Here is a 131,683-nt window from a genome sequence, read left to right on the forward strand (position 1 = left end):
TTAATTTTCATACCTATACTTTGAAAAATGTCATAATGGTACCTGAAGTTTTGGCCCCGACCCAATTTCCGTACCTAGCAACAGTAAAGTCGTCAACGGCGTTAAATTTTGAGGGGTAAATCTGGAACTTCAGGTATTCTCAAGAGAAAATCTTCCAAACAGTGTCTGAACTTTTCCAGACTATTAATTTTCATACCTATACTTTGAAAAATATCAAAATGGTACCTGACGATTTAAGTCCGACCCAATATTCATACCCAGGAACAGTAAAACCGTTGACTCCGTTGAACAGTACCAGAAAAGTATGCCAATAACTACCGTTGGGTTCAAACATTGCCCCCCAGACCTCGAAGTCAAAGGTCTTCGTCTTACATCTATAGATGTATGATCCGATCGCAACTTCGAATATGGGAGTTGATTCCAAAGCAGTTGAGAGCCGCAGAACTCAGCTACCTACCTCAGTTTTCTATCAGGAGAAAAAATTGAACTCGGGTTCTTTACTCCTAACAGAAGCTCTGGTACTAGAAGATATGTTGGAATTCGCTAGTACAGATCGAATCCACAATGTGAGGCGTCAACCACCCAATTATTCCCTCTCAGTGATGGCTTCGCCGGCAACGCGATCTTCTCCAGCATCTTCTCTGCTTCGATTTCAATCAAAAATCCCAAAACCCACAATCCAAAAAATCAAATTCAATTATTTGCAGCTGAAATCAATTTCAATTTTTCTTTTTTTGATGGGTTTGGGAGAAGACAACAGAGAAGAAGGAAAGAAAAGTCGTGATTAGGTAGATGCATGTGGAAATTTTGGTAGCTATAACAGCAAAAATGGTTTGGTTTGCAAGTGTTTGCTCGGTTTTAAGCCTAGTTCACCAGATAATTGGAATCATGGAGATTATTTGGGTGGATGCACAAGGAAATTTCAATGCTTTAGGTTGGAATCCGACGAGTCTAATAACAAAGGAATCTGAAATTTTGGTAATTCCACTTTGGGTCAAGTCTGGGTCCGATCTCTGTCGGAAATGGAATGGCGAAGCGATTCCGATCTCTGTCAAAACGGGATGTCGTAGTTTGGGCAATCTGCTAGAAAGCCTTGACGCGGGACCCTAAGTCAGGTTCTGGGGTGTCGGAGGACGATTCCGAATTCAGGTCGTCGATGTAGATGAAGGTCGGGTTCCGATCAAGTATGGGTCTGAGCACGGCTGTTGGCGGTGGTCTGGCATCGTACGCGTATCTTCCTGAGTTCTTCTGGATACGGGTATATGAATATTTAGATCTAGGTATACCATGTTGATATTGGTATTTGAATCTCGTATTGGGCATGGTAGTTATTGGCATACTTTTCTGGTACTGTTCAACGGAGTCAACCGTTTTACTGTTCCTAGGTATGAATATTGGGTCAGGCTTAAATCGTCAGGTACCATTTTGATATTTTTCAAAGTATAGGTATGAAAATTAATAGTCTGGAAAAGTTCAGACACTGTTTAGAAGATTTTCCCTTGAGAATACCTGAAGTTCCAGATTTACCCCTCAAAATTTAACACCCTTGACGACTTTACTGTTGCTAGGTACAGAAATTAGGTCGGGGCCAAAACTTCAGGTACCATTATGACATTTTTCAAAGTATAGGTATGAAAATTAATAGTCTGGAAAAGTTCAGACACTGTTTGGACGAATTTCCCTATTAATTTATTGAACATTCATTTATTGAGGTTTTACTGTAGTAATGTTGATCGCCTGGTCTTGGGTCGAGATGGACTAGGCATGGGCCTGTAGTCCCCACTTGAATAGGTCCAAAAACATTTTATATACAAAAATGACACACATTTGCCTACGGATGGGTCTTCCCTAAAGCCTCCTTTAAAAAAATGATATTATAGGACAAATCTATGTTGACGAATCATTATTTTGTTAAAAGCCTCCCATAAAAATGATAAATTAAAGAGAGACGAATTTATTCTGATGATTTCGATCCTCGTTGGCAAAACTCTCCCATAAAAAATAAAAACAAAAACGGAAACATATTCTCCAATGGATGTCTTGTTGGCTAAATCTACTGTAAAAAATACAAGGAAAAAATATAGTTTTAGTCACTCAACTTTCTCTTGATTGACACTTTGGTCACTCATATTTATAAAATCTCACTTTAGTCACTCAAATTTAACTCCGACTATCACTTTAGTCCACCGGTGAATTTTTCCAATAAAAAAAGTCACATGACGCCTCTCATGCCATTTTTCAAAGGTTATTTTAAGATGTTGAAGAGATGTGAGACCTTTGGTTTGAATATAGGTTGAAATTTTCTGAAATTATAAGACAAAAATAACCCTTAAAAAATGGCATGTTAGGTGTCATGTGACTTTTTTTATCGAAAAAAATCACTGACGAACTAAAGTGATAGTCGGAGTTAAAGTTGGGTGATTAAAGTGAGATTTTATAAATATGAGTGACCAAAGTGTCAATCAAGCGAAAGTTAAGTGACTAAAACGATATTTCTTCCAAAATACAAATATAAACACACATTTTCAGACGTATAATTTGTTGGTAGCAGCCTCTTAAAAATGTAATCTATAATACACACACGGATACATGTTTACCAAAGAATGCGTAGTCCTCAAAATTCACCCATAAAAAACTAAAAAAGTATGTGTGTGTGTGTAATTAGACGCACTTTTTTCAGCGACAATGTCCATTTTATTCATCACCTACAGTAAATCTCCACTTTCTACCAAGTGGACTATCATAACAGAAAACTCCCAGAACGGTTGATACTACATAGAGTGGAACTTTACGTTATCGGCCAAGTAGTTTGCTTTATGATATATACGTAATTACGTATCCTAGGAGTTTTTCCTTGGATAATGTACTCACTTTTGTTCAAAATTTGATTAGTTAAATGAAAGATATCGTAATGAAGCTAGCTTTCAGCCTTCAAAGGCTTATCGTTGAAAGTTTGAAACCCATGTACAGGTCCACCGAAACTAACTAGTACGTTTTCGGTGGACAACGAAAATGCATATGGTTCCTCCAACTTGGTACATGCTTAGTTGGTGCGTGCTTCCACAAGTTTCCAGTTTCCATAACCATAAGTGGCCTATATATATATATAGTTGGACCGATTATATATGGACCATGATTGCTATGTGTCTGCTTCAAAAACTGGAAGTTTGCTTTCATTATATGGGCTTAGTAGATCATACACAAGTACAGTTCCACCGAAACTAATTAACTAGCTAGTTGAAGAATGAAAATACATAAATGTGGTTCCTCCAAATGGTACGTACGTACGTAGTTGGTGCTTTCCATAACCATAAGTGACATGATGTTCGCACACATGTATACTTGAATTGAACAATGGTGACCCCATCAGCAAGCAAGAGCTTTTATGGGCAATGTAGGGTTAAGAATGGCTTGCATCACTCCGAAGAGCCACTTAACGTCACAGCTGTGTGTATAGCAGCAACAATGGGCTAGCTAGTTCTTATCCTCTTTGCTTTTCTCGATCGATCTGTTTATTGATTCTAATGGGGTCCCTTGCCTCCATTACATATATTCTAATGGCTCCTCTCCTTCTTGGCCCATCGATTACCTGCACAGCCATTATCTTTGGTTTCAATCTAGTTGAATCTCCAGCTTCCATTTCTATAGTATTTAGATATTGTGGGTTTTGGTCAAGATAATTCCAGTTACTTTCAGCATGTATTGTATGTTTTATTTATAGTATGCTGTTTGGGATTAGGATTTCAGGTATAAGTGGCATATTTTACATCTATTGGATTACTTTCCCTATTGAAGACCTAGTCATTGTAACCAATAAGATAATCTCAAAACTAATGAAGATATCTTGGAGTTCGATCACCAAAGGTTTTAGGGTTTCTTATTATACTCTTCTAGAACTAGTTCATTGTAGAAAGAAAATGACCTTGTTATTATTTAGGCAATCATAGACGTACGTACAATAGCCATAGAAAATGAGGGGATGGGGGGCGGGGCTACCCAATATATCAGTTGCTTAGCGTTTTCTTAACCTGCACTAAATAACAACTAATTTTGTTCAATATTTATTTATTTATTTATTAACATATTGACATAGAAAACTCGTTTCTATTGCCGCAAACATTTTGACAAATGAGAAAAACTGGTGAGGTTGGTAACCTGATACAAAGATAAACGAATCAAAACTCAGCATTGAGAAGCGAAGGTCAGATAATTAATTGAAGATATTCGCTAGCATGGTACGCTCATAAGCTAGAGTTGGTAAACTAATGACATCATGGCTTAGGCAACTTGATTATCAATGTAGGACCTAGCTTTACATATAGAACACCAATTTTAGAGACCCCCGAACATCAAAGACTTAAAGCCATAGGCATGGCATGTATGCAATATAATAGACTACAGAGTAGAGACTTGAGAATCACATTGAGATCATATATATGGTTTCATAGGTAATACAATGCGTAAAGTTTGAAACATTAATTACATTTTGGGGAAAAAGTGATGGGAGTGATGGGCTCTGCATGAAAAGAAAGAAGGTAATCAACTAATTATAAAGAGAAAGTAGAGATGGTGGAGTGAGTTCCGTATCCACCCCACTCTTTTCTATCAGTCTTTTCTTATGTGCTCCTACATGGCTACCACCACCAAGAAATTAAAGAAGATAAATGGCAAATTTTTAAGCTCATTTCATCTTACCTTTTAGCCTACTTTCTGTTTTGATGAGATCGATCGAAAGCCATTTACCAATCGTCCACTCCTAGCATTTTAATTTATTACTATCTGGTGTTCAATGTGTTAAGGATGCTAGAAACATCTCTAAAACAAAATGCTATAGAATCACCAATCTCAGCTTTGTCTTCCTTGATTTATTTAATGTGTATCATACCCATTATAGTATTGGTACAAGTTCTGTCCTAAGCTCCTTGAAATAAAGGTTTAGGGATCTAATGTGACCAAATTATGAATTGTTGGAAAATGACCGGATCAATCCCAATTCTCTTTTTTTTTTTTTCCTTTTATTATTCAAATTTTAACAAGAGGAAAAATGTTCTAATTATATTCAAGGTAATCACCATATTTAATCGGAGACAACTCAATTTATTTTTGAATAAGAAGAAAACATTTGATAATATTGTCTTACTGAACTGAATAATGCTAAGTGAACCACATTTTTGAATACCACCTACATCCCACTTTATGTGGCAGCTGATGTGACACAGCGAATATTCTAAAAGAATCGAAAAGGTGGCCGGCTATTACACGTGATTGGCTCTATACGCGCTCATCCCATCACCAATGATTTGAAAAATTGGGGAACTTACTATCACCTAAGGTGGGATGCAGGTGGTAACCAAAAAAATAGTTCATCTAACATTATTTGAACAGAAAAGACTATAGCAAATCGAAGAATTACATGTTTTCAAGGCCACATTATAATTAAGAGGCAATTTTCAAATAGTTGCACAAAATCGCATTAAAGTGAGGTTTATTCATGCTTACTTTTTGAAATTTTTTGACAAATATTTTACGTATCCATATTAGAAGCGAGATAATTAAGAACTATGAGGTTGTTTTATGGTGTACAAGAAATTAGACAGCAGGAGTTGCCTATCCATGTATGTTGACGAACTTCATTAGGAACTAGTGGTACAAGTAATAACAAGCTAGCCGACTGGAATCCTATTTCAAGTTATTGAGTTCTGATGGTATCTTTTTCTTTTGACCAAATTGCTCATAAGATATTTATGACAAAAACATGATGGTTATGTGGGACAATATTTGAAATAGAAATTTTTGAATTAGGCCTCGTGTTTTATGTGAAGAAAAGCTAGCTAGCAACACCCATGTGGTTTTAGTGAGTGTCTTGTGTACGGGTGGTCTGGACTCGATTGGGAGCATGTTTGTGGTCTCTCATATACTGAAGCTTTGAGTTTCGTTATGTATATCCTAAATCCATATTTAAAAAGCCAAGATGTGAAAAAAAGCTTCAGCAATGAGAATCTTTATAAGAACAGTATGGAAAATACTAAAATGTTCTTACCAAGTTTCCACTGTCTTACAGAAAATTAAAAAGGAGATATTTTACACCAGTATTTGCCCTAACAATCTTGAGATGAAGTTCTGTTGTTCAAGTGATGTAAAAAAGACGAGTCAAAAACTAGTAGGTCAACTATCGAACTTTGCGTCATACACACTTCACAATTTCATCCCTACGTGCTACATAAATATACGATTGGTCAGCTTAATTTGTTATGATAATGTTCATTTTGCTTGCAGATTGATTTGGTCAAATTAGCAAATATAGTACTAATATGTCACAGTAGCAATGGTCTATTATTGAGATAGCTAGTAGCCATACTTGGATTGTTAGTTGTTGGGTTTGTTCGAACTATCTAGATTTAGATTATAGAACCCCAACAGTTGTTATCCAAATTGGTTTTTATCACGGGAATTTTATTTTTTTGTTATCCAAAGTGTGGTAACAAACTACTTTGGTCACATTAGCGATTTAGTAATACACCTACTTTGTCAATATTCGGACCAAGGTCTACAACAGTATCCCAGTGAAGCCAGACTAATTTTCCGTTCAGGCGCACGAATCTGAATGCCCCTTAAATCTCCTCGTCACAAATTTGTGAGAGGTGGGACTCAAACTCTAGACCTGAGAGTTCCATAATAGGCAGCTCGACTAACATTACCACATCAAGTGGTTTTGTCACTAAAACTTATGTCAACACAATAGCACATAAATTTACAGACAAGATTGCTACACAAAAGCCAAAAAGAATTGAATTAGGGGGCACAAATTATTACTTAAATACTTGTATATGATCCCCTTTCATAACAAATAGAAATGTCACTTTAACGGTATATTTCTGATTTTTATTGTGTTATTTTACAATATGATACTCATAGTATTCTACCTATTGACATTGAGATTTATGATATTCCGAAACTTATATGATGTATTCGTAATAAGATATAAAATATAGTTTTTACGGTTTATCAATCATGAAAAATTTACTATATAGATGTTTATTGATTTCATTGTGTCGTAGCTAAACCATATTCCGAAACATTTACGCCATAATAGTATTTTATCACGTTTTTGCTTGCCACAGAATCCTAAAGCAGTAAAGCCATCAAACCCAATAACCCTGTGAAACTTACCACTTGCTTTTCTTATGTCATCAGCACGATTAGGGTTTCTAGGCCGGGGACCCATTATCCTTTACCAATTAGGCTTTTGTAGTGTACAGGAATGTTCTACAACCGTGTGCCAACTTTCGCCGACACGTGGTGGCGTTTCTTTCACCGAAAATGAGAAACGAGGCACATTGCCCATCCGAAACTGCACCAGCAAGGCGACGGGTCACTTCTCTCTGCTCAGTGCCCCCTTGCCTCTTCTCCAAAACATGAAATGTCGTACCGGAAAGGCCGGTCACCACCACCTGTCACTTCGTCGACGCCACCACCACTTGGCCAGTTTACGTTCTTGGCCTCGTCTAGGGTTTCTGGGGAACATCAGAGAAGCAAGAGTTAGACCGAGGAAAAGAAGGGGTCAAGGGTTTGGGTTGAAGATGTGATCGGGATTTCATTAGCAAACAAAATTTATTGTTACATATTAAATCGTTACTTGGCTGAGATACTACCTAGATTAGGGCAAGAACTAGCTACGGACAATAACGTGGCTGTTCATGGCAACCTATGCACATTGTTTTATAGTCTTAAGGTCATAATGTATTAAATTTTCTTCATGTAGATTAGATGGTTTTGAAAACAATATGTTTTATCTGCAAACGTTTAACATTTCTTATTTGCATTCCTGATTGTGATTCAAATTTTAGATATTTCCCATTTAGTACCCGAAGTTTTAGTCACCACTCATCTTAAGTTGTTACTGTGATTGAGAGAGAGGGAATCGTGTCCATTTGTGCACAAGCAGAACATAAAACAAAACAGTCTGTCTAAAAAGCAAAGCGAAAACCAGATGAGTCTTATCTTAAAAGCAGAGCGAACTATTCTTATTTACCTCTAAATCTCAAATTAAAAGTTCCACGTATATTGGAATAATCGACACAGTAATTTATTCTATATTTTTTTTATTAGAAGTTCGATAGTAACGGTCTTGGATCCAACAGTAGTTCAAAAATGCATCCTACAAAAAGAGGCAATTCTCAACCGTACACCCTGATATAGATCTAGAAGGAATTAAGAAAACAGAATTATTCACCAAATTTGACTGGAAATTTCTTTTTTAATACCCAAAGAAATTGACTCAAAAAACTGAACTTATTCACCAAGGCAACCAGTCGCTGTCCATGTGTCCCCACCATCATCGTCCACTAGGGACACATCAAAACCACCATCGCCGTGTCCGCTCATTCGACGGCCAGATTTGAGTGCAGAGATGGTCCCACCAAAAGAGACGTAAACCAATTTGCTAAAGGAACCGCCTTTCCGAATTTCCCACCCATTTAATTATCAAATAAAAACGGAGGGCGGCTGAAGACCTCAGACTTCCTTTATGATACCGAGAATCAAGACCGCCTTACTTTGCCACCACCAATGCCGAACCGACACGTGGTAGACTGTGACTGACAGTCCGGTCACCCCACACCAGCCAAAGCGACCCACATATTCGAAAAAAGTCACTACTCACTATAAAAAAAAATTAAACACAGCGTAAAAATACAAATTATAAAGTCTATTATTTCATTTTCCATATATATACATTACCCCCTTGGCCAAGGAGTACATTGACTTTGCCCTAGTTCTGTAAACCTCTCTAGCAAAAGAGAAGAGAAGAAAACCCAATATTTACATTTTTGAACTCAAAACTTACGTATAATCACTCTAGAAACCACCCTAATATTTTTCAGAACACTACCATCATTATTTTTTTGTGTGTTCCTGCAGAGCTCCTCCTACTGCACTTTGTGTCTTTATTCTCTATACTTTACCCAACACTTGCACTTCCCATATTGGCTTCTATGTACACAATACCTGAAAGCTAAGTGGGCACTACTAGTTTAACTCAGGCTCCAAACACGGCCTTTTGGCGAAAAGCACAAGTGTTCGGAGGGGCATTGCTGCAACTAACTTTGTATATGCGGGGGCATTAAGGTGATAAACTAGAAATACAAGCTTATGGGGGGGGGGGGGGGGGGGGGGGGGGCGCTTTAGTATTCTATGATTAGTCCTCCCATTGGTGCCCTGTGGGGAATTCCCTTCCTCCTCTTGGCCGTCCGGTAGTTGTTGGAAGTTGGGGGTGGTGTTGATGGCGAGAAGCTCTGAACTTTGTTGTTGGAGAACCTTCCATGGCTGCTGCTGCTGCTGCTGTATGAGTCCTCGGAGTCGGAACCCATTAGCCTGGCTCTCATTTTCTTTAGTGGATTCTGGGAAGTACCCACAATCTGAAATTGATGGCATTCAAAGATTAGACAAACATTCAATGACCCAGAAGAGCCAATATTCACATTGCGAATATGTTTGGTTCTTCTAAAAAAAAAAAAAAAAAAATGTTTGGTTGTTGGGAAATTGAAGGAAAAATTCAATGCAATGCTATTGGAAAAGTCAAACTCAAAATAAACTAATCAACCAAATGTAATCAACCAAACGAACGATGACAATTACTATGACTTCATTGGTTTGATTACTTGGTGACAAAAACAATGGGCGCTAAATTATTCTTTTTTCTTCCCACATTGATTTCTCAATGGACATAGGCAACCAAACTGTGGAAAAATTAAGAAAAATGTGAAGAGATAGAGACATTGTTGTAATACCTTGCAACCAAGAGAACAGAATCTGAACGAATCAAGAAGGCTTCGCTCACAGACTTCACAGGTATTGGTGACTCCTTTCCCAGGCCTAGGCTGAGGCCTCTCATTCAGGAAAACGACTCGAGCACTGTTGATAATGTAGGTCTGGACTCCGGCGATGTCGAGATGCTTCTGAATCTCATTCACTCTAATCACATCATGGTATGAAGACCTCCTTATCTGTCATTCAAAAAAAACACACTCATCAGAAATTGAGGATAAAGTAATCCAGAACAAAATGAATGCGATTAGATTTCAAAAATTGATTACAAAAGCCAAATGTGTTTTCTTCATCAGAAGAGAAATTCCCTTTTTGTTCAACTTTCCCAAAGATAGTTTGGTAAAGTGGGATTTTCACAGTTAGAGAAAAGGAAAAAAGAAAGAATCAGAAGCCAAAAGAGAACAATCATTTAGCAATGGCTTGGAGTTCAAAATCAACACCTGAATAGCACGATGGTCCTTGTGGTAGGCAAGGCAGAGAGAGCAGAGAGGGCCATTCATACAATCCAAGCAGTACATATTGCATTCACTCTTGTGAGAATCGGCATGTAACTTGCAATGAACAAAGAAGCTCTCTTTGAGCAGAGGCTTCAGCCATGGCGGCCACCTGTTGTCTTCCTCATCAGGACCTCCAGCACCCTATTCAAAGTCAAAAACCAACTGAGACTGTCAGAACAGACCGAACCCACAAAGAACATAAATGAAAATCGACATAAAACACCATTGTAAAGACTCATGCTAAAAACAGAGCATTGGAGCCCAAACTTGAATGCAAGAATGCAAAACCAGAAAGCCAACACCAGAAGACAGTGTTCCAAATCATAACAAACAAAACCCACAAAGAAAATGATACAATTTTTTTCAAAGAACACAGTCAAATCCCACAACCCATTGCAAAGAATCAAACCAGAAAACAGAGCATTCCAACCCAAAATCCCAAATGCAAGAAAAACCAAATCAAGAACTAGTGCAGCTTCATACCATGATTCTCCTACTCTTGGGCTTGATTTCTCTGACACCACTGTCCTGGTTCTCGATCGCCAGCTTGAACAAACCGAAAGAAACACTCTTTTGCTCAATGTCGAGACACAACGAAAGCAGTGTAAGAAACAGAGACTCACTGCAAGAAAAGGCAGAGGCTTTGAGCTCTATTGAGAGAAAAAGAGAGAGGAGTTTTTTAGGTTAATAGAGAAGAAGAGAAAAAAAAGAGTGGAGGCGGTGTGGGAGGGAATGGGTTCTTGTATAGGAGTGCGCTAGAGAGAGAAGAGAATAGAGATATAGAGAGAGAGAGAGAAGAGATGGGTCGTTCTTATCTTCACACGAAGTCCACAACCGAAGCTGAGTTTCGAGCCTGGGCCGTGAACCGAAGCTGAGTCCGAGCCCGAAGCTGAGGGAGATGCGTTGGGTGCAAGGAACCCACCTGCTTCTTTCCTTTTTATTTCCTTTCGTTTTCTTGCTCCCTTTGGTCTTATCATTTCTCATATTAATTATTCTTTTCTGGCTTAATTATTTCCTTTTTACCATAATATTTAAATCGTTAATTGTCCCTCATTATTAGTGTTGTTGTTTTGGGCAAATATGTCAATTTCATATTCTCTTTTCTTTTTTTTTTCTTTGGGTTTTTGGTATTTTATTGAAGTCTGTGACCATGAACATGACATATATTATTTCTTTTTAATAAATGACGTATTTTGAGGTCTCTATACTCTCGTGTCCTAATCAGACTTTGTCCCAACTGCTAATCTCACTTATTCTGTTTTCATGAAGTACAAATTGTTAAAAAGTCACAATATCAAGTGCGGATGTGCACATGCTGCATATTTTGCACTCCTCCCATTGGTCGATTGATCAATCAACTATAGATGATTTTCTTAACTAAGAAGGAAAAATTATTAATAAACTAAGAGTTTGTCTTACGGTACATTCTAAATTTAGTTTAATGCAGTGGTAAACTAGTTCAATACAGAAATATAGTAGTTTTAAACTAATCTACCTCTTAATCAAAAAACAAGCATCATTGTTTTTGTTGGCGCAATTTGAGGTAACTCGGAACTAGCCACCGTAGATCCACCCACAAAGAAACAGCTAAACTCTAGAAAGCAAAAAGCCCGTCCAACTTCACCTGCCTCAATCCAACGAGACCAAAAATTAGCACCGATGCGGGGGCACTATCGTACGAGATGCGTTGAACGAATGAAGGAAACCAAGGTTGAGCTATTTCCTTTTTTTTTTTTTTTTTTGTTCTCCGATCGACTTGTTGATTAGCATCATTAGAGCAAGTTCACCCGTAGTCAAGAAAAAGCAAAGTCGAGAAGTCAAGAATTCGACCAGTCAAGTTACTATTCACTGCCACTGGACATAGGTTTGCACCCGTTTTTTTTCCTTGCCCGGTCAACACTGTTCACTTTTCACTGTGCATCTCTACTGTTCACATATGGGTTTACTGTTTAAAGTCACTGTTCATCCGTGAAGGTTTGAAACCGCATCCTCCTGCTGTGATTCGTCCGTGCTCTTCACGCCCTCTCTCTGGCGCGTCTCTCTCTACGCTGGCCCCTGTGACGTCAGCCACGATCGACTGCGGGCCGAGCTGGCAGCAGGCCAAGCCTGGGCAAGACAAAAGGCATGGGCTTGGAATTTTTCTTGCCCTTGGTCAAACAAAGCCAAAGTTTTCCCGGGCAAAACAGGCCAGGTGGAGGGGAAAAAAGGAGCACGCCCAGGCAACACATTGGATTGCTGAGGTGGTGCCCGGTCAAGCATCGACCGCTGCACTTGCTCTTAGCTAATACAAGAAATTGAGAGTATATTTACACATATGTCTATAGTACTCCATTTCACTTTTTGTTTTTGTTTTTATTTCGTAAGAGATTTAAAACTCAATTAAAGAAGAAGAAGAAAAAAACACAATAAGAGAGACATTAAACGAAAACTTCATATAATGACATTATTGTCCAACTGCCCTAAAACTTCATACAATGAAGCTCTTTGCCTGGTCTTATATTTGTTCTTTACAAATTTAATTTATTTATCATAAACACATATAAATGTAGTAAATTCTTTGAGTTGGTCGTCGAGTATTGAGATCATTTCCGGTCACGTGCTTTCGTGAGGGTTTTAGCACTCTCCTTATAGTTATTTTTCTCCATGGTCTTTTTACTATATGAGCTTCTTCAGATTTAATCTGGCCCTATTGGGGTGATGTCTAGAATTTGGCCTTATGGAATTAAATGGTGGAGTGTCTGTCTCTAGGAGCAGTGGTGGTGGTGGTTTCAATCATGGGATCTCGAATGGGGTTTTGTCAGGTGGTTTTTAGGGCAAGGTTGTAGGCGTGGTTGGTTTTAGTGGCTCTGGTTTTGAAGATATATAATATCTTTTCATAAATTTTATTCATGATCTATACTCTCGAATATAATGCTTATGAAGGTGCTGGTGGTGGCGTTCTTTTTCGTTCTCACTCTTGTTCGATGAGATCGATGGTATGACTGTCTTGGCTGGCTCGACGATTTTAGTAGGACAAGGTTTGGAAGGTGTGGGTATGGAGACTTTGTTTAACAAGCAACCTAGACACGATGTTTCGATGATGAATTTGGACTACTAATCTTTTTTTGTTAGTTAGAGCTACGCAAAATTTTCAAATCTTGAGTATTGTCAATTTAAGGGCATTTACATTTTGAACTAGTTGCATTGAATAACGAATAACCTTACTCAGGTGAGATGTATGTGTTTATTCTCAATATATTATCGTCTTCCCATTATAAATAAATAAATGTAGCAAATACATATCGTTGAAGTCTTTTTATTATTATGTAATTGTTTTTTGGAGAAGTGCCACACTAGCTCCACAATAAATGATTTGAATAATTAAGAACATCTGACCTAGTAGTCTCTCTCTGCTAGGGTTTATCGTAGACGGCCGTCTACGACAATTCTTTTTTCTTCCATGGCGGATCCTTCTTCTTCCTTGGTTGCGGCCTTCGCTCTCTCTGACGAGGCTCACATCGATCTGGGGGCGGCTGGTGCGGTAGCACTGCAGGATAACCACCATTATATGGTGGGGAAATTACTTACTCGAAATCCAAATTGTGCTGGTTTGGTTGGATCTATTATCTCCATTTGGAGAATGCGGCAAGGGTTATCTGTGCAGGCTGTGGGGGAGAGGTTCATATTCCAATTTGATCGCGAATCAGATCGGAATAAGTATCTCCATGGTGGTCCTTGGTTCTTTCATAATGTTATGTTGGTGGTTGCGCCATATGATGGGGTGTCCCCTATTGACTCTGTTCCTCTCCATGACATGGAGATCTGGATGGTCGTCCGTGGTTTACCTCCAAAGCTGCGCAACAAGTATGCTTTGTCTATGATTGGATCGGCTACCGGTGAGGTGGTGAAATTTGACCAGGTGGCTTTGCGTCGGAATGACGAGGAGCAACGAATCCGACTAGTGATCGACACAAGACGTCGTTTTCGGTTCTATCGTAAGTTCTCTTTTTCACCTATTGTGGAAGTGGATCTATCCTTTGTGTATGAAAGGGTGAAGGGCTTATGCAAGCATTGTGGGTTGTTCATCCATGATGTGGAGGGGTGCGATCTGAGGTTTGTCAAAGAGCAGAAGGCTGTGCCAGGTGGGATTCCGGTTGGGGAAATGGCTGGGTTGTCGCTTGTGCCGGCGGTGGAAGACTCTAACCCTACTTCTGGGGTTAGGGTTTCTGATGTGCTTAAGACCCCTAACCAACCCAGGCTTTCGGGCGATCTAGGGTTTCTGACTCAGGATGCAGCAGCACTAGCGCTTAAACACAGGGACCAGGCGGCTTTCTTTTCTCATCTCACTGCTGGTTTCCAGGCGTCAGGGCTTATGAAGAAAGGTTCTCATGCTAACCCGGGGCCGGAAAGTATGGCAGATGAGCAACTCGCTGGGCATAAACGACAGCATGAGCTGGCCTTGCTGAAACCAGGGAAGCGTCTTCCTTCTCAGCCGGCTTCTGGTTTACTAGTTCATGAAGACATTGCTTTGTCGCTTCCCCAAGAGCAGGGTTGGCTTCTGGTGTCTCCAAAGAAGACTAAACTCGGCCGTCCCAAAGGGTCGAAGAACAAAAGCAAAGCTGCAGAGAAGGGGGAGGTGGTAACACAACCTCGTTCCAAAGTGAAGGGTCGGAAGAGACTGTTGAAATTGCTTGTGGAGGGTAACCAGGGGGATATCTGTGGTTCGGATACTTCTTTGGGAGCTATGGATAATTTGGTCCCACATGAGTCCTTAGCTGGGGAGGATGATTGTTTGGGGATGGAGGAGGTATGCGTTCCTATTGATCCACATGGGGCGACTGCTGATACTGAATTGGAGGAGGAAGTGACTACCTCAGCCAATGCTTTCATTCCTGTTTGAGTAGGAAAGATCGGCGAGAGGGAGACTGCTTCTTGGGTACTTTATTTTTCTTGGGGTAGTTTTTTCTTCTTGTTTTCGCGCTTAATCCAAAAAGGTGGGTGTGCTTGGGGTGTGTGTAGTGGTATGCTCGTTTGGGGGTGTACTTGATGTGTACTCTGTGTGATGGCTTTTTCTGACTGCCTTTACCGGCAAGTCATCATTGTACTGCTTGCTGAAATGCATAATGGATGACATTTTCAACTCGAAAAAAAAAAAAAAAACTCCACAATAAAATTAGACAACTAATGGAGTGGCGCACTCTTTCGCTTAGACGGCGTTAGACACGAATTTCAACCATTCATTGTTTACATATGCTCAAAATTCTATCATGACCCTTAAAATAAAAAGAAAATATATATATATATATACGTGTACACATACATATATAAAGTATGTTACCCAACTTTGGGGACGAAGTTCCAATTTTGCAAGGAAAATTGTCATGTCTACTCTCCACTCTTAATGGAGGCCACAGATTAGGGGTGTGACAAGTTTTATCAAGGTTGACCTAATCATGTAGGTTTGGTTTCGGTTGGCCACCCTAATTGAAAGCTATATCTCCTTTTATAATAGGAGAAAATGTCATCAATCAACTTATTAATCCGTTTGACAAAAAAAAAAAACTTATTAATCTTTAATCTTTTTCTGTTCACAAGAAACGAAAGGAGACGAAATTCTTTTCCCTCTTTTATTTTTTCTTTTTGTCAATTTGTTTTTGATCGGATTGTCAAATTAAGTTAATAGAAAATAATCTTGAAGAGATATTTTAGCTCTGACAAAGAACATGTATTTGATTGAGGATAAAGGATTAAAGATGTATGGTCCAAGGGCTTGAGTTGGCATCATCCCAGCTCAATATCATTTTTCATCACTAACGTCAATAATTTGAGCTTCTCCAATTTTTTTTTTATGACAGAAATAACAAACAACATTGATTTTTTCACTCTACAAACAAAGCTTCTCTAATTTTTTTTTTCTTTCTTATAAGATGATCAAATGATTTCACTCCTACCCCCATAGTGACTCAAACTCATAACATCGATCTTAGGTAGTGGGTGCTCTAACCATTGAGCTAACACTACTTCGTCAACTTCTCCAATTAGTTTAGAGGTTGGGTGCAAGTGAAAGAAAATTTTCAGGAAAATGAGAAACTATTGTTGATTTCGAATTTGTTTTTTCAAGTTAAGCATAAGTACCTTACTATGCAATCAAGGATGAAGAAAAAATGGTTACTCATTAAAGCTTGACCATGTTTTGTATGTACTCTTCTTAGTTGGACCAAAACTTTCTCTAGAATGATTAGAGGATTTTTTTAACTTCGAGGCTCGTTCACTTTATTTTGGATTAACCAACAATTAAAATTGTTTAAATTAAATCACTCTTAAAAGATCATCACTGCAAAAACTCATTCAAATAAAAAATTATTTAGTTTTTCAACAGCATCAAACATGATTATGAATCACAAGATGAATTGTCAATTATTTGATGGATGACCAGAACTTTTCAATTTGATTGATTTTCATCAAATGGTGAACTGGTAGGATACTTCCCTCTTCATTTATTTCTTTTGTATTAGCTCCAAATTATACTCATTGTATTTAACTTCTATAAAATTGTCATTCATTCTCATAAAAAATAATAATAATATTTTTCTTAAATGTGACACACCATTAAGTGAAAAGGAAATACTTGCACATGCCCGATCCAAGAGCTTAGGAAACTCATCTCAAGTAACATAAATAGTTAAATCAACCTCTATAAATTTTTTTAAGTGTATCTTTTACAGGGTGACGGGTGTGCTCTTCTAATAACTATTCCCTTCATTTTTCAAGAAGTTGATATATTTTTGGAGATTTTTTTTTTTTTAAACTTTGTCAAGGGGAACCCAAAGGCTTCCTAGGCCCAAGATAAACCTCTTCGGCGTATGTGAAATGCTCCAACTGTGCATTGCAGCACAGTGCCTGGCCACTTTTATATATTTTTGGAGATCGACTTGTGTGATTTGCACTCACTTAATTCTTTATTTTTAAATAATAGAAAAATAAAAATAAAAGAAAATAATAATACTTTTTTAAAAAATGCCTAACCCTTTGTCTCTCAAAAGAGAGTTCCCCCGTTGGCGGCGGCGACGTACCTGCGATCAGGAAGAAAGGATCAGCCCTTCTCTATGGTCCAAACCTTGGTGGTTCCGGCGGGCTTCTCCGTCGGAGCTCTCTGCTTTTAGGCTTTAGCCTACCTTTTCCCCTTGTTGAGACGATCGAAGTTGGTGGCAAGTGGGTGATCTGATTGGTGATGGTGGCAGCGTGGATACGCTGGGTATTGATGGTGCGGGTGATATGGGCTTCGACCGGATCTTATCTGGTGTAGCTGTGCGCTGGAGATTGTGGAAGCCAGGAGCAATTGACGACGCCCTCTGGCTTACAGAGGCAAAGTATGATGCCCGAGTACTGGATCGGGCTTCCGGTGTTGGAGGCGGCACTGGGAGTGCGGCTGAAGGCCTGTTGCTGGTGGCAGCAACAGCCTCAGTTGGATTTGGGCCTTTACCAACTGGGGGCCTACTAGGGTTTCCCAATTCTGGGCTTTGGAGATGTGGGCTTGGTTTGTTTGGGCCCATAGCATTATTAGGTTTTCAATTTTTAATTTATTTCTGGGCTTTCATTATTCTTCACAAAAGGATGATGGGCCTACTTTTTTCTTGCATTGAGCGGGAGAGATCGCAAAAAAAAAAAAGAGACCTCATCATCAATTTAATCTCTTCGGGGCTCTACTTTTCTTTGTTTTGGGCTTAATCCTAAAAGGTGGGTGTGCTAGGAAATTACTAGTTTGTTTGCTCTTTTATTAGGGTGGTTTTGTAGTAGTTTCTACGGAACGGTTCTTTATGTTGACCCCATAAAGATGGATCGTTTTTGTACTGCTTACTGAATTACATAATGGGATAACCTCTTTTACTCAAAAAATAATAATAATACTTAAAAAAAAATATTAGCTTATGTAAATCATGTTTTGTTGAGAAAACCATTGTTGGAAACGTCCACTAACACATGGAGCAATAGCTTCCATCAAATTATTTTTGGGCTAATAGTCCAACATATATAATAACTTGGACGGTAATATGGATAGCCACCGAGACACATAATTAGTGTAGAAATATAATGCATCTTCACAAAATTGATCATTGCTTGCTATTTTTGGGTGCAAGATGCAAATTGAAATCTTAGTGTGTCTTTTAACGCTTGTGACTTCGATAAGAAATAACAATCAAAATATGGAAACACGTTTTGCACATCTTTCACACCCTTCTTTTTCATTTCCTCAAAAGCTTGACCAAATTAAGCAAAAAAAAAAAAAAAAAAAAAAGCTCAAGCGTGTTAATTAACTTCTGCTAAATGTGGGAGTTGATGAAGACTTGTGTACGTAATTTATTTAGTACAAAAATAAGAGAACATTGCTAATTGAAAGTACCTATAGATAGCTAGCGGCTTTTGCCTTTTATTTAAAATTGATTTTCAAAAGGATCCGTATGTACATTGAATTTGTGCTTGTAAACCTTTGCCCAACATCTTTAACAAAAATGTTTTTTCTAGAGTCAGATAAAACAGTTCCTTTTATGTATTAGTCACATCATTTATTATATTTTTCAATAATGATAGACTGATTTGATATAATGATATACCAACTTTTTATAATAGTAGACCACTCCATATAGACAATGAACTAATCACAACGGAGGTGACTCCAAATGTGATCTATCATTGTATATAGCTAGTTCATTACGACCTAAAAAGAAAGTCCTATGATATTGATGCATCAAGTACATCTAAACTTAGTTCAATATAGAGGTAAATTAGTCTGATACAGAAGTAGAGTAGTCTATAGTATATCAATGCATGAAACTAGTTTACCTCTGAATTGAATTAATCTACTTGTTGTAATACTGTACTAATACACTAATACATTACAGATTTTCCATAAAGAAGCATCACCTTATTAGAAAAGACTAAAAATATGTAGACAAAATAATTAGGGTTTACAATAATTGTTTTTTTTTTTTCGCTTTTTTATAATAGAAACTTATCTCACAAAAGCACTTCAAAGTTCAAACACACCCAAATAAGTGGACCTGGTGGGGACTGGTGGCTCAATTCAACTAGCTTGGAATATGGACTCATTATGAACTAAAACATTGTAATTGTGTTAGATATGTGTTCATCCATAATTGAGGACTAAATTAATAAATCTTGTGCTATTGAATTTTGGATAATTCAATCACACAACTTATGACAGAGATTCAACTCAAGAGCAGCACTACATTTCATGTGGGAAGGTGGTCCAGAGTAACACCCTGGCTAGATGATACATGTTTCTAGATAAACTATTAGAAAATTGAGATAAGAAAATTGAGGTATATACACACACAGAAGTTCAACCAAAGGTTTTAAATGCTTCATATAAACAAAGAGATTAGATTACATTTGACTTCAAACATCATTACCATAAACTACGGACGGAATATTATTTACACTACTATAAATATCAAACGCCCTCATTGAATCACATATTTTATGAGAATCATATCTTATAGTTGGATTCATATGAAACTTAAGATTCCTTTCTTGAGTTGCATTTCTTGCATAGAATCAGATCTTAAATATCTTCCCTCCCTTTTTTTTTTCCGCAGATAAGACGAGCCTTCATTTACTGAACTCCTTACTAGAATCTTGGCACATACAGATATATAAACGGTGTGTTCTCATATATGGGGAAATTATTATTGGAATGTTATTCCAAATCACCACTGTTTGGGCTATCATTATTGGTCTACCTAACAAATACTTGCTTCTGGTTGGCCTACTTAAGAAATAATTTTTTTCTCCATGTGTTGAACTTCGTTAAGTAACATCGCAATCTATTGATTTGAACCACCACATAACAACGTCAGGTAGTATTCCAGGGCCATGGAATAGTTAATCCTCATATATGCCTCTAAATGTGGAAATGTGATGATATACCTTAATGGTGGCTCAGAATTTAGAGCAGGCAACAAAATTAGTTGGTTTATTTAGGGTTTTGGAGAATAGATATACTTTGTGTTTTAAGATGTGACACCAAAAATATGAAGACAAGAACATGACACAACACAATATCATGTTAGTTATTTTTGACATTTGTCAAGGACATAATTGTTCAAGTTTAGATTCTAAATTTAAATATGATCAATCCAGTCTCCAATTGAGTATCATTGTGATTATGTTGGAGAGCAAATATCTCACATAGAAAATTGACAAAAAAATAGTATAACTTATAAGTGGGTGACTCACACCCAATTGTACTGAGGTTTTTTTAGTTAAAACTCAACACCTAATGGGTCGTTAATTTGGGACAATATCGGTACATTGGTGGGCCAGAAGGCAGGCTTGTCGCTGTTTAACATAGTATCAAAGTGAGTCTTTCTCCAATCACGTCTCCAATTGGCATGGACCCAATTTGGGTTCCTTAAATTGGTCATCGGTAATATTCTGATTGGGTTGTAATTTGACCAAGTCTCCGATATGGGAGTTGTGTTCCAATTTCTGATGTGGGGGTTGGATTTGTTAATTGATTTGTCAAGTCTCCAATGTGAGACTTGTGCCTCAATTTTCAATGTGAGAAATGGATTTGTTAATTGATTGCACGTGCAAATTGACCTAGAGTTAGGTTGCACATGAGGAGGCATGTTGAAGATGAAAGATCTCACATTTGAAAAATGACAAAAGATAAGATATATAACTTATAAGTGGGTGACTCACACTCAATTTATCGATACATTTTGAGTTAAAACTCAACACGTAATGAATGGTTTAGTTGGGACAATAACAATACAATGGTGAGCCACAAATCACGTTTGTCGTTGTTTAACAGATTATAATAAGGCCAATTTCTCCAATTTTCTTTTCGCACTTGGCTTGAAGTATCTTCTTCGAAATTCCAAAAAAAAAAAAAAAAAATCTAGGCTCTGAATGGGAGATAAATATTACACTCTAATAAGCGTTTGATGACCAGCTCAGTCCATGATTTTAAATGCTTCTATCGCTACTATAAGAGCGTACTAGGCCCCTAGTTCCTGTGAATAGTCTTCTTCTTTAGTCGATGAAAGAGGCACAACCACTTGTTTGGAGCAGTTTGTTCCAAGTCGATCGATTTTGGCAATGGAGATGGGAGAAGAGTGGAAAATTGAGTTAAAATTATGTAGATCAAGGTGAAGATAAAAGAAAAAAACAAGAAATAATAGTAAGATGAACATAAGCACATTTTTTTTTTTTTTAGAGGTGAATGTGAGCGAACATAAGCACATATACGAGATGATTAGCATTGCTTCAGATCTTTTATACGTGTTAATACTCACCTCATAGAAGGCTAGAAATGTACGTATATGCATCTATTGTTTATTCGATCTGAAATTTGGAAGTGGTGTAGACAAGTACCTAAAAAGTGTCTCACAAAAACAATTATAGCTAAGCACTAGCTAAGGTGGTGTTGTATATGGGTTTTAATGTCTTTAATTATATGCTTTATGTTGTGATGTGGTTCATCATCTCCACTAGCTCTAGTCAACATCATTCCTTGCTGGTCCTCTATCGTGGTGTTTGTTAAATTTTATAAACATATTCTCTACGCATAGAATATTTATATTCTTTTATTCAAATTCTTGGAATATTAAGTAGAACTGTAGAAGATTACTAATTCAAGTTCATGAAGCTAGATCATAGCCTTCATTTCTCTTCATTTTGGTGTAGGTGTGAAATTATGCTCAAATGAGGTGTGGTTTTTTATTTTTATTTTATATTTTTTTATTATCAAATAAACAACTTATATACAACAACTAGTGTATTGTGAGTCAAACTCACGACTTTTCACTTATAAATATGAGACTTATGCCACTAGACCAAATGGTACTGGGCAAATGAGGTGTGGTTTTGCTTTTCTGCTTTTGTTAATATATAGCCCATTTTTCATCTAACATTATTTATATAATTTTTCGTTTCTCGACATTACTTAATATATACATTTACAACGTACAAACTTTTTGTTAGTTCAATTGAAATTTTTTTATTCAATGACTACTCCCACCCTTGAGCTGACTTGGCAAAATGCATACACATTTCTAAATATATAAATAAATTATGTTCTTGTTTTAGGAAATCAAAAATTTGGAGAGAATGAGTTGTACTTTCATTGATAATAAGAGTCTCTTTATATAAAGGATTACAAGCAAAGAATCTGCGTCTTACAAGGTAACTGAATCATATAATGATTGAAATATCTCCGTAGATATCAGTAAGACTAACCATATTACAACTTAAATAAGTAATTAGAGTTTGGGGTAGACACACAAATTAGGTGTCCTTAAAAAGTTCTCAAATTTTAATCAACAAATAGTGTTGATCGTTTAATATTATACTTATTGTAATGGGAAATACTATAATATGTTAACAAAGGCCTGCTCACGTAAGAGACAGTTTTTAAGGGACTGTGAGGGACAAGTGAATCTGACGGCTGAAAATAAATGCACAGTTTTAAGTTGTTATAATTTCTGCTTTTATATTTAATACATGTGGTTAAGATGCATTTGTCTCTCACAGTCCCTTAGGTGAGCAAATCTGTATGTAAACATATGACATACATACAATTACTACTTTTAAGACTTAATTACTCATACTTTACTCAAACGAGGACCTTATTTACCTTAATGATGATTTTTTCCTAGTTATCACATGAGTCGTCGAAGTGGTAATATGAGTACTCAAAATGGTAAATATTACATGAATTTTGGACATGTATGAGAAATGTTAATACACCATAGCCTTACCCTATTGTAATTGCCTTTCACGGATCAGAACCGGTTTTAACTCTTTCACATTTTTTTTTTTGAATAAATTCATAAATGATTGTCATTAATTACTCAAGCTAGAATAATGACTATTACATACCCCTTTACTACCATTGAAAGAAAGGCAAGAGGTTGTGGGAAAAAACCACAATGGTACATATATAAGACTACATATCAATGATATCATCTATTATACAACAAGTGCTCACTTATTAAAGCAAGCATCTCGGATGTAGTAATGGGCATGGTTTAAAACTAAAAAATTACATTTTCTCCTTGCCCTTCAAACTAGGGCTAGGAGGTTTCTCCGAGTGCAACACACTCGAGACTTCTTCTGCAGATAAATTTTCACATCTATTATATTAGTTGGTGAGAAACAATTTCTATAAACTGAAAACTATAACTGCTAATTGTTTATCACAATATTCTAAATTGGGCCTAAGTAGGTGGTTTTTTCAATATGGATTTGCACTTTTATCTAATAAACGGTGCTTCCTTCTTTAAAACTTGAAACTAAGAGAAGGAAAGAGTAAATGTATATAGCGTTACTCTTTTAGATGTATAAAATGTTCCAAAAATCCAAACCTATTCGTGATGATGTGTAAATTACTCCAAAATAAACTAAAAGTAATGAATGTTGCATGATTTTTAGTGTTTATTTTGGGGCATATATGTCGCATGTTTACAGTACTGCTTAAGGGCGTGAGTTGACCAAGTACTCCCTAGCTGGATTAATTATGCTTACACAATCATGAAAGGAACCAAAACAATATTTTCTCAATCAGATGGAATAATCAAATGGCTGCCTCTTGTTAACTAATCAAATTAAATAGATTGAAGTAATTAATTAATTTGTTTGTTCGTATTATGACAACAACAAGCGCTATTGTGCTAAGGATAAGAAGCAAAATACCTTTTGGCTTTTGCACCTCATTGAGGACTAATTCATGCAGGTCGATCAGTCCTATTTTTTCTTTAGTCTTACGTAATTGGGACAAATTATATCTACAATTATGTCACATTCCCCAAGTTTCACAAGTAATTAAAACCCATGAAATTGTATGAAAGAAGAAAGGATGAATGCAACATGAGGTCTATTTTTTTGAATCCATAATTTTATAGGTCTATTTTTTTAATGATTTTTTTTTTATTTCATGTGGACAAATAATATTTGATCCACTTTGATATTGTGAAGTTTTCATATGAACAAATAGGAACGCATTACATTTTACTAAGAATTTGGCTTATTACAGTGAAAGTGCGAAAATCCTACTTTAAGGTGTGAAAGTCTCCTTTAACAGAAATGCGGTTGAAGTGTCTCATTATTTAACGTGAGTTGGCTCGAGTGATAAGGGAGGGTGACATAATATTTTTACTTCTTATATATATATTTCTTTTTTCAACATGAAACGGACTTATGCACATTCTTTTGGAAGAGTTTGACACCTATAATTCATATATGCATTGAGTTTGATGAGGTTATTCGCCTCATGTTATTGAAAATTGAGTCCACATTCCTTCAATCCCTTCCTATTGTGTTTTTTTTTTTTTTTTTTTGGGTGAGAATTGAGGCCCTTGAAAGGTGTACAGCCTACTTGGTCAATGGTCATCTTCCATGTTACACCATTCATCTTATTGATTGCACTAGTTAAGAGTTGTAAGCACGACTTCCTGTGATTCAGTCAATTAACACTCGATACAAATATAAATAATTATGTTCGATATAAAATCACTAATTTCGTCTCTTTTCAACCCAATTAAATCTTTTGAACCTCTGTATCCCAAGAACAATAATTCACCCAAAATTTGTGGTGTATCTGTTTCATCCATTAGTCTCACATGATGATGAAATAGATGATCTCCAAATAATTGCATTTGATTTTATAATTGCATTAGTCAATCTCAATAAGGTGAACTCCTCATTTATATATGAATTTGATTTTATAATTGCATTAGTCAATCTCAATAAGGTGAACTTCTCATTTATATATGAATTTGATTTTATAATTGCCTTAGTCAATCTCAGTAAGGTGAATTCCTCATCTATCATCATTTTCCTCGTTTGTCTCTAGTCTTAACACACTCATGACAACAACTATAATTTTGGTGTGAATAGTGAAATTTAAAACCTGCCGTCTTGAAAAAATCAAAACCTATTTCTGTAGAACAATACTGATGAAGAAATTATTGAAATAAATATAAAAAGCTAGGAATAGTAAGTTGGGGTATAGAAGAAGAAAGGAAGGAGAAATTGAGAGATATAAACAAATGGTGGGTACGAACTTGACTTGGAAAAGAAGGGCTAGGTTACAAGGCATGAGACAATGATGCAAAGAGCTTCAACCCCACGGTCACGGCACACCAAGCACGACGAGTCTGCGTCGTCTGTACACTAGTTTTGCTTTTGTTGACCCCAAAACCCACGGCGTTTCCGGGTTGTTGCGATCCGAATGTGGGTCCTTCATTCCCTAATAACGGCTTCTCGATGATGACTACCCCCATCTTAACAGCAGCTTCGTGGCGTTGTGTGGGGTCCTCTCCTAACTGCTTTTCACCGGCCGGCCAGGCCTGAGGCCTGGACAGAGAGAGAGAGAGAGCTCTTTCTGAGTCGACCTCTTGCGTCGTACTATTTAAACTTCGGAGCAGCTTCGACGAAAACAAGCAGCTTTTGCTTATGTCAAAAGCTATGGATGAATCATCAATGAACTGAAACTCCAACAAGGTATATAACTGGAAGACTGGAATAGTAATGGCAAAGAGGCCAGGGGATCAGGTCTGGACCGATCCGAGTGAGTCTGTTCTCTAATATAGTAACTATCCATGCGGTACAATACGATAAAGTTTCTCATCCAATAACTCAAATATATGGAAAAGATTTGTTCAAAACCACTATTTATTAGAGTTCAAAAAATTGAATAGTCGAACAAACTTAATGATCTGATTACTCTTAAATATATGAGCATACGAGATATTACATAAGCACTATCAAAGTACTATTCTATACAATGGCTTTTTTGAAGACTGTTTTCCGAAGAAGCTTCTTTATAATAAGACATCTTTTGAATTATATTATGCATGTCCCTGTCGATCGTCATTGTAGTTTACCAACAATTCATTTTAACACTTGGGACTTTGCTATACAGAAGTCTAGATACTAGAACTTATAGCCAAAAATAATTTCCCCCTAACTCAAAATTGGATATATAACTACTAACGACTAGCACGTACATCCTAAAAGTTGCATATCAGTGAAAAAGCTACAGAAGAAAAAGGAAAGAAAAGGGGCTTGATGAATTGCTGATTGTACTTCGAATTGTAAACTTGTAATAAACTATGAATCAAATGGATTTCTGGGATTACAAAGGCTTTAGCAAGTTGCCACATGACTTTGTAGCCACAGAGAGGAGGCCAGACATGTTGATCCAACTTTCTTTTGTCCTCATTAAACACTTTGATGAACATTACTTTCATAGTGGCTAAATATCTGACTTCTTGCACACTTGGGATGTCCAAAGGGTCGACAAACAATTAGGAAAATATCAACTGCCTTTCTTTTCCGACTAATTTATTCTTGATTGCTTGGTTTGCAGAAAACAAAAATCATGTTCGGCTGATCCATATCTTCCCAATTTGATGAAACTTAACTTGAAAGCTTCTAATTTTGGAGTCTAGCGGCAAAAAATGCCAAAGCTAATTAGATGGAATTTTTTTGATGACACTAATTAGATGGAATTGCATTTAGAAGTGAATTACAATTCTGATCAGGTTCTTTATGGAGGACACTTTTTAATTGTTATTCGTGCCCCTTTATTATTTGGACTTACATATCTTCGTTATAGTTTAAAACATGGTCACCCAAATTTAAGGGTAATGAAGCCTCATGAACCCCGAATCAAGCTCAAAAGCAATTAACAAACTCCTCATTTTGTTTGTACTAGTACTTTTACATAGGATTTCTTGCACAAATAGGGGACATGGGCCTATTCACCCTAACTTTATTTGTACTGTCTTCCATTAATCTAGAGTGAATTTGTAATTTGATTCCTGTGTCCTCAAAACTCTTTTTAAAGAGAAAAATTGGTTCGATAGATATATAAATCATTTCATGATTTAAGAGAGAACTTGAGTACGCCAATTTTACTTTATACGTTCAATTCATAAACTTCTATATCACACTCTTAATTAGAGTAGTTCATTTTACTTTATGTGCGTTTTTCTTTTTTAATTCACCATTAGTGTAAGCTGGATAGAGTACTGATCAACTACTCTACCGGTGAAATCACAAGGCTGGTATTCTCTTTCTTTGTTTGTTAAGGAAAAGATGATACCTTCGAGAAATCCAATTCAAAAATCCCACTCAAACACAAACATACAGTCATTTAAGAGAAAGTGAGTAGAAATTCTAGCCAAAGAGGGAATACAAGAAACGAACAATAAGGTCGTCTTCCAACGTGCGAAAGACAAATTGAAACAATTAGTAATGGAGATGCAAACTGCCAATCATTGCCAGAAGCACTATCAATAATGAACAATATATGAGTCTCATGCTTTGCTTCTTTCTCTACCGTGCGGTGCGGGCTTTGTTTTAGCTAGCCTTTCCCTGTCGCAATAGGCAGCTCGCATACATAAATGCTTTTTAATTTCAAATTAATAAGGTTTCCAGAACTTTCACAGAATATGATAATGACAGTAAAGTGAATCTCAATGGTACGCGTAATCTTGTTTCTTTCTCATGAATGTTTATCCCAAAATCTGATGATTACTAAAGGCCAGTTTGGTAAAATCTTCTTCTCTTCTTCTTGGAAAATATAAAGAGAAATATATGAAAGAAAAGAGGAAGATGAAAATTAAGAAGATGCGGAAGGAGAGAAAGGGGAACGAAATTAAGAAATATGAAAACAAAAACTTTAATATGAAAACTGATCTCATGAAGAGTTCAGAACGATCTAGAGTTAGTATTGGATTTTAAGTTTTATTTTACATACATGATAATATATAGGGTGTAGTTCATCCTACAAATATTTGAATTATTGAAAAACTATATTACCCAAGTGCAAAATGACTAATAGGTACACTAATTTTCTAAAATCTAAATTTGTAAAAAAAACTAAATACATAACCAAATACTATTTAATTTCTTATTGGATAACATTAATCTTCTTCTTCTAGCTCCACCCAAATTTGAATTTATTACTTTTTTTTTGTCCTTTTGTTCTTTCAAGGTTAATTTGTTATTCAATTCACAAAACCATTAGTGTTAACTTCATCAAAATCTTTGCAATATTCTTTATGAACAATGAAAGTAAAAAATTAAAACACGAAAAAAAACAAATCTTTTCTTCATTGCTCATAGTTGTTAACTTACTAATTTTTTGATATAGATTGAAATAGACGAACATTGAAACTGAAAGAAAAAAAAAATGGAAATAAATCAGATTATGATAATAAAAACTTTTAATATATTTTAGTTTTGTTATTGGTATAAATTAAATGAGAGATTTTCGTTAAAAAAAATTATTTTTTAATTAGATATGTCATATAAGGATATTTTTGGAAAGAGAAATGGGTTAGATAAGTAAATTTAATAATTGAAATTAAAATGTAGGGTGTAATGAGCAAGTAGGGTGAACAAAGTAAATGATAGGGTGACAATAGCCGCACCCTAATATATATTAGCAAGTTGTGTTTGTATCGCATCATAGCCAATTCTAACTCAAAATCTCAAATCAATAATTAATTGTGTCAAATAACTTAATGAGACCAATTTATAATCCTGTCGTGTTCAAGTTAATTTAGTTAGTCATAATTACACCAGTTTATTAAACATGATAATGGGATTGTATCATATTATATTACCAAAAATTATAGACCAATTAAGTAACTAACCTTAAATAATTAAAACAAAAAAACTGAAGACTCAAAACCTGAACCTCCTGCAAGGCATAACAAAATCTTACCACTGCCCAATGGCAGCTTGTCATTTTGGATGACTAAAAGTTATTTATATGTAAAAAATCTAGTGGGTTCCGTGTCCCAATGTGGCTCCGCCACTGACCTCACTCGTTCATTCCTCCTATACTACCCTTAGAAAAATGAAAACTAAAAACCAAAGAAGATGAAGACTCTAAAGCGTAAGAGCAACTCCAACAGATTCCCCATATTTTGATTTTTCTCTACTTTAGGGAAAAATAAGTCTTTTTTGCTCTAACAGATTCCCTATAACTATCCCTATTTTAGGGAAAGTGAGGAAAAAGAAAACCAAATTCCCTATATTTACAGCAAACTCTAAAATTTTAAGGAAGAATATGAAGATTTTAGAGATTGTTGTAAAATAGGGAATCTGTTGGAGTTGGAGAAGAAAAAGAGGCTAAAGCTTTAAATTTTGCTTCCCTATAATACATAAATTATAGGGAAGCTGTTGGAGTTGCTCTAAGCAATTTTTGCTCGGAATTGATGAATTGGAAGATTGACCATTAAGAGTGAGATGCCTAAAATTTGATATAATCAAAACGTTAAAAGCGTCGAGACTAATCATACACCTGGCCTTCTTAGTGAGTTGATGTGCTGGATCATGATCAATTATTCAAACAATCTCACCTTTTGTTTTGTCATGAGTTCGAAATGCATTAGCCATAAAGATAATGAGAACACTCGACAAGATAGAGAAACCAAGTATAGATGATTTGAACAGACCTTTCCATGAGAGTGACTTCATTGCCGACTCCACCTACCTCTTCTCCCCCAACCCACAAAAGTTCAAAATCTACTCAATACACCCATCAATACTTCAAAAAATTCCGAAACCTAGAACCCTTTTTCCTTCTTGTTATCTACCATTGTAATCATCAATTGTAGCCGTCATGCTTTAGATTCTACGAAGAATAAAGTTGTGATTGGAAACTGTATATTTGAAGGGAGGAGGCCCTAGTTCTAGACATGGGGCGAATAGTGCTACATTATTCTTGAACGAGTAATGTTAGCAATTTTTTACTACCAAAAAAAAGAAATTGTTAGCAATCTTTTCTTCTCGTTTTATTCTTTTACGCATCTTACAATATGGTCTTCTAGTCAGAACAGTAGCATCCCTCTTCTAGTGATTGATTGGCACTGGGGCGATACTAAGTACTAAATGAATATTGAAGCTAATGCAAGGGAAAACTCACTAAAAAGCACATAATCTGATGAAAACAAGTTAATCCGATTACATAATGAACATCTCCTCAGAAAGGAAAAAAAAAAAAAAAAAAACATAATGAACATACAATTCTTTGATTCAGTATGAGGGCAGTCAGCTAGGCCCTATTCTTTCCATTCTAAAAGGCCGAGAAGTTGGAACCCTTTTTTTCTTCTAAGGTCCAATAAGGAACCCATTGAAATACGTAATGAACTTCTTCACAAAGATACATCAAACACGAATAATAACTTAAACTTAAACTGTCCCAAGTGGCAGATTTTTTTTTTTTTTTCCTTTGGACTTTGAACTTTGAAGGATGTTCTTTGTTGCTGGAGTTAGTTAGTTACTGCTTGTTTAATTTAGTTAGTTAACCTAAGGGTCTTGTTTTTCTTTCAGCAACTCCTTCCCAGCGAGGACATTAAAGCTTGAGTATCGATTACGGAAGAGTACGCAGAGTTCAGAATGCCAAGACCATTTAGGCTGTGATTTTGAATAACACAGCAGTCGGTCCTAATGGTAGCAGCCACAACATCAAAGTCGAAGAGATCTTGGACCTGGCTTGGTTCCCGAGTCTATGATTTTTAAGTGTTAGCTACGAAGTAGATTACGTTTCTTGAACAAAGTACTTGCCAGGGTCATTCCTACAATCCTACCACATTACGTCATTGTAAACCTGAAAGAATTTCAACGACAAGCACCCAAGTCTTTACCAGAAGATTAAAGTAAACTAACAATGTTCTCTCAGACGCACAGCAACAATCAATCAGAGAGGGAATAATCTCAGCTTAGCCACAAGACTCTGCGTACGTAGTGATAGCCGCCTTGATGGCTTGCTGCTTGGTCTTGAGATTGTCGGTCTAAATCTGCATGTTGCAATGGTCTTGTTGAATTAATTCAATCTCTAATTCTCTATTGAAACTTCAACAAGATCTACTAGAAAGCTAGGAGTTGGATGTGAAGGATATGTCCATACTGGGGCGGATCCAGGATTGAAACCTTGGACGGGCTTGGATTTCTTAAATAAAAAAAAAAAATTATATATAGTAGGGCGGATCCAGAAAAAAGCACATTGGAAAGCAGTAGACTCAAGCTTTTGCCATTCACTTAATCCCTTTGTGTTCCACAGTTCCAGTTCGTAGTTCCAATTCATAGAATCATAGTGCTATTTACAATTAAACAAACAAACAGAAAGAAGCCTCCTGTTTGAAGTACAAAGACACAAAGTTGATTAGCACAGCTGCACAACAATTGCTGCCTTATACAGTTATACTTTAATTAAACCCAGTACCCACTTGAATGACTTGATAAGTATTGAAATCAAATAATCAATTAAACATTTAAACAATTAAACCCACAACAAATCAACAATTGCACAGCAGAAATAACTCAAAGAAGACCCACCGGCCACAGATGGACCTTGATAAGTTTTGAAAACAATCAATTAATCAAACCCACTTACCCACATCACATTTAACCCACATCAATTAAACAATAAATTGCAGATTTGCAAAACAAGGAGAAGAAGACAATGCCCAGACCAAGAGAAATATATAATTTGACCGCAACCTTCATTGAGTTCATTCTTCAATCCACCAAATCTTCAATCCAATACAACCTACAAACATGAATTTCACATCAATCCTTAACCCTATAAATTGCCCCAAATTGGATGATTCAATTAAACAAAATCTTACATTGAATTCATTGCCCCAAATTGAAGAGGGAGAGTAAGAGATCTACATGTTGATGTCTTGATCTTTGAGAGAAGTGGAGAAGCCGAGAATAGCAGAGCTGCAGGAGTTTAGAGTAGGGCTGGGATTTGGAACCGTAAAACCGAAGGAACCGCACCGAAAGTCTTGGTTCGGTTCGGTTCGGTTCGGTTCTACGACATATGTATACACATTTTTTTCGGTTCGGTCCCTGGAGACATATTCTCAGTTCGGTTCCGGTCCTTGTTTTTAAAACCTCCTTGGAACCGAAATACAGACGTCAGTGTATAAGTGGACATTAGTGGTGAGCTTATTTCTGTAAAATAGACCCTTTCTCATGTGATCAGGCACACACTTAGCCTTCCAAATACGATAAGAGCCTTCCATCTTATCTCATAATCTCCTATCCATTCGATCAAAACCCTAAAATGTTATCTCTTCGACTCTTCCCTCAAACTCTCACTCTTTCAGTCTCCATCCTAGAAAGTAGAAACAGAAACTCCGAATTACAGAAACACACAGAGCGTTAATACCTCAGGCTTGGATTGTTGAGCACTTGAGCAGGGTCTGGTATCCGATAGGTTTCGCTGATCCAATAAAACTCTGGATAAGGATCGGCCGCACCAAACAATCACGGCGTGTCTCCAGCCTCCCATGTGCCGCGTAGTCCTGTTGCTCGTCCTCGTCTCGATTGGGAGAAGAGAAGAGCGTGCAAATCCTACAAATCAAGTAATAGAAGATCAAAACCCAGACGAGCGAGACGACCTCCCTCAAAGTCTCACTCTCTCAGTCTCCTTCGATTTGTGTAAGCTTTCATTTTTCTCATTCTACTCTCATCGCTATGCAATTTCCTCTTTGTTTATAATAGATCCGTGAAATCTGACTACTTTTTCCTCTTCGTTTGAATCCTGTCCTGCAGTGAGTGACTGAGTGTAGTTCAGCGACTTCAACCTGCGATTTTGTCACACCCCGAATTCTGAATTTAAGTAATTCATATTCGAAGCATGAACCTCAAATACCCTGTTTATAATCTCAGAATTTTTTTCTCAAAATCAACTGCACATTACACCTCTCGATAATTACATAAACCAAATCCTCAAGCTACTTATTACAGTACACTCTCACCAAAACAAATTATAAAGCTCAAGAGAGCACAATTCTCCTCACAAAACAAATGCTATAAATCTAATACTAATACTCTAAACCGCACGATCACTGCCCTGATTCTCCTGACCTGTAGGATTACCCGCTACACATTTTGAATAGTGTACCGGGAGTTGCAACAACACAAAACCCGGTAAGCTTTTGACAGCCCGTATGAGTAAACAAGAAAGAACTGTTGATTTATTCAATTATATTTACTATAACTCAAGTAAACAATCAACACACTCACAATGTAACTCCAAAAATCACAGAAACATATAAGTATATTCTCGATGCTTTCTTTTAAAACTCCACATTTGACTGATCACAACCAACAAATATTGCAACATTAATATGTGAAATAACATTAAAGCAAAGCATGCTTGATTCTCTTTTCACTAACACCTTCACATATTAACAATATATCACAGATAGATATTTGATCAGGATAATATAAGCACACTTCTCTTTTTAGTGAATTTTCGGATTAACTGGTAACAAATCACAAATCCACGTACTAGGGTATGTCTACTATACCCAAAATACGAGTAAGCCAGGTTGACTGGTAACAAATCACAAATCCATGTACTAGGGTATGTCTACTATACCCAAAGCACGGGTAAGCCGTAGCATACAGAGGACAAATCCAAAGTATGTATACTCAAGGAGAACACCTCTTTCCTAAGAGTATAATAGTGCACTATCTATAGGGACTAGGGCCCAGGCTTAACGTCTCATAACACCAAAACACATTTACCAGTAATTCATTTAAGCACGGGGTTGTAGAAATCACTCGGCTTCACAATTGTACTTCTCAGACATAATCAAATTCACAAAATACAATCTTTATGATTTATAGATCGTATATATGTATATGTACACCCACATAAAGAGACATATTATTTCAAGATAAATCTTTATTTCTTAAAATAATTTCCACATAATCACAAGTGGGCATATAAAATAGCTTTCACACCACATGATCAACATTTCATTATTCAACAATTAAAATGCGAGATTAATAGCTTGAATAATATCCAATCCATTCTCAATCATTTCATCACACCAATCACACATCAACCAATATATATATTCCACGTAAATATATATATATATGTAATCATCCGCTCAGGGATGACCATTAATACCAACTATAGTTCAAGCATAAAAACCGTGAAATTCATTTGTACAATAAAATCATTTTACTTACCTATGGACCGTAGTTGATCAAATCCATATGACTTAAAACAAATATTTATTCCACAAATATTTTCACACAATTGCGATAAAAATAAAGTAATTAAATTTATTCGGTTCGTAATATGAACCACGTGAGGTTTACTCACCTCTAATCCAGCTGCGTCTTCTAAAAAGCCAAATATATCAATCCGAATCGTCCACCAAATCAATCCATCGATCACCTAATCCAATAATGATCTTAACTTAGCCAACAACTCATAAACGTACTTAAACGATGATCCAACGGTCGGATTGAAATTAAACGATGATCCAACGGTCGGATCGAAATTATATGATGATCCAACGGTCGGATCCTCACGGATCGCCCTTAGGATCATCCTCCAATATTATCACGAAGATCCAACGGTCCAATCTTCCTGAATTGCCCTTACTAATATCTCCATAATTTTATATGAAAATCCGACGGTCAGATTCTCACGAATCGCCTTCCGAATTACTGTTTTACAATTATACGAAGATCCAACGGTCGGATCTTTGCCCGTGACCTCACAAAGTCATCGGTACAGTCATACGATCAACATATCTAAATTTGAAGCAAAACCAATGGTCTGATCTTCGCAGATCGTAAACCGAAGATAAAACGTAAAAACCATAAATAGTAACGTAAAAACGTAAATCCACTATTTATCAACTTTTTCTAACATGACCATGTTATATATCAAAACGCTCGTATGGATGCATAGATCATCGCCTAGATAATGAAAACTCGAAATATGGTCTGACGCGCCGCCACAAGCGGTGGTCAGTGGGCGGTCAACGCGGCGGTCAACTCCGGGTCAACCACCTCCGATGGCAAAGCGACCAACTACAAACTTGTTCAAAATGAAAGGGTGATCGACTTCCATACCTGGAGCTAAGTCTGGTTTGGCCTAGATCGTCCTAGATCAAGCTTGGAAGTTGGATTAATCCTGTGCGTCCGATCAGATTTCAGATTAAATCAGGGACGTCGAAAAAGTCAAACCTTGATCTAGTGTTCTACACTCAAAATCGTGATGAAAGACTTACATGGGGATGATCAGGGGGAGGAGGAGATCACGAAAATGGGGAGGATCGGCCCGTGCAACGCCGGCACGGCCAAGATCCGATCGGGTCAAAAGCTAGGCTCGGGGGGGCTTCGATCCAGGTCTGGGGGCAGCGGCGGAGCAAGGCGGTGGCACCAGGCCACTGTGCGGCTCACGGCGAAGCCATGGATGGCCGGGTCGTGGCCGGAGGACGCCGGAGGAGAGAGATGGATCCGGGTCGGGTCAAGCGGTTCGGCCGCGTGGGAGAGGAGAGAGAACGGAGAATCCGGGGGACCAATTTGCAATTTTGACAAACTTTCGTCCTTCCGAAATAATTCGGATTCTTCACCTATTTATAGGAAAATCCCAATTTTCAAATATTCATAACTTATTCATACGAACTCCGAATATTACGTTCCACATATGCACGAGATCGTATCGATGAGCTCTACAACTTTCATGAAGGAAGTTTTCCCAAATTCCGTATGTATCAAAAGTCAATTTCCACGAGCCCCTAAATAACGTTCGATTTCGAAAATAAAATCGTTCGAACTAATTCCACAACTTTTCCAAGCTTCGTACTCGCTCCTACTATCGTGGAATCATTTCTAAAAATCCATGGAATTTAATTTGGATTTTTCGGGGTATTACAGATTTCTTCCCGTGAGCACTTCGATTGAAACTGGTAAGCTCCAAAATCCATGAATATTGTTGATCGATCAATCTGCATGTTTTAGTATTCCATTTCTGCATTCAGAACTGCTTGGATTATTGTTAAATAATAAACTGTTGTTCATTCAGAGTGTTTTACTTTCCTTTACTATTGCATCCTTGCTTGCGTTGGCCTGAGGTAATAATCGAATATGCAATACTTCTGCTTGAAGCCTTGAATTGAATTCATTTGAAAAATCTGGACTTTGGAATTAAAGGAGGAATCTTTTTACTTTTACTTTTCTGTTGTGGGTTTCTTCAAATCTCTTGAATTTGTATTGGACTCAGTTTATTCTCTGTGTGTGTGTGGTGCTAGTGTAGCTTCATCTTTGCTTTCATAGTTTCATTTATTAGGACTGGTATGCATAAGGCTGCTGTTTCGAATTATTGGATACTCATGCAATTATTGGATCAAATTATCTTTTGTTGAACACAAACTTATTTATAAGCTATTTTTATTATCTCACCTGATCGATTAATCTGCAGGGAAACTATGTATTGAGGTTACTACTGCATCCAAAATTGCACAGGTTAGTACCATAGCACATTTTTGGCAAAGCGAAACTTCTGGTTTTGGTTGTTTTGAGATGGAAGCAATTTCAATTTACGCCGTTTCAATGTAACACTCCTTATTTTCAATTATTCCCTTCTCTGATAAAGATATCACTTTGGCATTTTCGTTTCTTAATCTTTATCATTCTTTTCCAGAATCCTCCGGATTGGCAGGAAATCTTGACCTACTTTCGTGGATCTGAGTCGCAAAATTATTTTACCCGTATTTTGGAAGACAATTTGAAGGTACCTTTTGACTTAATAAGACTTTGTCTATTTCAATTCGAGCGGCAGACCCCAACTTCATTGGTTCTGCCATTTTTTTTTAACTGTTAACATAGTTCATACTTTTAACAACCCGGCCTTTGAATTTTTCTTACAGATTGCTTCTTGCTTATTGCCTTGGAGTTGGAGATCTAATTCCATGTCCGAAGCATCTGCTAGCTCCTCTGACCCATCCGCTTCCATTTGCTGGACCCTATAGAAAAACCTGCTGAAAATGATGATTGGAAGATTTTGGATTGGTGGAAGCTGAATGCAATCATTGGCTAGAGATATATTAGCCATACAAGTGTCTACAGTTGCAAGTGAGTCAAGTTTCAGCACTGGGAAAAGGGTAATAGATCCATACAGAAGCTCTTTAAACCCAAAAACAGTTGAAAAACTAATATGTCTTCAAAATTGGTTGAAGGCTGATGCCATTATGGGGTTGTAGTACATTCCAACTATAGAGGAAATGGAGTCATATGAACAGATTGAAGCTGGTATGTGTTTTTTATGTTTTTAGTTTACTCTTTTTGAATATGGTACAAGAAATTAGTTTTAAAATCTATGTGATTTACTGTTTTGAGTTTTGATATTGTGCAGACCATGAAAAAAAGGATAGAGAGAATGATAAGAAGGGCAAGAACACTATTGCTGCTGCATCTGCATCTGCATCTGCACCAAGTGGCAGAGCAACCAAGAGTTCTGAGGCTTCGGCTTCAGCCCCTACAACCAAGAAGAAAAAGCAGAAAAAATGATTCAATTCACTCAATAATCAAGGCTGCATAAAGGTCTGAACATTTTTGCTTCATTTTAATTTTGAAGTTCTCTTTTTAAAAAAAAAATTATCCTAATACCATTAATTGCATATTTGTAATTTTCTATGTAGATTTAGTATTGACGGAAGGCTGGAAGCATTGTTGGCTTGTTGCATATTGTTGGCTTGTTGCATTGAGGAAGAGGAAGCTTTGCTGGAAATATGTTTGCAGTTGTGCACTTTGATGAAATATTCATGGACTATTTCAATTTTAGGTTATTTGTTTCAGTTTGAGACTTTGAATTGCTCAGTTTCAGACTTTCAGTATTTTAGTTTGCTACAAATTGATGCAGCTGCATTGTTCAAATTGGACAGTTTATTGTTTATTTTTATTTGCTGCATGTGAGACTTTGAGTTTGCAGTTTATGCATGTGAAACTTTGAGTTTGTAGTTGTATTGCTGGAAATGTGTATTATTGCAGACTTTGAGTTTGTAGTTGTATTGCTGGGAATGTGTATTATTGCAGTTCTGCAGTTTGCAGACTTTGAGTTTGTAGTTGTATTGCTGGAAAGTGCTTGAGTGTTTGTGTTTGACAGTTTGAGAGTTTTGATTGTTTGATAGTTTAATGTTTTCATCACTTTCATGCTTTGACAGTTTGGAAGTTTGCAGGAAATTGCTAATTTGCTATGTTGATGTTGATTGTTGAATATGTAGATTGTAGATACTGTTTTGAGTTTGAATGAGTGAATAGATTGTGGTATATTGAATCATTTGAATGTATGTATGGAAATCAGGAAAACTGGAAACTAGAAACGGCTGAAAAGTGAAAAGCAGTGTTTCTATATGGAAAAACTGAGGAACTGAGTTTGGAACCGATCTGAGTTTGGAACCGAAAAACCGAGATGGAACCGAACTGAGATTGGAACCGAAAAACTGAGGAACCGACCCGAGCATGGTCAGTTCGGTTCTATATCGGTTCTTGATACAAAAAACAGCAAACCCGAACCGATAATCAGTTGTCGGTTCCAGTTTCGGGTTCAGTCCTTGAAATTGCAGAACCAACCCGAGTCCAGCCCTAGTTTAGAGGAGGAGGAGGACTGGAGGAGAGACGAACTGGAGAATCGATTGTAACGGCGTAGTCGAACTGTCGAAGTCGATTGAACTATTGAACTGGAGTCGGGACTCGGGAGTGGGTTTAGGAATTAGGAATGGGCTTCAGTTGGACAATACTCAATTAAAAAAAAAAAAAAGGTATACATCTATTTTTTTTTAGGCCCAAAAATCTCGGACGGGCTTGAGCCCGCCCCAGTTACTATGTAGATCCGCCCCTGTCAACCCATACAAAGGTTGGTTGAACAAAAATTAGATGAGCAAGCGTTATAACAAAAAAAAAAGCGTTTAAATTATTATTTTTTAAATTGTAGTTTACAAATTTTTCATATGAGCTTCATGAAATTGTGTTAAAAATCTTGTCTTTATCGAGGGACTAATAAGTAAATCATCATCTAGTTAAAGAGACCTCTTAAACTCTTTTCAGTTTCCTCAACTAATGAAGCAATCACTACAAAAAATAATTGCAATGGCCACCCCAGTTAGCGTCGGCGCAAAAATGCCGTCGCCATTGGTCATAGATTTGCTACGGGAAACAAGGCGTCGCAAAAAAAAAAAAAGTTTGCGACGGCAAAAGAGAGCCGTAGCATAAAAATGCTTCAATTGCAACGGCATTAAAAATGCCGTAGCAAGATTTTTCCTAATTCTTGCTTCACTGCAGGTGCCGTAGCCTTTATTTACTTTTCAACTTATTTTCCAGATATGTTGAAAAGCAAACTTAACCTAGCTCCAAGGCGCCAAGAGACGAAAATTAGGCGCGTCTATCTTTTAGTTCCCGATGAACTAAACACAAACTCCCTGAGATTTGAAACCTAAACGCAAACTCTCTTCTTCTTCCTTAAACATTCAACGCCTTCTATTCTCTTCTTTTCTTTCTGGGCTTAATCAAATTCCAAGGTAAATCCCATCTCTTTGTTTCCAATATTTTCATTCTATTCGATCCCTCTGTTCGATCCATCTCATACTCCATCTTCCCCTCTCCTAAACCCTAAAACTTGTCTGCATCCGAAGAACCTCATATGCCATAGTCAGTACTGACCTTCTCTTTCGATCTCTCAAGTTGGGTGCAATTCGCTCTCTCAGTATCTTCTCTCTTCCATCAGTGGTTCAATTCGGTGGGTTCAATTCACTCTCTCAACTATCTTCTCTCTTCCATCAATGGGTTCAATTCAGTTAGTTTAAATTATGAAATGGAAGAGTATGATTTCTGTAGTCTGAGAGGAATTAACTATAGAAAATTTGTCTGAAATTACTTTTGATTTTGCTTATTTATGGAAGAATAGTTATGTTTTTTGGTTTTGGATATGTCAGATTGGGTGTTTCGTTGGTTTTTTTTTTCCGATTTTTTGGATTGGGTGATTAGTGGTTTTGAGTTTGGATGAAATTTTTTTTTCAGAGTTTCTCTACAGGCATAGTTGTATTGGTTTATCAAAGTTTGCATTTTTATTGATTTAGAGAGACGATAATGATAATCAACCCATCAGAAGTGAATGAAAGGATTACTGAGGAGTGTTCTGATATGGGTTTATATGAAGAATAATGGAAAACAAAGGGTTATAGTTTTGGAACTGTATTTGAGTTTAGAGTGAATTGCAACATGTGATTGAGATTCTAAATGGTTGGTTTGGTCTTTTTCTTATGAGTGAGTCAGTTTAGGCTTTTGCTGAAATTTCGTATACTTGTGTTGTGCCATATTGGCTCAAGAGATACATGGGTTCCTTGTTTGTTCCATAGCCATCTTGGTAGTACCTGGTTGTTGACAGGAGTTCTTGTTCAGTGTCCGCTGGTGTTTGTGACTTTTTAAAAATTTGAAGAATATGTTGCTTCCATTAGTTTACTAAGGGACTAGGGATTCTAATATCATTCACTTGCTGTAGCCTTCAGGCAGTGGGCCATTGCTTCTGCAAAGCTTCCACATATGCATGTTTCAATTTTTTTTACACACATATATAATGCTCGGTTGATGTGTAAATATGCTTTGAAATTGCACTACATATCTACATTTATTGATGGAACCTTGGCATTTGGCAATATGAACTTTAATTATTTCATTTTTTTTTTCAGGATATAATTTATCAGTGGATCTGTGGGAAACAAGAAGGGGGATCTAGAGTTGCAACAGGCGATATACTCAACTACCTTCAGGTTTGTTGCTAAAAACTTGTCTTTAACAATAATGTGTCATAGTGAACTTAAATGTGCCTTGTTAGAGACAGTAGGCATCTATGGACGCCAAATTCTTGTTGTAGTTTTATGATGCATTTTTTTTTGTGTGAACTGTTAGAGAAAGTACTTTCTAACTAAGGTACTGCTATTTGATTGCAGCATATTAAAAATTAACCTTCAGATCACGTTTCTTCTTCAAATTATTTCTGAAGCATTATTTGTCCAACTGAGCAGCGAACAGCATTTAATAAATTAATAGATTTCTCATAGAACTGGTTCATTTGAACCAACGACAAATGACCACTATGATGCTTCTAATCTGAAACTACTTACTGGGCATTTGCTTAATAAAGAGTTAAAGACAACGAAATCTACCATCTTTGCCCTAATATGGGCCTTTATACTTTAAAAAATGGAGGATTATTAGCTAGCACTTAACTGTTAGAACTGGAAATCTTAAGCATTGTCCTTGAACCATTAGGATCAAGAGAGTCGTGTGTCTTCCTCCCCATCTTCCGAAGTTGACAGACCATTTACTTCTTGCTTGTCATCCCAGTCACCATCTTGTAATGGAAGTGTCTCAGACCACTGCCACTTCTTGAGCTTTTTGTTGTTAATGGAGTGACAAGTCACCGCCAAGAATTCATCCCACTTGAACTTCATCAGTTCCTGCTTCTCCTCTTCAGGAAGCTCAAAATTTGGCTCCCTCCCACACATGAAAGCAACCCTATCGTACAAATGAGCAGGTGGATTTGGGACCTTCTGTAAAAACAAAATTTGAGCTATTGATCATTAATCAGGTTATGTTATTGGACTTTAGCAAAATATATAGTAGTATTATTTGTGGTGGTCAAGCTGAACTTTTAGGAATTTTTTCTTTTATTTTTTCTCACTAAGAATTCAAGAGATCTTCATTTTCATTTTTTTTTTCCTTTTTTTTCGTTTCCAAAAGAAGGGAATGAAATCCATTGTTGGCTTTAAATTTGGAGAATGGCCACTGTTCTAACTTTTTGACTCCAAAGTTTGCTTGAATCTTTAACCATCACATGATTACCTTTTCATAACTAGCAACAAAAAGCCCATTCTAATGTTTTGTCATCTTCGATCATGGGGCAATGCTTTGTTTATTCAGCTTTTTTCCTCTGATGAATAAGAGGCGTTACTATATGCATTCTTTTTTTTTCACGATCAGGACTGGATGATTATGCATTGTGTGGTTTGTTTGGTGGTCATCAATCCATGGATTGTTTGGAAATCGTCAGCAAAGCACGAAAGAGTTTTGTATTGTGTTTGGTTCATGCATGTTTACTGATTTTGCTGAATTTCATTCCCTTTCAGTTAATTGGTTTTGTTTGCCTGAAGCACTAAAGTTTGATACTTCATAACCTGTTTGCATCTTATTGTTTGGCTTTGCAGGTTATTTGCTTATCACTTGGAGGCTAATCTGCTCTGTCCTCTATTCTCTATCATCTATCTTCCACTCGTCATAGAAAATTCAAGGTAAGCCTCAACTTTTTTGTGTCTTGGATGAGATTATTGGGTATAAATGCAGTAGCTATCTGCTTTATCTTTTTTGTTTGCCGCTTTTATATATATTTTTGTTTAATGTATTTTTGAACAAAGCTTATCTGTTTATTGGAACTGGAGTATATGTTCTTTGCTTAATTAATTACCTTCTTTTAGGGACTGAACTAGCTGATAGTAATTTTATACTTTTGATGTTGGGAATTTATAGTTTTTGTGTTGTATTTTGATGGCAGCTCAGTTGTAGGCAATGTTTGTTCACTTTGGTTAATTGTTTGAAGTCCTTTGTTTGGTTAGTAGTCATGGTTATAATTTAATAAACTGTTTTTTTCTTGGTTATTTGACGTAGATGTTGAATCTGATTGCTTAAGGAGAAATATGGACAAATCATGGATAGATTTAGCAGATAGACATTCTCTAGCATATTATGATGCAATAGATCAATTTTTGACTTTTGCATACATCAATAGGGATCTGGGTTCAAGGATTTATTGTCCTTGCAGAAAGTGCGAAAATCGTTATCTCTATGTAAGATTAGTTGTGCGGCAGCATCTTCGTGATTATGGTTTCTTTAAGAAGTATAGGAAATGGGATAAACATGGTGAGCCTAATCATTATGTTCATCCAGTGGATGGAAATCAAAATGGTATTGGGTTAGATTGTTATATGGAGGATGATATGGTCAGACTTGTCCAAGAAGCTTTAGGAGCTCCTAATGTAGGAACACATGATCAGACTAGTGAAGAAAACTCAACTAATCCTAATGTAGGGGCAAACGAACCTACCAAGAAGTTCTTGAAACTTCTTGAGGATGCAAACCTTCCATTGTATCCGGGTTCTAAGAGACACACAGCTTTGTCATATACAGTTCGTCTTTTGCAAGCGAAGGTGCTCCATGGATGGACAGATAAATCCTTCAAAACTTTACTTGAGATAGCAAAAGAATCTATGCCTGAAGGTGTGCAACTTCCCAAGTCATATTATGAAGCCCAGAAGTTAACAGAAGATCTCGGATTCACTTATGAAACAGTAGATGCATGTCCTAACAGTTGTATGTTGTTTAGAAATGAAGACATAAATTTGGATGAATGCAGAATATGCAAGACATCTCGATGGAAAGATAACAATGGTAGTTCAAATGATGTTGCAGCACTTGGGAAACGAAAAGCAGCAAAACAAGCAAGATATTTTCCTTTAAAACCAAGGTTACAAAGGTTGTTTATGTCTTCAAAAACAGCAAAGCTTATGAGATGGCATGGAGAGGAAAGAACCGATGATGATGTGTTTAGGCATCCTGCAGACTCTCTTGCATGGAAAGATTTTGACCAAAAACACACAAATTTTTCGGGAGACATTCGCAATGTAAGGCTTGGGTTAGCATCTGATGGATTCAACCCATTTAGGTCTATGAATATAGTTCATAGTACCTGGCCTATCATATTGGTTCCCTACAATTTACCACCTATGATGTGCATGAAGCAGCCCTTTATATTTTTATCTGTTCTTATTGATGGTCCTAAGGCACCCGGTGATAAAATTGATGTCTACATGCAGCCACTCATTGAAGAATTGAAGGAACTATATGAAGATGGTGTAGAAACATTTGATGCATTCAGCAATGAAATGTTTAAAATGCATGCTGCATTGTTGTGGACGATTAATGACTTTCCTGCCTATGCTAACTTGTCGGGGTGGAGTACAAAAGGTGAATTTGCTTGCCCATCATGCAACTCTGAAAGTGGTTACCAGCGGTTGAAGTTTGGTAAAAAAGCTTCATACATGACTCATCGGCGGTGGTTACCCTATGATCACAAGTATCGAGCAGATTCAAGGTCATTTAATGGCAATACAGAATATAGAAGGAAGCCTAAAACTTTATCTGGCGCAGATCTTCTTGCACAATTGGAATCAAATGGTGTTCTTACAGAGTACAAGCGGGAAGATCTAGAGCGAAGGAAGGTGCTTGGGGTGCAAAAACCTGATAATGATCCTTTGATGAAAAAGAAGCATAATTGGAAGAAGAAAAGTATATTTTATGAGCTTCCATATTGGAAAGACAACCTGATACGTCACAACCTTGACGTGATGCATATAGAAAAGAACATTTGTGATAATGTTCTTTTCTCAATATTAGGAGTTGCTGGAAAGTCTAAGGACAATTTGAATTCTCGTCGTGATCTGGAACTTATGGGAATTAGGGAGCAGTATCATCTAAAGAGGAGAGAGTCCGGTACAGAGTATGCTGATCCTGCTGAGTTTGAGATGAACAATAAGGGGAAAGATATGTTCTTTTCAGCCTTATCAGGATCACGAATGCCAGATGGAGCTGCTTCCAATATTGCACGTCGAGTACGTTTACATGATCGTAGTATTGGAGGTCTTAAGAGCCACGATAACCATATTCTATTGCAGCAACTTATTCCTTTATTTATAAGAAGTTCTTTACCAGAGAATGTGGTTCAGGCCTTGATTGATCTGGGTAGTTTTTTTAAACAGTTATGCTCAATGGATAATTGTGCAGCAGATCTAGAAAAGGCTCGTGCTCGTATAGTGCTGACACTTTGTGAACTTGAGAAGATATTTCCGCCATCATTCTTTGATATAATGGAGCATTTACCAATTCATTTAGCTGATGAAGCATTAATTGCTGGTGCTGTAATTTTTCGGTGGATGTACCCTATTGAGAGGTATCTACTGACCTTGAAGGAATATGTGCGGAATCGGGCTTGTCCTGAAGCATCAATGGCTAAAGGTTATTTGATGGAAGAGTGCATGAACTTCTGTACTCAGTATCTCAATGATGTGGAAAGCAAGTTTAATAGACCAGCAAGGAAAAAAAATGATGACGATATAAACAAGGGAAAAGACTTTGTACTTGAGGAAATTACTCGAACACAAGCTCATCGATGGATCTTATTCCATACAGAAGCAGTCACACCATTTCTCAAGTATGTCATGTTGCTTATTGTTTTGTTTTTTTATAATCTGCATATAATCAACAATATATATGAGAAGTAAAACATTTCTTAGAAACTAAGAAACTTAGTGGATAGTTTCTGAGTTTCTGGGCAGAAAAGTAATGATGTTCTTGTTACTTTGCAGTGAACATCTTATTACTATTCGACGACAATTTCCTGCTGCAAATGAACACTATGTTCAGAGAGTTCATTTTCGGGAATTTGCAAACTGGTTTAAGGAGCATGTATGTTGCTAGCTATAATTAGATATATTTAGTTCATCTTTCGGTCTCTTATAGTGTGCAGTTTTTAACTATTGTTTACCTAAATCAGGTTATCAATTTGCAAAGAACAAGTTCTGTATTGTTAAGTGAAGAAGTTATTGCTTTGTCTAATTCTCCTAGTCCATCAGCAAAGAGATTGACTTCTTACAATGCGAATGGGTTTTTCTTTCGAGTGAAAAGTCTTGATAATCATCGCTCAACACAGAATAGTGGTGTAACTTTACAAGCAGACAAGAATCTTTCTATTGACTCTTCACCATACTATGGGAGATTGACAGATATTATCAAAATCTCTTATGGTATTGATATCAAATATGTTTTGTTTAAGTGTGATTGGGTTAATCCTGCTACAGGTATAAAGTTAGACCATTTTAACTTTCCTTTAGTTAACTTCAAGCGTTTGTTGTACAAAAATGATTGCATAGGGGATGAACCCTTCATATTGGCATCTCAAGCTCATCAAGTTTGGTATGCTCTAGATCCTTCAGGGCAAGAATGGCTGAATGTTGTTGACATGCCTTCAAGAGACTTATCCCTTGTGCAAACTAACAATACTGAAGAAGCTGGTATTTCAAGCGAGTCAATGGATGTTGAAATGGATGATTGAGACCGTAACTTGTAATATAGTAGATGTAGGTTAAGATGGCACTTATAGGTGCAGATTTTTGTGTGCATAGGTCTTTTTTGTTTGCTGGAACTTGGTCTTCGTGTATGGAATATATGGTATTAATTACGGTCTTTTTTGGGCAATGGAATGTGATTCTGTCATTTCAATTTATAATAAACTGTGGTATTTCTGTCATATAAAACTTGTTGGTTATTTCGATTCGAAACATTATGTTCTCATATAATTGTAAATGTCCTTTTTCAGTTAACCATGAAGAAAAGGAAGATTGGTCGACCGCGCACCATGGCTGAATATTTGAGTTCCAGCAGCTCTCAATCTTCAAGCAACAGCATTTCCTCATCACAACAGCCATCACAGTCTTCAAGATTGTCACCACCATCTCCTTCCCCTCCACCTCCTCCTCCACCGCCTCCTCCACCTCCTCCACCACCGCCACCCCCTGCACCACCATCTCCACCAGCAGGTAACTCAATATCTAATATATTTGTAATGTAGTATCTTTTTTGTTTTAAAGTTACAATTTGATATTGAAAAAAAACTTGGTTAGAGATGGAAGTACAAGCTACTGCTGAAAGTTCCAGAGGTCAAAATAAGGGTATCTCAGAATGGAATACTGGAGTTAAAGTTGAAATCAAGTTTGATTCTACGTTCCAACCTGTGGGAGATAGGGCTGCCCAATTAAAGTCGCAGTTAGGACAAATTGTAAGGGATGGGCAAAGAATTCCCCTTACAATAATTGATTGGAAGTCTGTTGGAGCTGAAGTGAAAGATGGAATATGGAAAGAAGTTAAGGTACATATGTCATTTATATTTGTTGGTAAACACTAGAATGAAAGAAAAAAAAAACTTGATTCCATGTATTTGCAATTAGTTTTTGGTTCTGATTTGTTTTAAAATTATAAAGCAAAAGTACTAGTTTCAAGTATAGACTAATCCTAACCTATCAATGTTTCGTAGGATAATTTGCTCAATGTTCCAGAAGGATATAAAACTGTATGTTTGAGATGTTGCAATAGTCTGTGGAAGGATCATAAAAGCAAAACGAAACTCAACTTCTTTGAGAAAAACAAAGAAGATCCAGATATTCTTTCAAAAGTTCCTGCCAATATTGTGACAGAGCAATGGAGTGAGCTAGTTGCCTATTGGAGTAGTGAGGAAGCTAAGGTATTAGTGGCACAATATTTATAAATAGATTATCGAATACCAGAATCACTATTTGTTTTAACCTTGAGATTGATGTTGCAGATGATAGCAAGAAGAAATTCTATCAATAGGGAGCTTCGTGGACCAGTTCATACTACTGGTCGAAAACACTTTGCTCAATTACGATTTGAGGTATTCCACTTCATTCTACATTTATGTGTTTCTTCGGTAGGAGATGAGTTTCTTCTTTTTTCCATTTCATCTATAAATTTGGTTCTTGTATTGAAATCTGAAAATATGGAAATTTGGACTGGAATATAGATTCAGTTTGCTATTATTTTGCATTCGATAGATGGAGCAAAATGGAGAAGAAACTGTTAAGATGAATGTGTGGAAAAAAGCACGAGACCAGTCAAAACCAGAAGTAGTTGAAGTCATTGTAAGCTTTATTTTTAGTATATTGTATGATAATGTTTCAGTTTCTAATTTATATGTTATTTTCAAGCTGGTAATTCTATACTTGAATGTAGGAAGAATATGAAAAACGACTTTTATTAGAACCTGAGGACCAAAGGAACCTTCAGGCTGTCAAAGACCGTATATTTCATGAATTGATTGGAGAGGATGGCCATGGATATTGTCGCACCTATGGATCTGGCGTGCCTAGAAGATTTGTCTACCTACATGCACCAAATTCCTCTGAAACCACTGATGATATAATACAGAAAGTAACTGAATCTGTGGCAAAAAAGTTTCAGGATCAGCTTAATATGCTACAAGCTCGAATTGATTTTTTGGAGAACAAAGAGAAGAGAGGCACAGATCAAAATGGACAGGTTTGTCATCACAACAATAATTGTTTGAATATTTAGCTCTTATTTGATGTGCACAATTTATAGTTCTGCAAATTGTTTAGTTTCGAAAATATATCAGGTAAATTGGAAATGCCATGTGTGAGTTTGATTGGGGAAGGCCTTTAGTTTGATTTAACACATTTAGGCTACGTTTAATCAGAATACATGTGAATGCATATAAGTTTAGTGTGATTGAATGAGTTGTAGTCTAAATACTTGCACTACTATGTGAATGCATTTTAGTGGTCGGTTTTGTAGCTTACTGTGCATGATTGTTGACAAATCTGCATATTCAAAAATTGCTGTGCATGATTATTACCAACTCAGTCACAGAAAACCAGAAACAGTAACTTTTAGCGCGTTGTAGTTGATGTTCAGCAAGAAGTCTTTGCAATTTTACTGATAATTGAGCTTCACAGTAGCTTGTTCAGCTTCGTTCGATTACTTCTGTTTCCGGTATTCAGGATATTAATCTTTGTTTAATAATGCACATAATATGTTCGATGAAATGCCTCAAAGGACCAATCTTCATGTATTTTGAATTGCATGGGTCTTGATTTTTGGGTTCCAGATCTGAGCTGGCTTGTGATATCTCTCTAGATCTTGATTTTGCTATTTCTTTACAATGCCTGCTATATCTGATGTCATTTTGCTTTGGTTGCTCGGCAAATTTGTTTAGGATTATGGATTAGTAAGTTACTCTATAGCTTATTGTTTTAGATACTTGTGTTTTGTGATCTTAGTTCATATATGATTGTGAATTAGAAGAGAAGAGATCACTCTTTAGCCATTTGTGTTCTGTGACGTGAGTAATCAAATCCTTAATGCAATAGATGTTTCTCTGTACTTTAACTTTATATGGTGTTGCTGCATTACATTCTATATTTTTCTTACTAATTAGTACTGCATTACCTTCACTGTACCAATCAACTTGAAGCTGCATTACGTACTGACACTTGGTTTGAAATTTCCTCTCATACTGCCATATTCTCTTTGTAATATGATTATAAAAAATGATGCAACCTGCGAATCTGCGTGTTTGGTTATTGGAATTGGGTTATGGTGTGATATTGAAAAAGGGTGATATGCAAAGCCATACATGATATATCTAATTTTTTTTTTTGATGTCTTAGGTTCCAGATGCAACTAGTGACCATGAAATTCGGAGGGAGTCTATAGGAGAAGAAGGGAATCCAGATTCAAGCAGTGATAGAGCAATGGGCTGAGTTTCAATATGTTATTGCATATTTTTGTTAAGTGTTACTCTTGGTTGTCTTCATTAGGAACTTGGTTTTGGGCATAACTTAATTTGTACTTCTTCTAATTACCTATACTAACAGTGCAACAACTTAATTACATTGCAATGAAATAGATGAGTTAATGAACAATATATGTGTTGTGTATTGATATTTTTATCCCATTTTTGGATATTGCAAAATTACAGGTTTTGTTAAAAAAAAAAAATACTGGTTGGCTACTAGCATCGGTGAATTGCCGTAGCCAAGAATATATATTTCTATATAACACCACACCGAAGCTACGGCAACGAGACCGTAGCAAAATTTTCTATTGAAAAATTGGCGGGAAGCAAATTAGTTTGGCAGAAAAAAAAAATTGGCGGGAAAAAATTGGCGGGAAATAAATTTGGTAGGAAATAAATTTTGGCGGGAAGTAATATAATTATCTTAATATTAATTATGCTGCGACGGAAATTTGCCGTAGTATATTTTGCAATGGCGACGGCATTAGGGGTAGCATGAAACCGTAGCAGAGTAAGTGTCGCAAAGCTCTTTGCCGTCGCAAAAGTGGTCTGCGACTGCATTTTGCCGTGGCTAAAAATATTGGCGACGCCACCAACGGCGTCAGAAGCTTTGCCGTAGCAGAGCCGTCGCAAATGCTTTTTTACCACGGCAAAACAGATTTTTGCTACGGCAGTGCGCCGTGGCTGTTGCAATTTTTTTTTGTAGTGAATCTAGTTGACTATTACAATTTTGCACTCAATTTCTGCTTACTAATCAATGTTGATAAACAACTATCATGTATGACTTCTAATCAAGTATTTAATTTCTATTAATGTGTACATTGTTCATTCTTCATTTACCTGTCACATATTTCGGTCTCCTCCAATGTTTATTACTATGTATTAACACAATGGTTATTATGTGACAAATCGAGAAGGCATTCAAGGCTACTACGAAAAAGACAATCATCACGCTAGGTTTTTTTTTTTTTTCTTTAGCTGAATAGAGGGATAAAGGAGGCAAAAACCTCCTTATCGCCTCAAAATTTAGAGAAGTTTTAAATACACACCCCTAATTACTTAATACACACTCCATACTTAAGGGGCCGTGACCACTTACCCAATTTGAGCCTAAAAATTGCCCACTTACTCCACCAAGAAGTTTTTAATCCCTTTTACCCAATTTAAACATGAATGACAATGTTACCCTCATTTTAATTAACAAACCCCTCAGACTCTCTCTCTATCTTGACTCCTCTCTCTCTCTCTCTCTCTCTTCCTTCCTCGACCGAGTCGACTCAGCGAGTCGCAACCAGTGGACAACAACCACCATCCCTGTTGGACGAAGAATTGACGACGATTGGCGAGGCAGTGGTTCTGCATCGACGGAGGAGGCGCCGGTGAAGACCGAAACAGCCCAGGTGTTTTCCGGGTCGGCGGTGAGGGCCTCGACTATGATTGTCGCCTTCTCTTTCAATGTGGTAGCCCCGGATTCGAACACCGCCTTGCGTGACTCATCGTTTGCGGCGGCGAGGGGCGAGACGGCGGAGGTGGGGTTTGACTGGTGGAGCACGCCAGATCTGAGCAGCAGGTCAAGGTCGCGGAGCTGGTTGGTGAGGGACGCAGCGGCCATGTCGAGGTCGTTCTGCATATAGAGCATCCCGCCAGTGAACGACCGGGGCTGAAGCGCGAATTGACCTTCGTATTGGCTCAGGCAGAGGTCTCCTGTTCATTTGGCCGGACCCGGGCCAGGAAGGCCTAGAATGAGCTTCCGATAGTGTAAACTTTTATTGGGGTCTATTGGGGGGTAATGATATGATTATTAAGGGCAATAACATGATTATTGGAGGGTAATAATATGATTATTGGGGGCAATAATATGTTTTTTGGGGGGCAATAATATGATTACTGGGTATTATTAAGGGGCAATAAAATCGACCGCCGGAATTCGGTCACCAGTGTGGTAGCCGGATTCGGGATTCCAGTAACCGGTTGGGTCGCCGGAGTCCGGCGAGGTCTCCGATGACTTCTCTCTCTAAGTGACAAAGAAGAAGAGGGCAAAATTGTCCCAAAAATAAATAAAAAGGAATAAAAAAAATACTTAATTGGGTATTAGGGCAAAATATATATTAAATATTGGGTAAGTGGGCAATCTCTTAGAGTGTTTGGATAACCCCAAAATTGGGTAAATGATTATTTTCCCCATACTTAATACACCACCCATTTAATTTCTCATTCTAATAATTTACTAAATACACAACCCAAAGTACCTAAAATATCCTTAATCTAAAAAATCATGAAATATCCTACTTTTTTTACTATATTAAGGTTACTATTTAATATGATTAGTATATTTAGCAAATTACCATTAGATACACTTTGAGCTCAGTATTTACCATTAGCAGGTCTGCTTTTATTTTTATTTTCCTTGCAGTAGTGTTGCTAGTCCATGTGCAAAACCCAAACCCATGCACCTGTTTTCCGTCCAATTCTAAGTGAGATTCTGTTGATGAGTAAATTACTAAAATGCCCTTTGCAAAGTTTGAACGGGAAGCACATCAGAGGATTGAGTATTCTGTGACATATTCTACATATATGGACCTGAGGAACCTACCTAGGATTTTCCAAATGTGTGATTAAACGTGAAGAACATGCATATTCCCCTTGTCCAAATCTGCTTAATCATCATAATAACATACAATATATATATACAGATCCTATCCAGAGCGGAGCTCCGTTTTGAAATTAACGCGTGAAGTTCGAGTTTTGGGTCACTTTTCGGTCGCACATCCACATCTCGATCGTTCAGTTTTTAGGTACTAGTGTATAGATCATCTCTGCAAATTGTCAGCCAAATTGATGATCGTTAAGGCATTGATAACTGCCTTAAAGCTAGTACTGTTCAAGTTGACAGATTCAGTCCGTCCATTGGTTTAAGCGAGTTAGATACCTTAACGATAATCAATTTGGCTGAAAATTTGCAGAGATGATCTATACACTAGTACCTAAAAACTGGACGGTCGAGATGTGGATATGCGACCGAAAAGTGACCCAAAACTGGAACTTCACACGTTAATTTCAAAGCGGAACTCTGCTCTGGATAGGATCTGTATATATATATATATATATATATATATATATATATATATATATATCCCTCCACCAACCAAGGAACCACATTGGAAATTGTCTATTGAAATATATATATTTGACGTTGTGAAATATACAAAGAAACAGAGAAATAATACTATTACATTCCATCTTAGTTTTTCTGATAAACAACTTATTTATATAATAATATCCCAAAAACTATTTAACATTTTATGGTATGAAACTTAAACAATATATCATTTATTTTATGGCTTTTCTGCTATTCCCATACAAGTTGCTATAAATTCCAAGTCTTCTCATGATGATGATGTTTCTCCAGCATGATTTCCTCATATGCTTGAGGCTCTCTTTGACTTCCTTTCCAATTTTGTAGCACATTCTCTATCTAAACACTTCTGTCTTTGACTCCTAGGTTATTTGCAACTTATTGTATATAGTTTAGGATATACATGCTCCACAATCAAACTAGAAAACGATAAAGAAATGTATGTGAGGGTATGCATTTAGTTAAAGCTACTGACCTTCAGTAAGGCAGGTAAAATGAAATCTTACAGGAAACATGCTACAAGCATTTTTCATGTAGTAACAAATACACATTGCGTTCTCTTCTTCTATTACAACAGCCTTCCTCTTTGCCATTGCGATTTACCTATGTATATGATATGTGAATATATGAGTATTGTTAAAAACTAAGATTATTGATCTTTAATAGAATATCTTTATGAATACATACTGACATTCAGAAGCTTACACATGAATCTCATATGTTATGTATTTACACTATAAGGAAATCATATAATGTAGTCCACATTCTCAAAGCAATGACAGACATAGATGCTAGAAATCAACAGCTTTAATGAAATTCTAAAGCTCTTGAAACAAATCTCAATAGGCTACTGACCCTCAGTAGGGTACTGACCAAAGGAACTTTGGTGTTGACCAAATGAACTAGGATATATATTTTTTTTTTTTTGAAAAGGGGTTTGGAACCCAGCCTAGCTGGGAGGCTCTGCCCCACGCCCGGTTCCATTTATTATATTAAGATTAGAATTTTGCAACGGGGGGGACATAAAACCTAAACCCCGTGCTACAGACCCACAACTACAATAATCCTCGTAGAGAACATCCTGAATAATAGCAGGCGTCTCATCTAACCAAACATCATCAAGTGCACCCCAACTAGCAAGGTGAGCTAGTCTATTAGCTACACGATTTGCTTCACGGTAAATGTGTCGAATTGTAACTGACTGAAAAGCACTAAGATAATCCTTACAATCATCTAAAACTCGACTTACCTCAGAGAAATTGTTCTCCTTACTATTAAGAGCAGCAATCAACACGGCAGAGTCGCTTTCAACATCTATGTCAGACCACCCTTGGTGAATCCCAAGGAGAAGACCAGCTCTACATGCCTCCGCTTCCATATTAAGAACCGAGTGTGCATGTACAAAAGGTCGAGCTAGCGCAGCAATACCCATACCCATTTCATTCCTGACCACTACACCAATACCTCCACAACCATTTTCCACCCTAAAAGCACCATCCACATTAATTTTCAGTATGCCTGGAGGTGGGTTCTGCCATTTCACAGGAGGCCTTTTTTTCTTCTTAACAGCTTTGGGATGATATACTTGAAAGTCCTCCAGCATCCTCACGGTCCACTGAATCATGTTCATTGGTCGGCAGCTCAAATTTTTACACAGCATATGTGCATATTAAGTGCACATATGCTGTGTAAAAATTTGAACTCTTCCATTTCACCTAGGAAAAGAAAGGTACTGACCCTTAATACTACATTGCACATATATTGCACTTTTAATGCTACTGACCCTCAACATATGTGGGTTTTACTTAAGCCAAACAGGTAGCCTGTCTGAACCAAGATATTAAGTGCACATATGTTACTGTAAAAATTTGAATTCTTCCATTTTATCAAGGAAAAGAACGATACTGACCCTCAATACCCCATTACACACATTGCACATTTTAATGCTACTGACCCTCAAAACTCAGGTTTTACTCACTCCAAACAGACTGTTGCTACTCAATCCTCACTAGCTTTAACTACAATAGAAATTTTAATGCTACTAACCCTCAAAACTCAAGTTTTTGCTCAAGCCAAAACTCAGGTTTTGCTAACTACAATTAAAATTTTAATGTTACTGACCTTCAAAACTATTCAATTAAGCCAAACAAGTTACTGGTACTCAATCCTCACTAGCTTTAACTGTAATTGAACTTTTAATGCTACTAACCTTCAAAACTATTCAATCAAGCCAAACAAGCTACTGGTACTCAATCCTCACTAGCTTTAACTCTAATTGAAACGTCAATGCTACTGACCCTCAAAACAAGCTATTGGCACTCAAGTCTCACTAACTTTAACTGCAATTGAAGTTTTAATGCTACTAACCTTCAAAACTATTCAATCAAGCCAAAACTTAGGTTTTACTCAAACCAAACAGGCTATTAGGCTATTGCTACTCATTCTTCACTATGCTTAACTGCAATTGAAATTTTCACCATTTGTAAATAGTTTCATGCATCTTCTCATCCTAACCCTAACTGTATTGTATCAGAAAGTTAATTAGATCTCAAATCTAGTAACCTAGCCGCATAAATTCGTTATTCTTTTTCTTTGGATTTCTCAGTAACCAAACCAAACCAAACAATCAATTACAGAGACTATATCTATTGACCCTCAATAACTAGAAATTTCTTTGGCTAATGACCTTCAAGGCCGAACGCCGGCGGAGCTTTGATTTGTTGCTTCACCGCCGGATCCTTGATCTATTTCTTCGCCGTCGGATCCTAGATCTGTTGCTTCGCTGCCAGAGCCCCGATCTGTTGCTTCGCCGCCGGATCCTCAATTCGTTGCTTCACCGCCGGAACCTTGCTTTGTTGCTTCGCCGCTGAAATGGAGGTTTAGATTTTGGGGAGAAATGGAGGTTCGATTTTGGGGAGAAATGGATTTGTGTGAGAGAGAGAGAGAGAGAGAGAGTTGATGTATCGTGAAAAATGAGTGGCAATTTTCGTAATTCCATAGAAATTTAGCTATCCTCTATGTCTTTAATGCAATTGAACCATTACTGTAGCTAGTGTTAAATGACCGCAAGGACAACGTGTCTCTGGCCCCCTACGCATGGGAAGGAAATGTGGCAAATTGTAGTTAATGGTAATTACCTGTAGTATATTCTAGTATATTGACATTTTGTAAATGACCAAATTGATTACTTGTGTTAGTTATTGAGAAATCCATAAAGATTTATTATTGTTCCCTTTAAATAGATGCATATAAATAGGTTTTGTGTTATTTGAGCTCTCATCCACCATACACCATGTTAATCAAGTATAAAATTATGAGTTGAACATCTAACCAAAACTAAATCAGTAGTTTCTCCATAGTGGCGGAACTAAAAAGTTGTCATTAAAGGGGCCAAACAAATTAACAATTACAAAGTTTTTTCACCTGTAATGTTTTATATTAGAAAATAAATTGATTAATCATAACTCTTAGAATAAAAAAGAAAATTAACTAAAAAATGGGAGTAAAGCGATATGTTTTAAAAACATTTAATGCCATTGATTTTGAAATTCTAAATATTATGGTTTCTAATAACCTCATTTAATTATAATTTATTTAAGAAAAAATTAAAGGGTGGTGCTATTCACACACCCATTTTCTCTATTCACACACCCCGTCATTTTTCTGTTACTTTAATTCAATTTATTTTTCTATTACTTTAATTCAATTTACTTTAAATTAGATAGTTTCAAACTTTATTCTTGTATTAAATTGGGAGGCCATGTATAGAATTTTGTTGTGTTTATCTAACTATTTATACATAAATAGAATAATATAAGAAAAATATGACTATTTTTTTTTCTTCTAATGGATAGATATCTATTTTGGTCATTTAACCTACCTACAAAATCTAATTTGAAATATCAAGTAATAGGGATGTAACCACGTGGTGTGGTGTGTTGGTCGAGCGGCCTAGTCTGGAATCCCCAGGTCTAGCGTTCGAATCCCAGCTCCACTCCGTGGCCAGTAGATTTGAGGGACCTAGGTTGATTAAACACCAAGGTTCGCGCGTCTGCGATGCAGTGATTAGTCCGGCTACGCTGGGATACACTGCATGAGGGTGTGTGTGTGGTTACTACTGTCGTCCAAACCTATAAAAAAAAAGTAATAGGGATGTGTATTAAGTGATTAGGGGGGTGTATTTTAAAGGGTTAAATATTGGTTACTACAGAGTAGTAACCAGTATTTATTGAAAGAAAAATAAAAGAGATACAAAGAAAGGGGGACTAAAACCACTGCAAGTGGCCTAGTGGTTCTTGCCTAGTTGGGTGTGCTCCCCAACCTAGGTTCGAACCCCGAAGCTGTCAAAGTGGCCAGGCATTGTGCTTCAATGCACAGTTGGAGCATTTCACATGCACTGAAGGGGTTTATCTTGGGCCTAGGAAGCTTTTGGGTTCCCCTTGACAAAGTCCAAAAAAAAAAAAGAGAGGGGGACTAAACCAACACCTCTCTAGTGCGTAATAACAGGCAGACAAGAACAAACTATTTATAATGATATTGCGGAAGACCTAAACGGTCACTAGTACATGATGACATAATGAAGAGAGGGATCAAATCCCACCAAACCAAGGCTGTAGAAGTAGTACCGTAGTTTGCTAACAAATCTGCAACTTTATTACCTTCCCGAAAAATGTGAGACGAGCGAAATTGCATCATAGCTAAATCATCACGCTAGTTGTTTTAAATATATACAACTTCAATGTGTATCATGTCTATTTAAATTTTACCAGCATTACTCCTGTGTGACTTACAAACTAACATGCCATATAACATTTGTTCCACTTGAGTAAAAGTCATGAAGTTGTGAATAAAATGTTATGCCCCGTACCAAAACTTTAACTTATTACCAGTTTACCGTTAGTAAAAGATGATTTTTTTTTACTTTGTGGGTTTCTACTTTACCGTTTAGGCGATGAAGTGTTGACTTTTTCTTTTACCCGATAATTTAGAAAAATTTCTTGTAGAAGTTGTAGAATATGTTAAACCGAGTTCGTAGACACGTAGTTTGCCCAAATTGAAGTTCAGACGAAAAAGTTATGATTGAAAAACTGAAGTTACTATTCCTTGCCTTGATGTACTTATTGGGGTTTCTATTTTTGGAAAGGGGGAGAGAATTATTGCAGCAAAACTGAGACCCCAAACCTGAGGCCTTCTCTTTTTTGCCGTTCGGACCCGGAATTGAATTCCAGCGATTTCTTCGCTGTCAGACTGCCGCTGGGCACGCCACCAGTCACAATTTGATCCTCTCGTCCTTCTCTTCCATTCCATATAAGTATTTCAAGTTGAAAAGCCTTGATTTGAGCAAATCGAAGTAAGTTCGGTCAATTCAGCGTTTCGCATGTTTTCGTTTGGGTTTCCGATTTCCGGGGGTTTCAGGCCAGAAATCTTAGTGGGTTTTGTTGTTGGGGAGGCACTGATCATTTTGCTACCCATCTTGCAGCTCAATTTGGCCAGAGGAGGCAGAATCGAAACTGAATAGTGGAATTGCAGGATTTTTGCTTTCGGGCCGATTTCCGGCCAATTGGCTGTGAATCGATCATTGCTGCAGGTATAAAAGTTGTTCTATAGGTTGTGGGGATCATTTTGGTGTAGGTGGTGTGGCCGAATGTTGGTGTTGGTGAGGTGGCGCATGAAGGCCACGCGCCGCCACTGGTGGGGGCGCGTGGAAACGTGTGCATCCACTAAAAATGCATTGCTTTAGTTTATAAACTATACCTAGGGAGTTGGATTCTTTGGCCACACTTCATTTTAGGAGAATTTGAGTTTCGATGTTGATCGGAGAGTGTTAGTTTTGAGATTTATTGGAGGTTTATATTCGTTTTTATGAATTGAACTCGATGGGTATCCTTAGAGATTTGGAACATGTTAAAAAAAGATTAGGGAATATTAAAAGAGGATTTTTGATATTGGTAAATCGTTGAGAATCTTGGATTCCGAGTATTATGAATCCTAAATTGGAAAAGCCGGGTTTAAGGGAATTGAGTAAATTGAGTTATTAATACTTTGTGGAAGTAATTCTCGATTTTAAATTGTTCATCTTTTGTTACTTTATTTTTGTGCACTCATTCTAACGGTTTTCAATGTTTTTCCCTGGGCCCTTTGGTTTTTCAACTGCCCAGATTTCAGATTGCCGAGGTCGTGCGTTCAGGAATTCGAGGCTTAGGATCCACCACTTCTGTTTTGATTGTAGGTTATCACTTAACCTACTTATGTATCATATAGGCTTAAATTCGTAGAATTGCTCTGATAAACAAACTTAAGTTGGAAGAATGTTTAATACTTGAGAATTTGGATGTTATGGGTGTGCTAAGATGAATTACTATCCGGAATGTAATATACCTGGAATGTAAATATTTGGAAAGTATATTTGGTGTTGATATGTAAGTTTAAGCTTCATGTCCATGTTTTGCTAAATTTGGGTAGTCCATTTTTAGGAGAAGTTCTGTCGAATTTTTGACAAAACTTTACCTAAGGTAGGCCCCAGCAGGCCCGGTTCGGATTTAAGGGTGAAATCCGGTTCGGATTCTGTTATAAAAATGGTGTGAACAATAGGAGACACAAAGTTAATACCATAATAGATGATTGAATAGAGTTAGTCTATATGACAACATCCTTCCGTTGTTCTTCAGAAGACAAACTCGCTTGAAGATTGTAACTTTTTTTTATTGAAATAATATTATTTTTTTTCAGAATATTCTTAAGCTACTATAACAATGCAAGAATTGTAAGCTATGGTAGTGTCAGATTTGTGTGTGATTGAAATTATCTCTAGTCCACCTTTAGGCTTATACTTGATGAAAGAGTTAGTGAAAGTGATAAATAATCAAAGTTTATAAAGCATTTGTTCAACTGTAACTAGAATACGAAGTCCGAACTAAGGATCCTAAAGCTTGTATAGACTCTAACTCTATTCAATCATCTATTATGATCTTAACTTTGTGTCTCCTATTGTTCACACCATTTTTATTCACAACATAACTTTTACTCAAGTGAAAAAAAAATGTTATATGGCATGTTAGCTTATACACTTTTTATTTTATTTTTGGAAGTAAACCACTGAAAAATTCCTTGTTTGGCTTTGCAGTCGAGAGGTGATGCAGAAGATTACTTTATTCAAGGAGAAACAATGCCCTGGGAAGCAAGTAGTTTCAGTTAATCGAGTCTGAGGAAATGGGCCATTTGTTTGTCACTTTGATTATCCCATGACTGAACTTTTATCATTTTGTCTGACATTTTCTCCTTGTTAAATTGTTTGACATTTGAAGCGGGGTCGTCTTGGGTACATTGGTGTTTGTCATACCCTTATTTTTTTATTTTTTTTACTTTTAGTAAATTAATATAGTGGAAACCTACTGAACTGGTCAACAGGTTACCCAATTAAATATCGACATGTGTCATTTTTAAAAATAAAATTTACCATATTAACAACACACTCTTTCTTGATATGTAACATTGTTAAAAATCATGTAACAAGTATTGTCAAAATAATAAATTACACATAGTTGAACTACAATTACGACTTATGACAACAGTTGTTGTGGTTATTGTAATTGAGTGGTCAAAGATGTAAATATCATATTTGGACAACTTTTATCAAATTTAGAACCTTGATTATCAAGTGGAGAAGCTCCTTACAATACTGAGTTGTTACATATCTTTTGGTCTAATTTTAATTTTACCATGCTCACAACACAAATGTTGTCGGAATTGTAAAATGGTTGGTAATCTTGTAAATGGTATAGTTTTTGAAGTAATTACTACAATCAGAACAAAAGTTACCGCTTTTACACCAATAGTTGCGAGTTATGATAAAATATGTAGTCATTGAGTAATTATTCCATTAATGATAAAAATATAAAGATTTACCACTTTGACAAAAAAATTGTTGTTGCACTTGTTAAATTGTCCATAAATTAGTACATTAGTTTAAGTTGAGTAATTACTATAAATAGGACAAAAGTTACCGCTTTTACATCAATTGTTGTGATTGTGGTAAAATGTGTAGTCATTGTAGTAATCATTTCATTGCTGATAAAAACATAAAGATTTACCACTCTGACAACAAATTTGTTGTCATACTTGTTAAATTGTCTATAAATTAGTACATTAGTTTAGGTGGAGTAATTACTACAAATAGAACAAAAGTTACCGCTTTTACATCAAGTGTTGTGGGTTGTGATAAAATGTGTAGTCATTGTAGTAATAATTTCACTAATGATAAAAACATAAAGATTAATTCATACATGTTCTATTTTATATAATATTTACCACTTTGAGGACTCATGTAACCACTTTGAGAACACATGTGGTAATTAGAAAAAAAATACGCATTAAAGTAAATAAGGTCTTCGTTAGAGAAAAGTAGGTTCTCATTTGAGTAATTAAGTCCTAAAAGTGGTAATTAATTGTAATAGGTTCTCATTAGAGTAAAGTAGATTCTCATTTGAGTAAATGAGTCCTAAAGTAGGTTCTCATTTGACTACATTTAAAACAAATATTATTTTTTTTTTTTTGAAAGGAAAACAAATATTATTTATTTTTACACTAATTGTTGTCGTTGTAGTAAAATGCATGTAAAAAGAATTATATTTGGTTAAGGAAACTACTAATGATATAATTAATTGGTAATAAAGATTACTTAACTAATACTAATTTTGCGAACTTAGGTTAGAAGGTTTTTGTTTTTAATAAGGAAAAAACGTAATTTTCAATTGTGTAATTGTAATACCCCGAAAAATCCAAATTAAATTCCATGGATTTTGAGAAATGATTTTACGATAGTAGGAGCGAATACGAAGCTTGGAGAAGTTGTGGAATTAGTTCGAACGATTTTATTTTCGAAAACGAACGTTTTTTAGGGGGTCAACAAAGTTGACTTTTTATACGTTCAAAATTTGGGAAAACTTCCTTCATGAAAGTTGTAGAGCTCGTCGATACGAGTTCGTGGACATATGGAACGCAATATTCGAAGTTCGTATGAATAAGTTACGAATATTTTAAAATTGGGATTTTTCTATAAATAGGTGGAAAACCTGAATTTTTCGGAAGGACGAAATTTTCTCAAAATTGCAATTTGGTCCCCCAAACTCTCCGTTCTCTGTCCTCCCTACGCAGCCGACCCGACTGACCCGACCCGGATCCATCTCCGTCCTCCGGCGTCCTCCGGCCACGACCCGGCCATCCCTAGCTTCGCCGTGAGCCGCCCAGTGGCCTGGTGCCACCGCCTTGCTCCGCCGCTGCCCCCAGACCTGGATCGAAGCCCCCCCGAGCCTAGCTTTTGACCCGATCGGATCTTGGCCGTGCCGGCGTTGCACGGGCCGATCCTTCCCATTTTCGTGATCTCCTCTTCCCCCTGATCATCCCCATGATTAATCCGACTTCCAAGCTTGATCTAGGACGATCTAGGCCAAACCAGACTTAGCTCCAGGTATGAAAGACGATCAACTCTTCATTTTGAACCAGTTTGTAGTTGGTCACTTTGCCATCGGAGGTGGTTGACCGGCGTTGACCGCCGTCTGACCTCCGCTTGTGGCGGCGCGTCGGACCTTTTTTTGAGTTTTCATTATCTAGGCGATGATCTACGCATCCATACGAGCGTTTTGATATATAACAAGGTTATGTTAGAAAAAGTTGATAAATAGTGGATTTACGTTTTTACGTTACTATTTAACGTTTTTACGTTTTATCTTCGGTTTACGATCTGCGAAGATCTGACCATCGGTTTTACTTCAAATTTAGATATGTTGATCGTATGACTGTCCCGATGACTTTGTGTGGTCACGGGCGAAGATCCGACCGTTGGATCTTCGTATAATTGTAAAACAGTAATTCGGAAGGCGATTCGTGAGAATCTGACCGTCGGATTTTCATATAAAATTATGGAGATATTAGTAAGGGCAATTCAGGAAGATTGGACCGTTGGATCTTCGTGATAATATTGGAGGATGATCCTAAGGGCGATCCGTGAGGATCCGACCGTTGGATCATCATATAATTTCGATCCGACCGTTGGATCATCGTTTAATTTCAATCCGACCGTTGGATCATCGTTTAAGTACGTTTATCAGTTGTTGGCTAAGTTAAGATCATTATTGGATTAGGTGATCGATGGATTGATTTGGTGGACGATTCGGATTGATATATTTGGCTTTTTAGAAGACGCAGCTGGATTAGAGGTGAGTAAACCTCACGTGGTTCATATTACGAACCGAATAAATTTAATTACTCTATTTTTGTCGCAATTGTGTGAAAATATTTGTGGAATAAATATTTGTTTTAAATTATATGGACTTGATCAACTACGGTCCATAGGTAAGTAAAATGATTTTATTATACAAATGAATTTCACGGTTTTTATGCTTGAACTATAGTTGATATTAGTGGTCATCCCTGAGCGGATGATTACGTATATATATATTTACGTGGAATATATATATTGGTTGATGTGTGATTGGTGTGATGAAATGATTGAGAATGGATTGGATATTATTCAAGCTATTAATCTCGCATTTTAATTGTTGAATAATGAAATGTTGATCATGTGGTGTGAAAGCTATTTTATATGCCCAAGTGTGATTATGTGGAAATTATTTTAAGAAATAAAGATTTATCTTGAAATAATATGTCTCTTGATGTGGGTGTACATATACATATATACGATCTATAAATGATAAAGATTGTATTTTGTGAATTTGATTATGTCTGAGAAGTACAGTTGTGAAGCCGGGTGATTCCTACAACCCCGTGCTTAAATGAATTACTGGTAAATATGTTTTGGTGTTATGAGACGTTAAGCCTGGGCCCTAGTCCCTACAGATAGTGCACTATTATACTCATAGGAAGGAAGTAGCCGACCTTGGGTATACATACTTTGGAAGTAGCCTTAGTATGCTGCGGCTTACCCGTATTTTGGGTATAGTAGACATACCCTAGTACGTGGATTTGTGATTTGTTACCAGTTAATCCGAAAATTCACTAAAAAGAGAAGTGTGCTTATATTATCCTGATCAAATATCTATCTGTGATATATTGCTAATATGTGAAGGTGTTAGTGAAAAGAGAATCAAGCATGCTTTGCTTTAATGTTATTTCACATATTAATGTTGCAATAGTTGTTGGTTGTGATCAGTCAAATGTTGAGTTTTAAAAGAGAGTATCGAGAATATACTTGCTTTTATGTTTATGTGATTTTTGGAGTTACCGTGTGACTGTGTTGATTGTTTACTTGAGTTATAATAAATATAATTGAATAAATCAACAGTTCTTTCTTGTTTACTCATACGGGCTGTCAAAAGCTTACCGGGTTTTGTGTTGTTGCAATTCCCGGTACACTATTCAAATTGTGTAGCGGGTAATCTCACAGGTCAGGAGAATCAGGGCAGTGATCGTGCGGTTTAGAGTATTAGTATTAGATTTATAGCATTTGTTTTGTGAGGAGAATTGTGCTCTCTTGAGCTTTATAATTTGTTTTGGTGAGAGTGTACTGTAATAAGTAGCTTGAGGATTTGGTTTATGTAATTATTGAGAGGTGTAATGTGCAGTTGATTTTGAGAAAAAAATTCTGAGATTATAAACAGGGTATTTGAGGTTCATGCTTCGAATATGAATTACTTAAATTCAGAATTCGGGGTGTGACAGTAATTGTCCATTAATAACAAGCATTAATTCACTAATAATAAAATTATTTAGTAATATATACTATTTAACTAAAAGTAATTCAGTGAACCTAGGATAGAAGGTTCTTTTAATTTTTTTTTAAAAAGGAAAAATCATAATTGTCAATTGTCAATTGATAATCAAACATTAATTGGCTTTATTGTTTTCACTAGCTATCTTTATTAATTGTTTTCAATTCAATTAGTAGTATGTGTTACCAAAAAAATTAGAAAGGCTAAGGGCTAAACAAGTTACCAATTTGTTAAATATTTTGATCCATTGGATATATTACTAATCCAATTGTCCAAAATATTTAACAAAATGCGGGTATGGCAAACACTAAGGTACCAAAAATAAGCCAATTTCTTTGGCACTCTTAATTGTTCTTTCCTTGGAAAGGTAAAAAAAAATTATAATAATGCCCATCGAAATGTGCATATCCGCTGCTGTTCAAGCATTTCTGCATATTCTAGTTTCATGTTGTCTCGTTTTTTCTTGTATTCTTCCCTGCGTTGTATTCTTTTGGAGGTTGTGCTTCCATGTGATTCTTTTCGGCCAAATAAATTCATTCGGCAAAAGAAGAAACCAAGGATGAAATGCAACAACTTCCTCTGTAAGATCGCCACCACTTCATTTTCCATCAATGGATATATATATATATATATATATATATATATATATATATATCAGTTTACTTGGATTTAAAAACTCATGTTACAGTGCATGCATGTGTGATACATACAATATTATCACTTTGCGAACTCATTACTTAACAATACTCTATATTACTCTAACAAAAACCTTATTTACGTACCTTATCAAAGAATTTTTCTTACTTACCACAGGAATCGTCGTAGAGATAATAAAAATTGTCAAAATAATAAACTATTATCTGAAAAATGTTATACATAATAAAAACATGCGTGTACTACAAAAAATCATTAAATATCCAAATTCAAATAACAAATGGCCGGACAACTTACATCAAATTATAGTTGATTACCAACCGTGTGTGCAAGTGGATAATCTAAATTAAGTTTTGATGCAGAACGGATGGCAGCTCAATTCGAAGAACAGTTGGATCGTGCTAAAGGAGGAAAACGAAAAGTGACTAGTAGACACGAAATAGCTCGGTGTCCGATTGGGACGTGCCTTACCTTTCCGGAAATGGAATCGCGCCAGAAACAAGACTCATCGCTTTGCCATGAGCTGTGGCATTTTTCGGCCTTTCGGGCTTGTTTAGGCCTCAAAACCGCATTTTTCTATTTTTCGGACTTTTGGTTTTCCTAGTTAATTTTGGGTTGTTTTTGTTTTTACCCATGGGCTTTAGGGTTTCATTGTTAGTCACCCTAGGGTTACTTTTCTGTTATTTATGCAGCCGCAGGCGGCTGCAGAACCTATCTTTCAACTTTTAATCAATAAAATAGAGAATTTCTCTTTTATCTCTGGTGGACTCCATAATCCTTTTGTTAGGTTTATTCCTGGTAAACCTAGTTATCAATCCGACTACGTCAAGTTTGAAAGCTTATATGGGGGGAAATTTCATTCATATATAAACCAGTGATTATATAGTCTATATATATAATGGTATTGCTGGTCATTTTAAATGTGGGTTTGGAGTTAAACACAGGTTCTCTTAGTTGCTTGACTTGCCTCTTATTACGCTCTTCTTAGCAACAACTAACAAATCACTTGGAAGTTTCATGGCTCAAGAATGAAGTACCAAAGTGGCAATGTGGCGACACTACTCTTTCTCGGCCATTAGTGTTTTACGTACTGGTCTAATAACTCATTTTTAGGGGGGACTTGTCAACTGCCTTGTGATTAGGGGCATCTAAATACTTAATTAATATATGTTCATGCATCAGGTGCCTTGTGTTATTATTGGCCTATTCCTAGTGGTATCCGAGCATCATTCCCGGCCCCTTTCTAGAGGCTCGTATTCGTCTTCTGTTTATATTAAGAGTTTATCTTAAGTAATATTTGCAGTCATGGCTGCTTAGTAATAATCAACCTGATATTTTGGGAGAGGGTACATTGATATAGATATCCAAAGTGTGGACCAATTAATTAAGCTCTAGCTAGTTTTTAAAGTTGATCGATGGGGATGGAGGAGCTATTGAAACTGATGGGGATTTTATCGAGAGGCTTCAGGTCTTTGGTTCGTAATAAATTATGGAACCTTGATATTTTTTTTTTGAAAATACCGAAAGACTCTCAAACAGCCGAAATTTTGTTGATCAAAATAAAAAGCATTACTTGTTGAGAGGGGAAGAGTGTGATCTTAATTAGGAAAGAGATTGTGTAGAAGACTAACTAATGTCTGCCATAACATCAGCACAAAGTTTGCTTCTCGCAAAATATGAGTAAAAAAAGATGAAATGAAGGATGGTCTTTTCAAAAAATGAAGGCCTTTTTCAAAAAAAAAAAAATGAAATGAAGGATGGAGTCACAGTACAGTGTCTTTGACTAGGAACTTGATTCTCAAAAACTAAACCATCATTGCCGTTAATGAGGAGTTTGCAACAGACCATAACACCATTTCTAAGAGCAAGCTCACCCGTTGGGTCAATAGGTCAGGGTCACAAGGTCAGTAAACTGTTCACTGCCACTGGACATATATTTTCACCCGTTGGGTTAGGGTCACCGGGTCAGTTACTGTTCATTGAAGATTTTATTAATTTTTTTAGTGTAAATGAGAAACATATGATGTAAATAAATACTATTTATGAACATTTTGGAAATGCAACCAAAGATATTTTTTTGGGTAGACAAATTATATCTCCACCGACATTTTTTTTTTTTTAACACTCCACCGACAATTTTTTTGAAAAGAGTGAAAAAAAATCCACCGACAAGTTTGGACGAACCATATCACTCGTACACTATTCAATCTGACGGTTATTGTGAATGTAATCTTATCTAAATTTTTGGATAAGATTAAATTTAGATAAGATTACGAAGAACGAAATGTTGACACGTGTCCTTATCAAGTTATCATAATCTGTAAAAAAAATATCAATAAATAGACCTGATCTTTGCACTCCATACACACACAATCTGAGCTTAACAAACCTTCACCTTTTTCTTATCTCTAGCATTACATATTTCCTCAATTTCCCTCATTTTAGTGAATAGGTTGTGGGATAAAATTCGACGGTCTAGGGATGAAGATGATGAAGAGATGATGGCCACCAACGCCATTGCGATCGCAGCAGTTGCTGAATCTGCAAACCAAACTTGAAGGCGCGGTTCTCATCCGGGTCGTACACCAAACAAGAAGAGACATAGAGAAGAAAGGGGCAAAAATTTGATGGCCGACTACTTTGTCGAACGTCCAATATTCAAAGATTGGGAGTTCCGAACACGTTACAGGATGAGCCTCAATGTCTTCCAGCATATATCTACTAACCTTTGCCAGTATGATCGATACTTTGTTCAAAAATTAGATGCTACCAAGAAAGTCGGACTACTTTCAGAGTAGAAGATGACTGACAGGACCCGCCCCGAATTTCACCTTGAAATCTAAGGTGGCCCTGTGGGGCCCACCTTAGGAATAACTCTACCAAAAATTCGGCAGAGTCACCCCTAAAATGGACTACCCAAAACCTGTAGAAACACATTCAAATTTCTAATAAACATCCTTATTCTTCTGGAGCCACCCTGCTCCCTAAATCACAATAGCTCTACAATTAACAACTAAAATCGAAGGATACAACATAAACCAAATACACAAGTGTAACTCCCAAACTTTACAATATTTGTCCCACAGGTTATCAGAGCAATCTAGAAGAGAAAAAGAATTCATAATACAAGTAGGTTCAGCCATTAACCTACAATATGAAAACAACAACAGCAGATGCAATGCCCCGAATCCTACTATGCCGAACCAGCTACTCTGCAGACTGGGCAAATGAAACCAAAGGGCCCAGGGGAAAGTACATAAAAATGTTAGCGTGAGTGGACAAAAATAAGTAATTGTAAAGAAAAAAGAGTTTATACTTTCCCACGTTTATTCCTGTAAAAACCCGATGCATGCAACAATTAAGGAAAACAAACCGACTGATGTTCAGCTCAAGAAAACCGATTAGCCCCAGCTAGTCACAAACAACCGAGTAAAAAGATTGAAACTCCGATACTCAAGAAAATAAGACCAGCCCCGCTAGTTAAACAAGATCGGACTAGTCCCACTAGTCAAGTAACATAAGGATATGGGGAAGAAAATATCACCATGCAATGAAGGGAGCCTCCTAGGCTCTATGCGCAACTCACCCACAAACACATAATAAGCGGGGAGGAGTACTAATAATGCTCGACTACACCCACGTGAGGAGGAAAACTAAATAAATCGACCCATGGTGAAGAAAACAATAGAAAACCGAAAACAAGTAAAGCTTCCCCAAAATCTCGCAAATGAAAACACAAGTATGATTCCAAACCGTACGCGGAAAATCTCAAGATAAACAAATAAATCACGACGTGTCCCACACGCCAAAAGAATACTCATAAATCCGTCAACAAAACATAAGTCGAAAATAATAATTATGAATCGGAGATAAATCATCAGAACTCAAAATCACACAAAATAGTAATAGAAAATCCACTTCCGAAAATGTAACCGAAATGAATCATAATCAATCTCCAAAAAATCATCATTGAAAGTGAAAATCACGAGATAACCCGAAGTCAATTTCCGAACTCAAAATATGCTGAAGTTATAATCGAATGGTAAATACTTAAATCAATAATTTGGGAGAAAATAACCGCATGCATCACTTCACTACTAGAAAAACCATATATAAGGATACTCAATAAGGACACGTTTTTGTCAACGTGTCCTAATAAGCTTTTGAGGATGACCAGAAAAAAAAACAGGAGCAAACTTCTCCAAACTTTCGCTGCCCCGCTGAATTTTTTTTGCCAAAAGTTAAATCTCCCACTTTTTTTTCCCACACCAATTCGCACTTTAGGTTGGCCGATAAAATTGGCCTCTATCATTTTAGTTGACCCCTCCCTCTCTCTCTCTCTCTCTCTCTCTCTCTCTCTCTCTCTCTCTCTCTCTCTCTCTCTCTCTCTCTCTCTCTCTCTCTCTCTCTCTCTCTCTCTCTCTCTCCATCTTTTCCTAGTCGAACAAATTGCAGATTTGATTCTTTAGCTCACCGGATGGGTAATTCTCTCTCCTTATCGATCTGTCTAAAGCTTTTTCTTCTTGTCAGATCTGTATGCTCTATCCAGATCGTAATATGAAGGTGACTTTCTCCTCTATCCAAATCGGAATAAGATTCATAATCCTTAATTATCTGGATGAGATCATATAGGTTTAATTTTTGTTTTCGTCTACTCTTCCGCAGATGCCAAGCCCAAACCCTCTCATCCTTTCCGCAATGCCGTCCCCGCCGCCCCTAGATACCTCCGCGATTGAGTAGCTCTATCGCTGTCAGTCCTGCAACCACGCGTGCCTCACATCACCACCCGCCCAGCGACCACGCGAACGACGAGTTGTGCATCGCGCATGTGATTGGGAACCTCTGCCGCGCCACAGCTTTCCATTAAGCCCTTCATCAATGGCAGAGCCTCCGGTATGCTCGTTACCTGCGTCACCCAACCCATCGATATGATCAAGGTGAGTATTGAAATTCATCAAGATTGTAATTTTTGTGAGATTTGGATTGGACCCATGATTCCAACTCGGGTCTTTGAGCTTAAAGTTGGTTTCTTTCGATGGGTTTTAGATCTTTGATTTATGGGTCTATTTCGGATTTTGATTTGGTTTAGTGGTGTAATGGGATTGATGGTTTAATGGGTTTTTGACTTTTTGTTGTGTTGGTTTTGGCGTAAGTGAGAATTCAATTGGGTCAGGGATCAGCTGGACAAGTTGCCAGGACCATGATCAAGGAGGAGGGTTTCGGTTCATTGTATAAGGTATGCTTATTTGAGTTTTTGATTCATGATTTAGTTGATTTAGTGCTGGATGTGTTTGATGAGGAATTTTTATCTGTTTGAGGTCTCGCATCAAGGAGTGCTTAAAGTAATGATCTTAATTTAGCTTTGAATTTGTAGCAGTGAAGTTACTTGTAGGAATTGGGAATGATTTAGATTCTTCATACCAAATCAGAAATGTATTCCTTTCCAATAAAATGGGGACTTTTAGATTGGTAAAGGTTAATGGGATTGACAGTTTAATGAGTTTTTGTTGTGTTGGTTTTGGTGTAGGTGAGAATTCAATTGGGTCAGGGATCAGCTGGACAAGTTGCCAGGACCATGATCAAGGAGGAGGGTTTTGGTTCATTGTTTAAGGTATGCTTATTTGATGCGAATACAGTTTGACTTTTTGATGCATGATTTACTTGATTTAGTGCTGGATGTTTTGGATGAGGAATTTATATCTGTTTGAGGTCTCGAATTTTAGATTCTTCATGCCAATCAGATATGTATTCCTTTCCAGTAATCCAATTGATTGTTTGGAGTGGGTAGGTTGTCTCTAACTTGTTTGATTTGATTGTTTTCTCAAAACCAAAAACTCGAGCTAAAATCGTTTTCTTGCTTATTTCTTTTGTTTCTGTTTTCGCAAGTTTCAAGGAACACTTCAGTACATTCTCTTAATAATTTCTTGTTGTCTTCGGGTGTAAATCATATTCAAAGAACATGACCCTGCATCAGTTGTGTCGTAAGTTCATATTATTTCTGAGCATTATTACTGATGCTTGTAATACATGAACTTACGAGTCCAGAATGAGGAATGCCTTAACTATTTAGTTTTAACCTCAAAATAACAAAGAGAAGAGGCAAGGTCTTGTGGAGTTTCTTACACCTGAAGAGGCTTTGGTTGTCATTTGATGGCAGTTCATTCTTTGGTTCTATTCCCAAAATCAGGCGCGCTAAGTAGTTTGTTGACATTGCTGTAAGAATCATAATTTTAACCTTTTAGTTTGATCTTATATATCCTTTTGATGCATGATCTATGAAATCATATCTTTGGTTAACCACTCTTGTTATTATTATTATTATTATTATTTTTTTTTAAATAGCAGTGACAATGCACCTATTTTTTCATGTAATCTTGTCTTCACTAGCTTGCTGGATTGTCGTAATTCTTTAGTACTTTACCTATCTGATCTCATGAGTTCTAACATATAAATTTGTGTTAACTACTGCAAAAACACAGTGTAGCATATACTTGGAAAACTTATACAATTGGCTTAAAACATTACACTATTTGATGGAATGTTTCCCTTTAACTAGGGCTGGGCGGTTTGACCCGAGGGACCGAGAAACCGATACGATCCGGACCGGAATGGACGGACCATTCGGGTATGGTTTGAATACAGAAATCCTCGGTTCGGGCTAAACCGAACCGATTAAACTTACATCGGTTTTGGTTGCGGTTTCACTAAGTTGCAGAACCGAATAAAACCGATCCGGACCGGTAAATGTACCTGTATACGTGTAGCATAATCATTGGTTCTCAGTCAAGCCTATATAGAGTACCGTGGACTTGGGTGCAGGCAATCACCCAATTTCATCGACCTAAATCCTAGGCGAAGCCGTCTGTGAGTTCAGACAGTTCACTTCACTACCTTCAGTTCTTAATTCTTATCTTCTTCTTCACAGTTCCGCGATCACAAATTGTGATTTTCTCGATCAATCACTGAATCACCCATGGATTCCTCCACTGGAAACACCTCAAACACACCACAAACCGAATCCCTTTCCTAATCCGAGCCCAATTCAAATACCGATTCGAATCATGCAAACCCCAATTCCGATTTCGACACTGAAGTTGCCGAGAATGCTGTCGTCCCTGCAACTGGCACAGACCAACCATCTTCTGCAACAGCTCCATCTACGATGCCATCATCACGACCACCAAAACAGAAAAAGAGAGCGAGGACGAGTACATCCACAGGGTCGAGGAAACGTTCAATGGTATGGGAGCACTATGAGAAGATTAATAAACCTCTCTATGAGTTCAAAGATGGAAAGAAGGTCCAGGTTGGGACTATTTATAATTCTGCTACTGTGATTTGCAGCTTTACATTGTTTATGGCTTTATACTACTGTGACTTGAAGCTTTGCATTGTTTATGGCTTTATGGCTTTAGTAGTTTAGTTTATTTGTTTATGGTTGTACTAAATAATGAAGTAATGAACTAAGTACTTGAGTTGATGAACTGCTACTTGAGTTGAGCAGCTTGTGACATTATGATTATGTTTATGTGTTACTTGAGTTTATCTTTTGTTGGCTTTTGTTTGCAGATTTGGTCCATTTGGAATTTTGGATGCTTTAGTTTGCAATTTTGCATAGTTTGTTTGCAGATTTGGTCCATTTGGATGCTTCAGTTTGCAATCACTTTGCATAGTTACTTTGCTTCAGTTTGCACTTTGCAATGATGCAGAATGCAGTGACTTAAATAGTTAATGAGTCAATCTGGAGATTTAGGACAAACAGAATTCTTGGCCCGAAAAACCGATAGACCGAACCGACTGTTTCCGGGTCGGTTTATCATCGGTCTCTCCATTCTGTAAAAACCGATCCGGACCGAACTGCCAGTGTCGGTTTCGGACTCGGTTTTCAAACTTTTCAGACCGAACCGATCCGAACCCAGCCCTACCTTTAACTGATCTTTGATTCTGCATCTGTTGATACATGCTTCCCTCTCCTTTTATTTTCTTCCAGACCTATGTGTGAATGTGATGATATATTGCTGTGAGACCCCAAATTTCAGAGTTTTGGGAGAAAAATGAGGGCCTTGTTACAGTTGGCATTGGTGGTCCAAACGATTCTGGTAAAACATGGTAGGTGTACAGTTTTCTCCAGACGAAAAACATTTTCTGCTTCTGTTTGTTCAGTTGTTAATCTTATTATAATTTTTGATGTCCTGTTTTTGACTATCAAGAAAAGAAACTCGTTGGTTCAAAATTACGCTCTTTGCTGGATATTCGAGTTGCAGTGGTATCTTATTCATTACATGCCACATTTTGTTCCTTTTAATTTCTTAACATTTCACTTTTGAGTTATTTTGGTGAGACACATTCTGCTTATTTTGTTGTGTCTTTCTTCTTCTATATGCAGGTTGGGGCTTCTTTGCTTCCCTTTATCAACGGTAAAAGGGTACAGAGTTCAGCATGTAAATATTTTTTGATAGTATATTGCACCATTACTTTCTCATATTTTTTGAAACATACCAAATGCTTATACCATGACCTTCTGAACAGTCCTTCCTATTATTTATCAATTAGTGACTTGCAAGGGGAAGGGTTATATCAGTGGTTGCTTCGAATATAGTTATTTGTTCAGATATATAGCTCATGGTTGGTAGCACTTGTTCTCAATGAGTTTATGTTTTTGGGATTATATAAATGAACTAAGAATCAATGCTGAATGCAATTACATCCTTCGTTTACATATGTGCTTGCAGGAAATGAAAGACCAAGGCTTTTGAATAGAAGATGAGTAGATACTTAAAACCTTGAAGGTCTGGTTCATTCTCCTTTTTTTTTTTTTTTTCTTTCTCCCCTTGAATAATTAAGTAGCTACTTCTCCGTATTGTACCAATGTCTAAGAGGTTAGTTTTCGATGAATCTTGTTTGATGTTTGTGTAGAAGTAAGTGGTTGCCAATATGAAAACCATAATTGCAAGGGAGGCTAAAATTTTTCCTTTTACTGCAAGTATACCTATAGGCTTTGTGTAATATGCTTCCTTGTGCCAGCTCTACATGTTTCCAAGTTTGCTATATGTTGCAGCTAGATCTAGTTTCTTGAATTTTTATTTATTTGAACCTTCCATGCTCTCTGAATGATATTGCAGCTGTTTTAGGTAGCATTTACAGGTAATATAAGATGTTCTTACTTTCTCCTTCCTCTTCAGGTTGTGATTGGAGATATTGGGAATTAGATTAAGCAACTATAAACCTACATGGTGCAGTAGATTGAATTACTTGACTAGAATTGTTGAATTGTAATTTGTTACACTTTAGAAATTTTTTTGTATATGTATGGATATGATATTCTGATTCAGTTAAGTAATGCATTTGGTGGTGTATTTTGAGTTATGTATAATTGGAGGAAGATTCCTATTATTATTATTATTTTTTTTTTTGGATTCTTAACAAGTTTTAAGGACACTTTTTTAACGTCCTCTATTACATTCAATGACATTGTGTTTGAGTATACATGACTCTTTTTAAGTGTCTTGTTTTAGTTTTAAGGACACGTATGAGTGTATTTTTTTTGTGTCCTCTCATGGATTTAAGGACACCATTTCTAGAGTTTTTAGGACACAGTTTGTGTGTCCTAGTATAGAAAAGAGGACGCATATTAGATAATATGAGGATGCAGTTTAAGTGTCCTCTTATGGATTCAAGGACACCATGTCAAGAGCTAATAGGACACACAAACTGTGTCCTCGTACAGATAAGAGGACACATTTTCAGTGTCCTTGTTTCAGACTTACTATGACTCCCGGATAGTTTAAAGAGTCCTTGTATGTATTTAAGGACTCTGTTTCAATGTCCTTAAATGGTGTTTTTCTAGTAGTGCTTAAAATCAAAGTCCACTCACAGTATATAGCTAACGTGGTACCCAAGCGTAAGGATCCTCGTCGAGCGATGAGTCGATACTGATAGGAGCATTTTAATGCGATGTTTTAATAGTTATTTCCACATATTTTACTTAGTTATTTCCTTAAATAAATCAATTTTAATAAAGTTTCTATTTTTAGGTACCTTGGAGCAAATGGAGAAGAAATGAGCTTACAGGCATATGAGAAGCAAGGGAACGTTGGAAATGATAGAGGAAAAGCGCGAGGGCTGCAGAAATAAGTTGAAATAAAGAAATGAAGTTTTCCTGGTCCAGCTAGGAAATCCTGGTCCGACTAGGAAACCCAGTTAAAGTAGGAATCCTGGGTCAACTAGAAAATATGATCGGAGAAATTAAGAAAAATGGCGAAAAATGCAGAGTCCTAGTTAGACTAGGAAACTTACTCCTGCCAGGAAAATGAATCCTAATGACACAAGGAGTCCCAATTGAACTTGGAAAGCAAAAGAAGATTCCGGAAGGTTCAAGGACATTTCATGTGAAGAGTCCTCGTTGGACTAGGAGTTCTAATGACAATAGGATACCTGGGTGGACTAGGAGAGCCCAAGAACAAGCTCAAAACGTCCTCTACAAAGGTGATATGGATTGGGAGTCATTTTTGACAAGAAAAGATGGTTAAAAATTAAATTTGGAGTCCGTATTAGACATAGACTGATTTTGGCCGAATTTCAAGTATATATCTGGATAATTAAATCTCAATTAAATCCTAAATGCATCTAGACATGATTGTGGCCAAAGGGAGACTTCTATAGATAATGAAGGAGAATTTCAAGGGATTACAACATGCAGAAAGGTTGAAAACAGGTCCAGATACATTCCTTGAAGTCCACATTTCATTCTTGGCTGAAATTGAGGAGATAAATCAGAAAATAATCATGTAATTAATGCAAAAATAATCTCCCTTTAATCAAGGTGTTATTTTGGAGGCTTCCCATTGGTTGGATGACACATGAAGAATGAAGTGGAATTATCTGATTGGATAATACTGTGTGGATCAATCAGATAATTCTTAGAAATTAAAAGAAGGATCCAAAAGCCCCAGACGTCTCCTATATATAGATGCACCCTGCAAGCCTCAATCATTCATTCTTTCATTCTTTTCTCAACGTCAAAAATTCTCTCCATTCTCTAGTCTTCAGAAGCTCTGCATCTCAACTAAGGAGGAGAAGAAGTCATGCAATACATCAAGATCCTAACCGCCATCCACCCTTGTGTCGTCCCTAGAAGATTGCTTGCTTTCAAGGATCTTCAAGTTCTTCGTCTCAAGGCTCTGTCATTCATCTTTCACGGTGTATTTCATACTTATTTTCGTTTTCCTTTGTTTGATTCGTAGAGTTATGAATTCTGGTTAACATAACGTTAAGGGCAAAGTTTAAAGCTTGTTTATATGTTTTGAAATTAAGTTGCAATTTCTTTGTGTTGATTTCTATGTTGCTTATGTGAGATTACTTGATTGATTTTGGATTACATAAAACTTTTGCATGTTTATGTTCTTTGGTGGCCAACTTAGGATATATGTATGTAATTGGAGCTAGATTTAGGTTAACAATTCACCTAATAGTTTTGTGAACCTAAATCATAAGTAGGAAAGGCTTTGGACAAAAGTCGAAATCAGTTAAAGAGAATTGCAAATAAATGAACTTTTTCATACTAGGTTGTGCACTTTGGTTGACATCCTTTCTTTGTTCTTCATGCATTGAATGTGTTCTTGAGTAGCTAGCTTTCTAGACTATGATTTCATGTTCAATAGGTTTAATTTAGGTGCTTTCACTTAGATTAAATATTCAAGGAAAGTAAAATATGGGAAATCGTTTGCTTATTAGCGTTTCACATGGTCAACTTCTTTCTCATGACTTAGAAAATCAACTATAGGAATTGTAATTGGATTTCATTCATATGATTGTGGTTTTGATCTTTGTTCCTTGCGTTCCACCCTTGTATATGTGTTTTTACATTTTCTTTATTTTATTTATTTTAATTTTCGATTTTATAGTCCTAAAACCCCCTTATTTGTGTTTACTTGTATATATTTTTATTCTTTGTTTTATTTTTCTAAATAATAATTCATACTTTTTATTAATTCTTTATTTGTTTATGCAATTGCAGGTGTACCCATAATCCCCGGCTTGAACGATCCCTACTTATTCTATACTGACAACTACATTTTGCAGAGTTAAATTGCGTGCTACTTTTAGCATATCTATTTTTGGTACATCGTCATGTACACAATTATATTCCGTAAACAACAATTCGACAAATAAATACGATTTTAAAACGAAATCCGAAAACCCCATGTAAACCAACATCTCCATTTCTTTCCGGATTCAAGCCAAACTTCACCACTAATATCAATCCGTCGATTAAAGTATTCCATAGTGGAAACAAGGGAAATCCGAAGGTCAGATTCCCATAAATCGACATCCGCAACTCAAAAATTCAGAAATTCACAATCGATGTCAAACTTCTCCAAAATTCACCAAAATCACATATTCAACCTCTACAAGAATTATAGGATTTAACTAGCTAAAAATCAAAGCCAGAAACATGTTTTACGCGCCTCTAAGCGCCACCCACAGTGGCGGCACATGGGCCCCACGCGCTGCAGGCCACCACCTCCGATGGCAACCAAATTTTAGCAACAACACCTACTCAACAAGCCCAACAACTTTCTCAACTGTGACAAAGTCAAAAAATACCTCGAAGTGGTCGAACAATTAAACAACCCGATTGTACAGTGAAATTTTCCAATTATGCTTTCTTCCTCCACGCTTCAAATTGCTGCAAGAGGTTTGGACAGCATGAAGTGCAGTTCAAGCCGCTTCCAAAGAACCTAGTTTGGTCGCCTGTGGTAGCCAAAATTGAGAGAAACCGGCGTTGACCACTTCCTCCTACAGTAACTGTAAGCTTCTTGGTGTTGGTTCTCCGTTTTCCGGCTAAATCGTCACTAGCCACCATCGCAGGCTTCAAGGAGAGGAGGAGACGTGTCTGTGGGGGCCGGTAGCTTGCTTGTTGGTGGCCGGAAGGCGAAGAAACGCCGGAGAGAGAGAGAGTTGCAGGAGAGCCAGAGAGAGAAATGGGAGTTACCGAGCTCCCACAGTAAAAATTCAAATTTATACAATTTACCCCAAATAGTAATTTCAATATTTTGCTTATAAATTTCGCATACAAACTCCGATTTTTCCGTACTATATATGCACGCGCTCGGTTTAACGTTCTCTACAACTTTCATGAAGGAAATTTTCTCAAAATATGATCCGAAAAAAAAAAAGTCAACTTTTAGGGCCACTAAACGTATCGAACAAAGTCAAAGGTGAAAGTAATTGTCGTTTACCGTCTAAATGACTAGTAAACCGGTAAATTTAGGTTCGGGACATAACAATGACGTCTTCCTTGCAAATGCTTGCTTACGGTGCTGGGGCAGATCAATGTGCTGAGTATTGTCGGATGGCGAAATCCACCTCCATCGCAGTCCTTCAGCGATTTACAAGAGGAATTGTTAATCTGTACTCAGTAGAATATCTCCTAATGCGGTCGACCTCATATGACTTTTGGCCAAAGCTGAGAGAAGAGGTTTTCCAGGAATGATTGGGAGTATCGACTGTATGCATTGGCAATGGAAGAATTGCCATTCTGGTTGGGCTGGAGAATATAGTGGTCGAAAACATATCCCCACTATCATCCTAGAAGCAGTCGCATTGTACGACACCTAAATTTGGCACGCATTCTTTAGAATGCCCAGAGCATGCAACGACCTCAACGTCCTGGCAAAATCCCCATTGTTTGACTAGCTTACTGCCGGTAGAGCACCTCAGATCCAATTCTAAGTGAATAACAGAATTCACAATTTAGGCTACTATCTGGCTGACAGTATTTATCCTTGGTGGACGACTTTCTTGAAAACTATTCGAAGTCCTACACGCCCCAAAGAAATCGAGTTTGCAAAGGCTCAAGAGGAATATAGGAAGAATGTGGAAAGATGGTTTGGTATATTACAGTCACACTTTGGTATTGTTAGAGGAGCTGCTCGTGGGTGGGATAAAGAGGACCTTCGATACATCATGTTGACTTGTATTATATTACACAACATGATTGTCGAGGATGAACTACCTGAAGACAGCGATGATGAGTTGGAATCCGATGAAGAAGAGGAGAACAATATGAGGCCCAAGATTTCTGAGGTATGGGAAGGACTCACCGGTAATGACTTTGATCATGTTGGTAGATATGATCATTATATGAACGGATTCATGGATCGATACCAACAAATTAGATCTGAATACACTCACTCAAACATTCAGGAATATCTCATTCAGCACTTCTGGGAAGTTAAAGGCAACAGGAGTATCTAGATCTGCTATTTGAATAATTGGCTACTGTCTCTTTGTGTGTTTTTCATTATGTTTGTTTGGTTTTCATTTAGTTTGTGTGTTTTTCATTATGTTTGTGTGTTTTTCATTTGTAAGTGTATTGCTTGAGGACTTCCTTTCAATGTACCCACATATTCAAATAAATTTTCATTTCATGACATTTATATTACATAAGTGATAGACCAAGCATTGGAATAAGAACAATACAATTATTTAAAATATATAACTCCCTAATTTTCCTCATCCTCATCTTCAATAGGAATCCAATTTGTGTTTGAGGGGTCATCAATAGGGATGGGGTTGATGGATCCACCCGAAGAGAAAGGTGAAGGGACTCCACTAGTGAAAGGTGGTTGTGGGAAACCACCGGCGAAAGGTGGTTGTGGGAAACCGTCGGTGAATGGTGGTTGTGGGAAGCCACCGGCGAAAGGAGGTTGCAGATACCGGTGAAAGGAGGTTGTGGGAATACATTGGTAAAAGGTGCTTGTGGATAATATCCATCGGTGAAAGAAGCTTGGAAGCCTTCTTTTAGATGTCTTCTTTCCTTTCCAGATAGCTTCTTTGACAGCCTTCTTTCCTTGAGGCCTCACCGAAGGATTGGGAGTTACATCAACATTTACATCATCTGCATCTATGTCCAAGTGAACATGAGAATCATGAACGGATTGTTGTGTGTGCACCCATTCACTTCCTCCCCTTGAGGTTCCTCCAGTCGAAGAGGTATGGCTTAGAATGTCACTAAATTGTTGAAAGCCCAACACAATCTCGTAACATTCTAAACTATTGAAATAATCTTTTTTTAGCCTTCCTTTCGCTTTGATCATTGCAGCTCTCCACAAATCTTGTGCTTGACGTTGCTACGTTATTTTTAAAAATATATATATATATATATATATATATATATATATATATATATATATATATATATATATATATATATATATTGGTACAAATATAAACGAGGTACAATGTATCAACTAATTAAATTTTAATACATCACCTAGTAATTTTAAGTAGGGCAAATTATTGTTTAGTCCCTGAAGTATGGCTTCATCCTCGTTTCAGTGTCTGCCTTTTTGACTTAATCCCAAAAGTCCCTGAACTCACAATTTTCAGTCCAACTAGTCCATCTCCTCCGGTTGCTCGATGACGTCTCAGTCATTCCTTGCCAGCTCAGCGCCACGTAAGACACGGATTGTGTAAAGTGACGAGAATGCCCCTGCTTCAGTTTTTTCCAAAATTTCCTCCAAAATGACCCATTTGGTTATGTAGAGAGGGGAGAGAGCTCTGTGGTAGTTTGAAGCTTTGGAGATGATCATGGTGGTTTATGAGGTGAGAAATGGGGGGTGTTGGTACGAAGTGGATGTAGAAATTTTCTCTGGGCACCCACGACATCTGCCTCCTTCACCGGCCGTCACCACAAGACCCCTCATCCGGCGACGACATGGCGGCTTACCGGTCACGTTCGACGCATCTTCTCCTCGTCGTGGTTCCTCCTGTGGTCACCGATCGTCCATGCATGGAGCGAGGAGAGAGAATCGAAACCTGAAAGGTTTTGGGTTTCTGGCAGATTTCGCCTTTCAGGCGACTCCGGCCATTACCGATGACGATTGAGGTGAGGAAACCCTTCTCCTCTTCATTCTCTACACGCTAGTATACTTGTTCTGGATTTTATTGAGTTTTGACGATTTGTGGTTTTGGGTTATTTCGGGTATTGTTGGAACCACCGTCCATGGCGGCGGTTCTCTGGTTTCTGGGTTCAGTTTCAACGTTTAGAGGCACGAATTGATGTCTGCTAGAGCTTAATTTCTGAGAAAATTGAAATGGTGAGTTGGGTATATTCGACCACCGCTGCCCCATAGCTGGTGGTGGCTTCCTTGTAGGCCTCATCAAAAAGCCCGCGGATCAAGTGGGCCGATGGAGGCCCGCCAAAAGCCCGCAAAAACCCGGCCCGGCCCGTAAAAGCCCGTAAACTATTTTATATATGTATATATATATATATATGTGTGTGTGTGTGTGTGTGTGTGTGTTTATATATATATATACACATGTGTGTGTGTGTGTGTTTATATATATATATATATATATATATATATATGTGTGTGTGTGTGTGTGTGTGTGTGTGTGTGTGTTTATATATATATATATATATAAAATAGATATGTGTGTGTGTGTTTATATATATATAGATATAGATATATGTGTGTGTGTGTTTTTAATATATATATATATAAAATAGATATGTGTGTGTGTGTTTATATATATATAGATATAGATATATGTGTGTGTGTTATATATATATATATATGTGTGTGTGTGTGTGTGTGTGTGTGTGGAAGTTCTCATACTTCTATATAGAATATGTGCATATATATTCTAAAAAAACAAGTGACAACGGGTTGACCACTTCGATCTGATCGAAAATATGGTGAAATTGACTAATTTTTTTACCACACTCGTAATTTATTGTAATAATCACATCTAACGGTCGGTTTTTTCATTTTATTTGAATTTATAGAGGTTGCTCTTTGGAGTGTATGATATATAAATATAGGTTTATAAGAGTAACTAAGTTTGACCTAGTTGATCGAATTCGAAATGAGAACTAAATTGGCTGGATTTTTTACAACCACCATAAAACATTACAATCTCTCCATCAAGCGGTTGGTTTCTCCAAATTTATCTTCCACTTTATGGTTGCTTTAGAATGGACCCCAACAATTTAAATGCAATGTATAAGTCCTACAACTTTAGGAGGCAAATTGGTATAGGCCAACGTATTTGTAATTAAAATTGAAATTTTTATCTTATGTCCATGCACATCCATTGACTGAATATTTATATACGTGATGTGAAAAAATAAGCACGTTTCGTGGTCGTCATGTCATCGGTCAACCAAGAAGACATACAAGTGACAACGGTTGACCACTTCGATCGGATTCGAAAATATGGTGAAATTGGCTAAATTTTTTACCACACTCATAATTTATTGTAATAATCACATCCACCGGTCGGTTTTTTCATTTTATTTGAATTTATAGAGGTTGCTCTTTGGAGTGTATGATGTATAAATATAGGTTTATAAGAGTAACTAAATTTGACCTAGTTGATCGAATTCGAAACGAGAACTAAATTGGCTGGATTTTTCACAACCACCATAAAACATTACAATTTCTCCATCAAGCGGTTGGTTTCTCCAAATTCATCTTCCACTTCATGGTTGCTTTAGAATGGACCTCAACAATTTAAATGCAATGTATAAGTCATATAACTTTAGGAGGCAAATTGGTATAGGCCAACGTATTTGTAATTAAAATTGAAAATTTTATGTTATGTCCACACACATCCATTGACTGAATATTTACATACGTGATGTGAAAAAATAAGCACGTTTCGCGGTCGTTATGTCATCGGTCAACCAAGAAGACATACAAGTGACAACGGTTGACCAATTCGATCGGATTCGAAAATATGGTGAAATTGGCTAAATTTTTTACCACTCATAATTTATTGTAATAATCACATCCACCTGTCGGTTTTTTCATTTTATTTGAATTTATAGAGGTTGCTCTTTGGAGTGTATGATATATAAATATAGGTTTATAAGAGTAACTAAATTTGACCTAGTTGATCGAATTCGAAACGAGAATCAAATTAGCTGAATTTTTTACAATCACCATAAAACATTACAATCTCTCAATCGAGCTGTTGATTTCTCTAAATTCATTTTCCACTTCATGGTTGCTTTAGAATGAACCTCAACAATTTAAATGCAATATACAAGTCGTACAACTTTTGGAGGCAAATTGATATAGGCAAACTTCTTTGTAATTAAAATTGAAATTTTTATCTTATGTCTACGCACATCCATCGATGGAATATTTACAAACGTGATGTGAAAAAATAAGCATGTTTCGCGGTCGTCATGCCATCGGTCAACCAAGAAAACATACAAGTGACGACGGTTGACTAATTCGATCGAATTCGAAAATATGGTGAAATTGGCTAAATTTTTTACCACGCTCATAATTTATTATAATAATCTCATCCAACGGTCGGTTTTCTCATTTTATTTAAGTTGATAGAGGTTGCTCTTTGGAGTGTATGATATATAAATATAAGTTTATAAAAAAATATTATCTTTAAAGATTTATTTGTAAATAAAGCCCGCAAGGCCCGCCCCAAAAAAGCCCGCAAGGCTTAGCCCGGCCCGGCCCGAAAAAGCCCGCGAGGCCCGCATTAAATGGATGGGTTTGGATCCTTCAATTTACAATAAAGCCCGGCCCGCTACTATTTAAAAATGGAGTAAGGCCCGGCCCGGCCCGGCCCGTTGATGAGGCCTACTTCCTTGGTTATTCCTCTTCTTAATTTGCGTCATGAATTATAAGTGGATGTTGATTATGGTTAAATTTTCAGAAGCTGTGAATAGGGTGATATTGGATTTCGTCGAGTTCTTGGTGGAATGGCTGAGAATTGGAATTGGATTAGAGTGTTCTGGTGATCAGTATAGCTCCGGCTCCCCCATGTCGGGTCTGCTCTGCCGGAAGAAGCAGCACAGCCACGACCACAGCAACGGCCACGACCAGCTGGTCGCGCAGCTTGAAGTCATGGGAGCTCCGCTCGGCCCCCCTTCACGTTAGCATCTCTGACCCTTTAACCTCAGCATCAAGGACGCTCCCAACGTAAGCTTTCACAGCTCCTCTGGTTTTTTTTCTTCTTTTTTTTTCGTTCAAATTTTGATCGTTTTTTTTTTTTTTTTTTTTTTTTGTGTGGGTTGGGTTGGATTTGGCTGGTCTCGTTTGTATTGAGGAAATCCCTCTCAGGTTTGATTTGCTTTGAGGGTTTGTAGTCAAATTTTGGAAAAAACTGAAGCAGGGGCATTCTCGTCACTTTACATAATCCGTGTCTTACGTGGCGCTGAGCTGGCAAGGAATGACTGACACGTCATCGAGCAACCGGAGGAAATGGAGGAGATGGACTGGTTGGACTGAAAATTGTAAGTTCAGGGACTTTTGGGATTAAATCAGAAAGGCAGGGACTGAAACGAGGATGAAGCCATACTTCAGGGACTAAACAGTAATTTGCCCTTTTAAGTCACCTTATAATGTATCAACTAATAATTTTAAGTGTAAAGTATGTATAATGTATCAACTAAATTTTAATATATCAACTACTACTTTGAAGTATAATTATCAACTAAATTTTAATATATCAACTAATAATTTAAAGTAAAATGTATCAAGTAATTAAATTTTAATATAAACTAAAAAGATCATAAAAATTAATATTCGTGTTACACTACAAATTCATACTTCATCAATCATATTCGCACCACTCTTGTACTAATTTTTCGCTTGCCTTAATGAATAATGACAAGCATAAAGTTCGACTTTCAAATTTTTCCACCTCCCCATATAAGCTTGAATTGATCGGACATATCTATTCCAATGTTCGGTATAGTGTTTGCGAACGTCTATCCATAGATCGTCTACCCTTTACCTGTTTTTGGCTAACATATCTCCAAGACTTGTATAATTGAATGTCTTCCATAGGTTGTCATCTCGTCCCGTCAATACTTGGATCTATTACGGGTTGTACGCTCATATTGGAATCAAAAAAATTTGGAAGATGAAAGCTATGAGGAGGAGAGGAACTAGGAAAGATGATTTTTTTTTGTGTGAGAGCTAAAATAGAAAGTGAGGTATTTATAGGAAATTTTGACAATTTTTTTTTCATATCGTTGTAATGTAGCCGTTATTATTTATAATTTTTTTTTCACCTTCCTAAACCTGGTATAATTAGGTCATTAATTATTCACCATCAGATCTCATTTACTATTACAACCAACGGGGCAGATCTGTTGATGGTTGCCTTCAAAATTCAGAAGCAGCCAATGGGTACTTGCCAACGCAGCAACCCACGTCCAGACATCGACAAAAAACTGGAAGCCTGGGTCATGCCTCGGGTCACCAACTTGACCCAGCAAGAGGCCTGAGTTATTTACTGTTGGCTTGCCCCAACCCCAGTGCGTGGAAGGAAGAAAATGGACATTTTACTGTCCTGGGTCATTTTGTGAGGTGGTGCCCGGGCTTGGTTATGCCCGGTGGACTTGCTTTAAGTGCTGGAGTCTTAGTGACAAGGACAGGAGACGTGATATGACTGTTCCTCAAGCTATGGAATAGTTGATCGATGGTAACTAGCTATAGCAAATTAGCAATCAATTAAGGCAAGTAATGTGGCTTCAATTTTCCGTTGCTGCAATGGAGGTCAATTAAGTGAGCTGTGCTTGGTAATGTTGTGGAACAAGCTAGTTAGTGCTACTTCGTCAAGCTGACGACGATGTGGAAGAAAAATTTGTTATATGCATGTATGAATGCAATGAGGTTTTGCTTTAGAAAATGAAAAATTAAATTTGTCCTTTAGTTTTAGCAAATGGACATTTAGTTAGATGAGTTGTATCTTTCATGACTAATATATGCTGATTTAACTACTTATTTTCAATGTAACATTAATATTTAACTGGGTACATGAATGATGGTTCACTAGTCTGCAGTACGCAGTACATATTTGCAACTACTATAATATCAACAGACTATATATATATTTTCCAACCCTCAATTCAGAAAATTATCAAATTTCTAGCTATCAAATATATTTACAAACAACGCACATGGATCAAATCATGTTATATATGTTTTATCACAAATTGTACATGAACTTAATGCGATGCTATTTTATGCTTGTTTTGTTTTTATTTTTTTGTTGTTTTTTGGAAAACTATTGTATGGTTGTTATGATAGAACTTTATGGTATTCATCAGATTCAACACTTAATTAATTTTAAGGATGCATTTAGCTTGCATCCTTAAAATGGAACAACAAACTTCTATGCTTCTCAATACTGTTCTATTACGAATCAGAGGAATTTATCAATGTGCAGTCAAGAAAAATGCTTTCAAACTATTCATAGATCGATCCTTGTAATTTTACAAAAGTCAGTCCTTCACGGGGGTTCTATAAGCTGTTTGAGTTTCGTGTGAAATGAGTGAGAACTTAATTATCAAGTTAATGTCAAGAAGTCAAATTAGGTCGAGTGTTAGATATTGTAGGTTAGCTATCGGTTATTATAAACTTAGGAACTATTGGAACTATAAAGATACATGGTTTCGATTGGGTGAGGCTATTTCCACCCTACCAAATGCTTTGTTCACCCTACAATTAAACTTTTACCTTGAAAATTCCAATTTCACCCTTAAATAATTAAGCAAAGAAAAAAAAGATACTATTGAAAATGTAAAACTGGAAAAGAAAAAAGAATAAGAAAATAAGCACACCATCGTGGTGCAACCCCATGCCTTCTATTTTTTTTTTTTTTTTTTTTTTACTTTTTCATTTTTTTTCCTCTTCTTTGTTTTCTCCCTTCATCAGCTACTGTGACGTAGAATCAAACACGAGTCACATGAAGTAGAACAAAATAATACTAACCAACAATTATTTTCACTTGCTGCTATAGATTGAAAATTTCATCTAACTAATTGTTTGATAAACTGGCGATGAAGAAGCTAAGATGATAATTTTTTTTTTTTTTGGTATAGAAAGTTGAGATGATAATTGGGATGTCCGTTGGATAAAATTTTATTTATCCATAAAATTGTACTTAACTACAATTATTTTTTCTATTAATAATTGTACTTAAGGATAATTTTGGGATTTTAAAGAAAAAATTTGATTGTAGGGTGAACAAAGCATTTAGTAGGGTGGAAATAGTCGCACCCTTTCAATTTTGATGTATACCCTCGAAAACATTTCCGATGTTCAACATAGCGACAGAGATAGTTCACTTGTGTGATTTATAAGAGTTAGATACCTAATTGGTAAATATCTTTATGATAAACCAAAAAAAAAAAACAAGAATATTAAGTTATGGATTAATCCTGTATTACTTACTTGGAATGATTGGAGAAATGCACTAAAATATGGTCGGTAATATTGTGCAAATTCAAAAAAAAATTGGTGAAGAAGAATGTGCAATTTTGTTATCTACAATATCTTTGGGCATAAACATGCTCGTTTTGCTTTTACTAAAAAAATAAACTAATCCTCATCGTTTAGTTTAAGTAAACAGACAGTAGAGAAACTTACAAGAATTGGTCAAGAACAATAGTAGTATACATGCATTGAGAGAGAATAAATGCTCTCAATTTTAAATTTAAACAAAATGACGAGTGTATCAGTTGCAAAATTTACTTCTCATATAGCGTTTGTGATAAACATATCACAAAAAATAACACCACTTATTTGATCTCTAAAAAAAAAAAAAAAAAGACATGCATGGAAACTTGTACCTTCCTCGCAGGAGGATATTTGGTAAGCTAATTCTACCAAAAAAATTAAATTTTAGAAAATGATGGGATAATAATTCTGACCTAGTCGTTTGCAGAAGTCAAGTTAATACTCCCTTTTGATTAAATGCTTTCAACTGCAAAAGGTCAATAAATAAACACCTATAAAGATATTCCACCCCTACCCTCCTTTCCCTGTGGTACCCATCGAACCAGTTGTCGGCCTATGACCAGTCCCATTCTACCTGCATTTCCAATTCCCATACAGCACGTGTGAACTGAGCCATGGCACTCCTGTAAATAAACCCAAAAATTCGGGGTAGTCTGGCAACATGAAGACACCCGTCCAAGACCTCTACCAATTCCATTAGCCCCAAAACGCGGCGTTTCCACGTCCGCCAAGGTTTACCAATCCAAATTCCAAACTCCACCTGCGGTTAACGTCCTTAACCATGGTTAAGTTGTCTCCCCCAATCAAACCCCACCTGTTATAAACCTAAGCCGAAGCGAAGCCACAGAAGAAAAACCAAACCAAACCAAACCAGAGAGAGCAGAAGCAGAAAGAGATTAGACTGCTTCGAACTCGGAACTGAAAAACGGCACCGTAATGGCGGCGGTCTACGTCGACGAGGAGGAGGTCTGGAAATGTCTGAAACACCCCTCCAAGCGCCGGAAGAGCGGCATCTGCCACATTTGCCTCCGGGAGCGCCTCGCCGCGCTCTGCCCCGACTGCGCTAACGTGCGCCCCTGCCCCTGCTGCGCCACCTCCTCCGACTCTTCCTCCTCCTCCAACTCTTCCCGCTTCCCCGCCGACGGCGTCCGCGTCGCCAAGCTTCTCGAGAGCGAGCCCTCTTTCCGGCGATCCCGCTCCGTGGCGATTCCCTCTTTCCTCCGCTCCAGCTCCCGCTACGTTGGAAGCGGCGGCCGCCGCTTCGACCTCACTACTTCCGGCGACCGGAGCGAGCGGCCGAAGACTCCTTCTTTTTGGTCGTCCGTGTTCCGCTCGTCGCGGAGGAGCCAGGCCAGCGAGTTCAGCGTACAACCCGAGCCGGCCCCGGCGGTGAAGAAGTTCGGCGAGATTGAAGAGGTGGAACAACAAGACGACGAGGCGGCGATGAGGAGGACGATGATGATGAGGTCGAGGTCGGTGGCGGTACCGATGGTGTCGACCAATTCAGGTTCCTCCGGGAAGCCGACGACGAAGGGGAGAGGATGGCATTTTCCGAGTCCGATCAAGGCCTTCCGGCATTCCAAAATCTCCAAGATTGGTTCTGAACGGTCGCCTGTGTACAGAGGTTAATAATATATCTTTTACAATTATTAATTAACAGAAAAAAGAAACTCCTACTAATAATATTACTTCCTTTTTTTTTTTTCATCTTTAATTCTTTTTTGAGTTTGAAAAGGGAATTTGATCTTTGCAATGATAATAATTTCCTTGTAAGCAAGCACAACTATTATGTGGTGCAAAATTTAGCCATTTCAATGATTGCAATCCATCTGTGTATCCATTGGGCTAAATATTAATTTTCAGTTTGAGTTCGTCATTATTATTCCTTTTTTTCTATATGCCAGTAAGCATATTTATTTAATTACTCGAACTCTTAATCTAATTTAATTCGTAACACTCATTCGGGTGTGAATAAGCCGCAGATTTTAATTGCAATATAGCGGATTTTGTTGACGAGTTCCAGTCTAGCATAGCATACGATAGGAACTTTAACTGAAAAAATGTGAGGAGTCAAACCTAATTAGGCCGGTCCACACGACACGTGTATATAATGCCAATCAATGGGTATTGAATTCTAAAAAGGATACTTTAGTGGTACTAGGGTTTGGTTTTGGTTTAATTTTTCAAGAATGATATTAGTGTACTTTGCAAGACTTGTCCAGCAGTTAGGGGATTGAATAATTTGGGTAAGGTTGGGATTTGATTGTTTGTAGGGACTAGGGACCTGGCTTATGTCACTTCATTAGTTAGAGGATGAAGGGGGTGGCACGTTATGATGATGGTGGTGAAGATGTAAGGTTGGAAGCCTTTCATTATTCAAAACTAAAGGCAGGTGTTTAGGTTAAGAGGAAGGTTCGGATGTAGAAATCGAAACAACGATATGGATTTGACATTTTTTTTATTTTTTTTCCTCTAAATTTGAATTAGATAAAACGTTATTAAGCTCGTTGTGTGACTTTATGTCTGGGATCACTTGCTAGTCGAATGTAACAAATGTGTTTGGATACTTTGGAAAATATTTGTGCAAGATAAGTTTTAATATTTCTTGTATATTTCGTACGATACGTAGCTCGCATTTGGGATACTAGCATGTCTACCCATTTCGAGTAGATGTTACTTTCACTTCCAAATATATAAATTCTGCTAACTAGAGAAGAATGTGAGTTTGAAACTAGAGAGTGTGCGCAAAAAAGTTTTTATTTTTCTTAGCTATCCATGCAAGAATCACTCATGCAATCAATCAGTTAACTTGAAAACTGTTTAGCTATTTGATTTACTATGATTCTTAGTCATTTTCATCTTACAAACTACATATGTCCCGCAGTTAAGATGTGTTTTAGTTTAAAGAATCTTTTGGAGGATATAATCTTTGTATATGACCTATGTGCAAGTCACAGGAAGGATATGGTAGATATTTTTGTTTAAAGCAAATTGGGCTATAAAATGAAGCACATTTCATTTTCATACATATATCCTTCATGTACACAATGTCTACGATAACTTTATTAATGTCAAAAGAGCAAAAACCAAAAAAAAATAATAATAATGGTACTACTTTTCCCAATTGGGTAATCATTCACACAGAGCTTAATAATTTCAAAAGAAATTTTAAGAATGCACATCTTCAAGTGTTGGTGTGAAAATTTAACAATAATAGAATCATCATCAAGAACAGGGCGCAAATGATCTCAACTCAAAATAATGGGCATATCTATTCTCGTGAATGAAGGATATTGAAAGTGCGGCTTATTGTCTCTGAATTATTATTGTTGGATTAGAATAGCTTAGTATGAGTAGGTCCACAATTTGATAAATTATTTGTTTAGATTCGTAGTGATACAAGTCTTGATGCTAATGATGAGGCATGACTTGCACAGAAAAAATCAATTTGCAACCAAATGTATACGATGATAATGACATGTTCGATCCGTGATTAAGAAATTAGTAACCCTAATTGGTGATTTGTGAAGAAATAATCATCATTTTGTTTATTCTAAAGCACTAACTTCCAAAATGTTGTTCAAAGTCTACCCAAGTTTACTAAACAGAAACTTTGAAAATCACCTAAGCCAACTATTTGCCCTAATATTTTTCTTTTTCATTTTGATAATTTCCCATAGTAGAGGTCATGGAATTCCATTCAAACTTAATGAAATATTACACTAATAGCTAGTCACTATGATGATCATCTCAATTTCAATATGAGAGGTCATTGCAAGAATTTCTCATACACGGATAATTGTCTCACGCTTAATAATAAACAAGAAATCAACATAACACTTAAGTCTTAAATTTTTACTTACTAATAACTAAACATAACCTTAAAACGCCATAAACACAATTGTGGTACGCTCTAAGAAACTACTATTTAAGAAATTAATTGAGATAACCCTTTGCATCTTTGAGCAATATGAGCCTCCACCTAAACCCGAACCAAGATAACTACTAACATCATATCGCCACCTTTGAAAGCAGCCTAATCTAAACATAAGCGAACCCCAATGTAAGAAGTCACCTATAAAACTCAATGATCAAAGTTGTCTTGAAAACCAACGGGTGACGGTCATTTCTCGATTGAAAACGATTATGCTAACCTGTCCAAATTGACGATAGATGTCGCCCTTGAAATGTCTCATTAGTAGATGGTGGTTAGGTCTTTGCGCTTTTTCATTAATTTTACCCCATATATATATCTCGATACATGTAAACAGAATGTTTTCATTTGACCGCAATAGTAGCGCCGGCTTCGAGTCGTCGGAGTAAACAACTAAACACAAAAATCCATTGAGTAAACACCTTAAACCACGTGTTTGCAATATTTATTTGGATTACGTATCTGCAAATAGATTCGTAACCATTGGATCGACAAAAACACCAGCAATTTTGTATGCAACTATGAGAACCTTAGCACATGTATACCTCATAAAAATAAATCAAATAGTTTAAAGAAATATTTCAACTCATCACACAATTTAAAAGACAAACCCCCTTATGATTTGAGTGATTTTTTCTTGGCCAATTCTAATTTGGGTTTAGAAAGCCACATCAGTGTCAAGATTATTGACCAAGTAATATTCCTTGGTGGCGTGCTTGAGATGGACTTGAGCTTCACTTCGTCCTTTTATATTGTTAATCATAATCAAAGAACTAAATAGTAGAGCTGCCAACTGTTTAAATCTTCTTCAACAATAAATTAAACATTGCTTTGATTATGGATTTAGTATTACTTATATTTTAATTTGCCGCTCGATCGGCACTCGAAAGTAAAGTGCATTGTGACTTTTCTTTTGCCCTCAAAAGTGTGATCGATCAACCCTTTATTATAGCATTTTGATTGCCAGTGTTTTCGGACCAGAACATTGTGGACATGTTAAAAATCGGAAAGTCAAATTAATGAATGTTTAAAGTACATAATCAACATTATATAATGTAACTATGACACTGACCAGATTCACTTCACAGTATGGTTTAACCATTTGAGCAGTTAATTAGTGTACATCAAAGTTTCGAGGAGAATTGATATGCAACAGACTTAGCGTACTAATATTATCGATCCGTCGGATATTCTATAATTAATTGCACATTATCGATCTGTCTCATTTTGGTACCTCCGCTCATTGGTTTTTACTCGTAGCTAGCTAGATATGTTCATATATACCACTTTATATATCATCCACATACTCGTTCTGTTATCCATAGGCTCACCTATATTTCTATATATCTACTTGCATATATAAGTTGTGACCAGTCACAAATTAGGGTGATGATTGAGCTAGCTATAGCTTTTGCTATTTGAGTGGGGAACAATTATTCAAGACGATGGTTGGCGTGTTGGACATCAAATGAACTACATAGATATATATTCAGCAACCCGTATATTCATGCTCGAGAATTTGAGATATGTTGCTGCAAATAGCCTATATCGATCTCTAGCTTGTGAGTTGTTGCTATCACCACCACTATTTGTAACTGGCCAACTTGCACGTAACTCTATAATTCTATATATATATAGTGTCCCGTCTGTTCTAACTCAATCATATATCTACAAGCATACAGCTATATATTGTTTGACTGCTTCATGATAATGATAGATCAGTACCATGCATATATATTGGGATTGTTATAGGCAGAAATATACTAAAGAGGATTTCGATGTCAATAGTCCCCCAGCCAACACATGGAAACTACACATAGTATTCTAGCACCATTGATTAAAAGAATGTGATCGACTCTTTATTTTTATCTATCTTTTGCGCGGTATTAAGATTTAAAAACAAGTCAAAGATTCAAACTTTTTTGATAAATATTTTACAAATATATTATATACTTAATTTCTGGTGACATTTTCATCGTTTCTGGCTTGCGTGACTCCCCAACCGGTCAAACGATTTCCGGCCATTTATTGTGGACAAGAGTTGGTGTTTTTCCTGTTCTTCTTTGCCTGCACTCCTTCCTCCGCTAGCCGTTCTTAAATCGGATCGATCCCCTTCAGTTACCACCCAATTGAAAGGCTTCTTCAACCTTTTGGTTTTCCTTTCCTACATGATAAATAAATGATCTTAGTTTTAATAAACATAAGAGCTTTGGGGAAATTTTTTTTTTTTTCTCTGTAGCTAGGGCACATACATGGGACAGGGAAAAGTGACTAAACTAGTAAGATGGAGTTTAGGAGTTGAGTGGGAACTGGGAAGAGATCGAGAATCTCTGGGTGGATGGGTCAGTAGGTTAGTGGCTGTTATTGAAACCCAAAAAGTCGTAAAAGGAGCTGTTTCGATAGAAGAAAATCGATCACATATCCATTTCTTCAGTAGCTGCTTAAAACAAACAGCCAAACAAATAGGTTCAGATTCATGTAGCTTTAGTTCGTGCAAATATTCATAATACATGCCCCTTGATTCATAAAAATTTATATTAATCGAATCACTGCAGTACTCCTAAGATCGAGATCGATCGATCAATCGCACGCCATCTCGGGGAACCACAACTTTGCCGCTGCTGTCACTATAGCCTAGGGCAAGGCAGGTACTGCTGTAATAGCTACCTACTGCTTAGCTATAGATATAGTCTTCGATCAATTGCTATCTGCATGTATAAACGTGGAAGTATTGGATTTTTACGCAAACATCGTTTATGAATAAAAATTTACTTTTGATCAAATAAGTTCATTCATACTTAATAAATTACAAGTAGTATGAACGATACAAGCATCTCAATCACAAGTCATCTACTCCTATAACTTGGTAAGAAAGTTGCTTTTCTCGGCTTTGTTTGCTTTTAATTTTTATAAGTTTAGTTTTAGTTGTAGTAGGGGCTTTAAGTTGTAAGTTATTTTCCTTCTCCAAAAAAAAAAAAATGAACGATAAAAGCATGAGCCCTTAACATGTCACTCATAACAAAAGAAAATCAATTTTACAGTATATTAACGTATTAATATATTAAATATAGATACATTCTTTATAGCAGCAAACTAGCTCCCTGCAGTCGTATATTGGCTTAAAATCAAGCTAAGTTAGTCTACTAATGCATAAAGTTAATTTACTTCTATATTGAACTAGTTTATTTCATTTCATATATCGGTACATTAATTAATATATAACAGACAAATCCTAAAAATATATTATATAAGAAAAATCTATAAAATTTAACTTGAAATTAAACGACTTCAATCATTAAACTCATCAAAAACATATCAATACAACATAAAGGTGGTGTTTGTTACATGGGATTGGACATCCTTATCTAGTCTAATCCCAGTTATCCCATGTTTGGCAGTAAGGATGACTCTTTTTAATGAGACTCCACAGTCCCAAAAACACCCCCAACACCTTCTACCACAAACCCACCAAAAACCATGGGATTGTGGAAGCCATGTTCTACTCTTCGCTGTTCATCACACCCAAAATCATCCTCTCTCTCTCTCTCTCTCTCTCTCTCTCTCTCTCTCTCTCTCTCTCTCTCTCTCTCTCTCTCTCTCTCTCTCTCTCTCTCTCTCTCTCTCTCTCTCTCTCTCTCTCTCTCTCTCTCTCTCTCTCTCCAATTTCAGTTCGGATCGGCCACTGGGCAGATCGCTCAATAGAAGAACACCCAACAATCGATGGATTCAAAACATCAACGCTCAACGCCGGCCGAGACAAATACCATTCCACGTGATCAATCGATGGGTCTCAGAATGTGGGTAGCGAGCACCAAGGAAGACGAAGACGAAACTCAGATTCAGACCATTTTCGAGATGATTGCGATCATGGGGAGAGGTTTCAATGGAGTCGGAGAAGCTTTCTCAGCTTCCAGAGACACACACATTCAAGATTTCGGAGAATGCGAAACTTGAGAAGGTTCACACGTTTCTTTGGGACAATTACCAGATTAAGAGGCTGGAAAGGCTAAAAATTGAAGAGATGTGGGCAATGATAGTCATGTCAACACTAAACATGAGCCAGGTATTAGAATAGCATAAGCCTGGCTAGAGAAGTCCAGGACTCTTATAGAAATTAAGCTGGGCAATGACAATCCTGTGAAACAAACACCACCAAAAAAAGCATCCTTGCGTGATTGACCCGTATGATAGAAAGATAAGCATAGATTTTTCACAATCTTGTGAAACACGAATCATTGAATGGATCACAAAGATGACCAATGTATCACTTTGTGTATCCAGCTAGCTTTCGTTATTTGGTTCGGAATCATGTACATATAATATATCATTTCACATGCGCTGAAGGGGTTTATCTTGGGTCTAGAAAGCCTTTGGGTTCTCCTTGACAAAGTCAAAAAATAAAATAAAATAAAATAAAATAAAATTTCCCCTCCTTTTGGTTTAAGAATTTTTTATAACTACATAATGGTTTATTTCCACACTTTGTAAAATCATGTTTTCTTCTAGTAACAAGCAAGCACACGTATATAGCTTCTAGGAGAGTTGACTATATACGGGCAAACCATTGACTATACAAGTGCAGTCCAACAAAGCGTTCACCCCCATTACTGTGTTGACGTCTATGTATGGAAAATAGCTATAAGCTTCCTACATAAGAGAACTACAACCAAAGATAAGCTAATTCTACAGTCAACCTAAACCTGCCTCCACCTATATATGTTCCCATCACAATTCAATTCGGACACACTCAATTTTTATTAGTGAATATAAAAGCAGATTGAAATTCGTAGTCTATAACTCATAATTTACATTCATCAAAAATTTGAAATCCTTACAGAAACACAAACTTTATATTACTAAAAAAAGGTTGAGTGTGAATTTAAACAGTGAAATTTGTGAAAGATGGGGTGTGAACTGTATTTTGAAATTGAAATATTTTTTATTTAGTCGGTAATATATTTGTGTGAGATAAACATGTGCAACCTAATATTTGTCGGTGAGCCGTGACCTGTTGGTTAGCTAGTCTAACTAACACTGTGGAGGTCACAGGTTCAAATCTCACTGACATAAAGGATGGGGTGGGGTGAGAAGTTATATTGTCGTCCAGAGTCAAAAAAAAAAAACCTAATATTTATTATTGAGTTAATCAATTATTAAATTGATTATATTAATTAAATTTTAATTGACTAAGAATGAACACAAACATGACAGGACAAACGATTCATTGAATGAAATTAGAGAAGTCATTTACTCTTAAGAATCTGGAATTCTGGATCGGTTAGAAATATATAACCAAATTATCTTCTTTAAAATGAAAATTTATGATATATAATAATTATAATTTCTTTTATTTCATATTCAGCAAGATCTGCATTAAAATGAGAGCTTCGGTTAGCACAAAAGTGACAAGAGTGAGAACTGAGAAGAGCCTTTGGATTGGATGGGATATTTGTCAGCTGCAAATGCAATGTACAGGCCCCCTAGTCCCCTACCCCTCACAACGTAGCTTTTCCCCTGGGTCCCACTTCCTCATCCCTCCACGCGTACGGCCTTGGATTAAGAACAAATCCTTTAGTTGCGATTTTCCCAAGATCGGAAAAAAACCCGTCCTTCTCTCGCCGCCGTGGGAACCACTCATGTGGTCGCTGCTCCACCCTACGTTGTGACGGCGTCGTTTTCGATATATGGTCAGTACGATTCAGCTTTAATTGCCGACAAAGTCACCCATTTTTATTCGACGTCTCAACGTCTCCCCCTCTGCAGGCCTCAGCTTTATCCTCGAAACTCGGTTTTATGGGACCTCCGATTCTGTGCCCCCCCTCCACAAAACGACAGACATACCCCATCCTGGAGGTGCTAGCTGATCCCCTGCGACCCATGCAGTGAAAAAAGGAATGGACAATGGCACGTAATATCTCTCTGATGAGTAAAACGATAGTGCATAAACAAAAAAGGCTTCTCTGGTTTTCCATTCTATCCTTATTGGAGCTCTCTCTTTCTTTCTCTCTCAGCCAAACCATGGCTGAAACTTCCGGCGACGATTCCAAACCCCACCTCATCTTCTGCTACGGCACACTCAAGCGAGGCTTCTACAACCACAAGCTCCATCACCAAGGAATTGATCGACCAAGACGACGCCGTCTTCATCGGCCCCTACATTACCCGCCACACCTACCCCCTCGTCTGCGGCCCTAGCTCACGGCATTCCCTACCTGATCAACCTCCCCGGTTCGGGTCACCGGATCAAGTGCGTAGAGCTCACCCGGTTCGACGAGCTGGAAGGCACCTCGGTCGGGCAGTACGAGCGGCTCCCGGTTCAGTTGGCGGTCAATGCGGACAAGGACGGCGTCGTTCCAGTGGAGGCCGAGGCCTATTTCGCTCACAGAAGCTTCCGTGAGGCCATGTGGGAGAGGATGGGAAAGGAGGGTTTGAGCGAGTTCACGGAGGACGAGGGGAAAAGGTACGTGAAAATACAGGATAGGCCTCATCCGCGTCGCAGTATTCTTGAGGACGTGCGGCATTTTGTGAATGGGAAGTGAGGGGCAGTTTGGGAAATGGCATAGTAGATGAGGTCAAGTTTTCTTGCTCTGTTTTCATGTATCTGATTCGAAGTATCGCTTGTGGTGAATTCGCTACTGCCGATCTCGATCTTTTTTTCCTTTCTTTGGTTACTCAGGCCAGTACTTGCCTGCCTGCTATTTGATGTTGTTGATTGATGATGTTTTGTATGGCAATGAGATTTGGATCGTGGAGATCTGTTAAGGTGCATGTTCTTACGTTGGATTGATTTGGCCGGCTTCCAAGCGTTTGGCAGTAAATTTCGTGACGTACAATTCGTTTCAGCTTGTGGCGGCGACCACGACACAACTCCCTGCTCAATTTATACTTGGGCTGAGGCTTGTTAAGCATGTTGTTTGTTTTTTTTGTTCATTTTTTTTTACCTGTTTTCAGTCTTTGTTGAATTAAAAAAAAATTTATACGCACATTGCTATCTGTATTCCCAACTTTCTGAATTGTTTAAAAATACGTTTTCGACCCTTTTAAATAGATAAACTTAACAAAATAAAAAAAAATAAAAAAAAGTTTGTGTAATCTGGAATCCATGGCCAAGTTCTATGAGGAAGGATACTAGACATCCCTCCATGGCTGTCGCGAGCAAAGAAAAAGAACTGGTGTTTCTGGATTTTGATTTTTATAATTGTTTGGAAAGAGAGGTTCAGTGCCATCTGCATGCATTATAACTTCATCATCTAGTAAACGTAGAAGTATTAGAACTTTAAACGAATAAAATAATAATTAAGTATTAACTTAGAAAATAAAAAACGAAAGTTGTACCGTACTCTAACGTATCAGTACGTACATTCAATAATATATCTAGATACACTTCTGTTGCAGCAATTGAGTGCCGAGACTGAGCTCACAAGGTCGGGCAAGAAGACTAAGCAGCTGGAGAGTTTTGCGAAGTTTTCTTCTTTGGATGTTTAAGCAGGGCCTGGAATTCCCAACAATTAATAATGGTATCTCCTATGAAGAACAAGAGAGGAAGACCTAAAGGGGGGCTAAGAACAAGGTTAAGGGTCCAAAGGTTCGAAGCAAGCGTGTGCTTCGATCGGAAGCTTGAGGTGAATGAGACCACTTGTGTTGATGAAGATACCAATGCTAACATTGTGTTGGCTGATTCCAATGTTGAGATAGCAGTGGAGATGGAGCATTGAATTTTTTGTGTTTTTTGTTTTTTTAATTGGACCATGGTAGTAGTACGAAACTATACGTAATGTTAAAACGGCAGCATATTCAGACTTATTTGTCGAACTTTTACCTGCTTCTTTCGACCCACAAGAAATTAAGCCCCAATTTCAACTCTGACCCAGAAACAAAGAGAGCCAAAAGTTTCTCCGACTTCCAATTTGATCCCATTTGCAGCTTTTTCTTGATTCCTTCTCTCTCAGCCAAAACCATGGCTGACATCTCCGACGCCGAATCCAAACCCCACCTCATCTTCTCCTACGGCACACTCAAGCGAGGCTTCCGCAACCACAAGCTCACCAAGGAATTAATCGACCAAGACGACGCCGTTTTCATCGGCCCCTACATTACCCTCCACGCCTACCCCCTCGTCTGCGGCCCCCACGGATTGCCCTACCTCATCAACCTCCCCGGGTCGGGTCACCGGATCAGGGGCGAGCTCTACGCCGTTTCGACCCGGGGACTCGCCCGGTTCGACGAGCTGGAAGGCACCTCCATCGGGCACTACGAGCGGCTCCCGGTTCAATTGACGGTCAATGCGGACAGAGACGACGTCGTTCCGGTCGAGGCCGAGGCCTATTTCGCGCACAGAAGCTTCGGGGAGGCCATGTGGGAGAGGAAAGGGAAGGAGGGTTTGAGCGAGTTCACGGAGAATGAGGCCAAAGGGTACGTGAAAAGACAGGATAGGCCTCATCAGGGTCGCAATATTCTCGAGGACGTCCGGCATTTTGTGAATGGAGGGTGAGGGCCAGTTTGGGAAATGGCATTGTCGATGAGGTCAAGTTTTCTTGCTCTGTTTTTCATAATATCTGATTCAAACTGGTGTTTCTGGATTTTGATTATTCTAATTGTTTAGCAAGGGAGGCTGAGTTTTATTAAGCTGGTCCATGTCACATGTACATTTCTTTTCATAAAAATTTAGATAAATTTCGTTAATTCGTATGTCTTCTGCATTTTGGGTTGCAATTGCTCGTTTATTTAGTTTTGATGAGTTTTAGTGCAAATAGGCAGAACAATGAGAGTGAATTGCCGCGATTATCGTTGGCACATTACTCTTTCATAGGGATTTGATGTGGTGTTTGCATTCCAAGCAATTTAGATACGTACTCAGACTCTGTTGCAGTAGTGATCTCTTGTTAATGAGCAGCCGGGTCATGAAGTAAAGCCTTCGAATGGTTTGCTTGAGCTAGATGAAGGGTTTCCAAACCACCTCAGATTGAGGGTTCTTAGGCATTTAAATATGTGTATCCCAGTATTAGTTCAGTTTCATTTTTTAAGCACCGCGAGGTAAAGAATCCAATTTTCAACAGAATCCGTTAGGCCTTGCATCAGGCTAATTCCACTTGCACATCTTTTATGATCAGCAATTTGGGCAAGCAAATGATACCAAACTCATAATCTTTTCCATATTTGTGAATCTAAATCCCGTTTCCAGTTTTCAAGCTATAGGAATGTGTTACAGCCACTAGTAATCTGCATTTCAATAACAGCCAGCTACATATTAGGTTCCTTTGAATAGAGTTCGTATGATTCTTGTATATGGAACAGAATAAAGTGCATTAGGGTATTCATATATCTCATATATAATGATAGATGTACAACTATCATTATATATGAGATATATGATCATGCTGGGGGAGTTTTATATCTGACGATAATGCTGGATCTCTTGAATTTCAGTTTGGAGTCCGCTCCCTATAAAAGGAGCTTTAGTGTCAGTTTGTGAGGGCATCAGAAAATTGAGCAGAATCATATTCTCTCAAGGAATAAGAGAGCCAGAGTCGTAGTAGTAGCAGTGTGCTCTTCTTAGAAGCTCTAAGTGTGGAGTGTGCTTTTACTCCAAGTAAGTCTTTTCAGTTATGAATAGCTTTAGCTGTTTACCCAAGAGTGAGGCTCTGGGTTTATTAGTCTGTATCTATGTTCAATAAATAAATTCTAGTGTGCGCCCATTACATTGTCACAAAAATATTTGTTGTTCTATCTAAATTTTGTCTTTATATATCTGTTACAAGACCTGCAAATAATTTTAAGATATCTTGCATTTACCAGAATTATTCTTCACTAAGGCAGCAGTGATTCCGCCATGTTAGTAACCGTTTAGACAAGAGATCGTTAGGTGAATTGTAGCATGTTGAAGGCTAGTCCTTAGGCGAGAAGGTTTTGTTTATATGCATGATATAATAGAATTATTGCAAAAATTCCAACAGTAGTTAAATAGTAGAACTTAACGGTGTTAGTCTCATATACTAGAATGATGTTGAAATGCAAAGTTCATACACCATTCTGATAGTTTTCAAAGTTCATACACCAAAGTGTAGAATCATCCATATTTCATACACTATTTGTGATTTCTTTTATTTCATATTCAACAAAATCTGCATTAAAATGAGAGCTTCGGTTAGCACAAAAGTGACAAGAGTGAGAAGAGCCTTTGGATTGGATGGGATATTTGTCAGCTGCAAATGCAATGTACAGGCCCCCTACCCCTCACTCGCTTCTGAAACGTAGCTTTTCCCCTGGGTCCCACTTCCTCATCCCTCCACGCGTACGGCCTTGGATTAAGAACAAATCTTTAGTTGCGATTTTCCCAAGATCGGAAAAAAAACCCGTCCTTCTCTTGCCGCCGTGGGAACCACTCATGTGGTCGCTGCTCCACCGTACGTTGTGACGGCGTCGTTTTCGATATATGGTCAGTAAGATTCAGCTTTAATTGCCGACAAAGTCACCCATTTTTATTCGACGTCTCAACGTCTCCCCCTCAAGCCTCAGCTTTATCCTCGAAACTCGGTTTTATGGGACCTCCGATTCTGTGCCCCCCTCCACAAAACGAAAGACATACCCTATCCTGGAGGTGTTGATCCCCTGCGACCCATGCAGTGAAAAAAGGAATGGACAATGGCACGTAATATCTCTCTGATGAGTAAAACGATGGTGCATAAACAAAAAAGGCTTCTCTGGTTTTCCATTCTATCCTTATTGGAGCTTTCTCTTTCTTTCTTTCTCAGCCAAACCATGGCTGAAACATCTGGCGACGATTCCAAACCCCACCTCATCTTCTGCTACGGCACACTCAAGTGAGGCTTCTACAACCACAAGCTCGATCACCAAGGAATTGACCAAGACGACGCCGTCTTCATCGGCCCCTACATTACCCGCCACACCTACCCCCTCGTCTGCGGCCCTCACGGCATTCAGTACCTGATCAACCTCGCCGGTTCGGGTCATCGAATCAACGGCGAGCTCTACGCACTTGTGACCCAGGGGCTCGCCCGGTTCGACGAGCTAGAAGGCACCTCGGTCGGGCTCTACGAGCGGCTCATGGTACGTTGTTGGTGGTCAATTGGGACAAAGATGGCATCTTTCCGATCGAGGCCGAGGCCTATTTCGCTCACAGAAGCTTCAGTGAGGCCATTTGGGAGAGGATAGGGAAGGAGGGTTTGAGCGAGTTCACGGAGGATGAGGGGAAACGGTACGTGAAAATACAGGATAGCCCTCATTCGCGTCTGTTGCCTCTGAAAATCACCTCGGCCAGAAAGCCGAGAGATCAAGGAACAAATGTCCTTCTTGGTGAGTAGATTGCGGGGCGTGCGAGCACACTGCCAGAAGGCCAAGTGTGCAATTGTAGTTGTAGTAGATGTAGTTCTGACTTATCAAGCAATTGTTGGCCGAGGAAGGAACTGATTCTCAGCTGATAGTTCGCTGCCTTTGGATCAAGGACTTGATGGCTGAAGGTCGGGTGAATTGGGTGTGGTTGTGAGAGTGTGAGTGAATATGAATTGTCTGGTCACAAGGCTTAAGTCAATTGGATCCAAGTAATAACAAGTAACAGTAAAAATAAACTCGTAACGAATGAAATCTTCAAGATTAATAGCTACTATGCGACTACGAACAATAAATAACATGATCAAACAAGTAAAGCATAAAGACAATAAGGAAATAGAAAGCAGATTAAAGACAAGACTAGTAAACTGAAATATAGAATGGCTAAACAAATAAACGAAGCAAACCGAAAATTATTAACTATTGTTTGAAAGAGAACAATGAAAATAATTCAAAATCGATACTAGGCTACAAGAAAGGTAAAGTAACTGAAATTGTAACTAGCAGAGCAAATAAACTAGGGAAACAGACGGAACTTCTACCTAAGCAAAAGGTAATACGAAAATAGAAAAGCTTGATGGCTTGAGTTTCTGGAGTTGTGTGTTCTGTCTTCTGTCGATGCTTCTATTTATATTGGCTACTCTGTGACTTGAAATGATCTCTTGGCTCTTTGAAGTTGAGTGGAATTCAGCCTCCTCTTGGCTAAGTGACTCTATCTTGCTTTGGCTCCAATACTTATCGTCGGCTGACTTGATGCTGGACTCCGTCTTGATCGGCTTTGATGATCGTCGTCAATGGCTGTGATTAATTTTGAGGTAGACTATCTTGAATTGAACTCTCCTCATCGGCTAACAAACTTCAATTTGATTGAAATACTAACTTGATCAAACTTCATCTTATCACTTATCGGCCTTCTATGTTAATCGGCTGCTTTCTTTCAAAGTTGAGTTCGAGTTGGAAACTGACTAGAGTGATTTGAACAATTGGCCGATTGTCTTTTAGACAATAAATCTCTTTTCCAAATTAATGATTACGGGCCGGCCGATAACTAAAAGCCTAGCTTCGTCTGACTCGTCTTGGACCAAACGAAGTATCCAATTACTCATTGGCCAACATTTCTGGCTACCGGCCCAAATTACCTGTTGATCGGCTCATTGTAATTAGAAACCATTCAATAACCATGCACATTAGCTATGTCCGAGTGAACATGCAAATGTGGGTACAAACAGCGTCGCAGTATTCTTGAGGACGTACGTGCGGCATTTTGTGAATGGAAAGTGAGGGGCAGTTCGGGAGATGGCATTGTAGATGAGGTCAAGTTTTCTTGCTTTGTTTTCATGTATCTGATTCGAACTGGTGTTTCTGATGCTTCAGATAAAACGCTTTGGGGAGGCTTCCGTTTTGTCTCGTCGTCTTTCCCTACCCTCTTTGTGGTAGATCTTTGCTTCATCTTTTCCTCAGAGATATCCTCTTCGAAATCGATGTTACATGTATCGCTTGTCTTACATCGGCAAGATGGCGGATTCACTACAGCTCATCTAGATTTTTTTTTTCCACTTGGTTACTGAGGCAAGTACTTGCCTGGCTATTTGATGTTGTTGATTGAAGATAACAATGAGATTTGGATTGTGGAGATCTTGTGCGTGTTTGGATGAGTTCTATTAAGGTGTTCCTGTGTTGGATTGATTTGGCGGTTTTCCAAGCGTTTGGCGGTAGATTTCGTGACGTCTATGCGTCACGATTAGTTTCGGCTTGTGGCAGTGACGACGACACTACTCCCTGCTGAATTTGTACTTGGGCTGAGGCTTGTTAATCATGTTGAGTCTTCGTTGAATAAAAAATATATCCTTGGGTCCTTGACCCAAAGCACCAAAATTGGACAAAATTATCCCACTTACCCAGCAACAGATTTTTATTCCCACTAACCCAATTTAGATTACAATGACAAATATACCCTCAGCCTAATTAAACAACTACAGTTTATGTCACTCTCTCATCTCTCTCCTCCCCTCCGATCCTCTCTCTCTCTCTCTCTTCTATCCAAGCGAGTATGCCGGAGTTCCGTCGGGTTTCAAAAGCCCGAAGTTCTTTTCGGAGCTCGGGCCGGGTTTCATGTTCTTGTTGAACAGAGCGAAGACGTAGATTTTGAGATCTGAGCTCAATCAGGTTCCTGTTGTATTTCTTGGCATTATCCTGCATAGCTCCGGCCTCGTCCTCGTCGCCTTTGCATGGCCAGCCGGTCTCAGAGATGTGAATCAGAAAGCTTCTTGCAGCTGAGGGATCCGAGGACGGCGTAGACGGAGTCGATTTAGGGTTATCGTACTTCTATTTCGGCGAGCTCAGTCATGTTGGGCTGGAAGAGGAAGTAATCCAACGAGGCAACGACACTTGTTTGGGGTTCGATTTGTAGGCGAAGTAATGGTAGGCGCTGATCAAGAACGGAGATCCTGTTTTGGTGTGGAAATCAAGGATCGGAGATATGCCTTCAGTCCTTTTTGGTGTGAAAACAGGAGCTTCTCTGCGGTGGTTGCTGGGCATGTTGGACGGTTGGGTGCCCATACCATTTTTTTTTTTTTTTTGTAAACTATGTGCAGAAGTCCGAGAAGAAAAGAAAAAGAAAAAATGTCTATTGGGGGCAATAGGTGTCTATTGGGAGGTAATAGACGTTTTGAATTGATGTAATCTCCTTGTTTTTTTTTTCTGTAATCAAAGTTTTATTTATCTAAATTTAGGGAGATTAGTTCTCATTCTGGCAACTGAAAGTCCTATTGGGGGGCAATAAACGTCTATTGCCCCTCTATTAGGGGGCAATAGATGTCTATTGGGGGCAAAAAACCTTTCCGGTGAGATTTTAAGAAAATTCCGGTGGGCGGCGGCTGGTGATCGGATTCAGGCGAAGTCTCATATGGTTTCTCCCTCTTTCATTTTTATTTTTCTCTCTCTAAGTAACAAAGGAGTGAGGGGAAAAAAACAATTTAATGGGGTATTAGGGAAGACCCTCTTTAGAGTGTTTTGGGTAAGAGAGAATTAAAAAAACTTAATGGGGTGTGTGGGAAAAAAATCTCTAAAAATGGGATAAATGGACAAAAACCCTATATCCTTCTTTCATCGCTAAAAAAAAAAAAAAATCTACAGGTATTATAGCTTGATCATCTAATAAATGTGGAAGTGGTAGAACTTTAAACGAATAAGAACAAGGTTAAGGGTCCAAAGGTCCAAAGCAAGCGTGTGCTTCAGAAGCTTGAGGTGGTGGTGAGCAAATTTAAATCCGCTTGAGGTGAACGAGACTACTTCTTCTTTAGTTGTTGCTGAAGATACCAATGCTGAAATTGTGTTGGCTGATTATCTTAATATTAAGAATGAGTCGTTATGTGTATTTTCATTGATTATGGTTTTTTTTTTTTTTTAATTGTATCATGCCATCATGGTTTACTGTATACATGGTAGTACAAAACTGTGCGTAATGTTAAACGGCAGCGTTTTAGACTTGTCTGACCGTGTCCAATTTTTACCCGCTTCTTTCGAGTTTCGACCCACATGAAATTAAGCCCAATTTCAACTCTGACCCACAAACAAAAAGTCTTTCTCCGACTTCCAATTTGATCCCATTTGCAGCTTTTTTCTTGATTCCTTCTCTCTCAGCCAAAACCATGGCTGACATCTCCGACGACGAATCCAAACCCCACCTCATCTTCTCCTACGGCACACTCAAGCGAGGCTTCCACAACCACAAGCTCACCAAGGAATTAATCGACCAAGACGACGCCGTTTTCATCGGCCCCTACATTACCCTCCACGCCTACCCCCTCGTCTGCGGCCCCCACGGATTGCCCTACCTCATCAACCTCCCCGGGTCGGGTCACCGGATCAGGGGCGAGCTCTACGCCGTTTCGGCCCGGGGACTCGCCCGGTTCGACGAGCTGGAAGGCACCTCCATCGGGCACTACGAGCGGCTCCCGGTTCAATTGACGGTCAATGCGGACAGAGACGACGTCGTTCCGGTCGAGGCCGAGGCCTATTTCGCGCACAGAAGCTTCGGGGAGGCCATGTGGGAGAGGAACGGGAAGGAGGGTTTGACCGAGTTCACGGAGAATGAGGCCAAAGGGTACGTGAAAAGACAGGATAGGCCTCATCAGGGTCGCAATATTCTCGAGGACGTCCGGCATTTTGTGAATGGAGAGTGAGGGCCAGTTTGGGAATGTTTAGCTAAAACAACCCTAAGGTTAGATGTGGTGTTTGCATTCCAAGCAATTTAGATACGTACTCAGACTCTTGCACATCTTTTATGATCACCAATTTGGGCAAGCAAATGATACCAAACTCATAATCTTTTCCATATTTGTGAATCTAAATCCCGTTTCCAGTTTTCAAGCCATAGGAATGTGTTAGAGTCACTAGTAATCTGCATTTCAATAACAGCCAGTTACATATTAGGTTCCTTTGAATAGAGTTCATATGATTCTTGTATATGGAACAGAATAAAGTGCATTAGGGTATTTATCATACATAAGATGTACAACTGTCATTATATATGAGATATATGATCATTAGCTTCTCAAGGTAAAGTAAGAGAGACGTTCCCTCCGGTCTGATCATCATCATATTAATAGTGCATAATGGAACTACTTCATGCTTGGAACATTTAAAGCTAAGTTTATTTTCTTTTACATGCATCTAAACAAACAGAAATCTTCTGCATACATAACGATATGGTCATAGAGCTAAATAATTCGTTTCATGATCAGCAAAGTACATTGCAAATGGTATATTCAATTATTCAGGCTCTTTTGTTTACTTGCTTTGGTTTTAACTTCTTTAACACTTAGAATGTATATAATTGCCAATGTTGTGTTTGACTGCTACTACCATTTATGCTGCTAATTAGTCTTTACCACTAAGTATGAATTCAAAATGTTCTATCTATATTCTATAGGATATCATATAAATATAAATTTTACAAAGGCCATTACCCAAATAGAAGGGAGGTTTAATTTCATTTTCTCCTACTGGGGGAGTTTTATATCTGATGATAATGCTGGATCTCTTGAAAGAGTCTGAAATCTTTGCTCTGCGAACTCTAAGCTTGATAGCTTTTAACGCTCAGCAGTCTGTCTAAGCCTTTGGCTGAAGGATTCAAAGTGAAACTGATCCCTGTTTTCCGGGCAGTTGTGATACAAATGCAGTGATACCTAGCCCAGTAGCTGTCCTATTGTTAACCAGCTGGGTAGCCAAGAAGGAATTCTTTCGAATGGCTTGGCTGAACAAGATGGATGGATACCTAACCAAGTCAGATATTGAAGGGGCCTGGTTCTTGTATAGTTCCATGTGTGTGGACACCTCTCTCGCCCAGAACTGCTGGGTATCCAAACAAAGAATCTCATCTCATCTGCAGTCCTAGACAGAGTTTCGTTAGGCCAATTCCACTTCCTTCTTTTTTTAATCACTAACTATAGCTGGCAAAGGACATTAGTCATGGAGAATCTTCATATACATTCTGCACTTCCGTAACGGATTAAGCCTTCCATTTTCTAGAGATTCACTCCACCAGTCATGAACAGTGTTAGTATTTGTGAATCAAAATAGACTTATTGGATCTTTTTTTTGTTTGAGAAGAATCAGAAATTATAAGCAATCAACTACTAGGGAATGGACTAAGAATTAAGACTTAAGAAGCCAATTTATAGTAAGGTTCCATGTAAATTCAACTATTATTAATACCAACAGAACTATGTAAGCTATACATATTGAGAAGAATTGGTTCATCGTTGTACGAATGACAAAATAAGCCCCAAAATTCTCACTTTACGTTTTTCTGGTCAATCTCTAATCCCCAAAATTTTCACTTGACAATTTTCTGGTCAATCCCTAATTTCTTCTGGTATCTAGACTATATATGATGATGCCTCACAGCTAGGTAGAACCTCTGTTTCATCTTTTTGTTTGCTTTTCCTCCGCTTTCAGTAGAATTTCTTCAGTTGTTTACATACCGAAACCCTTGCTGATGCCCTTGCATCAATGAATATTGAGACAAAAAATTCATACGGTGGTTATGGTTAAAAAGGCAGTTACGGTAGGGGTCGATACAGAATTGGTAAACATAAAATTTGACATTTGTGACTGACCTGAGACAAAACTTGGCTCACAGGGTCTCAAAGCAACTTGAAATATGATTCAAGAGCTGAATCTAACCTGATATAACTTTGAAATTCTCTTACATGCCTTGCAATCTTGGTACTCTTTTGGGCCCAAGAGTCGAAATTGTTTACTTTTGCATATGGCAAGACATCAGTTATGTTAAGTTCCTGTGCAAAATACAGGTTCTACTAGCGAGAAAGCTATAGTGACAATAGAATTACTGGTCCTGTATCAGACTCATTCATATTCCCTGATGAACCATTCAAGAAGTGGCGATAAAAGGTACTCTTGTCCATAACTTCAAGTCCACCGTCTCTGACGACACGCCATTTTAAGAGATAGAGCACAGAATCTGCTTGGTTCTGTGGACTGGGTGGATCAGGCTACCAAAATGTATGAAATTAGTCAGTAAAACAATATCCAAACAGATTCAAGCAAAACAGATTCCCATAGGTGCTATAATGATACTCACTAGAGATTTAGCAGGCAGAAACAAATCCTGAAAAGCAAGTTCAAATGCAAGAGCCTCCTTTACAGGATTCTCATGAAGATCACCTCCACCATCCATTGACAGCCTTAGGAATTTTCCAAGTTGATCACCAAATAAGGAACTGAATAGTACCATCTCATCCATTCGATTCAGCAATTCGAACCTAAGTGTCTTTAGTTCCTGATGTGTACACCAAAATAAATTTGTGATGAATCTAGAAATTTAGTGGTTGAATATATCAGCAACTAAAACCCTGGAAAGTAATAACTTGGCTGCACTTAACCGTCTTAACATAAGGTACCTGTCCAAGGACATTCCCATTAAATCTGGCACTATATTTCCTGTGGACAAGTTTTTCAATGAAGTCCTTGTTCCCAGCGCTTGAAGCAACCATGACAATGCAGCAACTAAAAATAACCTTGCGGCCATGCTGGTCACTCATTGTACAGCAGTCAAGCAGTTGTATTAGAGCATTGAACTCGGAGGGAAGGGCATCTTCAACTCGATCAATAAGGAAAATACTATAAGGCACTATCTTCACCGCTTGCTCATTGCTAGTGTACCTGAATATAAAAAAATTCAATAGTGACGTGCTTCGACAAATACCAAAAGAATTGAAATCCATTCTGACCCATAGTTCCAAGAAAAAGAATAGTGTTAGTGATGATGCATCAAAACTCCCTTACATGCTTGAGAAACATGTCTCAGTGTCATCATGCTTGGACATATCAATTTGAAACAATAGGCTCATCCCATTATCACTCACAAAATGCTCCATTAAACCTTTAACAAGATCTGCCTTACCAACTTCCGTAAGACCCAACAGTAAAAATGTCTTGGCAGGTCTACATGGGAGACCCTGTGGTGGAGAATCAATAGACATGAGAAAGGCTGCAGCTACTGTACCAATGAATTCGTCCTTTACCATCAGATTGGACAAAGATGCTCGCAGACCATTGATACCATTCTTAGCCATCTTCTTAGATCTCCCCAATTGATCATCCCGAGGTTCAACAGATTTCTCCAAGGAGCCAAAAGCATTCTATACCAACCAAAAAATATACACAACGTAATTTTCACAACTTCACAGTAAGTCTGCCAGAAGACATTGATAATGGCATGCTCAATGTTCTATTTATTAAAAAGCAAAAGAATAAGTATGTGCTTACCACTGTGGCATTTTCATGAGTTGCATTTTCTAATAGACTGTCTATTATATGCAGAACCTTAGAAACTTTGGCCGGATCCTTCACCGCCTTTTCATTAGCCAGAAATTCAGGAAAACATCGTTTCAGCATGGAAACTTTCTTCAGCCAGACCTTCTCTTTCCTGTATGTTGATCTTAATTCACTTGAAGAGTTTATGAAGTCCCTTAATTCCTGATCATAATCTAATGCACTCATCTTCTCAAATCTAAAATAAGACAACTCCTCTGTCCCCACAGAGGCATCCATATAGACAACACACGGGTCATCAATCTCATTAAGGCGATCCTTTAGCATAGCTTCTACATTGGTCTGAAGATAGCTCTTTATACTTTTTGTGCCATCCTGAAACATTAATAAAAACATCAACATTCACCATTACGAGCTACCAGATATAAGATTCTTCGTTGCAAATTGATTTGACATTACTGTTAGATTATATGGACCAGAACGTCCAGAAGTATCCCTAAGATTAGGGTTTCGCTCTTGGCGCCCTCTCTTAGGGGCGCGACTATAATTGGATTCCGGAATATGCTTCGTTTCCACGGATATCGAATTATAGTTCTTCACAAGGATATTGTCATGCTTTTCAGCGACATTCATAGCTCCAATGAGCTCATGAAACCTTGTGATCCGTCCTGCAGTAACATCGATTCGATAGTTCTTAGCAACCATCAATGCAGAGACGGGGAAGGTAGAGAGAGTCTTCTCAATCAACATCGCAACTGTGATCTCTTTACCACAAAATTCCATTAAGGATTTAATCCGAAGTGCTTCCGAGTTGTAGTCAAGAACTGACTTGAAATCACAGAAGCGGAGGCTATGCTATCTTACTTCTAGGTCAGGAAGCAGGGAGTCACGGACGTTGCCAAATCTTTCTTCGAGTGAGACCCACAGCCTTCTGGGGTCTTCTTCACTTATACACTCGTACTGGAGTGAATCATCCATATGACTAGTCATTAGGATGATGGCTTTCGCCTTATTTGCCTCTAAGGCTGCTCTATTTGCTTCCAAAGCTTGAGCTTGCTCAACAGTTAGCACGTCCTGGCTAGGCTCGAGAATCGTATCCAGGATTCCATTGGCCTTGAGATGCTGGCGGACATCACGAACCCACCTGTGATATTCAGAGCTAGTTGTTCCTAGTGGAGCAAAGTCCAATTTGTTCAGGTTACTCATCTTGAAAGAGAACAAGAAAAAGGGTTAGTTTCGGAGCGGAAAAAGCTACCATGAAAACATATAAAATTTCTGAGCGTAGTCGCTTCCAAGAAATTAGGAATTTCTGAGCGTAATTGCTTCCAAGAAATTCAATTCCAAGAGGTATTGGATTAGATCGAAACAATGACATAAGTGGTCGATCATAAATTCTCTACAAACTCTAAGTTTGGAGATCTCAACAAGCTCCAAGCTTGGAGTGAGCACGAACCCCCACAGGTCGGCTTAATTAGGTCTCCCCTATGATGAAGAAAGGGGGGTAGAAAAAGGGAGTTTGCAAGTCCCCGAGGAAAAGAAGAGAAATTGAATAAAAACTCAAAAACGGGAACTTTTAGTAAAAAAATACCTTGAAATAGGTCGCCGGAAAATTTGGCCAGAAAAAGTGGTCGGAAAATCGTTGACCGGTGTTGACTTTTGTTGCACTAGTGCTGACGTGGCTGCTGATGTGGCACTGGTGTTGACGTGGCAGGATGACGTGTCGCGCTGATGTGGCTGCTAACGTCAGCGGGCTCCTGGGCTTGGGTCAGTGGGCTTCTGGGCCGAAGGCTTAGGCCAGTTGCAGTGGGCTTCTCCTTCCTCCTCTTTTCCTTTTTTTTTTTCTTTCTTTTCCTTCTGCCGGTTTTCTACTGGATGATTCAATCAGCCGGTTCAGTGAGTTTTAGGTCGGTTTTCAGGGTTTTTCTTCAGGTTCTGGATTTCTGGGTTTGAGATGCTACTGCTGGAAAAATTTGGTAGCAATTGGAAGTCCGGAAGGTGGTGAACCAGTGGAATATTTGTTGCGGGTGGTTTGGAGCTTCCGATGGCCGGTTCTTGGGGTGGCGCCACTGGTTCTGGACTCCTAGGAAGGAGGACTTCAAGATGTGTGGTGGGGGTTTCAAGGTTTTGTATTCGGATTTAGGGTTTGACTATTTGTTTCAGGGTTAGGACGTCGTGCTGATAACGTGTTTAAGGAAAACTGAATTGGGAGAGAATTGAGTTGTACTTTCATTGATAATAGGGGCCTCTTTATATAGAGGATTACGTACAAACATAGAGATAGAGTTGTACATGGAAACATAATCGTACATTGATTGGATATCTCCTAAGATTCTCCGAGAATATCTTTAATATAAACCCTATTTCAACTAGAGCAAGTAACCTCGAGTTTGGGTTAGACACATATTCTGGATTTACTTGAACATTATTTAATATTTAGCCAATTCTCACACTGATGCATTCTACAAATATATTTTTATCATTGATTTGATTTTGATGGACTTGCATAGAGTTGAGAAATGGTGGGTCCCGTTATTATAATTCACACTCATTTTTCTATCTGTGCGACCTCTCCTCTCAAATGGGACAGAAATTTAAAATAGTATTGAAAATCATGGTTGAAAATTCACCGGCATTGTAAGAACGAAAAATCTGAATATAGCCAATGTACCAAGTTTGGATGAGACTACTGAAGGCTTGAAAAACATTGCCAACTTACAAATATATAGGGTTAGTTGTTAGCTTACGAATATTTACCAGAAAGGGTTAGATTTTTAGCTTAAACATGTTGTCAACATTTAGCTTAGCATAAAGAACACCGGGATGTTGTCTCTTATATATAGTTTAGTACAATGTTGGAGTGCTTGTGGGATGGATAAAGAACACTAGAGTATTCTTAGTTAGGTTCACTCCTAGTGTGAACGAGCATATTCGCTCTCTCTTTCGATTAACTCATTTTAACTTTATTATCTTGTGATCCAACCTTTCATGTTTTATAACATAATTAATATAAAGATTAACTCTATAAAAAGCCAATCAAATTGGAGACACTTTAGTTATTTATTTCTATGAAATGCATGGACGGTTCATTATAATAATAGTGAGTGTTACTAGAACCATCCATTTATTTGATTCAATTAGATGATTAAACGATCTCTGATTTGATTAATTTTTTTTTTTGTAAAGATGATCTTTAAAAATTAATTTAAAATATGAGCTGTTGGATTATAAAATTATTAAGTGAAAGTATGTTAATCATAAATTCATAATATGTGTGAATGTGCTCGTTCACCCAAAGAGTGAACCTAAAAATTATCCTACCAGATTGGCAACTAATAGCAAGCTAGCTAGCTACCTTAGTGAAGATGAATATCCATTAACACTTCCATTAGACATCTGATAAGCTAGAAATACTGTTACAGACTTTCCGTTTTAGATCATTTTCCTTAACCGTTGGTACCACTAGAGGCCAACATGTAGGTTACACAATGGAGGAAACCTTCTCCCTTTCCTGTGTATTATCATAAACGATCTGGTTAATTGGCTATAATTTTCAGACGCAAATACATAATAATCATAGTAAACTATTTTAGGTAATTAAACCATCATTTATTTGTCAATTATTTAATCAAAAAAGTACTACATTGTTCTCTTGCATGCGAACTGTTTGATATGTTCTCCTCTTACGAACTGCTTTAATTAAAGGCATTTGCCTTCGATCGTTTCGTACATAAAGAAGATTTACATTCGTACGTCAGAATGATACAGTAGGTGCCAATAAGAAGGTTGTAATCAACCTACCACACAAGGGCACAACACAGGCGTGAAGAATAAAAGGCTCCACTAGCCAAGCAGAGTGAGATGGATTGGTCCTACGTACCTACACTAGAATTAATAGATCGAGATGGCTTAGGTAGACAATGGTTAGGTTTGCCCTTGCATCATGGTGATCATACTCTTGCATGTGAATACCCACTACCCACAAGCTAAGCTAAGCTAAGCTAAACTAGTATTCATGATGATCGAATAATAACACAAATGCGGCACAGCTTGTACCATTCGAGCTAGCAGAGACCTCCGCACATGCACGCAAAGGCAATAACTTGTTCTTTGCACTAGGGGTGGAAATTTTGGCAACTGATCCACTGCCGCCTAAAATCGCACCGTCATTTTTGAAAGAATTTCACAAATGATCACTCAACTATGACTCATTCGATATTTTGGTCACTCAAGTTTCAAATATATCACTTTGGTCACTCAACTATTACATTGTCAATCACTTTAGTCACCCAATGAGCATTTTTTCACACTTTAAATCACTTATCCCAATCATTCTAATACATATTTATCAATTTTTCATAATTGGTTGGATGAAAATATCATTAATATTGTGGTAAATAATTTTTTTTAATTAAAAAAATTAACAAAGTGACTAAAGTGATTGACAGTGTAATAGTTGAGTGATCAAAGTGATATATTTGAAACTTCAGTGACTAAAGTGTCGAATGAGTCATAGTTGAGTGACTATTTGTGGAATTTTTCCGTCATTTTTATTTCATATATTAGGTTTTCAGTTTTTGTAGTTAAAACTCGCTACTAGCAAAATAAGCAATACACACAAATTTTGTACATACTGACTTGGTCGTGGATAACTGAGAAGATGATCGAAGAGATATGGTTTGGGGAAGTTTGATCTTTGGTCGGGGTCCTCGGTGAGATTAGCCTTTAGCTGCACAGATCAAGCGATTTGTGTGCGTGTGATCACAAGGAGACATACTCAAACTTGAGATTTGAAGAACGCCACCCCGCCCCCCCCCCCCCCCCCTCATTTTTAGCGTCTAATTGAATAGAAATTGCTTATTTTCTAGTAGATACTTCTACATTACATGCATATCATGTATGAGATGACATATAATTACCCCTATGAAAAATCAATCAACCAAAATATAACCTATTATACTCAAATAAAGACCTTAGTTATCTTAATAAATAGTTTTTCTTAGTTACCTTATGAGTTGTTATATTGATATCAAAGGTTGTTAAGGTGTTGAATTATTACATTAAAAACTCCACTTCTCATCAAAAACTTGCATGTACGTCCCACGTTGGGAAAATCAAAAGCCTTTTGGTCACTTGATTACCATTATTCCAGTTTCAAGGTATTTGAATTAATTACTCGTTTGCATAGTTTAGCGCCACAAGGTTATGGTGAATTTAGCAGATGTTTAATAATAGATATGATTTTCCCAGAGAAGCTGATCGAAGAACGAAAAATTCAGAATATTGAATTCATGGAGATCAGAAATTATGAAAAATCTGCGAATTTACATTTAAAAGAATCTTCTAAATTAAAAAGGGTCCTTACTCATAGCCCATTAGTTTTAGTGCGAGAGCAAGAGAGCTCCAGACTCTCAAAGTCAAACCTAAAACGCATAGCAAAGGGCACTCAATACATTTTGTTCAGGCTACAGTAGTCCCCACAACAGTAGAATGCAAGCTGTAGAGAATTTTCATTTTTATCGATCAGTATCAGTTTTGGCGAGGAAGAACTTTTCCTGAGCTGCATTTAGTTCAACGCACATGCTGTAAGTGGTTGAAACAGACAGGTATGAATGTCGATCGCGTAAAAGCAAAAACTACTGCTGCTGCTGCTTCATACTGTTGATTGCGTAGTGACGATGAGTACAGGATCGAGGAGGAACATATATGTTGATTGAGATCGATCATTTACAATAAATATACAATGGCACTTTTTTTTAAGGTGGCAAACCAGTACTGCATGTACTGACATATATAATAACATTCACATATGATCACTCTTTCATGATCACTATCAGCTTAAGTTTCAGCTCTATGACAATTGGTTGGCCTGTTGAATATAGAAGTTACAATCCAGAAAGGCCATGCATTGATCAAGGTGTTGTTTCGTGTCAGAAAACAGACAGTAGGAGATGATATTATCTTACGCTGTTCCACATTGTTTCTGTGTGAGAATACGGGACTTAAGTATGAAGCATGATGGAGAAAGAGATAGTAACACAAGCATGTATAGTGGTTCACCTTGCCCTTGAGGCAAAGCTACGTCCACTTAGAGATTTCTACTATGAGTGAGGCCAAGTAGCTTTTGTAGTGATACAAGTATGGGGATCATGGATCCATCCTTTTCCAAGAAGGGGAGGACTTCCTCTTATAGCTAAAGAAAGTCTCATCCTATTCTATATTTCCGATGTGGGACAATAATACACATATTTGCTTCACTTGAAGCCTCTTGGAGAGCATGGGAGGGTGGCCTCCCGATTAGATACCGGCCGACCTCCACCATGGCAACGTAGCTCGGGTGTCGGTCTACCGGATGCATGCCATAGGCGGGGCTCGTCATGTCGTGGAGCCCACCTATGAGGTAGTTGCTTATGCTTGGCGGTATGTGGTATAAGTGATATCAACACACATTAATTTCACTAACAGTACGTAGGATTTAGAGTCATGCAATTAAAATACATAACTTGTTAATTAATAGAATTATTAATTTGCGTCTACTTCACTAAATGAGTAAATGTTATCTTCCTATACAATTTATATATACAAAAAATCTACAACCTGTTGTAAATTATTATGGATATATCATGTAAATTATTGTATATTAGAAGATGCTTTCCTCTTTCCTAGTTTTAGGGGATCCATGTTTTAAGGAGGACTTTAAGGGTCCTTGTTTTATGGAGGATTTTAGGCTATATGTTCCTTGCCTTCCACTATATATGTAATCCATTTCTCATCCATGGATGATAGAGAAAACAGAAAATACTACACTCCCTCTCTGCATCAAAACTCTCTCTCTCTCTCTCAAGTTCTTTGAAGCAAAACTCTCTCCATTTTCTGAAACATTTCCATTTTACAACACGTTATCAGCACGAATAGCTCTAGGATTCGGATTGCAGATTGACAAGAGAAGAGGTGAATAACTCTTGGGTTGCAGAGAAGAGGTAGTTCATCATTCAATCAACATCAGTCTACAAGCTCTACAACCAAGTAGGTTTTTCCAAACAAAAACCAATTTCGCTGTTTCATTTTACCTTCTGATGTCTGTGTTCCAGTATTTATTTAAAATAGTAATTCAACTCCAAAATTCACCAAATTTTGTATGCTGGAGTCCTTATATGTTTAGTACATCTCTGTAAATTTTCATATTTTTCTGGGTAGTTTTGCTTAGTGTTTCAGTTCGTTTTTTGACTGTTGTTCAGTAGGAACTGCAGTCACAGTTTATGACTTTTGTTGAAGCATCTAGTTTAACTTAATCCTCTATGAGAGACACTTATTTCTCTTGCATTATAATTGGCATGATTGAAAAAAAAGGGAAAGAAAGAGGAAAATCAATAGCTTTTAATTTAGCTATCAATTCATGTATATTGTGACGAATATCTATATATACTTGTTTGGACTTTGTGATAATGATACATCTTTCCTTCATTATTTATTATGATAATGTTTTGTGGTGTTACCTGCTCATATTAAATTTAAATATTTTACCCGCTTAAATTCTTTGCATTAAGAATATATATGTGAGGAATGTAGGTACTTAATGAACCGGAAGTTCACACATAAACATTGAACCAAAAAATTCATACATAAATATTGAACCAGAAGTTCACATGTATCATAAAAGGAACTTGAAGTTTCCTTCACAAATTCACTATACATGTTTAATCCGATTTTTAGTATCATGTTATGGAACCTGAAGTTCTTATTGATTGCTTATGGAAGTTATTACCCATAGCACTAACTATTGTCCTTTAAATCCTTGTAGAGAATGTCAAATCTCAACAAGCTTGACTTTGTCGCTTTGGAAGTTTCCGGAAGGAACTATCTCAAGTGGACCCAAGATGTCAAGCTTCATCTGACTGCAAATAAGATGAGATCAACGATTATTGCTGACAACATCACCCCTGAAGACATGAAGGCAAGGGCTATGATTTTCATCTAAAACATATGGAAGAAGCACTCAAGGTGGAATATTTAGCTGAAGAGGACCCACGATCTCTTTGGGTCGCTCTAGAAGAGCGATTCAACCATCAAAGAGCCATCTACTTGCCGGAAGCAAGACACGATTGGCAGAACATACGCTTCCAGGATTTCAAGACTGTCAATGAGTATAACTCTGAAATCTGCCGGATTCGGTCACTCCTAAAATTCTGTGGAGAAGAGCTCACAGAAGCTGACCTACTGGAGAAAACTTTCTCCACCTTCCCTCCTTCCTGTATGGTCCTGCAGCAACAATACAGGGAAAGAAACTTTGCTAGATTCTCTGAATTAATCACCATCCTGTTGCTCGCTGAAAAGAACAACAACCTACTTTTGAGGAATGATCAAGCAAGGCCCACCGGTACTAGAGCAATTCCTTTGCCTGAAGCAAATATTATTGCCCATCACGAAAATAATCGTGGAAGGAGGAACCGGGGCCGTGGAAGGGGAAGAAGGTCTGAACGTCCAAGGCATGGACGAAGAAATGGACCCAGAAATGGCCCATATGACCGCGACCACCCAGGCAATGGCCCAAGGGGTCGAGGAGGACGTGGACAAGGCCCACGTGGTGGAAACCGAAATGCCCAAGTCCGACAGGCTCAAATTAGAGAGAACCCTGGTCCGGCCCGTCGCCCTCAAAATCAGCATAATCTATGTTATAGATGTGGAGGCACTGACCATTGGTCCCGCACCTGTCGTGCAACAGATGAAGAGATAGGAGAGTATCACGCCAGACGCGGAACTCAAGAGGCCAACCTTGTGGAAGAGTCAGTCCCTATGGATACCACCTTGGAGATTACTGATTTCCAAGCAGCTATGGATACCACCTTGGAGATTACTGATTTCCCTATGGATACCACCTTGGAAATTACTGATTTCCAAGCAGCTAATGGATACATCGAGGATTGAAAACTCGAGGACATGGACATAATAGGCACTTGTGCCATATCTATGTTATTGTTATGAATAATGCTTTCTATTTTTCAGTTTATCTTTGGTGATCTTTGGAATATTAGTTTTGCATAATTTTGTTATGTTTGGATGTTTAATTCAATAAAATTATTTATTTTCATACATGTGATCCATTGAATTAAATATATGAATAGGCATGTCTTGTGGAGAAATTTGTTGTCTGGCTGATAGTGCTACTACGCACACCATACTCCAAGATAGGAAGTTTTTTTTAAACTTATTGCCTACTCATACCTCTGTGACAACTATATCAGGACAATCCAACCTGATAGAGGGCCATGGCAAAGCCCAATTTATGTTGTCCAATGGTACTGAATTTACCATTAATGAGGCCCTATACTCTCCACGTTCCAGAAGAACGTTATTGAGTTTTAAGGATATTTGAGCCAATGGTTATCACGTTGAAACCACTGAGGAAAAAGGAGTGGAATATCTTTGCATAACCTCCAATTTGTATGGCCGGAAGCGGACATTGGAGAAGCTAAAATGCCTCTCGAGTGGTCTCTACATGGCTACCATTAGATCGATTGAGGCGAATCACATAACCAGCCAGAAGCTAACCAATTCGAGCAACTACTTGCTTTGGCATGACCGTTTGGGACACCCAGGTCAAAGTATGATGCGCCGTATCCTAAATTCATCCCACGGGCATCCCCTTACCAATAAGGATCTTGTGTACAGTAACACATTATGCCAAGCTTGCTCATTGGGAAAATTAAATATAAGACCATCATATGCAAAGACTGAAAAAGACTCCAACCTTTTTCTACAACGGATACAAGGGGATATATGTGGACCTATCCAACCACCATGCGGACCATTTAAATATTTCATGGTTTTGGTTGATGCATCGACAAGGTGGTCACATGTTACACTATTGTCCACAAGAAATGCTGCTTTTGCTAAACTCCTTGCCCAGATCATTAAATTAAGGGCTCACCACCCGGATTATCCAATCAAGTCCATAAGACTTGATAATGCCGGAGAGTTTATATCAAAATCTTTTGATGATTATTGCATGTCCCTCGGGATTAATGTTGAGCATCCAGTTCCCTATGTTCACACCCAGAATGGTCTCGCAGAAGCGTTCATTAAAAGATTACAAATGATCGCACGGACCTTGGTAATGCGCACCAAGCTTCCAGTATCTGCGTGGGGCTATGCAATTTTGCATGCAGCCATGTTGGTCCGACTAAGGCCCATTGCCACCCAACCTTATTCCGCGTTACAGTTGGTGACTGGGTACGAACCTGATGTTTCGCACTTACGTGTATTTGGGTGTGTAGTTTTTGTGCCAATTGCGCCGCCACAACGTATAAAAATGGGTCCTCAACGAAGGATGGGCATATATGTCGGTTATGAATCCCCATCCATTATACGCTTTTTAGAGCCCTTGACAGGCGATCTCTTTACCGCTAGATTCGCGGATTGTCACTTTGATGAGACAGTCTTCTCGCCGTTAGGGGGAGATAAGAACGTTACCGTTCCTGATGAACGACGTGAATTGACGTGGAATGTCCCCACTATGTCTCATCTTGATCCCCGAACCGCACAATGCGATAATGAAGTGCGAAGAATTCTAGATCTACAGAGTGTAGCCCAAAATATGCCAGACGCTTTCTCTGATCTAGCTAAAGTGACGAGATCACATATACCTGCTGCAAATGTGCCTGCAAGAATAGATGTCCCTGTAGGACGCGTTGTCCCGGATGGACGAGGTACGACCATGGCGGCTAACCAGTCACATGTCCCTGCCCAGAAGCGAGGTAGACCACTAGGTTCGAAGGATTCCTATCCCCGGAAGAGGGTAAAACCAGCACAAACGAATCCACTAGACATCGCGATCTCAACTGATCCATCTCACGAGATAATTCCAGATTATGGGTCCGTCCTAGAAGAGACAACGTTGGGGGACGCTCCAACGTTTGAACCCACTCTCGAGAATAGAGAAATCTCGATAAATTATGCATGCTTAAGTGAGATTTGGAATCGAAATGAGATTATCATCGATGATATATTTGTATTCGCAGTAGCTACTGAAATTATAACTAGCGATGATGTCGAACCTCGCTCTGTTGATGAATGTCAACGTAGAGACGACTGGCCAAAATGGAAAGAAGCAATCCAGGTCGAAATAGATTCCTTGACAAAGAGAAAAGTGTTCGGACCTGTCGTTCCCACACCTCACCATGTTAAACCTGTAGGATTTAAATGGGTATTTGTAAGGAAGCGTAATGAGGAAAACGAGATTGTAAGATACAAGGCTCGTCTAGTGGCGCAAGGATTCTCTCAACGCCCTGGGATTGATTACGATGAGACATATTCTCCTGTAATGGATGTTATAACGTTCCGCTACCTCATCAGTTTGGCAATTTCCGAAAAACTGAATATGCAGCTAATGGATGTGGTCACAGCTTATCTCTATGGGGATCTTGATACAGAGATATACATGAAAGTTCCTGAAGGACTTAAGATACCCGATACAAATAGTTCTAGACCACGGAACACCCTCTCCATTCGTTTGAGGCGTTCACTTTATGGATTGAAACAATCTGGACGGATGTGGTACAACCGTCTAAGTGAATATTTGATTGGGATGGGATATGTAAACAATGAACTATGCCCATGCGTGTTTATTAAGAAAACAAGTTCTGGATTTGTAATTGTGGCAGTTTATGTCGATGACATGAATCTGATTGGTACTCCTGAAGAGATCAAAGAAACCGCCAAGCACCTGAAGTCTGAATTCGAAATGAAAGATCTTGGGAGAACGAATTACTGCCTCGGCCTGGAGCTTGAGCACCGTGCTGATGGGATTCTGCTTCATCAATCAAACTACATCCAGAAGATGTTAAGACGCTTTAATGAGGATAAAGCGAAACCTTCAAGCACACCCATGGTCATCCGAAGTCTAGATCCTAAGAAAGATCCGTTTCGTCCCGCAGATAATAACGAAGAGATATTGGCACCAGAAGTCCCATATCTAAGTGCAATAGGCGCATTATTGTACTTGACTCAATGCACTAGACCAGACATTTCATTTTCTGTGAACTTGTTAGCTAGATATAGCTCTGCACCAACACGCCGCCACTGGAATGGTATAAAAGATATTTTTCGTTATCTTAGAGGTACGATTGATATGGGCTTATTTTATCCCTATGCATCAAGAAATGGATCAAACCCCCTTGATCCTCAGAATGATGCTCGCCTTGTTGGATATGCTGATGCAGGCTATCTATCAGACCCACACAAGGCACGTTCCCAAACTGGTTATGTCTTTACCATTGGGAATACGGCAATTTCTTGGAGGTCTACAAAACAGACCCTTGTTGCTACCTCTTCGAATCATGCTGAGATTCTAGCTCTTCACGAAGCAGTACGTGAATGTATATGGTTGAGAGCCATCACAAAGCATGTTCAAAGCACATGTGGACTGCATTCCACCACTGATGAACCAACCACTATCCATGAGGATAATGCTGCTTGCATCGAGCAAATGAAGACAGGTTTCATCAAAGGAGACAACACAAAACATATTGCACCAAAGTTTTTCTTCAATCAGCAACAACAGGAGCATCAGAAGATTGAGGTCAAGCAGATTCGATCTGAAGACAATCGTGCAGACCTCTTCACTAAGTCACTACCAAAATCTACATTCCAGAAGCATGTACAAGGTATTGGTCTACGTAAATTATCTGAATTACCTAACATGTAATTTTCAGGAGGAGTTGAATCAGGGGGAGTATCCAGAAGCATACCCACTTGACCATCGTGTACTCTTTTGTCCTTCGTCCAGGGTTATTTTGTCCCACTGGGTTTTATTACCTGGCAAGGTTTTAACGAGGCACATTTTTAGTATGGTCGCTCCATCCTGAAGATGTTTTTGATTCAACATATATGCATTTGCTCATCTTTTCCCTTCGACCACGGGTTTTTCCCACTGGGTTTACCGGGCAAGGTTTTGGTGTAGCAACTCTAAATGCATCCCTCTCGTAGACATGCTACTTACTTCTGATGCTGATAAGAAGACTCCACTTATCTCCGAAGCTGTGATATTACTACTTCACACTCATGCGCGTTGTGCTCTTTTTCTCCTTCGACCAAGGTTGTTTTTTCCCACAGGGTTTTTATTACTTGGCAAGGTTTTTGACGAGACAACTTAAAAGCGCACAGCCTAGGCAACACTATTGACATGAAATATCCAAGGGGGAGTGTTGTAAATTATTATGGATATATCATGTAAATTATTGTATATTAGAAGATGCTTTCCTCTTTCCTAGTTTTAGGGGATCCATGTTTTAAGGAGGACTTTAAGGGTCCTTGTTTTATGGAGGATTTTAGGCTATATGTTCCTTGCCTTCCACTATATATGTAATCCATTTCTCATCCATGGATGATAGAGAAAACAGAAAATACTACACTCCCTCTCTGCATCAAAACTCTCTCTCTCTCTCTCTCAAGTTCTTTGAAGCAAAACTCTCTCCATTTTCTGAAACATTTCCATTTTACAACACAACCTATATTGAATCTCTGGCCATAAATCATGTTACTTTGTGAACGAGAGTCACTTTGTGTAATATCAATCATATTGTTTCTTTCTTTGGTCGTAGTGCTAATTACATTAACCACTCGAATGGTGCTGCAATCAAGTTTACAAAGGCAACGTCCGCTTTAGATCTAAACATGGAGCCTGCAAATTAACAACTACAATGAAGTCCACCAAAAACTCTACTTAGATATCTCCATCGTATCGATCCTGCATTATAAATATCTTTAAAAGAAAGAACGTCGATCGGTCTTACTCAATGGCTGTAACTACACAAATTTTGTCGGACAATCGCACTAGTTGAGCCTGCCTACATACTTATATTTCTCAAAAGAGATCAATTAACTATTAGCATTAGTTCAAAAGATCATTGAGCAATGAAGTTCCATGCTCATCTACTAGTTTGGTGAACAGACCAGTTTCTCGAACCCATGGCCAGCTTAACTTGTTCAATTTCAGTCAATTCTATAATACTAGATAAGTAGATATGCATGCCATCAGATAACACACAGAAAAGGAAAATTACTAAATTAGGTGTCTCGAAAGATCTAGCTTAACAAAAAGGCTTTATTGCATTACGATTTGTGGGAAACAGCAAAAGCACACTAGCAGCTTTACTAGTGTAAGTGTAACGTACTGAGTGTGATAATATGCTTGTACTGGACCACCTTCTTGAGTTGGGGCACCCGAAATTCTCTACTGCATGTGCTTTCAACCACCTTGGGATCAGTAGACGCGTTACAGGACCCCCTTCCCATTCCTATATATACCTAGCTACCTTCTCTTGCATTCTACACCAGGCACCACCATTGCTGTGGGTTTCATCTGCATTGCTCCGATGGCTTCTCAAAGAGTTCAGAGTCTTGTTTTCTTCGTGTTATTAGGTCTAGGCATATGCTCTGCAGCAAGAACACTCCTGACTTATGAAACGTACCCTGCTATCGGCCATGGTGGAGGGGGTGGATCCGGGTATGGAGGTGGTGGTGCTGGAGGTGCTGGTGGTGGCGGAGGAGGTGCAGGCAGTGGAGGTGGTTATGGCGCTGTAGGTGAACATGGTGCTGCTGGCTATGGAGGCGGTAGTGGTGGTGGAGAAGGCGGTGGTGCTGCGTATGGAGGAGCTGGTGGACATGCTGGTGGTGGAGGAGGTGGCGGTGGAAGTGGCGGTGGCGGTGCATATGGCACTGGAGGGGCTTATGGTGCTGGCGGTGCTGAAGGTTATGGAAGCGGTGGTGGTCAAGGAGGAGGTGCCGGGTATGGTGGAGCTGGTGGAGCTGGTGGAGGCGGTGGTGGTTCTGGTGGTGGCGGCGGAGCTGCATATGGAGGAGAGCACGGCATTGGTTATGGAGGTGGAGAAGGTGGTGGTGCCGGTGGAGGCTATGGTGCTGGCGGTGAGCATGGTGCCGGATATGGAGGTGGTGGGGGTCACGGTGGTGGCGGAGGTTACGGTGCTGGAGGAGCAAGTGGAGGTGGATATGGAGGTGGCGGAGGAGCTGGAGGTGGAGCCGGAGGAGCTGCCGGTGGGTATGCTGGTGGTGGGGGCGGAGGCGCTGGAAGCGGTGGTGGTGGTGGTGCACATGGAGGTGCATATGGAGGAGGTGGCGGGAGCGGTGAGGGTGGTGGTCATGGTGGTTATATTCCTTGAATTGATTGCCTTTACTTTCATTGTCACAACCAAAATTTACCTCTTCTTACCTGTATTAGTATTAAGGAAGGGAAAAAAAACATGGAGCAACAATAAGAGTACATGTGGCTAAGAAGATAATCATTATTATTATTATTATTTGAAAGTATTTATGAATCCCAGTTGTATGCTTCCAAAGGTTGTATCTACCTATTGATGATTAATGGAGTCTTGTTCTTCTTAATTTATTTATCATGGGAGCTAGTTTACTAAGGTACGTACAAAGTTGCATGCAAGTAAATTATAAACAGTAGTTACAGAAACCATCTCAACTTTTTCGATCACTTTACTTAAGCTAAAAAGTTCTTATCCTTGATATCATTTGGATATCTTTTTCGGTAGAATTGGTTAATCTCGGAACATCTCTTACATAACATTTTCAATCAACTCTGGATGCGTATCCTTTCTGGTTTATGGTAATCAAAAGCTAATCTCTTGAGGAAAGGACGACTACGTATGATTTTTAGGGCCTTTCGTTTTTCTTTTAATCATTCAAACAACCTTATTAATTTAGTTGTTAAATCTGTAACATCTGCTTGGATGATTTCTACAAAGTAGATAAGGAGGTGGTTAAAGACATTATTCTTGAAAATAATAAATTATAATCAATGCTATAATTTCATCGATTAGAAAAATTGGCCTCACAACTAAATTTGTATCTAAAATCATTTTACATTTTTAGTTTTCTTCACACAAAAAATAACATATAAAAAACGCAATCAATTTGCTCTCAAAGTAGTGATGATGTTCATTATAGTGCTGAGGGATTGTCTTTTCGGATCAGATAAATTATGTCTTGGGATGGAGAATTTGGAAGTGAGTAGACCAAGAAACACAAAATCAGCACCATAAAGCTCAACACAAGATCAAGATCATATTCCCTTCAAAGGTTTTGGCGCACCCTCTACGTAACTTGTAGAGTTGTAGTTGATAAAAGTTAAAGGGACATAAAAAAAAAATGTCTAATCGGATATGTGAAGACTCTGTGGATTCGTGGAAACTTCAGTACTCTTAAAAACACCACAGTACATGAAGATATTTGAAAACTCACCATTTTTTTAGCCACACAAGATGGCCTATATTGGTAAACTCTTTTTACCATCTCCATTGGAATGTGCATTTTCTTTCTTGGCGTTGAGGTATAAAATTAAGGGCTAAATATTAGTTACTACCCTATGGTTTGGGTCCAAAATCAATTCAGTCACTCGACTCTTAATTTCATCAAAAACACCCCTACACTATTGTTTTTTGTCCAATAGGTCCATCTGTCATGATTCTGTCAAATTCAACCGTTAAGCTGTTGATGTGGCTTTCCAACTAAGCTCCGATGGGCCCATACGGTGGGTAAAATTCCCAAATTCACCCTAGCTCTCTTCTAACCCATAATTCATCCAAGATTTCATCCAAAATCTCTATTACATGACATTTCCCCTTAAACACGGTCCCAACTCAAAAAAATTTGAAAAATTCAGATGGCTGATATTGCGAATACCCAGACACAAACATTCAAACTTAGACAAATCTGTAATCGATTACCCAGCTACAATTATCACCCTCGGTCATCTCCGCACCCAAACTTGCTTCAACTATATATCCACAGAAGTAAGCTATGAGAACATTTGACAGCAACCTGGTCACTCTTCAACCCGAATAATTGCATTTTCGAAACAAATCATGCATTTCTTAGGCTGCCCAACTCTATAATACCACGATATCATCAAGTTCTATGACACCCACATTGATCTATTTCGTGAAATGCATTGAACCCCATGAATGTCATCACACTTGGCATATATATCTATCAAGGCATTCCAAATAAAAACATTGATTCTCTTCAACATTACGAACAACTCTGCCATGAAATTGATTCCTCATCCTAAAATCCATGAACTTGGGGCACACTTTTAATGTTCAAAAAAGAAGAAAGCTATAGATTCATAAGCTTCAGAAAGCTAGTAATTTATCATCAATGGATATCAATGGGTGATTCCGACTAAAGAAACAATCATCATAAGCTTCAATCAAACAACACCCAGATATTAAAAGCAAATAAACACAGAAATTATAGGGAAAAATTCATGAATAGTATCCGAAGTAAGGCCCACTATTAATTTCAGTACAGCAAGTTCCAAAACATAAACTTTGGTACATCAAACATGAAGCCCGACCCAATATAAATACACAACGTCAATGACGCCGTTAATTGTAGTGACAGGTGTCATAATATGAAGGGTAATTTGGTCTCTTCAAACTTTTTGCTCATAGCACCCATTTCTCTTTCTTCTCTTACTGTAGGCACCTAGTTCTGTCTTTTCTCTTACTCTGGGCACCCAGTTCTGTCTCTTCTCTTACTCTGGGCACAATCTCTCTCTCTCTGTCTCTCTATCTCTCTGTCTCTCTCTCTCTCTCTGTCTCTGTCTCTCTCTCTCTCTCTCTCTCTCTCAATGCAGCACCACCACCCTTTCATCATCAGTTTCTTCAACCCCTAACAGAACTCAACCCACACCTTTAACCGCTGACCAACGCTCGACCTTCACAACTAATCTCAAACATGACCGCTGGTTGTTAGCTCCGCCGGGAATATCATGATGCTGGCCGCCGATGCTGCAAAGTCCATATAAAAAAATACAATCTTGCGCAAGATTGAACACAAACAAAAACCCCCAATTGAAAGAAAAAGAAAACCCCTTTCTTCAATCTTGAATCAAACATACGAATCCCAACAAGAAACCCCATTATAATCAAATTGATCAGTAACCCAGATCGGGAAGCCCTTCAATTGTTCGAAATTGACTATAATTTCAATTGGGTTTACTTGAAGCTTCGACGGGAACAAGGCCATGCTGCATTTCTTTGAACTCATCTTGCTGCTGAACCATTTTTTGTTGCTTCATGGCTCCAGTAGCAAAAACTCATTTCATGGCTACGTTGATGATTTACTATTAAAGTAAAACCTTCCTTTCTCATCAATTAATCTTCTTCCTTCTTTCCCCATCTCAAAGCTCTATGTAAAAAGATGTAAATCAGAAAAGATGTATGGATATATGTGGACACACAAAGCCATATGATCTTCTTTGAGAGGGAGGGAGGGAGGGAGAGAGTTAGAGTTTGGATGGTGATGAATAAATGAAGCCTGGGGATAATGTATGAGACGAGGATCAGCTGGGGGGAGGGAGGGAGGGAGGTAGGTAGGGAGAAGAGAGGAGAAAGAGAGGGGGCTAAAAAATGAAAAATCAATTTTGCCCTTCATTATGTGCGTAATGTCATGCGAACTGACGGAGTCATTGATGTCATGTATGTATATTGGGTCGGGCTTCATATTTGATGTACCAAAGTTTATGTTTTGGAACTTGCTGTACTGAAATTAATAGTGGGCATTGCTTCGGGTACTATTCATGAATTTTTCCTGAAATTATATCACCACTTCTCACCGCCGGCCTCCACGCTAGAAACCCAAATCAATCACCGCCAAGCAAATTCCAGTCCGGTTATCTCTGTAAATTCCATCGTCGGTCATCTCTGCAAGTTTAGTCCGGTCATCAGTTCCATTCTTGTTGCAATCGACCACCGGGGTTCACTCTTTCAACCCAGCACCTCACTAAGAGCCATACTCACTGCAAATTGAATCATGTTTGAATGTCTATGGGTTTTGTTTTTCAAATTCTCGGGTTGTGGCTGTAATCTGGGTTAGAAGAGAGCTAGGGTGAATTTGGAAATTTTACCCACCATATGGGCCCATCGGAGCTGAGTTAGAATACCACATCAGCAGCTTAACGACTGAATTTGACGAAATCATGACGGATGGACTTATTGGACGAAAAATGATAGTGTACGGGTGTTTTTGATGAAATTGAGAGTCGAGGGACTGAATTGATTTTGAACCCAAACCACAGGGTAGTAACCAGTATTTAGCCCTAAAATTAAACATAGATGGTGCAAAATGAATAGCAGGACAATACACACACATACACACATTAAAAGCTGCTCACTTAATTAAGGAACAGTTTTTAAGGGACCGTGAGGAACAACTACATTTGACGATTGAGAGTAAATACAATTATATATTGTAATTTCAGCTTTTAAATTTAATATATGTGGCTTTGATTTATTTGTCTCTTACAGTCTCTTAAAACTGTTTCTTAATTGTGTAAACTTATATATATATAGCCCTTGAGGGATCCCTTTTTTGGTCATTTTAAGAGATTCTTTGTGAGACCCACTTTTTGATCTCATATCGACATCTTAACCATTCACTTCTTAGAACTCCATAGACTACTTCTGCAAATTTTCAGCCAAATTGATTATCGTTATCGAACTAGATTAAATCAATGGACCTAAAAACTGAATAGTTGAGATGCCGAAAAGTGATCGAATAGTCAGTCAAATAATAAATCCCTTAGTGAGGATCCTTTTTTTTTTGCCAGTTTAAGGGATTCTTTGCGGGACCCACTTTTCGATTGCATATCAGCATCTCGACTGTTCACTTCTTAGGACTCCATGAATAGATCACTTCTGTAAATTTTCAGCCAAATTGATGACCACTAAGGTATCTAACTAGATTAAATAAATGGACGAACCAAATCTGTCAATCCTGAAACATTCATGCTTATAATTGAAGCACAGTTTTGAACGCCTTAACGATTATCAATTTTGGTTCAAAATTTACAGAAGTGATCTACTCATATAGACCTAAAAAATGTAGGCTTGGGACTTGGAACCGTAGAACCGGCAAAACCGCACAGAAAAATCCGGTTTGGTTCAATTCTTTGATATTCTAGCATACTGTTTTTTCGGTTCGGTTCTTGAAGATGTAATAGCAGTTCGGTTCCGGTTTTAGTTTTTTAAAGTTTGTCAGAACCGAAGTACATATGTCAGTGAATAATAGGGTGTTAATGCCTAGTCTATCCCCCTAAGAGCAAGTGCACCCGTAGTCAAGAAAAGGCAAAGTCGAGAAGTCAAGAATTCGACCAGTCAAGTTACTATTCACTGCCACTGGACATGGGTTAGCACCCGTTTTTTTCTTGCCCGGTCAATACTGTTCACTTTTTTACTGTTCATCAGATCTTTAATTGAAATGGAAGGCTGGGATTGCATGACCGTTACCCAACTTTTTACTGTTCATCTGACGCCTCCTACTGTGCAGCCATGTTCTGCTTTCTTCTCCATTCCTTCTTTCTGGCAGCATCTCTACCCGATCAAGAATTTAGTCAGCAGCTTGCCTTTTTTTCTGCCCTCTGTCATCAAAAGCCAACTTATGGCTGGGCAAACTTTCACCGGTGGAAGCCATTTTTTCTCCTTAGCCCGGTCACCACATCATCATTCCTTCCTTTTGCCCGGGCAAACCAACACCGGTGAACTTGCTCTAATATAAACAAGGCCGCAGGAGATTGCAGACTTTACCAAAACTCCAAAACAAAAACAGATCAGCCATTTACATTCGGATCAAAACTTTAGCCTAATCTCTCAGGCTCATCCCTAATCTCTCAAACCCAGAAAAACCTCGATCAATTCTTCATCCCCAATTCAAACATGAAACGCCCAAATTAATACCCTGATTTCTTCATCAATTCTTCATCACATTCTCTCTCTTCATCCCTAAGTTGAAATTTGAAAGTTGGAGATCACTTCAATTAGGAATTTAGGATAGAGAATTCAGCTGCTTGCACACCTAAATCTAAGCAATTCATGAGTTCGTGTGGAACCCAGAACTGGTAAAAAATCTTCTTCTTTGTTTTTTTTTTTGGGTGAAATGCTTTGTTACTGAGGTGGGTCGTCCGTGATTAATTTCTCTCTCCCTTCATCTCTCCCCCCTTTCCATAAAGTTCCAGAAAATTAAACAACAAAGAAAGAAAGTTGATTCATTCTCTCTCCATGCTTACTGCCTTTTTGCCCTCTTCTGTGATTCATTCCATAATGTTGACAAGATGAAAGTTGGATTGATTAATTGCTGAGCATCTATGTGGCTGCTTGCTGCTTTCTCA

The 131,683-nt window shown here is 37.9% G+C and overlaps 9 protein-coding genes, 2 long non-coding RNA genes and 2 pseudogenes across 11 annotated transcripts; 11 read left to right on the plus strand and 2 right to left on the minus strand.

Annotated features, from left to right (window-relative positions):
* Window positions 1-8,688: 8,688 nt before the first annotated feature.
* On the minus strand, window positions 8,689-11,098 carry LOC133743897 (protein RGF1 INDUCIBLE TRANSCRIPTION FACTOR 1-like). Its single transcript, XM_062171966.1, has 4 exons — window positions 10,806-11,098; window positions 10,266-10,463; window positions 9,789-10,004; window positions 8,689-9,416 (listed from the first exon to the last, which is right to left on the minus strand). Exons 1-4 carry the CDS (start codon window positions 10,806-10,808, stop codon window positions 9,183-9,185), a joined length of 651 nt encoding a protein of 216 aa, XP_062027950.1. The 5' UTR covers window positions 10,809-11,098; the 3' UTR covers window positions 8,689-9,182.
* A 26,140-nt stretch (window positions 11,099-37,238) lies between these two features.
* LOC133742397 (uncharacterized) lies at window positions 37,239-37,863 on the plus strand. Its single transcript, XR_009862551.1, has 3 exons — window positions 37,239-37,421; window positions 37,525-37,712; window positions 37,811-37,863. It is a non-coding gene; the product is annotated as an uncharacterized LOC133742397 (long non-coding RNA).
* A 4,993-nt stretch (window positions 37,864-42,856) lies between these two features.
* Window positions 42,857-46,326, plus strand: LOC133744727 (uncharacterized). The gene is made up of 3 exons (XM_062172787.1): window positions 42,857-45,426; window positions 45,581-45,680; window positions 45,769-46,326. Exons 1-3 carry the CDS (start codon window positions 42,857-42,859, stop codon window positions 46,324-46,326), a joined length of 3,228 nt encoding a protein of 1,075 aa, XP_062028771.1.
* Window positions 46,327-69,548: 23,222 nt separating this feature from the next.
* On the plus strand, window positions 69,549-71,592 carry LOC133707078 (uncharacterized). The gene is made up of 4 exons (XR_009844904.1): window positions 69,549-69,684; window positions 69,787-70,058; window positions 70,275-70,357; window positions 70,649-71,592. It is a non-coding gene; the product is annotated as an uncharacterized LOC133707078 (long non-coding RNA).
* A 6,817-nt stretch (window positions 71,593-78,409) lies between these two features.
* Window positions 78,410-79,380, plus strand: LOC133744729 (uncharacterized). The gene is made up of 2 exons (XM_062172789.1): window positions 78,410-78,534; window positions 78,900-79,380. Exons 1-2 carry the CDS (start codon window positions 78,410-78,412, stop codon window positions 79,378-79,380), a joined length of 606 nt encoding a protein of 201 aa, XP_062028773.1.
* An 8,863-nt stretch (window positions 79,381-88,243) lies between these two features.
* On the plus strand, window positions 88,244-89,289 carry LOC133706668 (uncharacterized). Its single transcript, XM_062132208.1, has one exon. It carries the CDS (start codon window positions 88,347-88,349, stop codon window positions 89,037-89,039), a length of 693 nt encoding a protein of 230 aa, XP_061988192.1. The 5' UTR covers window positions 88,244-88,346; the 3' UTR covers window positions 89,040-89,289.
* A 7,583-nt stretch (window positions 89,290-96,872) lies between these two features.
* On the plus strand, window positions 96,873-98,306 carry LOC133706671 (putative gamma-glutamylcyclotransferase At3g02910; annotated as a pseudogene).
* Window positions 98,307-98,764: 458 nt separating this feature from the next.
* LOC133745780 (putative gamma-glutamylcyclotransferase At3g02910) lies at window positions 98,765-101,089 on the plus strand. The gene is made up of 2 exons (XM_062173911.1): window positions 98,765-99,867; window positions 100,771-101,089. The coding sequence occupies exon 1, from the start codon at window positions 99,119-99,121 to the stop codon at window positions 99,833-99,835; it is 717 nt and encodes a 238-aa protein (XP_062029895.1). The 5' UTR covers window positions 98,765-99,118; the 3' UTR covers window positions 99,836-99,867; window positions 100,771-101,089.
* Window positions 101,090-101,570: 481 nt separating this feature from the next.
* Window positions 101,571-102,665, plus strand: LOC133744730 (putative gamma-glutamylcyclotransferase At3g02910; annotated as a pseudogene).
* Window positions 102,666-106,256: 3,591 nt separating this feature from the next.
* On the plus strand, window positions 106,257-107,279 carry LOC133745464 (putative gamma-glutamylcyclotransferase At3g02910). Its single transcript, XM_062173541.1, has one exon. The coding sequence runs from the start codon at window positions 106,341-106,343 to the stop codon at window positions 106,872-106,874; it is 534 nt and encodes a 177-aa protein (XP_062029525.1). The 5' UTR covers window positions 106,257-106,340; the 3' UTR covers window positions 106,875-107,279.
* Window positions 107,280-108,579: 1,300 nt separating this feature from the next.
* LOC133741999 (chaperone protein ClpB1-like) lies at window positions 108,580-110,796 on the minus strand. The gene is made up of 5 exons (XM_062169697.1): window positions 110,485-110,796; window positions 110,002-110,357; window positions 109,617-109,878; window positions 109,298-109,495; window positions 108,580-109,208 (listed from the first exon to the last, which is right to left on the minus strand). The coding sequence occupies exons 1-5, from the start codon at window positions 110,767-110,769 to the stop codon at window positions 109,026-109,028; spliced, it is 1,284 nt and encodes a 427-aa protein (XP_062025681.1). The 5' UTR covers window positions 110,770-110,796; the 3' UTR covers window positions 108,580-109,025.
* A 7,674-nt stretch (window positions 110,797-118,470) lies between these two features.
* Window positions 118,471-119,412, plus strand: LOC133744731 (uncharacterized). The gene has a single exon (XM_062172790.1). It carries the CDS (start codon window positions 118,471-118,473, stop codon window positions 119,410-119,412), a length of 942 nt encoding a protein of 313 aa, XP_062028774.1.
* Window positions 119,413-124,797: 5,385 nt separating this feature from the next.
* Window positions 124,798-125,890, plus strand: LOC133707258 (glycine-rich cell wall structural protein 1.8-like). The gene has a single exon (XM_062132812.1). The coding sequence runs from the start codon at window positions 124,860-124,862 to the stop codon at window positions 125,661-125,663; it is 804 nt and encodes a 267-aa protein (XP_061988796.1). The 5' UTR covers window positions 124,798-124,859; the 3' UTR covers window positions 125,664-125,890.
* Window positions 125,891-131,683: the final 5,793 nt, after the last annotated feature.

The sequence above is a fragment of the Rosa rugosa genome, chromosome 4 (assembly GCF_958449725.1).
Source record: "Rosa rugosa chromosome 4, drRosRugo1.1, whole genome shotgun sequence".
In the NCBI taxonomy this organism is placed as follows: Eukaryota; Viridiplantae; Streptophyta; class Magnoliopsida; order Rosales; family Rosaceae; genus Rosa; species Rosa rugosa.

Excerpts from the sequence above, each read along its gene's own strand:
- LOC133743897 (XM_062171966.1), bottom strand. Across the intron at positions 10,005-10,265 it reads AGGACCATCGTGCTATTCAG|ATAAGGAGGTCTTCATACCA; the intron begins GTGTTGATTTTG and ends TTTGAATGACAG. Across the intron at positions 9,417-9,788 it reads TCTGTTCTCTTGGTTGCAAG|ATTGTGGGTACTTCCCAGAA; the intron begins GTATTACAACAA and ends CATCAATTTCAG.
- LOC133744727 (XM_062172787.1), top strand. The coding sequence starts at position 42,857 with ATGGACAAATCATGGATAGATTTAGCAGATAGACATTCTCTAGCATAT. Across the intron at positions 45,427-45,580 it reads GCAGTCACACCATTTCTCAA|TGAACATCTTATTACTATTC; the intron begins GTATGTCATGTT and ends GTTACTTTGCAG. Across the intron at positions 45,681-45,768 it reads CAAACTGGTTTAAGGAGCAT|GTTATCAATTTGCAAAGAAC; the intron begins GTATGTTGCTAG and ends TACCTAAATCAG.
- LOC133744729 (XM_062172789.1), top strand. The coding sequence starts at position 78,410 with ATGACGTCTTCCTTGCAAATGCTTGCTTACGGTGCTGGGGCAGATCAA. Across the intron at positions 78,535-78,899 it reads ACAAGAGGAATTGTTAATCT|TATTTATCCTTGGTGGACGA; the intron begins GTACTCAGTAGA and ends TCTGGCTGACAG.
- LOC133706668 (XM_062132208.1), top strand. The coding sequence starts at position 88,347 with ATGGCGGCGGTCTACGTCGACGAGGAGGAGGTCTGGAAATGTCTGAAA.
- LOC133745780 (XM_062173911.1), top strand. The coding sequence starts at position 99,119 with ATGTTAAAACGGCAGCATATTCAGACTTATTTGTCGAACTTTTACCTG.
- LOC133745464 (XM_062173541.1), top strand. The coding sequence starts at position 106,341 with ATGGCTGACATCTCCGACGACGAATCCAAACCCCACCTCATCTTCTCC.
- LOC133741999 (XM_062169697.1), bottom strand. The coding sequence starts at position 110,769 with ATGGATGCCTCTGTGGGGACAGAGGAGTTGTCTTATTTTAGATTTGAG. Across the intron at positions 109,879-110,001 it reads GAGACATGTTTCTCAAGCAT|GTACACTAGCAATGAGCAAG; the intron begins GTAAGGGAGTTT and ends TTTTATATTCAG. Across the intron at positions 109,496-109,616 it reads ATGGGAATGTCCTTGGACAG|GAACTAAAGACACTTAGGTT; the intron begins GTACCTTATGTT and ends TGTACACATCAG.
- LOC133744731 (XM_062172790.1), top strand. The coding sequence starts at position 118,471 with ATGGAAGAAGCACTCAAGGTGGAATATTTAGCTGAAGAGGACCCACGA.
- LOC133707258 (XM_062132812.1), top strand. The coding sequence starts at position 124,860 with ATGGCTTCTCAAAGAGTTCAGAGTCTTGTTTTCTTCGTGTTATTAGGT.